General features: G+C 35.4%; 2 protein-coding genes across 3 annotated transcripts; one reads left to right on the top strand and one right to left on the bottom strand.

Moving 5' to 3' along the window:
- Positions 1-1,003: 1,003 nt before the first annotated feature.
- On the top strand, positions 1,004-74,348 carry LOC150091823 (cysteine protease ATG4B-like). Of its 2 annotated transcripts, XM_090385834.1 has the most exons (13): positions 1,004-1,197; positions 16,406-16,504; positions 18,525-18,596; positions 19,294-19,392; positions 21,465-21,563; positions 30,076-30,148; positions 36,395-36,474; positions 40,777-40,973; positions 50,837-50,915; positions 55,043-55,185; positions 61,644-61,700; positions 66,215-66,311; positions 73,923-74,348. In XM_090385834.1, the coding sequence occupies exons 1-13, from the start codon at positions 1,182-1,184 to the stop codon at positions 73,985-73,987; spliced, it is 1,176 nt and encodes a 391-aa protein (XP_090241960.1). In that variant the 5' UTR covers positions 1,004-1,181; the 3' UTR covers positions 73,988-74,348. The 2 variants fall into 2 exon arrangements, with proteins under 2 accessions (XP_090241960.1, XP_090241966.1); XM_090385840.1 differs by lacking the exons at positions 1,004-1,197; positions 16,406-16,504 and having other exon boundaries at positions 18,553-18,596; positions 19,236-19,392.
- Positions 74,349-84,346: 9,998 nt separating this feature from the next.
- Positions 84,347-104,215, bottom strand: LOC150091822 (heparan-sulfate 6-O-sulfotransferase 2-like). The gene is made up of 2 exons (XM_090369878.1): positions 103,689-104,215; positions 84,347-85,037 (listed from the first exon to the last, which is right to left on the bottom strand). Exons 1-2 carry the CDS (start codon positions 104,213-104,215, stop codon positions 84,347-84,349), a joined length of 1,218 nt encoding a protein of 405 aa, XP_090226004.1.
- Between the last annotated feature and the right edge of the window lie 8,253 nt (positions 104,216-112,468).

The raw sequence follows: 112,468 nt of genomic DNA, 5'->3' as shown, positions 1-112,468 counted from the left end.
TTTAGCCAAGATATATATTTATATTAAACCAAGCACTAGGTAGATGACTTTCATCAACCGGTGAAATACCACCACTTTGCTTATTGGCGGCTTGAAGTGGGGAAACCCATGTTTAGTCTCTAGAGCAAAGTTTCCGGCATCCCCCTCCCCCCATACTTCTCCTTCAACCCATGCACGGTACTAAGTACTGTACAATTTACAGGTGGTAGATGACTTTCATCAACCGGTGAAATACCACCACTTTGCTTATTGGAGGCTTGAAGTGGGGAAACCCATGTTTAGTCTCTAGAGCAAAGTTTCCAGCATCCCCCTCCCCCCATACTTCTCCTTCAACCCATGCGCGGTACTAAGTACTATAGGTTTTGATACCTTTCGTGTTTGGGGTTTTCATAAAAAAAAAAAAAAAAAAAAGCACACCATCAGACATCTCTCTTATGGTGGAGTGATACTTCTTAATTGGGTTGTCACTATTGCAACATCAGGGTACCTACTCACCCACCGAAGAATGGCCAAAAAAGCATTGAAACTGTGCCGTATTGGTGGTGGACCTGCCGAGAATAAGTAACAATAGGTGAAGCGTTACTTATTCGAGGTAGCGCAATACCATGGCAACTCGTTGTGAAGGTATTCACAATATGAGATATAATTAAAACGATGCTTTAAAACTACATTGGTCGTAGAAATTATGTGTGTGCATTACCCATGCATAATTAAACTCCTTCATCCGTCATATAGGCATTTAGCCAACAAATATATTTTAGTATAAATGTTATTGATTAAAATTGCAGTATTCCTATGTGCGCGTGCTCAAATGGATATAAATTATATATTTGTAGCAACTATAAAATTAATGAAATAAATTTCCATATATGGGATTGTGGAGACGCATAAGGGTTTTTCATTCTTTTATGAATTCCTTTTCCTCATAATAAGAATTTTCTTGAATTCCTTAGTGGCGCTTTAGTCATTTATTGAGTTTTCTTTTCGATCAGCTGTAATACGAATACAGCGTAGTGATTATTCTTACAAATAACAACTTACAAATAGTTTTGTATTGTAGTTCACTGCACTTCAACTTAATCGTGACTTTGCACTTATATGACACGTGATATTATGAAATAGAGGTGATATACTCGTTTTGACAGTTCAGGGCGTTAATGGATTGCCAGTAATATTTAAAAATGGATACTAATGCAGGTGAGGCATACACAGTTTTAATTTCGATTGATTTGTTTTATTGCTATGATTTACAGCTATTGCATTTTCACAGATAAGGAAATGTAATGGGTTAACTTGAATGTGGTAAGCTGTTGATTTGTGTACCTCGTTAATAATTAACTCATTTAAATTAATTAAATACTCATTTGAAATTTTCTGGAATGCTTGTTCCGAGATGCAGTTAATCATCTGCTTTCTTATAAAATAATAGCACCTTCCTGAAATTGTATTTTGATTATTTTTGAGGTATATCTCACCGTTGTATTATGTGTGCAGTATATAGAGTAAACTTTAGGATGATTTAACATATTCTCAAAGGGATCATGATGCGGAAATTTTCCACTACATCCAAGTTTTTGATCCTTTTTCATTGTGTCCCAGTCATAGGGCATTTCTGAAGAATTTCAACATAATATTGTTGTGCTTTTGCCCACTGCAGGAAAGCACTTCAAAAGATGTGTGGAGCATGCTGTCAGATTCTGACAATTTGTAATGATGTTCATTGATGGTGTGGTCACAGACTGATGCTGTATGTATTTGGATACAACACGTGTTCCAGTGTACTATTATTATTAGCAAAATGACGCAAAGAAGTAAGCTTATACAGCTGAAAAAGAAAAAGTGCTTTCATCCATTTAATTTGCCGATTCCTTTAAATAATTTCTCCAATCTTAATTTAAATAATCTGTTCAGACTACCATTCCACAACATGATGTGGATTGATTATTCCAACAATCAGTTATTCAGTGTGAAGGCAAAATTTCTGCACATTTGCTCTTCAAGCATCCTTTCTAAATTTATGTGCCATTTTGAGGGTTGCCTTAGAAAGATTACTCTTTCTCTAGTGTTAGTAGTGGCCAATTGCAAGGAAGCAAGCTTATACAGTAAGTTAACTACTTGTCTGTACTTGTTGGTAGAACTTTTTTCAGCCTGGTCTATACTTGTTAACAGGAGAGACTGCTTCTACAGGGATGGGATACACTTAAATAGAAAGGGTGCAAGAATATTTGCTGATGCTATCGAGGCAGTGTTAGGTGGGTCGGAAAAATGCTAGCTCGGGGGGGGGGGAATACATGGACTAATAGATTAACAGTAGCCACTGGCAGAGGTGAAAGTGATTCTTGCACTGCTTCTATTGGAATGAGCAGAAGCCTGTAAAACAAGATGCAGGATATTTCAGAGACTGCTGGGAGTTATTGCGGTACAAGTAAACACATGGGTTGCGTTAGGGTAGCTAAGAATAGAAACAGTTAAATGTATACTTACGTGTACACCAATGCTAGGAGTTTGGTAAATAAATTTGATGAATTGTTCAAAGCAACAAAGGCAGATATTGTTGGGATATCAGAGACGTGGTGTCACACATATAAGGAATGCAGAACTGGAATTTGGGGAGTACAACGTCTACAGAAAGGATAGACAGGATAGGAAGGGAGGAGGGTGTTATGCTATTAGTTAAGAAACACATAAAATTGAAGGAAGTGAAGCTAGTCGACATCGCTGGACAGTGCAGTGTCGAGTCAGTTTGGTGTGACATAAGCATTGGGAGATCAAAATTGAGAGTAGGAGTGTGCTATAGGCCTAATGACTGATGAGTATAATAAGAAACTGTACAGGGAAATAGAATGGGCCAGTAAATCAGAGAGTCTTATAATGGGGGATTTTAATTTCCCAGATAATGACTGGAATTTGTGGGTTGGTCGCTCACACACTAGCAAGGGTTTTGTGGATTTATTGGATGATTGTTTTCTACATCAGCATGTTCGGGAGGCAACTAGAGGGAGTAATACTCTACAGATAAAGGAACCACTAGGTGGCAGTGATCAAAGTGTGCTGAAGTGGGATTTACTCAAAGAGGTAACTACCATTAGGGGTAAAGGGAAGGGTTATTGCTTTCGTAAAGGCGACTACGATGGACTGAGACAGTATTTAAATTCTATACAGTGGGACCAACTAATGATGTTACCAACAGCAAATTCAAAATGGGAAGCATTCAAAGAACTTATCTTGGAAGCTACTAGGCTTTACATACCAACTAAGAAATATTGTTCAAGGTTTAGGCCCAAGTGGATGTCAGATGAACTAATGGCAGAGAAGAAAAATGCATGGGATACATACAAATTAACATGTGACACAGAAGCCTATGATAGATACAAGTTGATTTGTAACCAAGTTACAAAGGAAGTTAGGCAGGCGAAGGCAGATTACGAGAAATCTTTGGCAAGGGATGCAAAGAAAAACAGCAAAGAGTTCTTTACTTATGTAAACTCTAGAAGGAAGGGGATGAATCAGATTGGTCCACTTGATATCGATGAGTCAACTGTTGATGATCCTGCTCCGGTAGCTAACAAACTAAATGAATATTTTGCATCGACATTCACACATGAGGAGTTATTTAGCGAGAGGAATGCCAGAGGTGTATTCAACTCTGGCAGTAAGCTAGATAATCTTGTAATAACTGAGAGTAAAGTGGAGGAGAAATTGTTGAAGATAAACACAAGAAAGGCACCTGGGGTGGATGGGATCTATCCAGTAATATTAAAGGAGGCAACAAAGGAAGTAAGCAAACCCTTAGCCATAATTATGAGAACTTCCTTGGACTCAGGGGAGGTACCCGTAGAATGGAGATGTGCAAATGTGACCCCAATTCACAAAGGAGGATCAAAGGCTGACACAAGTAATTATAGACCTGTGAGTTTAACTTCTGTTCCAGGAAAATTAATGGAGGCACTGGTTAAAGAAGCACTGCAGGATCATCTAGCCAGGACTTCAGTTATAGCTCGGACACAGCATGATTTTGTTAAGGGGAAGTCTTGCCTGACCAATTTGATTGGATACTATGATGCAGTCACAAAAGAACTGGATGCAGGGAATAACTTTGATATTATATACTTGGATCTTAGAAAGGCTTTTGATACTGTTGCACATGGAAAACTGCTGCACAAATTGGAGCAGTGTGGCATCGGAGGCAAATTGCTCCTATGGATAAAGGGGTGGTTGAGGGGGAGAAGACAGAGAGTGGTAATCAATGGACACTGCTCATCGTAGACTAGCGTTATTAGTGGAGTCCCTAAGGGTTCAGTATTGGGTCCATTATTGTTTTCTGTATTTATAGATGATATTGATGATGGTATATCAAGCTTAATGTCCAAGTTTGCAGATGATACGAAGGTTGGCAGGGTTGTCAAGGACACTACTGACACTATGCTACGGCAACAGGATCTGGAAAGGTTGAGTAGATGGGCTGAGAGGTGGCAAATGAAGTTTAACATTGACAAATGTAAAGTACTACATATGGGAAACAGCAACCCCAGAGCAACGTATCAACTCTGGGGTACTACACTGACAGTGGTAGAGAATGAAAGGGACCTGGGGGTGGTTGTGCAGGCAGATATGAAGTTCTCTCAGCAGTGCAGACTGGCTGCAAGTGTAGCTCATGGTGTATTGTCAATGATATATAGGAATTTTTCTAGCAGGGATAAGGAGGTGATTATTCCCTTGTATAAGGCAATGGTCAGGCCACACCTAGAGTGCTGTATACAGGTCTGCAGGCCTCATTTCAAGAAGGATGTAGAGATGCTGGAACGAGTACAGAGAAGGGCGACGAGATTAGTGAATTGAGCAAAGGGGTGCTCTTACAAAAAAGGTTTAAGTTTTGCAAATTACAGTGTCTGGAGACTAGGCACCAGCGAGGTGATCTGATAGAGGTGTATAAAGCCTTGAATGGTTTGAGCATGCTCAATGCTGATGGGATTCTTCCTCTTGCTCAGAATAATCACCTGAGAGGGCATAAATTCAAATTGAGGAAAGACAGATGTAGGACAGACGTGCGGAAATTTGCCTTTAGCCAGCGGGTGGTTGGTTGGTGGAACAGACGTCCATCCCTTGTCGTGGAAGTTGATAGCCTAAATAAGTTTAAGGCTCAGCTGGAGAGGTATTTCGAACGAACAGAGGGGTGAAGTGGAAGTGGTTATTTTTTATTTATTTTTTTTTTGGCCGATGCTAAATAAGCTTGCTTTCTTGCATCAAATGCCTCTACTAATGCTAATGCTAATGAATCAGATTGGTCCACTTGATATCAATGGTTCAACTGTTGATGATCCTGCTCAGGTAGCTAACAAACTAAATGAATATTTTGCATCGACATTCACACATGAGGAGTTATTCAGCGAGGGGAATGCGAGAGGTGTATTCAACTCTGGTAGTAAGCTAGATAATCTTGTAATAACTGAGAGTAAAGTGGAGGAGAAATTGTTGAAGATAAACACAAGAAAGGCAACTGGGGTGGATGGGATCTATCCAGTTATATTAAAGGAGGCAGCAAAGGAAGTAAGCAAATCTTTAGCCATAATTATGAGAGCTTCCTTGGACTCAGGGGAGGTACCCATAGACTGGAGAGGTGCAATTTGTCCCCAGTTCACAAAGGGGGGAAGAAAGGGTGACATGGGTAATTACAGAACTGTTAGTCTAACTTCTGTTCCAGGGAAAATAATGGAGTCACTGGTTTAGGAAGCGATGCAGGATCATCTAGACAAGACTGCAGTTATAGTTCAGACACAGCATGGGTTTGTTAAGGGAAAGTCTTGTCTGACAAATTCGATGGGATATTTTGATGGTCACAAACGAACTGGATGCATAGAATAATTTTGATATCATATACTTGGATTTAAGGATAGCTTTTAATACGGTTGCACATAAAAGACTACTGTGCAAATTGAAGTAGTGTGGCATTAAGGGCAAGTTGCTGCTATGGATGGTTGATTGGGAGAAGACAGTGGTAATCAGTGGACATTGCTCTTCGTAGGCTAATTTTATTAAGTGGAGTGTCCCATAGTTTGATTTTCGGTCCATTGTTGTTCTCTATATCTACAGTGATGTTGATGAAGGTATATCAGGCTTAATGTCCAAGTTTTCAGATGATACAAAGGTTGGCTGGGTGGTTAATGACAGGAATAATGGTATGCTACTGTAACAGGATCTAGAAAAGTTAGAAAAGATGGGCTGAGAAATGGAAATTGAAGTTTAACATTGATAAATGCAAAGTACTGCGTATGGGTAGCAGTAATCCCAGTGTAATGTAGCAGCTGGGTGATACTACTCAGGATATTGGAAAATTATTATTATTATTATTGTTATACAACAAAAGCCTCAGGCTTTCTTGCATCATACTGCTAATAATAATAATATTGTTATACAACAAAAGCCTCACGCTTTCTTGCATCATACTGCTAATAATAATAATATTGTTATACAACAAAAGCCTCAGGCTTTCTTGCATCATACTGCTACATTACACTGGGATTACTGCTACCCATATGCAGTATGTTGCATTTATCAATGTTAAACTTCAATTGCCATTTCTCAGCCCATCTTTTCCAACTTTTCTAGATCTTGTTGCAGTAGAATACCATCATTCCTGTCATTAACCACCCAGCCAACCTTTGTATCATCTCAAAACTAAAACTTGGACATTAAGCCTGATATACCTTCATCAACATCATTGTAAATATAGAAAACAACAATGGGTAAAACATCAAACCAATGGGGGACTCCACTTAATAAAATTAGCCCATGAAGAGCAATGAAAAAGACCAGGGGTAATTGTACAGTCAGATATGAAGTTCTCTGAGCAATGCAGAGAGGCTGCCTGGATAGCTCAGGGTTTTTATCTATAATATACAGAAATTTTGTTAGCAAGGATAAGGAGGTGATTATCCCATTGTATAAGGCAATGAGTACTGCATATAGGTCTGAGACCTCATTTTAGGAAGGATGTCAAGCTTCTGGAACGAGTATAAAGAAGGGCAATAAGATTGGTGAGTGGAACAAAGGAGTGCTCTCTTACCAAGAAAGGCTTCATTCTGCAAATTGCAGGATCTGGAATCTAGGCACCTGTAAGGTGATCTGATTGAGGTGTTTAAAGCTTTGAATGGATTGAACAAGCTCATTGGCGATGGGATTCTTCTTCCTCTTGCTCTTCCTCTTACACATGATATAGGACAAATTCAAATTGAGTAATGATGGTTGCAGAATATATGTGCAGAAGTTTTCCTTTAGCCAGCTAGTGGTTGATTACTGGAACAAACTTCCATCTGTTGTGGAAGTTGATAACTTAAATAAATTCAAGGAAGAACTAGCCAAACTATTGGAGGGAATGAATAGGTGAAATGGAAGGTGTAATTTTATTTTTGTCTGATGCTTTATAAGCTTGCTTTCTTGCATCATTCGCCACTGCTATCCACAACAGTAACTGGCTCCCAGTGTCACACCACACATTTTTAAAACAATCATTTGTGCAGGATAGCCTTAAAAGCTTTACTGAAAAATGTATATGATGTCAAAATTATTTTTTTTTGTATCCAGTTCTTTTGACAAACTTTTGGTAGTCAATGATGTTAAGCAGACATCTTCCTTTAATATATTCCATGCCCTGATTTCTATATACATTCCTATCATAACAATCCTGCATTACATCTTTAGCCACTTCCCCTATTTTCCCTGGAATCACACATCAAGATTACAGATCTATAATTACCCATTTTATCCCTTTCTTGTTTATACTCCAGCACGACCACCAGGTCAGTGGAGTTTACAGTAAATCGATCAATACAAATGTTAATCGTATTTAGTATTCACGGACTTGAACCCTGGTCCACTCAAAGAGCATGTGCTACTGCACTTCCACTTCTGACCACTCGGCTACGTCAAGCCTTTATATGAATAGGAGAGACATATGCACATTTCCAATCTGCGGGAACATTTCCTTAATCAAAGAATGCTCTCATAATTGTGGCTAATGGTTTGCTTACCTCTTTTCCTAATGCTTTTAGCATTAGCATTAGTAGAGGCATTTGATGCAAGAAAGCAAGCTTATGCAGCATCAGCCAAAAAAAAAAAAAAAAAAAAAACCACTTCCACTTCACCCCTCTGTTCGTTCAAAATACCTGTCCAGCTGAGCCTTAAACTTATTTAGGCTATCAACTTCCACGACAAGGGATGGAAGTCTGTTCCACCAACCAACCACCCGCTGGCTAAAGGCAAATTTCCGCACGTCGATCCTACATCTGTCTTTCCTCAATTTGAATTTGTGCCCTCTCAGGTGATTATTCTGAGCGAGAGGAAGAATCCCATCCGCATTGAGCATGCTCAAACCATTCAAGGCTTTATTTCAACTTTATACAACAAACCATTCAACTATTTTAACATAATTGTATAGATTCCATATCCTGAAGTACCTTATTCACTTTTAACTTCAGCAATTTCTCTTCCATCTTCCTTTCATTTATCATAAAACCATTAAACTCCCCGATTAGAATTAGATCTACTTCTGGTATTCCCATCCATAAAACTTCATATGTGAATGTAGATGCAAAATATTTATTGAGTTTTCAGCAACCTGTACAGGATCAGTATTTGTTCCATTCATATCCACTGGACCATCTCTTTCTTCTAGTGTTAATATAAGGAAAGGAAAAGGAAATCCTGCTACTTTTCTTTGTATTCTTAGCCAAAGGCTTCTCATAATCTGCCACATCATATCTAACCTGCTTAGTAACTTTTTTTGAAGACTAGTTTATACATACTCTAGATTTCTGTGACCCCCTGATAATTTATAATCATCCCATGCATTTTTATTCTTTACCATTAATCTCATCACTGTCATCCATTTGGGTCTAAACCTAAAAGAATATATTTTATTTGTTTTGAAAAGATTAGCAGTTTCTTCAATTATATCCTTCAGCACTTCTCATTAGCATTTGCATTTGTTAACATCATTTGATACCATTTAAAAAATTTAGACCATTGTAATCACCTTTGTGAAGCAAATTCCTTACCCTTTATAATAGTTATTCCTTTATATAAATCCCATGCCAATCCTGTGCCCATGATTACTGCCACCTAAAGGTTCCTTTACTTGACGATTTTTAATATATGATGAATCACTACCAATAACTAGATCAAGAATACACAGAATAGTCAAAAATTCAGGATTAAACTAATATTTGGGAAATAATAAAGCTTACTGACTATCCAGATGAATCTCCTTCTAAGTAGTCTCCATGACATTGATTCCAGTGCTTCTATAACTTCTGGAATCATTTGTATTATTATTTTGGAATTATAGATTCTGCATCATGATCTGAATAATTTCTTCAGCTCTTGCAAATATGTTATCTTTCAGAGAGGCATTAAGCTTGAAGGAAGGAAATCACAGGATGCTACATCTGTTTCATATGCCTGACAGGGTCCACAGTCGATAGTGCTTTGCAAAAAAATTCTTAAATGGAAAGATCAAGTTTTCAGGGATGTAAAAAAATATGTGGAGGTCCTAAAGTTTCGAAACTTTATTAGACAGTTGGACAGACAACTTGAGCAGTCGAGACCCGCGAATTAGTGGGTCAACTACTCAAGTTGTCTGTCCAACTGTCTAATAAAGTTTAGGGACTTTAGGACCTCCACATATTTTTTTTTAATCTATGTTATATATCCAAATTTAGCTATTTGATGTTTCATAACTGCAAAAATGTATTGGACAAATGTTTCAGTTAATAATCCATTGTTCTATTTCAAAGGCATAAAACCCCCATTACATGAACATTTCAACCTATACGAAGTAACCTCAATAAGATATTTCCAACAGAAAATGCACATAGATTTTTTAAAAAAATGCATTCGTTCACAGATTATCCCAAAATTTTCACAAATAAAAATACAAGCAAATTATAGAAATTTCAGAAGAGAATTCAAAAAGGGCTGGCATATCCATAGTAAAACATTTGCACAATCCCCAGAGAACTGTTTGTATTAGTCTTAGTTCATTGTTTGATTATGTGGAGAGATTGATAATGAACAATACCCTGTAAGTTTGAAAATACAACACATGATTTTTGCATTTGATTGAGGTTTTATTGCCTTTTTTGTGAAGGGTCCCTTGGAGGAGATTGAGCCTTCCATCGAGAGGACTATTAACAATTGTTAATATCGTGGTAAATATTAATAAATTTTAATAAAATAACACATTGTATTTGTATTGTGGTTTAAAATGTTGATAAAAGAACTTTTAGATACATTTTAAATCACATTAGCATTAGTAGAGGCATATGATGCAAGAAAGCAAGCTTATGCAGCATCAGCCAAAAAAAAAAAAAAAAACTTCCACTTCACCCCTCCCTTCGTTCAAAATACCTGTCCAGTTGAGCCTTAAATTTATTTAGGCTATCAACTTCTACAACAAGGGATGGAAGTCTGTTCCACCAACCAACCACCCACTGGCTAAAGGCAAATTTCTGCACATCTATCCTACATCTGTCTTTCCTCAGTTTGAATTTATACCCTCTCAGGTGATTAATCTGAGCATGAAGCAGAATCCCATCAGCATTGAGCATGCTCAAACCATTCGAGGCTTTATACACCTCTATCAGATCACTTCGCCGGTGCCTAGTCTCCAGACACTGTAATTTGCAAAACTTAAGCCTTTCTTCGTAAGAGCAACCCTTTGTTCCATTAACTAATCTTGTTGCCCTTCTCTGTACTCGTTCCAGCAGCTCTACATCCTTCTTGAAATGAGGCCTCCAGACCTGTATACAGTACTCAAGGTGTGGCCTGACCATTGCCTTATACAAGGGAATAATCACCTCCTTATCCCTGCTAGAAAAATTCCTGTATATCATTGACAAGACACCATGAGCTACTCTTGCAGCCCGTCTGCACTGCTCAGAGAACTTCATATCTGCCTGCACAATTACCCCCAGGTCCTTTTCATTCTCTACCACTGTCAGTGTAGTACCACAGAGTTGATACGTTGCTCTGGGGTTGCTGCTTCCCATATGTAGTACTTTACATTTGTCAATGTTAAACTTCATTTTCCACCTCTCAGCCCATCTGCTCAACCTTTCCAGATCCTGTTGCAGTAGCATAGTGTCAGTAGTGTCCTTGACAACCCTGCCAACCTTCGTATCGTCTGCAAACTTGGACATTAAGCCTGATATACCATCATCAATATCATTTATAAATACAGAAAACAATAAAGGCCCCAATACTGAACCCTGAGGGACTCCACTAATAACATTAGTCCACGATGAGCAGTGTCCATTGATTACCACTCTCTGTCTTCTCCCCCTCAACCACCCCTTTATCCATAGCAGCAACTTGCCTCCAATGCCACACTGCTCCAATTTGTGCAGCAGTCTTCCATGTGCAACAGTATCAAAAGCCTTTCTAAGATCCAAGTATATAATATCAAAGTTATTCCCTGCACCCAGTTCTTTTGTGACTGCATCATAGTACCAATCAAATTGGTCAGGCAAGACTTGTCTTTAACAAAACCATGCTGTGTCCGAGCTATAACTGAAGTCTTGTCTAGATGATCCTGCAGTGCTTCTTTAACCAGTGCCTCCATTAATTTTCCTGGAACAGAAGTTAAACTCACAGGTCTATAATTGCATGTGTCAGCCTTTGATCCTCCTTTGTGAATTGGGGTCACATTTGCACATCTCCATTCTATGAATACCGCCCCTGAGTCCAAGGAAGCTCTCATAATTATGATTAAGGGTTTGGTTACTTCCTTTGCTGCCTCCTTTAATATAACTGGATAGATCCCATCCACCCCAGGTGCCTTTCTTGTGTTTATCTTTAACAATTTCTCCTCTACTTAACTCTCAGTTATTACAAGATTATCTAGCTTACTGCCAGAGTTGAATACACCTCTGGCATTCCCCTCGCTGAATAACTCCTCGTGTGTGAATGTTGATGCAAAATATTCATTTAGTTTGTTAGCTACCTGAGCAGGATCATCAACATCAATATCAAGTGGACCAATCTGATTCATCCCCTTCCTTCTAGAGTTTACATAAGTAAAGAACTCTTTGCTGTTTTTCTTTGCATCCCTTGCCAAAGATTTCTCGTAATCTGCCTTCGCCTGCCTAACTTCCTTTGTAACTTGGTTACAGATCAACTTATATCTATCATAGGCTTCTGTGTCACTTGTTAATTTATATGTATCCCATTCATTTTTCTTCTCTGCCATATGTCTCATTAGTTCATCTGACGTCCATTTAGGCCTAAACCTTGAATAAAATTTCTTAGTTGGTATGTAAAGCCTAGTAGCTTCCAAGATAAGTTCTTTGAATGCTTCCCATTTTGAATTTGCTCTTGGTAACATCATCAGTTGGTCCCACTGTATAGAATTTAAATACTGTCTCAGACCATCGTAGTCACCTTTACGAAAGCAGTAACCCTTCTCTTTACCCTTGATGGTAGTTACCTCTTTGAGTAAATCCCACTTCAGCACACTGTGATCACTGCCATCTAGTGATCCTCTAACTGGAGATTCTTAATGCATGAAGAATCACTACAAATCAAGAGTATTACTCCCTCTAGTTGCCTTCCGAACATGCTGATGTAGAAAACAATCATCCAATAAATCCACAAAAGCCTTGCTAGTGTGTGAGTGACCAACCCACAAATTCCAGTCAATATCTGGGAAATTAAAATCCCCCATTATAAGACTCTCTGATTTACTGGCCCATTCTATTTCCCTGTTCAGTTTCTTATTATACTCATCAGAGTCATTAGGCCTATAGCACACTCCTTCTCTCAATTTTGATCTCCCAATGCTTATGTCACACCAAACTGACTCGACACTGCACTGTCCAGTGATGACGACTGGCTTCACTTCCTTGGATTTTATGTGTTTCTTAACTAATAGCATAACCCTTCCTCTCTTCCTATCCTCTCTGTATATGTTGTACTCCCCAAATTCCAATTCTGCATTCCTTATATCTGTGTGACACCACGTCTCTGATATCCCAACAATATCTGCCTTTGATGCTTTGAGCAATACCTCAAATTCATCAAATTTATTTACCAAACTCCTACCATTGGTGTACACGCAAGTATACATGCACCTGTTCTTTTTCTTAGCTACCCTAACACAACCCATATGTTTACTTCTACCGCAATGACTCCCAGCAATCTCTGAAATATCCTGCATCTTGTTTTCCAGGCTTCTGCTCATTTCAATTGAAGCAGTGCAAGAATCACTTTCACCTCTGCCAGTGGCTACTGTTAATCTATTAGTCCTTGTATCCCCCCCCCCCTAAGCTAGCAGTTTTCTGACCCACCTCACACTGCCTCGATAGCATCAGCAAATATTCTTGCACCTTTTCTATTTAAGTGTATCCCATCTCTGTAGAAGCAGTCCCTTCTGTTAACAAGTACAAAATTCTGCTTTCCAGGCTGAAAAAAATTCTATCCCTTGAGCCTTTCCCAATCTTTCAAGGGCCGAATTGATCGACAAGGCTCTCATCATATACTCCCTCCTATCGTGTCTGGGCAGAATTGCAGACACTTTCAAATTCAACCCTAATTCACCGCTTTTTTTCATCAGTGACCTGTACTTGTTAAGTAATTCCGCCGGTCTCCTACTCTTAATATCATTAGTGCCAACGTGTACAACTATATCACCTTTTGTGCCCTTAAAAGATGATATCCACTCTACAACGTCATCAACCTTTGCCTCTGGCAGACATACTCCGGTCCTGTTCCACCTATCCTTTTTACAAAGCATGTTCCCCATTTCCCTGACAATAGTCACCAACAACTACTAGTTCCTGTGGGACAGCGCATTCTGCCATGGGGGTTGCTGCTGTGTTGCGTGATTACCAAGTGCAAGCTCTGGCATTGATGTGGGCAGCTGTGAGCTTGATTGGCCCCTCACTTTAGATCCTTCGAGGGCATCCACCCTGCCCTTCAAGCTCTCATATAGGCCCATAACAACGCTGAGTTTTCGCCTGATTTCATTACACTCCTTGCATCGCGCACTCACAAAGACGTCCCGTACCTTATTGCTCCACAAACATGCAAGCAGTGGATTTTAAAAGGCTGTGATTCAAAGGGCAGCTGCCCCCCTCAATTCTCCTCTGAGCCACAGCACTCTCATTAGCTTGAGCCTTTTGCTTTGCTGCTCTGGTCAGAGTCATGATTTCGATTTAATTTCAATAAAATTTCAATTTCAGTACAAAATTATAACCCTAAACTTGTATCCCAACGCTATATATATATATATATATATATATTTCAGTATCAAATATCCATGAGTTCCGTTTATATAACTTCCGTATCAAGTTACGTATTAATTAATTATGTTATGTTTGTATTCTAAGTCGTTATATGTATTTAGTTAAAAGTACAATTTAATTGACAACGAAGTTTAACAAATTTAATAGATTTTGCTGATTAATTGACAATATTATATTATATACTATACTATACTAACGCTATCTAGTTCGGGATATAACGTTGTATCGTATAACAATGGCGCAAATTACGAACGGTAAATCTACGGACACTTAAGTATTAATTAACTTTCAAATCTCGCTGTCTCAATTCAGAATAAACTAACGATCCTGACTAGGTCTATAAGATAATTAAAGAAAATAATTTAATGTATCAATTGGTCAATAAAGCGGCTAAATGTGGCTAAAAAACTTCTCGTTCAGCGAAGCTGCAACTTGTAACACGTGGATATGATACCCTTACCGATACTTTTATGCAATTACAAGGCCGAGTAAAGAATAAATACGCCAGATTAATCAGAAAATCACAAAATAATGCTATACTACTAAATTTAAATCAAAAGTTTTAGAAAAACAATAATTTCAAATCATTAAATAAGAAAATCCACTTAGCGGCTTGCACAAGTATTGATCCCAATTTATGAGCCTTCCATAGGTGTATGGAGGAGGGTTAAATTTAAACTAAAAATTATTTCTATTGGAATAAAGAGGATATAGTAACAAATATACACTATACAAGTAATGGCAATTTGAGATCCTTCCTGACGTCTGACATGAAGCAACAACATTTTTGGTATATCGACTATTTAGGCCATAGCATGCCAGTTTCAATGGTAATTTCGTTAAGGGCTTTACAATAATTTTTTTGGCCGTAGAATCCTTTAAAAATCTGAATCATCTGTGAAATTATTCTAATACTCTATCTCAAGTATTAGCAAACATTAGTAATAAATTAAAAGCAGTTATACATAAGAAAAGTTAAATAAAAAATATGCTTTAAAAAATTAATGGAACATCTACATAATGCTGGGTTTCCTTTGTGGAACCATATGGTTTTTTTAGAAAACCACGGCCCTATACAGTTCTAAATCTTGGCTATTTCTTAATTCATATTGAAATATTGTTAATGTATCTTAAAACCATTATCAAAGTCTTCTTAAAAACAGTAACAAATATAATATAGATTGTAAATTCATCCCCCCCCCAACTGAAAATGTGATGGAACCCAGTTTGAAAACCTAGGTCGTAGTTTTTCAGTGTATCATGTCTGCATGAGTGTGTGCTCACAAGCCAATTTGCATGTTAGGTAGGCTAAAAATCCTGGAATAACTCTTGGGAACCAACCTTTCTACTCTGCCTAAGGTTGGCAAACTACAGCCATGATTGAAACTCCTTTAAAAATTCCTTTAATTTTCAGTGGAATTTGTATAAAATATGAGTCATAAGTAGACAATGTCTCATATTTGTATAAAATATGAGTCATTGTATAAAAGATGAAACCACTACTTATGACTCATATTTTATAGTGGAAGTGATAATTCTGTTATTGAGGAAGTGATAACTAACAGTTAATAGCAGACAACAAATGACATAATCCAATTTAAGAAAGACTGACCATTTTCAGAGCAGCCACCAATTAAAGAGTAATGTGAACATTCCCATGTTCCTTTGTACTGTTAGGATATTTATCATCTTGTAATGTTGCATGACAGATCTCAAATATGTATTTGCCATTTCCTGTATTTGTTATATTTATTATATTCTCTTCATTTCATTTAACGTATCAATAGCTCTGTTATTTATATTAAACCATTGTATAAATGCAGCAAGTGTTCATTAAAATTGATGTCTGCTTTATATATATAACTTTTTATATTTATAATGCAGGCATATTTCGAATAATAATATGAAAAACTATCTCATGTTCTAATTTTATCTTATGCAGTTTCAAATGAAAGTTTATTTTTGGGGTAGGAACTTAACAAAATGTAAAAAAGTAATTACCATTTCCGTAACTTTATATATAATATTGAAAGCATGGTTATTTAGAATAAGTGATGTAATTGAAATATATTTCTGTACTAATGACATTTAAAATGAATTCTGTTTAGCATGCATTACCTTTGAATCTGGACCATTTGGATATGCCTCTTTACTTCAGTCAGAAGAACCAGTGTGGATTAATGGAAAAAAGTATGATGTCTTAAAAAGTAAGTAAATATTTATTCCCTACATTGACATCCATTTCATTTTTTTTTTTTTTTTTTTGTGCTGTTTCTAGCTCTTAGTGTTTTTCATTTGGGTGCAAAAATCAACGTTAGTTCCAAATATTAAACATTATAGATTATTTTTCTTCTCTCTAGATCATAGAGAGGAGAAAAAATATGCTTTTTCTACTTATGTTTTTAATAAATATAGGAATTCTTGTATTTTTAATTGTTTTCCTGGAAGAACCAAACTCTTATTTGCTCTTTGATCTCAGGAGAACTTTTCAAGAAGTTAGGAATGACTGCATCAGACATTCCCAACCAATTCAACACAATGTAGACAGTCACAATTCCTTGAAACTGTGTGAATATACTGATCTTAAGCCAGTATATTTTTAAGTCATGCAAAAAGAAAAAGCTACAAAAACCTCAGTTGTATTTTACTTTATTTTTCCAGTTTGAAGGCTAGAAAGAGTCTTCAACAATGGAATCCCTGTTTGTTTTTTTATGGTATGTTCTACTTCAATACTGTTGGTGCTAAATTTCCTACCAGCTGAGGATATGACTGGCACCAGCAGATACCAATTTTTGTTTTCAATTTTCATTTCCAGTGTGAAAATCTCAGCTTGGAAAGTTGGATTGACTCTCCAAGCTGAACTTAGTACATTTTGCACTTTGTATATATGAGTTTGTGGGACCGATAAACATAAATTACAGACCTAGTACACCAATGTATTATGACTATGGTGTAGCAGAAAATCATAGGGCCTTGCACAACTGATGGAGGGACTCCCTCATAAGAATAAAAATGAGCACCCTCCTGTTTTTCGTGTGAGGTCCTTTTAAGAATAAAGAATGAATCTTTCTAGATATAGCTTCTGTGCAATGTGTAGAAATAAGGCATTGTTATTCCTTTTCTGCAACATGGATATGCCCCCTGTATAGTGTAGCTCACTAAACACAGTACTGTTGAATTACCACATTCTCCTTGCCTGTCAGGCCTCTGTGATGTTTTTATTTTCCTTAAAATTAAACATTTATGAGGCCACCTTCAGCAAACAAGTGTTTATTGGTGCATCTCAATATGCTCTCCCTGCTATCCTCCCAGAACACTTCCAGAACTGCTTATTATACCAACTGTATAATATAATAGCAATTATACAAACAGTGGCAAAAGTACATTATTGTTCAAAAAGATTACTTTTAGATTGTCTGTGTCTATGTTTAGCTATGTTTAATATGTGAGTTGGTGAACTTTTTTTCATTCTACTACATATTTATTTTTAATTTAGTTTCTTTGAAGCAATAAGGGTTTAAGTATTAATTAGTCACTGTTATGTGTAATTAGAATTTTTCCCCTTTGTATTAATTAAGAGCATTGTCTGTAATAAATTTACTTATGATTGGATGGTATCCATGAAATACTCTTGTTTCAGTCTTTTCCTGTTGAAATTATCAGAATTATTCAAACAGAAGTCTACTGTTAAAGAATTCAGCAGAATTCAGTATTGTTTAGTAGCATATTATTTTAATTGTAGTGGTTACTCCCTACTGTAAAACACTGGAAGTTTATACAACAGATATTTGATGGCCTCACACTGCCTATGGACTGCCAATTTAACATGCCTGACTTAGAACTACTGTTTGTTTAAGTTTGGTTTTGCACACAGTTAATTAAAATGCCTAAAATTTTGTATTAATCTTAAAACTCCAATGAAATTTTTTAATGTGATTGGTGGATGAAATAAATTGTTTTTTAATAGTTTTAGTTTTTGAATATAGTGTTGTTTATATATGTTAAAATTCATAATTTTTTTGGGTTATGTGATTAAAATTGGTAGAATACTTTAAGCTGTTAATGTATAAATTTAAATTTCTAATGGAAGCTTAGCATTAGCCATATTCTCGAAAAACTGCGTCATTGTAGTAGTATCACTCAGTTATATCATATAGTTGGCACTTATGTGCTCAAGCTGGATTTAATAGTATATAGATAAACAAATTAGTCTTTCTTTTTTCCCAGGTGTAGATGATTTGATACTTGATGTCAGAAGCAAGCTATGGTTTACTTATCGAAGAAATTTTTTACCTATAGGTAAGTAAGGTAACTTTTACAGATTGTGCACAGCAATGCTGCTTTTATAATGAAGTATTGAAATGCACTCGCTTATTTATTTTTAAAATGATAAAAATAAATTTGACTTATTATGTAGTCTAAAACAGTGATATTCATCAGGAGAACAGAACTACTTGGAGCAGTATAAAATTTTGAATGGGCTACGCATACCTTGTAAAAATATATTCATGTAGAATCATTGAGCAAAAATTAAGTTACAGTTATTATTTATTAATAAAATATAAAATTTTCTTTTTTTATAAGACCATTCTTAATACAAAGCTACAGTCAATGTGATAATTAGAATCATGCGATAATATACAAATATGACATTTTACCTTTATTTTGATATTGATGAATGAAATGATTCAAACCAGGTTTACAACTTTGATTATCATGCCTGCTGCTGTTACTGTTCTGAGCAGGCTGAGAACTGCATAAAAAGAGCTTGTAGGCTGCATAGTGGATACCACTTGCCTAAAAGAACATTTTAAGTGGATTACCATTTGATACACATTAAAAAAGCTACCATAACTGTCCAAAATTTTATATTCAATTTCCATGATAATTACAGAGTAATTAGTATGATAAACCATACTAATGCAGCATTTCTACTAGATCTATAGGTTTATGTAGAGTCAGGATTGGATCTGCTGAAGTTCATATACCTTTGCAGGTGGAACAGGTCCAAGTTCGGACCAAGGCTGGGGCTGTATGTTGCGATGTGGCCAAATGGTAATGGGACAGGCTCTCATCATGCTGCATCTAGGCCGAGGTTAGTTGATACTAAAAAATTAATGTGATTAAAAATTAAAAGTTTTTAAAATTTTTATTTTATATATTTAAAATTTATTTGAAAGATTTTTAAAAATTTAGTATCAACTTTAATTAAATTTGGTACTAAAAATTAATTTTAAATAACTATTTAAAATGAGTTATTTCAAACCTGTTTCTAAGAAAACTTTGTTGCCTTTTTAAAAAAGTGTGATAGTGTTGCTGCTAACTTAATTTAGCAAGATGCAGTGTCTTGATTTTTCAAAGATTGTATATAGATTAAAGGTGTTTAAGGCAAGCTACAGTTAATAATACAATTTAGCTACAACATTAAATTGGCTGTTCATGTTACTCTTTAAAAAACTTGTAATCTTGAAATTTTATAGTTGGAGACTATAATTTCCCAATGAATTGGTCATTCTCCATAGCTTTAAGCAACTTTTTCTCCCCTGCTATTTTTTATAGTAATGTCCCTGCAACTCATTGTAATTGATATTGAGGCACAGTACTCTACTCGTGACAATAAAATTATTCGTTGTGAGTCTTCTATGAATAATGCGCATTATAGCCTTAGTTGCTAATGCGCCAATAAAATCCAAACCAAAACCAAATCTATGAGTAACCAGAAGTATTATAATCCTGTTATTGTGTTTTCTTGTAAAATGTTTGGATATCATCTTTAGTTTCCATCTTACCTGCTTTGACTGTGCATGTGTAGGCACACTCTCTCTCTCTCTCTCTCCCTCTGGAACCTTGATTTTTAAACCGTCTTATTATGAGCACCTTGCTTTTATAATATTTGCATCTTCTTCCCCTGTCTATTTGACAATTGGTTATATAGATAGTTTGAATGACATTGACCTAAACTTCACAGTAATGAGTATAAAATAAACAGCATGCTCTTCATTTCTGTGCTTTGACAGATATTTGGGGTTGAGGTGCAGTGTTTCTTTCTAGCTTTCCTTGCCAGTGGACAATCCATTAAGTTCTGTCATTTCATACAGCTTGCATACCTCTCTGGTCAAAGGGGTGTGCAAGAGATCTGATTGCAGGCAGATTAGTTACTACCTTGCTGCTTAAGCGGGAGAGTTTCATTAAAATTGAAGAGACCCAGTTTTGACACTCTTTGCAAAGCTTTTTATAGTAAGTGACCCTGAAACTCCTAATTGATATTGAGGCACAACACTCATGACAGTAAAATTATTCATTATGATTCTTCTATGAGCAGCTATAAGTATTATAACTCTATTACAGTGTTCTTGATAGATGTTTGGATATCATCTAGTTCAACAACTAGATGATATCGAAACATCTAACTAATGAAAACAGTAAGTAATGTATATTGTTGAAACACAAAAATAAATTAAGAATGGCAGTTTGATAATCAAACAATATTTAGTAATTACAGTAATATTATAATATCTATGCTGTATTAGTTGAAACTGCTGTTTTTAATTTGTTTAATTGGCCTATTCATCATAAAAGGTGATGTTTGGCTATTAGGATATATGAAAGTTGCAGTTATTGTAGTATTTAGCAGTTTCCATTTTTAGCTATTATTCTATTACTGGTTGTAGAAATATATAAAATTTTTGCAAAGTAATAAATTACTCCAGTTATGGCAAGATTTTTCTTTAATAAGCATTTCAACATTTACATTTAGCATCATTGGTTTATGTTCTGTTGTACATGGATTTCTTTATATAAAATCTAACAGGTTTATGATAGCTCATCTTCTAGATGAAAGCAGTTAAGTATCTGTTAAGTTCATTGTTTCATTGTTTTTTTAGCTAGTTAATGTTCATAAAATTTTAAAGACTTGTGCCCTTTTTTTTCTTCCCCCTTTTTTGGCTGAGGCTGTATAAGCTTGTTTCTTTGCATCATTTTGTCAATACTAATACATTCTAAATTGCTGTTATTGTGATACTGTTTAGCTATGTGCTTCACTTGTTTACAATATCACATATATAAAAATTACTGTATTATTTTAGTTTAACTATTAGTTATTTATATTAGATTCACTCATACTGTTTGTATGCTTATTTAGATACTTTTTTTTTTCCTCTCTTCTAGACTGGCTGTGGACTCCAAAGTGCTCAGACCCAGTATATTTAAAGATTTTAAGGATGTTTGAAGATAAAAAAGACTGTCCGTATTCCATCCATCTGATCGGTAAGTTACAATAAATTATTCATAATCATAAGCATTTAAACTTCTTTCTATAAATAATTTTTTGAAATAATTTAAGGTACAGACAGTTCTTGCTTTACAAGTTCCGGGTTTACGAGTTTTTTTACCCAAGTATCAAGTATCAACAAAATCGAAAATATGAACATTAATTGCAAAAAATGAATGTTAAACATTCATAAATACCGTATTCCAAACCACGTGCATGGCTATACAATACAGTGTACCCTGCTTTACGATATTAATCAGTTCCAGAGATGTGAACCCAATAACACATTGTTTTTTGGTAATTCGTTTCAAGATCTCGGAAGTTGAAATTTTTGCTGTATGACTAAGCTATTTATCTCTCTAAAATGTCATTTTTAAGCTCACGACCTTAAGGCCATTCTTATATGGCCTTAAGGTCGTGAGTGTGACCTTAAGGCCATATTTATAAGGCCATGTTTTCTGTATTTATAAATGATAATGATGGTATATCAAGCTTAATGTCCAAATTTGCAGACGATATGAAGGTTGGCAGAGTTGTTAATGGCACTAATGACAGTACCTCGCTCAACAGGATCTAGAAAAAGTTGAGTAGATGGGCTGAGAGGTGGCAAATGAAGTTTAACATTGACAAATGTAAAGTACTACATATGGGAAGCAGTAATCCCAGAGTAACGTATCAACTCTGTGGTACCACACGGACAGTGGTAGAGAATTAAAAGGACCTATGGGTAATTGTGCAGGCAGATATGAAGTCTTTTGAGCAGTGCAGATGGTCTGCAAGAGTAGCTCATGGTGTCTTGTCAATGATATACAGTAATTTTTCTAGCAGGGATAAGGAGGTGATTATCCCCTAGTATAAGGCAATGGTCAGGCCACACCTTGAGTACTGTATACAGGTGTGGAGGCCTCATTTTAAGAAGGATGTAGAGCTGTTGGAACGAGTACAGAGAAGGGCAACAAGATTAGTGAATGGTGTAAAGGGTTGCTCTTACGAAGAAAGGCTTAATTTTTGCAAATTACAGTGTCTGGAGACTAGGCACCAGCGAGGTGATCTGATTGAGGTGTATAAAGCCTTGAATGGTTTGAGCATGCTCAATGCTGATGGGATTCTTCCTCTTTCTGAGAATAATCACCTGAGAGGGCACGTTCAAATTGAGGAAAGACAGTTGTAGGATAGATGTGTGGAAGTTTGCCTTTAGCCAGCGGGTGGTTGATTGCTAGAACAAACTTCCATCTGTCGTAGAAGTTGATAGCTTAAATAGATTCAAGGCAGAACTTGACAAACATTTGGGGCGAGTGGATGGGTGAAATAAGGGGTTTTTTTTTTTTTTTTTTTGGCTGATGCTATATAAGCTTGCTTTCTTTCATCATGTGCCTTTGCTAATGCTAAGACCAACATCTAAACTGATGCCCAACAGTGACATAGGGACCTGGGATGCCTCAGTATTCTGGCCAGTCAGCACCTGAGTAGATGGAAATAAAGCCCAAAGAACATTCATTAAATATTTATATTATAGGAACACTATCATGTACCTTATTCAAGACTATGTGGAGCCATACAGGGTTTCAAGTTTAGCTCCTATCCTTCAATACTTTCTCAACAAATTAATACATTGAAAGAAAATTGAGCCACGCTGAGAAAATACAGATACTATGTTTATTAACGCTCAAAAATAGTTAAAGTAGTAAAATAAATATATATAAAACATCAATAGCTTTCAGGCATAAGTTGCCCTACCTCAGTTTGAACCGTTAATACAAAATTAAAGAATACATAGCCGGTATGGTGGTCATGTGAGATGAACCGTGCAACACAGGTGCAGACAACAATTAGCAGCTGGAAGTAGAGGTGTATGGTTGGTTATAACTGCAAAGCTCGTGTTTGCTGTGTGCACCAACGTCCATCATTCAGAAGGATGGCTGCCTCAGTGATGGCACGGATGCAACCTCCTCTGTTCCAGTTAAAGGAATCACGACAACATGAGATGTGTAGTGATTCTAACCAAACGCATGGACGGTAGTGATAAGATTGGTCAATAATTGTAATGTTGTGTTGTGGGTTGATATTGTGCTGGGTAGACCTTCTGGGAGTACTTATAGTCTAGCCAGCACGACATTGACCAATCTCGTCACTACCGTCAGTGTGTTTGGTTAGAATCACTACACATCTCATGTTGTCTTGATTCCTTTAACTGGAACAGAGGAGGTTGCATCCATACCATCACTGAGGCAGCCATCCTTCTAAATGGTGGACGTTGGTGCACACAGCAAACCCGAGCTTTGCAGTTATAACCAACCACAGACCTCTACTTACAGCTGCTAACTGTTGTCTGCACTTGTGTTGTGCGGTTCACCTTGCGTGACCACCATACCGGCTATGTATTCTTTAATTTTGTATTAAAGTTTCAAACTGAGGAAGGGAAACTTATGTCTGAAAGCTATTGATGTTTTATATATATTTATTTTACTACTTTAACCATTTATACATGTTTAATGAACTGTGCACAGCCAAGCCTCGCATAACGCCAGTTCGATTAACGTGTTTTTCAGTTACTGCTATTTGAAAAAAATTATACCACTTTTCACTTTACACAATGCAAATTTCCAGTTAACACGATCTTTTTTTATGTAATAATTGAAAATGATTTTAATCGGACGCTAAGCTTACCGCGCGTCGGACAGGCAATAAACAAGCATTTGCCCGCTGCCCGCCTCAGTGTGTTCCAATGGAAGAAGACATGTTATCTTCCGCTAATAAAGTCACTTGCAGACTTGAATTTAAACATTAGAATTTTTAAATGAGCCAGATGAAAATGTTACTGCAAAGGAGATAACAGTAAAAGAACTAGATGAAATATTTCGTATCGCAGAGAATCGCAAACAAAAGGTTTGAGGTTCTCTGTGATATTTATTTCCCCAGGGCCTAGAGAAGATTGTTGTTGGCTATCAGAAATTGATTGATGAAAAAAAGAAAGCCAACACTGTTCAAATATTTCCGTAATAAATAGTTTTTCATTGTGAATTTTATGCAAGAGGTTCCAAAACTTTCTCAGTTCACGCCGCCCTTAGTGTCTCAGTAATTTTTTCACGGCACCCCTAGGTCAAAAGAAATACCTAACAGTTCCGTTTATTAAGTAGTTAGGTCCAAACAACTTAATAAGTAATGTTGAAACTGTGAACTACCTTGAGTTAGTATTTTGCATGGTGTCTGACAAATGTTAAGTATCGCTGTATTTCCCTCAAATTTTAAATATTCCTTGGCGCACGGTTTGGGAATCACTGTTTTATGCAATAAACATTTAATTCTGTAATTATTTTCATTATCTTTTACATGGTATACAGTTAAAAAGTTATTTAAAAGGTATTTTTAAAATTCTTTATGGACATTCCTGAAGGTCGAGGATCAATTATAATTTTTCCTGTTGATTATTATATTCAATTAACGTGTTTCCATTTTGCGTGATGAGCTCACGGGATGAATTAATCATGCTAATCGAGGCCAGTCTGTATCTGTATTTTCTCAGCGTGGCTCAATTTTCTTTCAGTATGAATCCTGAGAGCAGAGGCTTCTTTTATTTTGTAAATTAATACATGTTTCAATAGATTATCCCTACATTGTTCAAATCTTTCATCTTCAGTACTCTGTATACTTGATATCGTTTAGTCTTTGGCCTGACATTTCTTGAACCAGTTACAGTCGAAACAGACTGTTTTCTTGCCCAATGTGGGAGGTGAATTGTGTGACACTTGACTGACTTTAGGCAAAATGCTGCACATATAGTTAATGCTTAAAATGATTATACTTCAGACTTCTATTGTTTCTCATGTTTCACAAAATACTCAAAAGTTTTCTGCATGTCAAAAACTGTCTATTATTGCTATTCTGTTCTGTATTTATATTATGTACAGTGTCTCACATAAATTGCAGCATATGTTATGTTCTGTGTACATAGATTGACCTGTTTCTCAGGATTACTGTTCTATGGGCTAAATATTTCTGTTCGCCGCCATATGTGTAGGGGTAAACTAAAAAGTAAATGCAGTTTGTGTGTAAAACAACCCATGTTAGAACATGCACTCCCAAGGTCATCGCACTACACTGTCAGACAAGTCTATATGTATATCACAGTTGCCTTTGCTTGTTCTGTTGCATACAGATCAAGATGTAATCACATTGGTCAAATTGCACTGTTAGTGAACAAATGCTGTAATTATATTTTTGTGGTCAGAAGGGATCAAATCCATTCAGATTCATAGAAAATTGTTGGCACAATATAGAGAAACATGTATTAGTCAAAGGAAAGTATATGAATGGGTGGAAAGGTTTCATCAGCATTGTTTACTGTTGAAGTTGTCAAATGACCTGAACAGTCTTTGTCTATTACACTCCTTCTGACACTTCTGAACCTTTCCACTCATTTGTATACCTCTCGTTGATTAATGCACTTTTCTCTATATTTTGCTGATATTCTGTGAATATAGGAGGGTTTGACTCCTGACTGCAAAAGTCTGATCACAGTATGTTGTTTACTAATAGTGCACATTAGAAAATGGAGCCAATGTAATTACAGCTTGACTAACACAGGCCGAGTGCAGACAACTAGTGACATACACATGTAGATTTGTCTAAAATCACAGGAGGCATGATGACCTTAAGAGTGTTCTGATATGGGTTAGTTTTGCACATAAATTCTTTACTCTGATTTACTCTCATATGAGAATACTTTATATTATTGTTCTTGTTTCTTTTTTTAAATTCAATCTATATATATATCTGTTAGTAATCCTGGGTATAACTCCATGCACAAGTAAATGGTGGGTGACCACCCAGGTGTGAACCAATGTAAATAGGGGTTGAGGTGTGACACCCACACCACATGGAGGAATGCCACCCCTCTATGTTACCAGGCAGTACTAGGTGGTAGATGACTCTCATCGGCCGGTGCAATACCACCACTTTGCTTATTGGAGGCTTGAAGTGGTGGAACCCATGTTTAGTCTCTAGAGCTAAGTTCCGGTCAACCCTTCCCTACCTCTTCCATCATGCAGTATGATTGATGCCTTTTGAGGTTATGATGAACATCGTGGCGAGATCCAATATTCCTTACATTTCGAGGGTACAGCTCTAAAACGGTGTTCGCAGGCTGGCCGCTAGTTAGTACACCGGACCGAACCTATTGTTAACTCTCTAGGAGGCTTCCGGATCAGCTAGTGTATAATCTTGCTACCTCTACTCTGCCAGATAGTGACTGGAGGCAGTGCGAATAGTGTGTATGTGGGGAGCATTGTCGAGGCCACATTATGTCAGGGATCTGGGTATATTCTTCCATGTGTAAGCCATATCCAAAAATTTCATTACTTCATACAGCATGTCCCACCCACTTTTTTCTTACTATTGAATACACCAGGAATTGTCAAACTAATAGAGCAAGCTTATCTGCGAAAAGATCTAAACCTTCCAAGCACTTCCTAATTCATTTCACAAATATACGTTGTCTCAATTCTAATCTCAATGATGTCCATTTCCACTTGCAGTCTGCCAAACCCCATGTACTTTTTCTGACAGAATCTCAGTTATCGGTTGATTCAACTACTGCTCATCTCAGATGCCCAAATTATTCGCTGTATGATTCCTTTCGCCTCAAAGGTGGTACTTGTGCATATGTCCGTTTTGATATTCCCTGTCAGAGACTTGGCAATTTGGAATCTCCTCTCTTTGATCTTCTCTGGCTTAAAATCTCTCTACCTCATAGTGTCAAATTTATCTGTTGTCTCTACCGTTCTCCCAACTCCACTAATCACTTTGAGCTCTTTGACTTCCTCTCTTTGCAACTTGACTTTCTCCAGTCCAACTTTCCTAACAGTGAGGTAATTTTCCTTGGTGATTTTAATGTTCACAACTCCAGCTGGCTTTCGTTTTCTAGTCACACTGACCCAGCTGGTCGAGATGCTGAGGCTTTTGCAATTACTAATGACCTTGCACAGATTGTTCATTTACCTACAAGAATACTGGACAATCCTAATCAAACAGCCAACATGCTTGATCTTTTTCTTACAAACAACCCTTCTAAGTACACGTTAAAAAGTGAGAGGTCCTTTAGGCACTTCAGATCACAACTTGATGATTGTCTCTTCTCCAATGGAGCCTTTATCTCATGGCTATTCCCAACCTCATGTTGTTTGGCATTTCACGAATGCAAAATGGGATGACCTGTGAGATTTCTTTTCCTTGGTCGGATTACTGTTTCAAAACTTCTGATGTCACCGTTTGCTCAGATTGTGTCAGTGAAATTATTCTTGCAGGAATAGAATCCTTTATCCCATGCTCCACTTTAAAATCTCGTCCTTTATCTAAACCTTGGTTTTCCAATAAATGTGCTAAAGCTGTTCAAGAGAAGAACGTTGCATATCGTAATTGGTTTGTTTCTAATTCTGCAGTTTCATTTTCTGCCTACACCAAAGCTCGCAACAATTGTAAAGCAGTTATTACTCAGTCCAAACTAGATTTTGAACAGACTAAGAGTAGAAAACTTGCTTCTTGCCCTAATGGTAGCTAAGCATTCTGGTCTCTTGCCAAAGCTATTGGCCGTAACTTTTGCACATCTCTGCTCCCACCTCTGTCCAAACCAGATGGTTCTGTTGTCACTTCAGCCAAGGATAAAGCTGACCTGCTAGCATTCCATTTTTCTTCCAACTCGCATATTAATGATCTTGGTAAAACACTTCCCACCATTTCCAAAATGCTCCATTCAATGCCTGCTGTGGTCTTCCATCAAAAGGATGTCAGAAGGATTTTGACGAATCTTGATGCTAAGAAAGCTCCAGGTCCTGATGGTATTTCTCCACTTGTTCTCAAAACCTGTGCTCCTAAACTTACTCCTGTTCTTTGCCGCCTTTTTTCACTTTCTTATTCCAAAGGTGTTTTTCCTTCTGCTTGGAAATTTGCTCAAATCCAGCCAGTTCCTAAAAAGGGTGACAAATCCCTCCCATCTAATTGCAATTACTTCTACTCTTTCTAAAGTAATGGAGAAATCAATTAATCGCCAACTCTTAAACTACCTAGAAACCTTCCGTCTGATCAACGATCGCCAGTATGGATTCCGTCAGTGTCAATCCACTGGTGATATTCTGGCTTATGTTACCCATTTATGGACTAATTCAATGGAAAGGTTAAACACAAGTAGTTGCTCTTGACATCTCAGAGGCTTTCGATCATGTTTGGCATAAAGGTCTTCTAAACAAGCTTCCATCTTATGGTTTGCCAACTGTTTTTTGTAATTGATTATCCAGTTTTCTCTCTGATCGCTCACTGAGGGTGATGGTAGATGGCTCTGTCTTCTAACTTCTCCACTAATGCCGGTGTCCCCCAAGGTTCAGTTCTTTCCCCCACTCTTTTCCTCTTGTATATTAATGACCCTCTTCCATTGACTGGAAATCCTATCCATAGTTTTGCCGATGACAGCACATTGCATTCCACTTTCCATTTTGAGAAACCTTGCCCTGCTCAATCAGCTTCAACTTCTCGAAAATCTGCTACCAATTCCTTAAATTCCGATCTTCGCGTAATTTTCCAGTGGGGCAAAGACAACTTAGTTGATTTCAACCCTTCTAAAACTCAGTCTTGTCTTATATCTCACAAAAGGATTCTTTTGCTCCTATGCTTATCTTTAGTGACACTCCGATTTCTAGGCAAAATGGCATATCTCTTTTGGGGATTACCCTGACTTCTAATCTCTCTTGGCACAAGCACATTACAAATATTGCTTCCTCTGCATCTAAAATACTTGGTTTTCCCTTTCGCTCTCAGCGTTACTTTTCTTCAAAACAGCTGCTCACTCTGTATAAATCGCAAATCCGCCCTGCCATGGAATATTGTTCCCACATCTGGGGTGGTACCCCCAAAATCTCTCTCAGGCTTCTTGATTCCATTCAGAAGAGGGCAGTTAGGTTAATTAACGATTCATCTCTAACAGTCTCTACACTCACTGTCTCATAGACGTACTGCTGCATGCCTCTTCTACAGATACTTCCATGGGCACTGTTCTTCTGAATTGGCTTCTATAATTCCTGCTCTCTCTTTCAAAACAGTCTGAACACGTGCCGCCACCAGCCAATATCCATTTACTGTCCGACTTCAAACTCACAGAACCAACTTTTCATTTCCCTCGTTTATTCATTTAACTGCTGTTTTCTAGAACAACCTTCCTTCATACGTATTTCCTGAAAATTAGTCTACGGAAGTTCAAGTCCAATGTCAACAAATATCTTCTTTAGTCTTCTCAACCTCCAACCCAAGCACGGTACTAAGTACTATAGGTTCCAGTACCTCTCGTGTTTGTGGTTTACATAAAAAAAAAAAAATATATATATATATATATATATATATGTATAGAGAGAGAGAGAGTTGGGGGAATAATTAAATAGCCATCTAGTTGTTATTGATTCATACAAAATGTATAATGATTCCCGTCCAGATTTATGAATTTCTGTTAATTATCTTTAACTTTAGCACAAATGGGAGAATCACACGGAAAGAAAGTAGGAGAATGGTTTGGACCAAATACTGTAGCTCATGTATTAAAGTAAGTTATTTACTTTTTTAATTAAAGTTTTTTTAATTTAATCCTTTTCTGAGTATGCATGTAAATTTACGTTTCTAAGGTTCTGTCAACACAGTAATAAAAAAAAAAAAAATTGCCTGCATGCGTGCAGATCCTCTTAATCCTACAGAGACATAATTTATCAACTGTGTTTTACAACTAATAATAGCCTTTTTTTTTCTTTTTTTTTTTTTTACATGTAGAATAATTTTGAAAATAGCATAGGAGGGTGTGGCTCATTTAAGACATTTCAAAACAATGTGGGCTTACACTAGCTGAAATTAAAGAAATTCTCTAGAATTCAGATCCAAGGTGATGAAGCTGAATCAAATAATATATACATAAATGTATAAGATATTAATTACTAGAAGACGAAAATTAAGTGATGATAAATTTTATTTTTTTATAAAATTACAAATGATAGTCCCATTTCCCTCATTTTTATTTGAGGGAATATTGTAATTTTAATTTATTGTAATAATTTTAATCAATTCAGTTTATTTTATTTTAATTTAGTGATCCCAATATATTGTTGTAGGATTTACTTAAGGATTTAAATATCATCAAGGGTAAGGGTTTTGCTTTTGTAAAAGTGACTACAGTGGTCTCAGATAGTTTTTAAATTCTATATAGTGGGACCAACTGATGATTATTACCTTCAGCCAATTCTAAATGGGAAGCATTCAAGGAATTAATCATGGAAGCTACTAGGCTTTTCATACCAAATAAGAAATACTGTTCAAGGTTTAGCCCTAAACAGATGAACTAATGAGACTCGTGGCAGACAAGAAAAAATGCATGGGATGCATATACATTATCAGGCAACTCAGAAGCCTAGCCTAGTCCAGATATAAATTAGGCTGTAATCAAGTCACAAAGGAGGTTACACAAATGAAGGCAGATTACGAGAAATCTTTGGTGAAGGATGTAAAGAAAAATAGCAAAGACGTGTTTACTTATGTAACCACTAGAAGGAAAGTGATGAATCAGATTAGTCCACTTGACATCGATGGTTCAACTGTTGATGATCCTATTCAGGGTGCTAACAAACTGAATCAGTATTTTGCATCTACATTCACACATGAGGAATTCTTTAGTGAAGTGGAGCCCAGAAGTTTATCAGATTCTTAAGAGGGAGCTAAATGTTTTCTTAATAATTGAGAGGAAAGTGGAAGAAAAATTGTTGAAGTTAAACATAAGAAAGGCACCTGGAGTGGATGGGATCAGTCCAATTATAATAAGGAGGCAGCAAAGGAAGTAAGCAAACCCTTGGCCATAATTATGAGAGCAATCTTGGATTCAGGGTAGGCCTCTGCAGACTGGAGATGCGTGAATGTATCCCCAATTCACAAAGGGGATTAAAGGGTGCAAGTAATTACAGCTATTAGTTTAGTTTCAATTCCGAGGAAAATAATGGAGTCACTTGTTAAAGAAATAATGCAGGATCATCTACACAAGACTTCAGTTATACTTCAGACACAGCATAGGTTTGTTAAGAGGAAATCTTGTCTGACCAATTTTATTTAATACTTCAATGTGGTCACAAAGGAACTGGATGCAAAAAAAAAATTATTTTTATATCATATATACTTGGATTTCAGGAAAGCTTTTGATACTGTTGCACATAAAAGACTGCTGTACAAATTGGAGCAGTGTGGCATTAAGGGCAAGTTGCTGCTATGGACAAAGGGATGGTTGGGTTGTAGAAGAGAGAGTATGGTAATCGATGGACACTCTTTGTGGACCAATGTTATTCCTCCAGGGTTTGGTTTTGGGCTCATTGTTGTTTTCTGTATTTATTAATGATATTGATGAAAGCAGATCAGGCTTAATGTCCATGTTTGTAGATGCTACAAAGGTTGGCAGAGTGGTTAGGCACCTCCATAGCCAGGTGGGCAGCAGCAGCAGTGCGTAGCACATGCTTCTTGATTAGACTGGGATTTGAGCCCATGACCACCAAATACGGAGGATGCGGAAAGGTCAGGGAATGAGCACCGCATATCCTCAGAACAATATGGCCTTAGTTGCTAATGCTCCTAAAAATCAAATAACAAACAAACAAACAAACAACAAGCAGGGTGGTTAATGACAGGAATGATGGTATGCTACTGCAACAGGATCTAGAAAAGTTGGGGTGTTACATCTGGATGGCCACAATGCCTTCAAAATGATCTGCCTCCAAAAATTCCCTCATATCTGTTGTTCTAGTTGTATGAAAAGTAGTGCCATCTTACTGAATCTAGCACTCTTTTCAACAAGGTCCTCTAAGGTGTAAGTTCATAATTATGAACTGGTAGATAGTTAGTGGTTTCTTCAAAAAATAATGCTCCTACAATCAGTGATATGATCTAGTGCACCAAATGCCACTCATCTGTATATGTCCGGGATAGAGCTTTAGATGTTGGCTTAACTGTCTTAATTACAGAAGTGGAGATTGTCTTGTCTTAATGCCATTTAAAGTTACATTTATCAATGCACTTCTATGATTGCCACATTTTTTTAGTAAATTTCATTTGTCAGTACACTTCTGTGATGGTCATTTTTTTTTTTTTTTTTTTTATGTTGCACGACCTCTTGAAATTTTTTAATCATTTCCACAATGATTTTCTTTACAGAGGCATCATCAGAAAATTTTTCTCTATAAGCACAGAGATAGGTAGCATGTGAATTGTAGTGAAGTGGCTACTGATAAATATTCATTTTTGCTGTAAAATACAGCATTGCTAAATCCTGCCATGCATCATGAATTCAAACATGACTGACCTTGTCAGGCAACACAAGGTGAAGTAAATGATGTTGCAGCTAGTGAGAGAACCAATTGTGGCACACAAATTCCACAGTTATCCTGATTTTGGATACTTTGGCCTGTACACAACTAAATGCAGTAAACTATTTAAAATCTGGCACTTTTGAGGATTTAGGAGGTGCTGGATTTTAGAGATATATACTTAGTGGTTGAGCAGTTTTAGAGGAGCACATTTCTATAAATAGTAAGCATAAACAACTGAACATGTTTACATCTGTAAACGTGTTTAATAACTATCCTGTTCTTTCGTCTATTTTTGCAGCCAGCAGGATTTAAACTGTATGAATAATGCAATGGTTGTAATTCTCACAACAGAAAAAAACTTACCTTTGTAATGAGTTGCCTGCTATTGCACTACTTTCAACAGATAACTTTAGTTATATTACAGCTTTGAAAACTGATTTCTTATACCACATGGCAGCCCACATCAAACAGCTTCTTTACAATTGTTTTGCTTTCATGTGATCTGTCTACAAACCACCTACTATCTAATGAGAGACCAGTTAGTCCTGAAACAGGCTGTCATAGCAGTCTCATCATTTTAAACAAATGACCAGTTAATTTTTTGTAGAGGACATCTATTTGAAAGTAGTGCAATATCTGGGCAATTCATTTCAAAGGCAAGTTTGTCCTGCTATGAAAATTAAGACCAGTGCATTATCTATGCAGTTTAAATCCTGCTGACTACAAAAACAGAATAAAAGACAAGATAGTCCTGCAAGCATCTTTATAAAGAAAGAAATTGCATTTTTTTTGCATGGATTTGTGAAGGCAAATTGATCATTGAAACAAGTGTAATTGTTTTCTCAATATTTTCAGAGTAAAATGTTGATTTGTTTTGTAAAATGCGCTGGATTTTATGGAGTTTACTGTATTAAAAAAGTTTTTCATTTGGTTATGGATCACCCTGTATGTAATAAATGCTTGTCAAGTAATTCATTATAATAATAATAATGCATTACTGGAAAAGCATTTATTACATACCTAGTGTTATGGTCTGTCACTGTCATAAAACTTTAAACAATTTGCAGAGTTTTGTCAGGTGTTGCACTTTTTTTTGTTCACTGCTGTATTAATTATTACACATATATCTAAGAATTTGGTAAAACCTTGTTATTTTATAGTACTCACCCAAGGTAAATGTCATAAAATAGCAAGATTTTTCCAAATTTTTAAATACAGTCAATTCCGGTTATTTGGGACACATTGGGACTAGTGCATTTTGGCCCGATTAAGCAGCTGCCCCGATTATCCGAAGTTTCACATAAAAAAAGTTAAACATACAATGGACCCCCACTTTACAACTGGTTCACTGTACAATCAAATCATGTTACAATGGAGTCACCATAGTAAAGTACCATTCACTATACGATGTGTAGTAAGCGCTGGTCATTGTGATCACGTTTGTGAATTGAATTTTAATTCTATTAAACAACGATTCTAATTAGCGAAAAAAGTAGGAATATTATCCATAGGCTATAAAAGTAAAGATATATCAAGCACAAATTTACCTTTTATTACCTTACCAATTAAAAAAATTAAATGATACATGAAAATCGGAAGAATATACATGATAATTGGAATAATTAATACATACTGTAATATGTACATACTAACTAGTTGACATTTCTGTTCACTGACATTTGTGGGTGGGGGTTAAAATTTAAAACAGTAAAAAAGATAAGCAATCAATAACAAAGAACATGGCACACACAAATTGCAAGTAACACGATAGGCGCAAGTGAGAACAGAGTAACAAGTTACGAAGCTTTAAAAATAGGAATGAAGAGAAGATTCTGAAAATTAATTTTTTTATATAATTGAAGATTCCATGGAAGTGTAAACACATTTCACCGTAATAACCCACAGAATTCCAGCTGTCGGTATTATCAAAAATTCAATAAGATCGAGTTTGCTATCCATTTATGATAGATTGCACAAACAGAAAAGCCCAATAAACAGATGACTGCTAATTGTTTTATGGTTGTGACCTCCAGAAATCCGACCGAACCATGTGATACGGTCGGAGACAATCGTAGAGTAATCTCCAGTTCTGTGGTCTCCTGTCCCAATTAAATGGCATGTTGTCCCAATTAAGCGAAGTAAACCCTGGCTATTTCTTGATTGGGTTCTGTTTTTTAAGATTTGCCCCAAATAAACAGAATCCACTGTATTTGATTGCCTGTATTGACACTAGAGATTATAACTATTATTCAGTTTTGAAATTATTATACATATTAATATAATTAATTTTTACTTCATTACCATAATCTATAAATATAAAATATTTTAAAATTGTTTTTAAAAAATTAAATATTTTATTGTATAATAGAGATGTGTGGAGCAATAAGCTATTCATATGACCTATTTTAAATATGTAATATTTAATGTGGTTGATTAGCAAATAATGATCATTTCAAGTAAAATTGTTGGAACTGTTAATAACTGGGTTGGAAAGAGCTGGTAGTACTTTCATCAGGTATTCAAAAGTGTTATCACTTCTCACTAGCAACTGGCTATATGATGCATTTATATTGCTATAAATTGCAGTATTACAAACATGGTGTTTAATATGTGTTCATTGTGTAATATAACCTTAAAACAACTATTTAAAACAATGTGAAATGATTTTTTTTATGCAATTTTGAATGCCATAAAGCGTCAAACTTATCACCTGGAAGCCTGCAAAAAGGTCTCAGAGAGACTGGGCACATGAATATTATAAATTGTGTATTCACTGTTTTATTCTACTGACCAAAGATTGTGTGCCAGAAGTTAGCATGAAATTGGAAATGGGTCCACCCAATTTACTGCAGAATCTTGCACAAAAAACTTGTATGTCTTATCCAATATGTTGGAGGGTTGTGAAAAGGTTTCACATTTTCTTACATGAGTCTTGTAATGCATCAACTTTTGCCACTACATCACTTAAAATGTGCTAATTTCTGCAAATGGTTATTGAAAAACAGAGGATGACTCAGATTTTGGATGATAAAATCTGACCACAACATTTTGCATGTGTTATTTGATTCCTGTACACAATGAATCATCACATCTGATTCCATGATGCTGTGCATTCCCTGTTTCACATCAATTCACATTGTAGAGATTACATAATAACAATCTACATTTGTGTCTTTATATGGATCAAGACAAATGCCCACCATACTTGCCACTTTGGTTGTATATTTTAATGATGCTTTCATTCAACGCCATCTTGTGATCTATGTTGGCACTCCTATCACACCTTAAACTCTTCTGTTTCTGCTCACAACATTATTTCCTTGGTCACTGTCATCATCACACAGATTAAAATAAGATGATCAGTTGATTACTCTATTTTTTATAAGTTGGGAATACTGTTATTACATATCTGCTGAACTGAAAGAATTTGTTGATATATTCTTTTTGCTGTTTTATAGGCGACTTGCTCCTTATGATAGGTGGAGTTCCCTTGTAGTGCATGTGGCAATGGACAGTGCTGTCATCATAAACGAAATAAGTAAATACTTTGTTCTTAAATGTATAAAAATATTTTAGACAGAAACTCTTGTTTTCATTTACAAATTATAAGTATCAGTAATAATAAAAATTATAATTAAATAAAATACATAAATTTTTAAATTAAAATACATAGGCATAATGTATTATGCTTAGATATATTATTTTAGCAATGATTATGTTACTATTCACCAGAAAAAATAAATTAAAAAAATAAAAGAAATCAATAAATTGATGTTGTATTATAAAACAATGTATAGTTGTTTCTTTATGAAAAAAAATACTGAATTAACATTGAAATTTATTTTAATAGTGCTATCAGTATTACTACCAATAAAAAAAAAAAAAAAAAAAAAAACTTAAATCAGAAATTAACTTGTGGCAGTATTATGGGCTTCTAAAAGTTAGGTAGTAAATTGTTTTTGTAAAAGACAACTATTAAAAATATGAAAATGATATTTTATTTTTTAAGTGTGCATAGTAGTGCTGACCATGGAAAAAGTAAATTTGAAATTATTTGACTACACCCTATGCATTTAAAAATTTTGGAATAATTTTTGACTTTATATGACTGGCAACTTTGGTAATTAAAGTAATGTCACTATGGATGAGTCAGTGGTATTTCTTCACTGTTGGTAGTTGATGCTGATGTGTCATTTGATAGAATATCACCTTCCTTGTGGGAGGAGGAATTTTTTCAGATTTGCTTAGAAATCTACAAAAGCATAAAGTACAATAATAATAAAAAAAACTGACTACAAATAAACAATGTATTGCATGACTATGTAAACAAGTGAATATCATTTTCACTTGGCTTGCAGATTATACCAATCTTTCTCAACAGAAATGCGTAATAAATGAAATTAATTCCTGAAGACAGAAGTCCCAACTCTGTGCCTACAAGTGCAGTGGCACCCATGTTTTCTAAGTCACCCACTTGTTTCTGAAAAAATAAAAATAAATCTATCACATGCTGACTGGTTCTTTACATTATTTATTTTCATTTGAATAATAAAAAAGTAAAAAATTATAAAACTGTTAATATAGCAGTATATGCATTATACAATAGATGCATTATGAATGATGTAATTAAAGGAATTATATCATTCTAAATTAAATATTTAAATTAAAAGACTTTTTTCCCCTTTGGCATTTGCTAACTTTTCAGAAAATGTCAGCATAGTCTGCCAGTGTAAAAAAGATTTTTAACTGCTACATGGAAGGTGTCCACAATCAAAGCTGATATAAACAAAAATGTATAATGTGAACATATAATATAGTACTTCCTGAGGTGATTTTAGTAGCAGTGCTATGTAGCTGCTAAGTATGACCTCTCTGATTGAGAGTTAATCCTTTCCATTTAACAGTAAATGCTGTAATTATATTACAGACTAGTTTCAGACTATTACAGACTTGAACTCAACTTAATATTTAAATATCAGAGTTGGTTATGACAGAAAAGAGTTAGGTTACTTAAGGTAAGTACTAAAGTTACTAAGGCCATATATTTATGTTATGTCTGAAAGAACACACGACATGCATTCTTATAAGTTTAACATATGTATATGGAAGGAAGGAAGAAAAACTCCACACCTCTGGTGGGGGAAAGGGGGGAAGGTTCACTTGGGAGCTGTAGCTAGCCAATTTTCAGTGAAAAATCCCTTGATCTATGATAAGAAATAAATTTCAGAACTAAAATGTTATGACATTTTTAATATAACATTTAAAAATTAAAGAATAAAATAAATGCCATAAAAATGAAAACCCACCAAGAAATAAAATTACTTGAATATTCAGAGCTTTTGGAAAAGTTATATCAAATCAGTGAGTGAAATTTCATTGACTGTGGTTTTTTAACAATATTTGTAATTTATATTTGTGTTTGTTTGCAATGGTAATCCTAGAGTAACATACCACTCAGGTACTACCAAACATGAAATTGATTTGGAAGTAACTATGCAATATAATATGAAGTTTTCTGAACAGTGTAATGTAAAAGAAATGCATCCCTAGTTTTAATGCTGTTAAATTTTATGCATTATAAGATATCATTGATTTCTTACGCAAAATTAAAAATAGTGATAAATTGTCCAATATAAATACATTAAGCTTTGCTTAGTAAAATTAAGTTATTCTTAAAACTGTTATTTTAGCATAAGTAACATCGTAAGGAATTAGTGTTGTACTTACGTTTATTAGTGAGATGTGATTATTCTGTTTCTTGTGAAAGTTTTGTGCTGCTATTATAGCGCATGTTTGTATAAAAAATAATAATAATCTCTCAACATTGTAAAATGTTGAGAGATTATTATTGGTGCCAATAATGCCTAAAATGAGGGGAAAAACGTGATTACTACTAGCATAACAGCATGGTTCATGTGATGACATAATAGATCATTATAATATGAAAGGGAGGAGAACATTGACTATGAAAAAGAACACCTGTGACCTTTGTAAAACATTATCATAGTAAAACAAATTTGGTTATTATGTGCAAAATTAACATTGGGGTTAGTATTTTTGGGTCTTGTTTTTGCTGCTGTTTTGATGAGGATTCATAAAGTAACCTCTCTTGGTGAGGAATGCAGGCATATGAAGTGATTGGGTTATTTGGCTGAAATATTCTCAGCATTCACTGAAATTAAATACAACTCAAAGTATTTACACCACTATACACTTACTTTGTTTATATTATAGAATTTAAAAATATTATAAAAAAGAAGAGAAAAGGTACATAAACATTTATTTCTTTAATGGTTTACTGTTCAACAGAGTTCTTATTGTGAGAAAATTTAGCAAAGTTGTCACTTATATAAAGTAGAAAAAAAGAGTTAAACTTGTGTGAGTGAGGTCATTCTGCAGAAGAATCCTGACTTCTTTCCAATAGCTGTTGACAAAAGCTCTTACACGTTTTGCCATTTTTCCTGCCTAAAGAAACAAAGCTTGTATTCTTTATTGAAGCTGAGTACAGTGCATATTGTTGGATTCTTATATAAGATTTCCAGAGTTCCAAAAGGTTCTTCCTGTGATACTTTTGATAAGATAAAACCTAAATAAAAGATTAAAACCATCTGCAAAAAAGTTTCTTGGAACCTGAATAATGGAGAATAAAACAAAGGGTTTCATAAGATGTGCATATTCTTTGTTCACAATTGGAAGTTAAGGGAAGCATTAAGTAAATCATGTATACATTTGGCTTAATACAAAGGGTAGTATAGTAGACAGGTTGCTAGAACAGCTCATGGGGTTTGTCAATGATATATAGGAATTTGGTGAATAGAGATAAAGCTGTGATTATTCAGTTATATAAAGCAGTAGTTGATTATTACATACAGGCTTTTGAGACCTCATTTAGGAAAGGTGTAGACCTATTAGAAAGAGTACAAAGAAATATCCTTGATTACGGGCATAGAGGTGCCTCCGTAGCTAGGTGGAAAGGAGCAGCAGTGCATAGCACATGCTTCTTGATTAGATCGGGGTTCGAGCCTGTCACCACCAAATGCGAAGGATGCAGAAAGGTCAGGGAATGACCACCGCATATCCCGGAGCCATATGGCCTTAGTTGCTAATGCTCCTAAAAACCAAATAACATTACGGGCATAGCAGAGTATTCTTATTAAGAGACTTTTTTTTTTTTTTTTTTTTTTTTTTCAAATTGCAGTGTTTGAAAACCAGGAATCTGCAGAGTAGCTGATTGAGATGTTTAAGGTATTTAACAGTAAACTAAATATCAAGAGTATTTTTATGTTTAGTCACATGACACACTCAAGAAGACATTCAAATTGAGAGGGAATAATTGTAGACTGGGTATCTGAAAATTTTCCTTTTGACATAAGGATTTACTGTTGGAGTAAACTCCCACCTACTGTTGTGGAGGTTGAAAGTTTATCTAAATTTAAGGAGGGACTGGATAAATACTTGAAAGAAATAGGTAAAAAGTCCTTGATCTTTAATAAACAAATCTCATAACTTTAAAGCAACTGGTAAGAGTGATACATTCACTTCAGTGCCAGAAAGGGGGATTGGTGATATTGGTTACTTTGTTATTTATTTTTTTTTGGCTGATGCTATATAAATTTACTTCCTTACATCATTTTGTTGATACTAACACTTGTGTTACATAAATATCAGTGCTCGCCACAGCTTCTTATAAGTATAACTCTCCTCTCCTTTGATAGATTTACTCTGGTCCTATTTGAGGTGTAAAACTAATTTTATATACTTATATTATTAATTTCTGTGTTACTAATTGATAACTATTTTTCTTCTTAGCTAAAGCTTATTTATTATTTTTTTTTTCTAGAAGACCTATGCAACACTTCAGAAAGCAAAGATCAGATATCTCTAATCAACATCAATTCTTCCTTGGAAAATGATGAAATCCAAGCTGATGGAAAAACTTTTACCTCCAGGTCTTCAGTGTGGAAACCTCTGGTGCTCTTTGTACCACTCAGATTAGGACTGTGCTATATTAATCCTATTTACTTTAAACCACTCAAGGTATGGATATCCAAAACAGTCTTTTAATTAACTGGAAACTAAATGTGTCGGTTTTGGTGCATCATAAAAAGCATTAAAAAAACACAATAAAACTGATACTTTCCTTATCTTTTTTATTGCAAAATATGAATGTAACTTTTGTTTTCGTTTGGTGAGCATAGAAGCACTGCTTTAAGGTTAAGTAGTTTCTGGTGGCTGATGTGTTTTACCTGAAATATATTTATGAATGGAATTTACCAAGTGTCCATGATGTGCTTCTGATTATATCAGAAACATCATGAAAGCTTAAAAAAAATTTATGCAAAATGTGTTACATTGGAATATTCTAGGTCAGAATACAATATGCTTTATACCTTCTTATATAAATAAGGTGTTAACTTTGTTACTTCCTCTAATTAGATTTTTTATGTGTAAATATTATTCAGAATATAGAAGTCTGATGTAAGTTGATATCAGATTTTCATATTCTGTCATAATTGTGTGCTTTATTTGAATGGCTTTGGTGTGTATCAAGACAGGTTTCTTGTTCCTTTTACTGGATACAATAATTATGTATTCACACCAATTGCCTTTGATGTGTTACCATATGGTCTTGAAGGAAGTCTTGTTCTTGGGATAAAGTTTCTCTTTAATGAGACTTCAACTTCCTCTTCTGAAGTGTAAGACATTTGGACAAGCAGATACATATATCTGCCTCAGTGTTTGGCAGTGCATCACTATCCCAAACTACATCTGTCTCCTACAAAACTTTGCAGAGGTGCTTCTTGCACACTAGATGAAAGCTTAAAATAACTAAGCACTGGTATGATAAGGTACCTTTATATGCACATCTATGTTTTTTTGAAGGGTAATATACAGAAAACTTCTGCATATTAGCAAAGAAACTGTAAACTCTGCAGCAAAACTGTAAGCAAAGCCAAATTTATGTCCTGTACCCTTTATAATATTCACATCATAGAAGTGCAAGGGTGCTAGGATTTTACTCATTTCTGTTAGTCCATTGAGCATGTCAGAAATCAGTAGGGTATCATCTGAACCTCCAGTGAGTATTCTTGAGTACTTGCTGAATCTCCAGTGAGTACTCAAGAGTCCTCCAGATTTTGAATAAGCTCCATTGCAAATTTCTGTTGTCACTATATGACATGGCAAAATTTGACACTCTTCTACTCCGCAACTGGTGAGTAAAATAAAATAATAAAAAAAAACATTAAATTTTATGGTACCATATTTTACTCACCAGTTGCGGAGTAGAAGAGTGTCAAATATGGTACCATAACATTTAATTATTATTATTTTTTTTCCCATGACATTCTAGAAACTTTGGTGACTATTTGTTTTGAATTGAGTGGATAATCAGATTTAGCTACACACAATATATATATATTACATACAAGTTCCTTAGCTGATAAAACATTACTGTATATTTTAAAAACTAATATTAAAAGAAATCTGAATTGTCAGGTTATTACCATTTTACCTTTTCCCATAATCTTCATATCTTATAAATATTTTTGGATCATCCACAAGAATATTATATCTTTATATCAATATGCAGTAAATCCACAACATGTCTTTATAGCAGATCCTTACTCTGGTGGGGAGGCAGTAGCAATGCAGCTACTCACTCATTACTTCAACCCATGTGTCAGTTTTACAAAATGAAGCAGCACAGCAGAGGATAATACAGAATGAAGAATTGCACTAACAGTATACATAGCTGATGGATGCACCCGAATGGTGTGTACAAGGAATAGTTGCATGTAAACTGCATTATATATATTGTGGAAGAAAGCTTTCAGTATTGCTATATACCAGTGCATGTGCCTTATTGTACATAGGCGTAACTAATGACATTATAATACAGCTATGATGAGTGCATGTATGCATGCATAATTCAGCCTTCCTGTTTTAAAATAACAGCCTAATTAACCAAGTTAATTTCACTTAACAACAAGATGACTGGAATATATTTGTTAAATCCTGGGATATTTCACAATGAGATGACTGGGATAAATTTGTTAAATCCTTAGAACGTGATATTGTGGGCCCACAGAGAAGATGTTTTAAAATTTTTAAGAAATTACAACTAAACACAAATGATCAAATAAAAACTAACTCCATCTCTCAAGCAGAATGGAAGCAACACTATTCCAAACTATGGTATAACCCTGGCACTAGGGAATTGGAAGATGAATCTGTGGTAACCAAAGATGAAGAAAATATAACAATGGAAGAACTAGAGTTAATATTACAAAATCAAAAAACTTAAAAAGCCCAGGCATAGACATTTGAATGTAGAACTATTTAAATATGGTGGTACCTTATTAAAAAATGCACTACTAAAATTATTTAACATCATATGGCATAAGCAACAGATACCCAAAGATTGGGAAACAGGAATAGTAATCAATTAACACAAAAAAGGCTCCAGAAATAACCCTAACAACTACAGAGGGATAACACTGCTATCTACTGCTTCAAATCTATACTCTAATATACTAAAGAATAAACTTAATAAATACAGTGAACAATTCTTAGAAGAAGAACAATGTGGGTTCAGAAAAGGGAGAAGCATAATAGATGCTATTTTCTCATTACAACAAATTTTGGAGAAAAGAAAAGAATTCAACCTACCAACATTCCTGCTGTTTATTGATTATGAAAAAACATATGACAATGTAAACCGGGAAAAACTTTGGCAGATTCTACGTGAAGAAAATATCCCAACCTAACTTCAGAAAGCAATGCAAAGCCTATATAAAAAACTCAGTAGTCTGTATAAAATATTCTAATGGCCAACTATCAGATCCAATTAACACCAATAAAGGAGTCAAACAAGGATGTTGACTATCACCAAATTTATTTAATATCTACATCAATAAAATTATTAAAGAATGGAAACAAACAATTAACAACGGAATACAGTTGAACAACAGGAATAAAATCCAAACTATATTATATGCTGATGATCAAGTTATATTTGCAAAATTCAAAGATGAACTACAGATAGCAGCAAATGAACTGAATAAAATAGGTAAAAAGTACGAGATGAAAATCTCCACCTCAAACAAAATCAATGGGATTATGTGGAAAAAACAGAGTTAAAATTGTTATTGATGACAAAATAATAGAACAAATATCTGATTTCAATTATTTGGGAAATTTAATATCAAATAAAGGGAAAGACATCCACACTAAAATATAATAAAATGAACAGGACAATTAAACGGGACGATTAAACGCCACTTCGGAAAACAAATGACAACTGAAACAAAATTACGACTGCATAATATCACTTCAAAATCAGCCCTCTTCTACAGCTGTGAGACTTGGGTCATAAATAAGAAAGATGCACACAAACTAGAAGCAGCATAAATGAGATTTTTAAGACCATTATTAGGCTTTACAAGACTAGACCACCAAAGAAATTTAGATATCCATGAGAAATTAAAAGTAGATAACATAGTAAATGACATAAAACAGTATCAGAAAAAATGGATCAGCCACCTAGAAAGAATGCACCCAGACCGGATCCCAAAATTAGCTTTTAACTACAAACCTACAGGCAAGAGAGATGTGGGTCGACCAAGACAACGTTGGGGAGATCAAGACCACCTCCAACAGCTACAATGGAAAAGACCTAACCTGGATCAAGTTCATAATGATGATGATGAATTTCACTTAACTTGGATGAAGAATTAATAAACTCTTGTAGATGTTATCCATGAGAAACTTGCTGGTTTCATTTAACTTGCAAACTTGAGTGCCATTGGTGTATTAGCAAAGTAGACCACCATTGCTTTAATTGTAGTGTTACTCTTCAATCAATAGGCCCATGGCTAGAGGAACATAGTGACTACAATTGTGGAGGGAAAGAGATGTCACTAGAATAGCAGCTATTTTGATATATGTTAGTGAAGTGGCAAAGTTTAAGTTACACTGCAGGTGATCTTTTGTTGTGTGTTTTGCTATTGATGTTGGATTTTTGGATATTAGTGTGTATTGTTGTCCTGTTTCATGTTTAAACTAAGTTGATGTTAATTGAGTTTATTGTTTCACTGGTGTAGGGTGATTTCTTGTGGAAGATTTATCATCACAACTTTACAAGCTATTAGTGCAGAAGAGAGCTTGAATACCATCAAACTTCCTGTCAAAAGAATACACTTAAGTAAAGTCACAACCTTTACGCACGTGCAAGAAAAATACTGTTATTTTAAGCAGTTACCCTTTTGGTAAATGCAATTAAGGCCACTTATGTCTGAGTTCAAGAAAATTCGGAAGAAGAAACTGAGTCACGGGAATAAAAATAACTTCTATCATATCGTTTACCACTATTAGTATTAATAGTGGTAAATGATATGACTAAAGGCAAACTTCTGCACATCTGTTCTGCAACCATCCTTCCTCAGTTTGAATTTGTCCCCTCGCGTGTAGTGAGCAAGAAGAATCCATAAACACTGAGCTTGCTCAATACATTTAAAGCCTTAAACACCTTGCCTAGTCTTGGGACTGAAATTTGCGGAACCGAAACCTTTCTTGGTAAGAGTACCCCTTTGTTCCCCCTCACCAATCTTGTTGTCCTTTCTGCTCCATTCCAGCAGCTCTACATCCTTCCTAAAATGATGCCTCCAGACCTATATGCAATACTCAAGATGTGGCCTGACCATTACCGTATAAACCTTCACAATTTCACTGATTATTTTGGAACTTGGACAGGTTTGTCTGAATCTTCAACCATAGTCAACTTGTACCAGCTTTTATCTGTGAATCAAATCAGCTTATGTGCCTTACCAGTTTTTGAGAATGTTCTCATAAACAAGTAATACTGTACTTGTTTATGAGAACTTTGTTGTTGTGTATTTGGGATGAAACAACGTTTTCTAGTATTGACATGTTTATTTTGTAGATTATTTAATATGCAAAATACAATATTGTTCATCTGGCATTGTGCATAGAGCCATGAGCTGTTATAATTTACAGACCAGTTCTGTCCCTGTACTGTGTCAATTTTATAGAGAAGAGCCTACTGTATTTGTAAAATAATTCCCTGTGTGTCATTAAGATTTTACTCTCCACAGGATTCTTGTGGGCATTAGTCCATGATAAGTGCATCATATATTAATATTGCTTTTCCTAGACTATAGTTTCTGTTTTTCTATGCATGAATACATGTTGGAGAATAGTACAGTCAGTCCTCGAATAGCACGATAGTTGTGTTCCTAGAAATCCTCGTGCAATGCAAAATATTGCAATATAAACAACAGGCCCAGTGGGAAAAATAGGGTTAGGTGCCGACCACCCAAGATTGAACACACATTTGTAACCAAAACATTACCAAACACAATAAATAATCGTAATAAAATACTTACGTATTTTATTAAGACTATTACGTAATAAAATATTGCTAATGCTTTTGCTTCTATCATAAGCAAACTTGTTTTTTGTTTGATTTTCTATCCGAACAGATGACAGCCGTTCCATCTCTTCAAATTCTTTGTGTCTTGATCTAATGGATTTTAATTATACTTTGAGCTGTTCCTGCTATGAAAGTTGTTTTTATTTTCCCTGCATTCTTTGTAATTCTCGGCATTGCCTCATTTAGGTCTGTAGCACGTGCAATATCACATGGTCTTTCATTTCGCTCAAAGCGTTTCACAATTTCATATTTTTTCTCTATCGACAAAGGCGGACTGGCCATAAGCCTTACCGGGGAAACCCTGGTGGCCGGTGTAATTTTGGCCATAAACCATAGTATGAGGCCATTATAAATTTTCCCAGGTAAGAATTTTTGACCCAGTCCGCCTCTGTTTATCGATATTGCTTTTCTTTTTCTCTCTAAATCTGCAGTGTCTTCACCAGGACGCTTCCTTTTCACACCTTTTAATTAAGTATTTTACTCATTTTTAGGAAATAAAGCACAATTACAAAACGAGGAGGCACGCTTGATACACATAAACAAAGCTGCACACGCGTGTATCAACCGAATAAACAACACCGTAAAGGCTGAGATACACTATTAACATCTCACATTTTACTAAAGCACATTTCTAGGGGTTACTACCATAAAACAATAAAAACAATTTCCAGTTTGCGTTTCTGCTAGTGGAATCGGTTATAAACTGGTAGTAAACTCGATCTAATTGCATTTGCGATTATACCGATAGCTGAAATTGTGTTGGTTTTTACGTTATTATGGTGAAACGTGTTTCCCCTTCACATATAAAAAACAAATACATTTTCAGAATCTTCTGTTCATTCCTATCGTGTTGCGTTCGGTTGGGGTGATTCTGCGTTCGACTGCCATTTCTTGTAAACACAAAGGCGAATTGTGCATAAGCGAATCGGTTTGTGTTATATAAGATATTGTTCCCCTATTTATAAATCGTGTATGATCGAATTCATGTAGTGTAAACACGTGTTATACGAGAACTGACTGTATCTCTCTCTCACACACACACACACATGCACCCCTACCTACCTGCTTTCTCTGGCTCACTCATCCCCATAAATGCAAACAGAAATTCTGCAAAGACTTTGCTGATCATAGTGATAAGGAAAATAATATCCAGGACAGTTCCTGATTCCAACAATCTCATCACAAGTAGTGTGATAGCATGTGTAAACTACTGCAGAATGAAATTTATATGGCCTAATATAAAAAACAAAAACTTTTTTTTTGATGAATTTGAGGTATTGCTCAAAACATCGAAGGCAGATATTGTTGGGATATCAGAGACGTGGTGTCACACAGATATAAGGGATGCGGAACTGCAATTTGGGGAGTACAACGTCTACAGAAAGGATAGACAGGATAGGAAGGGGGGAGGTGTTATGCTATTAGTTAAGAAACACATAAAAACCAAGGAAGTGAAGCCAGTCGACATCGCTGGACAGTGCAGTGTGGAGTCAGTTTGGTGTGACATAAACATTGGGAGATCAAAATTGAGAGTAGGAGTGTGCTATAGGCCTAATGACTCTGATGAGTATAATAAGGAACTGTACAGGGAAATAGAGTGGGCCAGTAAATCAGAGTGTCTTATAATGGGAGATTTTAATTTCCCAGATATTGACTGGATTTTGGGGGCTGGTTACTCACACACTAGCAGGGCTTTTGTGGATTTATTGGATGATTGTTTTCTACATCAGCATGTTCGGGAGGCAACTAGAGGGAGTAATACTCTTGATTTGATTATCAGCAGTGATTCTTCATGCATTAAGAATCTGCAGATAAATGAACCACTAGGTGGCAGTGATCACAGTGTGCTGAAGTGGGATTTACTCAAAGAGGTAACTACCATTAGGGGTAAAGGGAAGGGTTATTGCTTCCGTAAAGGCGACTACGATGGACTGAGACAGTATTTAAATTCTATACAGTGGGACCAACTGATGATGTTACCAACAGCAAATTCAAAATGCGAAGCATTCAAAGAACTTATCTTGGAAGCTACTAGGCTTTACATACCAACTAAGAAATATTGTTCAAGGTTTAGGCCAAAATGGATGTCAGATGAACTAATGAGGCATATGGCAGAGAAGAAAAATGCATGGGATACATACAAATTAACACATGACACAGAAGCCTATGATAGATACAAGTTGTGATATGCAACCAAGTTACAAAGGAGGTTAGGCAGGCGAAGGCAGATTACGAGAAATCCTTGGCAAGGGATGCAAAGAAAAACAGCAAAGAGTTCTTTACTTATGTAAACTCTAGAAGGAAGGGGATGAATCAGATTGGTCCACTTGATATTGATGGGTCAAGTGTTGATGATCCTGCTCAGGTAGCTAACAAACTAAATGAATATTTTGCATCGACATTCACACATGAGGAGGTATTCAGCGAGGGGAATGCCAGAGGTGTATTCAACTCTAGCAGTAAGCTACAGAATCTTGAAATAACTGGGAGTAAAGTGGAGGAGAAACTGTTGAAGATAAACACAAGAAAGGCACCCGGGGTGGATGGGATCTATCCAGTTATATTAAAGTAGGCAGCAAAGGAAGTAAGCAAACCCTTAGCCATAATTATGAGAGCTTCCTTGGACTCAGGGGAGGTACCCATGGACTGGAGTTGTGCAAATGTGACCCCAATTCACAAAGGAGGATCAAAGGCTGACACAAGTAATTATAGACCTGTGAGCTTAACTTCTGTTCCAGGAAAATTAATGGAGGCACTGGTTAAAGAAGCACTGCAGGATCATTTAGACAAGACTTCAGTTATAGCTCAGACACAGCATGGTTTTGTTAAGGGGAAGTCTTGCCTGACCAACTTGATTGGATACTATGATGCAGTCACAAAAGAACTGGATGCAGGGAATAACTTTGATATTATATACTTGGATCTTAGAAAGGCTTTTGATACTGTTGCACATGGAAGACTGCTACACAAATTGGAGCAGTGTGACATTGGAGGCAAATTGCTGCTATGGATAAAGGGGTGGTTGAGGGGGAGAAGACAGAGAGTGGTAATCAATGGACACTGCTCATCGTGGACTGATGTTATTAGTGGAGTCCCTCAGGGCTCAGTGTTGGGTCCATTATTGTTTTCTGTATTTATAAGTGATATTGATGATGGTATATCGGGCTTAATGTCCAAGTTGGCAGACGATACAAAGGTTGGCAGGGTTGTCAAGGACACTACTGACACTATGCTGCTGCAACAGGATCTGGAAAGGTTGAGCAGATGGGCTGAGAGGTGGCAAATGAAGTTTAACATTGACAAATGTAAAGTACTACACATGGGAAACAGCAACCCCAGAGCAACGTATCAACTCTGTGGTACAACACTGACAGTGGTAGAGAATGAAAGGGACTTGGGGGTGGTTGTGCAAGCAGATATGAAGTTCTCTGAGCAGTGCAGACAGGCTGCAAGAGTAGCTCATGGAGTATTGTGAATGATATACAGGAATTTTTCCAGCAGGGATAAGGAGGTGATTATTCCATTATATAAGGCGATGGTCAGGCCACACCTAGAGTACTGTATACAGGTCTGGAGGCCTCATTTCAAGAAGGATGTAGAGCTGCTGGAACGAGTACAGAGAAGGGCAACAAGATTAGTGAATGGAACAAAGGGGTGCTCTTACGAAGAAAGGCTTAAGTTTTGCAAATTACAGTGTCTGGAGACTAGGCACCAGCGAGGTGATTTGATAGAGGTGTATAAAGCCTTGAATGGTTTAAGCATGCTCAATGCTGATGGGATTCTTCCTCTAGCTCAGAAAAATCACCTGAGAGGGCATAAATTCAAATTGAGGAAAGACAGATGTAGGATAGACGTGCGGAAATTTGCCTTTAGCCAGCGGGTGGTTGGTTGGTGGAACAGACTTCCATCCCTTGTGGTGGAGGTTGATAGCCTAAATAAGTTTAAGGCTCAGCTGGACAGGTATTTTGAACGAACAGAGGGGTGAAGTGGAAGTGGGTTTTTTTTTTTTTTTTTTTTTTTGGCTGATGCTACATAAGCTTGCTTTCTTGCATCAAATGCCTCTACTTATGCTAATGCTAATGCTAAACACTCTCACAATACATGCTCTCATTATGATGACAGTTTTCTCTCAGAGAATACTTTCACTTAATGTGGAGCAAAGTTCCTGTTACTACATATTTTTGTATAGTTGCCTACAAACTAATTTCCTGAGAGTAGTTCAGTGATACTGGGTATATATGTTATATATAAAATATTAGTTTTATGGCAATTTGGAGCCTCAAGATATTACATTGAATATGCACATAATACATCCAGTCATCTACATTCACCTACCTTTATTGTATTTATTTTGTTTATTATTAATTATATATGTTCAAGATTATATATTATGTGTTTTATCTGTTTGTATGTATAATGCTAACTTTGGCTCATACTTTTATTAAAGGCTACATTTAGAATGAAACAATCTGTTGGAGTTATAGGTGGAAGGCCAGACCATGCCTTATATTTCATTGGTTATGTGGGTTTGTATCTTTCACTACATTTTGTTGTATTTTCTGATTTAGGGACTTCCATTTAAAAGGAAGGAAAAACATTTTCATAAAAAATTTTAAATCTTTTCATTTAATAAAAAAAATTATTTCAAACATTTATAAATATTGTGATGTCACTCTCACATTCATGATGAATGGGGGGGAGTTGAGATAGAGGGGGGTGTACGTGAGAGTGAGTGAGTTACATACAAAAAAATTTAGCTTATTATACTTGTCTTACTATTGCGATATTATATATCCTGAGAATAAGTATAATATAAGCATAGCAAACTGTGCAGGGTCATGTGTGAGTGTATTTTTTGTACTCAATTTTATTGATATATTTCAAACACTGAAAAAATAATTTTATTTTTTATTTCTTTTTATTGTTATGGTAATCCCAAATTGTGATATTTTCTAATTAGTCAGAAGCTTATCACAAGTAATTAAAGTGTACTGCAATATATTTTATGCAGAAGAGAATCCAGGACGTTCTTATATATGTTGTCTATGTTTAAATTAAGTTAAATACAAAATACATTTTTTAAACAAGTTTTTCCTTGCATTTTTGGCATAAAATTTTAGAGGTACTTTGAATATTTCCACATGTTTATTTAGTAAGAATAAGATCATAACCATACATTAATTATTTATGACATTCTTGTTTTGAAATTCAACATTACATTTTCTTCCCTTCTACTTATATAGTTTTTAAGAGTACCATAGTATCATTCCATTGTTGTTGGTGTCCTGAGTGAAAAGATGGTATAGAATTAATGGCAGCAATAACCTGTTCCCTGGAGATCGAAATTGCAGTTAGTGCTGAGATGCCAGTATATGCAGAGAGATTGTGTTCCTAAATAAGCATTCGCCTAATAGATTCAGGATGTGTTCTAGGTCCCAATCAGGAATGTGATGGGGAAGGCAAATGTTAGTAGTTCAATGCCATCCTGAGGTATTGCAGGCGGAGCTGGCTATGGTAATTTTGTATTGTGTATATCTCTAGAAGGGACATTGATATCTCTAGATGGGCATACTGGTTTATGAGGTGGGTGGAGTATGATGGGCATTAGTTGAAGTACTGTTTAGTTCTTGGGCTTGTGGGGAATCTTTGTAATTTTTCAGTGGGGGCTGTGGTTGGAATGCCTCTTCAAGAGGGTGTATCCATGGTTGGTCACCAGCCTTGAGGGGCTGAGGATGCCTTTCTGCTGAGTACTTAACCGGGCCCTACTAACATGAACAGGCAGTGTGTCTGCAGATCTCTGCTAGTTAATTTGAGTGTGGGAGCCAGGCTTCATAGGGTTGGGAGGTTTGATAAGATGAGTGGTTTTGTCCATAGGTATTATTGCTGGCTGAGTCGGCTTGTGATTTTGGCTGACCAAAGAACAGAGGTCAGAGAGCATATGGGTAATATGCTTATTTTTGTTCCTCAGTGAGTAGACCTCATTTTTTAGATCCTCAATTAGAAATCTCATCTGGTAAATTAGGAGTTTCAAGAAGTCTGCACTATCAGACTGTGGAGGAAGGGTTAACATTGTAGTTTCATCATTAATTCTTGGAGAATCACCCACATCTTGGAAAGTACCTGTTGTGACTAGTGACTGGTTTGAGGTGGAGAATACATTAATGTTTGAGCCACAATCTTGAATATTAATTTTCAGTGAAAAATTGGGCTGATTAATTCTTCATATAACATGGTTAATAGTGTCAACAGATGATATTCCACTGCCCTGTATTTTTTCACAACCAATGGATATGAGTGAAGATTCAGTTAGACCAGTATTTAACTGGGAAAATTGACTAGGATCATTGATCAGTGGATGTCTGGTCATTAGGGCTGGACTCAATTTGGGAGAGAGGGAGATCAGATATTTCAGAGTCATTTCGAAGACATTTATCATTTGAAAACCACCTCCAATGTTGCCTGGATAGATGTGTGATGTCTGATTTAACCAAATGGGTGACCAAAAAAAAAAAAAAAAATGATACCAGCTTTTGTATTTCTATAGATGGCTGATAGGAATACACATACAACAGCAGAAATAATTCAGACTGTGTGTACTTAATACACAAGAAAGAAAAAAGGGAGGATATCCTAGGGAATTTTTGGTAGTACGATGTTTTGTGACTTGGTCAAGGTTGATGTATTGTCACCTTCAAGATTGATGTAGTGATTAAGCCTTCGGGGTAAAGAGGTGTTTTCTTGATATATGAAAGTTAAGCTTTTGCATTTATTGTAATAGGGGGGGTATTCAAGCATGAGCAGAAATATTAAAAATTAGAAATACCTTAACATTATTACATATATTAGAAATACCATACCACATCAGGCTTGAGCAGAGGAAGAGGAATCCACTGGTGGGCAAATGATACTATAAAGTTAAGTATAACTGTCTAAAACTTAATTGATATCAGGAGCATAAACAGATATGGTATGTCACAACTTGCACATGCACACTAATATAATTGATGTTACAGGGAGGCTTATTAGTAACCAAAGCACTTACGTAATCAGTCACCATAGTTTCCTTCTAAGACCTTCAAATATGACTAAATCTTTTCTCACATAGAGGAAAGTCATTTAAGATGATTTTGGCCACCTTATGGGAATGAAAGATGAGAAAGAAAACTGAAAAGGTATATGAAACATGAATGGGAGTGGACAAGTAAGAGTATCATATTCCCACCTTCCCTTGAGGAAGTGGGAAAATGATAAGGAAATAAGTCCAGTGGAAAGAGAAATTTATGAGGTGTAGCTAGAAAGTTCCTTCCTGGAACTTTGTCTCATATGGAATGGAAAGTTCTGGGAATTGAATATCAACTATTTTTTTTTTTTTTTTTTTTTTTTTTTCCCTCTTCAGAGTAGTTCACTGGGACAGCTGTATATGAAGCTGTTCTCTTCTGCTGCAATTAGAAACATTTCTAGAACTTGTTTAGTGATAATAATTTTATGATCTCAACGTTTCAGCAAAATTTTAATGATTTAGGAAGAGAAAGAAATCATATGGAACCAATTGTAGTATGGAGGGATAAAGATATCCTGTTGAAGGAATCACTTTTCCTCATAAATTACCATCTGATAATGCAGTGTGACATATTGGCACATTGCTATGATGGTCTCACCCACTTAGCCAGCCACAATTTATGCATTTTTTACAACTCCTTTTCCCCTTAAACATTTAAGAACATGAAAGTAAAGTGTCTGATTGACAGTTTGTTCTTGGGGAACCAAGTTTGACTGGTTGTTATTTTTTTTTATTCTTATTATTATTTTCTTTTATCAAAGAAAACTGAGTGCAGTCTTCAATTTGAATTTTTTTCAGTCTTGCTTTTTAGGCTTTTTTTTTTTTTTTTTTTTCCAGTCATAGTCTTAGAGAGCACTTGTCTTTTAGTGTGTCATCCCTGCTATGGTATCCACAAAGTTTTATTCTGGTTGAATTTAATACAAAAGGTTGATGCAAACCTGTGAGAACAGGTTTGCATCTACAGTTGTACAGAGATGGTTTTGACACCATATGTGTACAGACCTTCACTTTAAGCTGTTATCCATCTCTAATTTTATCATTATCTTAATAATTCTCTGATCAGTATGAACAAATTCCCACACTTTTCCAACATTTTTATTACTTTTTGCTCTCATTGGCTGACTAGATCAAGAATTGCCATGAATGTTTTCTCTTCCTTCATAAAATCATTTATGCTACTCAAAAATCATTCCTTCTGCATTGCAGACTCCTCATAAACTTCTTATAACAATTTGCAATTTTTTTCAGACATTTGTTTTTGATACAAAAACCACTTCAGTGTAATATTATAAAACAAACAATAAAGGCACAGCACTTTATGACAGCTGTAACAATATAAGAAACATGATGCAACATGAACTGACTGCTTTGTCTTATGGCGACCATTCCTGCAACTTTTAGCCATGTCTGGTAGACTGGGAAAAATAGAGATTTATTCTACACTTTCTCAACACCAAATAGTAGAAGAACAAATATAGTAGCAAAGTATTGATTGTTATGTATGTTTGTTATTAAGTTATTGTTATGTAGAAATGAAATAATATTTCATTTCTACATAAATAATATTTCTCATTTGTCATTTCTCTTTTTCAGGAGATGAAATAATATTTTTGGATCCTCATACAGTCCAGCCTTCTACCAGTGTTGAAGACAATTCTGACTTCTCTGACAGTAGCTATCATTGTTCATGTCCAGGAAGGATGGCCATAAACCACATCGATCCATCAATAGCTTTGGTAAATATTGTTTATCTTTTTATAGTTAAGAAACAATTGCTTTTCTGAACATGAATTGTACATAAATTTTCACACATAAATTTTCAAATTTTTAAACTATTGAGCTTAGCATGAACAAAACAATAATTCTCGTGATTACTGTTGCAAGAGGAAACTTTCTGTAAGTAACTTGATATATGAATACTATGCATTCCTGAAAAGTGGTTCATAAAATAAATGTTTGTAAATAAGAAGTGATTTTCCCATAGATATAAATGGTATAACAAGAGGATGTTCCAAAAAATAGAATGTTCACTCCCAAATATGCATGCCAACCGAGGTTACCATAAGTTTTATCTTTGAAATATATCCTAACAACAAAATTTATGTTTTTTTAACATGATTTTAAAATATATTTATTGCAATTTACCAAAGCATATGAATAAAACTCATGAGTTAATGTAGTATATTAGTACACAAGAATCTTTTTGCTTAGAAAAATTCACTATAGCACTGCTGTTTGGCACAATGGCTTTAGAGTTGCATACATTATATGTCTGCAAGTCCAGATGCAACAATTACAGAAGTAACACTTTTCTAGTTCAAGTTTAGAATTAGTTTAATCCTGTAACCACAGTCCCTTCTCTGAGTGAAATTGCAGTGTGGCTAACCTAATGGAAACTCTTCAGGAAATATGAAATTAGTTTGAAAAGAACAGGAAACAGTTTCCCTGGAGAACAAAATAAACTGTTCTAAACATAAATCACTTTACACTTCCATCACATGTGCTGCTTGATAGTTCATTGTGTATATTCTGTATTTTTATAAGATGTTTAGAAATTAATAGCATATATCATCATAAATGCTTAAACTTAATAAAATTATTATTAATGGACATTGTTAGAATGTCATATGAAAAGAAATTGAATCTAAATATATTTCAACCTGTCTTTTATAGCCTGGTGTTATATATCTGTTGATAGAGTTTGTTCTGTTTTTATTTGTGATGTCATTTAAATGTAAAAAAAAAAAAAAAAAAAAATGAAAAAAGAAGAATAAAAAAAAGAAAAGTATGTATGCAATCATGCTTCACAATAAAAGAAAACCAAAATAGCTGCCTGAGTTATAAGGCCTATTACGCACACACAATTTATGTTAATTGCATCACTGTTTTATCGTACATCTAGAGTGCAATCACTGGGTAATAAATATAATTTTTGTTGATAGTATAACATAGTTACAAGAGAAAGCTTTAACAGCTGTTAAACTTGAAGTTTATTATGAAAACAATGGAAGAATCATTTTGTTTGTGTAATACTGGAAGATATAAATTAATATGTTGATTTATTACTGCTTGTTTTACTTTTTTCTATAAGAAAAGTTAGTTATTGCACCCTCAAGCAATTTAATTCTTTGCATGCGAAAAAAATCAACCATTCCATTAAAAAAGAAGAAAGACATTGCAGTTATGCTGATTCTAATTCTTGTGCAAAATGTTTCATTCAGTAAAAAACAGCATAGTTATCACTGTCCTTCTGCTTTGTGAGGAAAAGCCACAGGTTCTAATCCTGTCAAGTCAAGAGGAGGAATTTCATGGGCTTTTTTCATATCTTGAAAACATTAGTCAGTATCAGGTTGTGTTTTCAGTTATTCCCCCCCCTTCCTCCATCAGAAACTTGTTTTGTACATTTGCAAATTATAGCACTCATTATAGTGAAAGGTTTCAACTTATACACCAATGAGCCAAAACATTATGACCAGTGAGTCGTTATGCAAATTGAAGCAACTGCAGGTGAACTATGGCGCATGTGCAAGTTGGGACACAGTATAAAAATCACATAATACTGAGCTCTGTTAATCAGTGTTACTCTTGTTCTTCAGATGGGAAAGGCAGTGGACTTAAGTGAGTTTGACAAAGGCCAAATTGTAATGGCCAGACAACTGGGTCAGAGCATATCCAAAACGGCACAGCTGGTGGGGTGCTCATGGTCAGCCGTGGTTAGTACTTACTGAAAGTGGTCTGAGGAGGAAAAACCCGTGAACCGCTGGCGAGGTGTTGGACGACCATGGCTTATCGATGCTTGAGGTGAGCAAAGACTCTCCTCATGGTGGTATGTGGTAACAGAAGGGCAACTGTGGTGCAACTCGCCGGTAATTGGAATGCTGGTGATGGAAGTAATGTGTCACAACACACGGTACATCGAACCCTACTGAAAATGAGACTGCATAGCCACAGGCTGCTCCGAGCGCCCATGCCAACCACGGTTCACCGGCAACAGCACCTACAATGGTCATGCAAGCATCGAAACTGGACCTTGAGTGATTGGAAGAAAGTCGTCTGGTCCGATGAATCATGTTAGCCATTTCATCATGTGGACGGCTAGGTATGCGTGCATCGTTTACCTGGGGAAGTGATAGTGCCTGGATGCATTGTGGAATGAAAACAAGCTGGTGGTGGCGGTGTTATGCTTCAGGCAATGTTCTGCTGGGATACCCTGGGTCCAGTCATCCATGTGCCGGGCACTCTGACATCTACCACCTACTTAAACATTGCTGACCAGGTATACCATTTCATGGCAACGGTCTTCCCCTCTGGCAGTGCAGTCTTTCAGCAGGATAATGCACCATGCTACACTGCCCACGTTGTTCTTTTTTTTTTTTTTTTTTTATGAAAACCCCAAACACAAAAGGTATCAAAACCTATAGTACTTAGTACCGTGCATGGGTTGAAGGAGAAGTATGGGGAGAGGGGGATGCCGGAAACTGCTCTAGAGACTAAACATGGGTTTCACCACTTCAAATCCAATAAGCAAAGTGGTGGTATTTCACCAGTTGATGAAAGTCATCTACCACCTGATATTCGAGATTGGTTTGCGGAACATGAGGAAGACTTCCAGGTATTGCCCTGGCCTCCAAATTCCCCAGATATCAATCCCATCGAGCATCTGTGGTTTGTGTTGGAACAGCAACACCGATCTGCAGCGTCTCAACCTTACAGGAGTTAAAGGATCTGCTGGTTACGTGTTGGTACCAGATACCACAAGACACATTTAGAAATCTTGTAGCGTTCATGCCTCACTGGCTACGAGCTGTTTTCACTGCACGTGGAGGACCAACATTATTAGGTAGGTGGTCATAATGTTTTGGCTCATCGGTGTATAATTCACTTGTTATAACCTAGAGCAATATGGCCTTAGTTGCTAATGCTCCTAAAAAACCAAATAACAACAACATAACTTGTTATAACCATAGAATTTCCCTGTATTTAATATTATTCATTATATTATTGAACTAGAATAGATTAATAATGCATGCTTTATCAGTTTCCTGTTGAAACTGTACTCACAATAATGGACTTTCTTTGTATATAAATAAATATGCTCTTCACTGGTGATGGAACAGAATTGTTAAAATCTTGTTACAAGCAATATTTTTTTAATGAAAATTTTATTATAATAAAAATAATTTTAGGTCCCAGCCAACTTCCTTATTATTAATGCTTTCTGAATATTGTTTGAACAAAATAGTTTTGATGAAAAATTCAGTACAATTATTTTTCAAGTCCACCTATGCCCAAAATGTACTAGTAACGTTCATAATTTTCCTATATTGGAAAATTATGAATGGTTAATGTATAGCCCACATTGTGAACATGGCTACTTTCTTCTAGCAAATGTTTCCACATTTTTTACACCCTTTATTACATTTCTCACCTTTTTCTATCGGGTGCATGATTTTTCCTATACTTTTACAGTACCTGCATATTTTCGATTAAGTTAAACTTGAATTTTCTATTTTAATGTGGGAGAAAAGGCTGAACATTAAAAACAAAAAGTGAATAGTAACAATAAGCTGTATCTGTATCTGCTATAATCTATTTCTGAACATCTTTCTTTCTTTCTTTTTTTTTTTCTTTTTTTTTGTATAAATAAAACATGCTCTCAAACAACTCTCTGAACAAAAATATTTTTTTCTTTTGTAATATATGTATTTTGTCACTTTTTGAAGTTTATTATTGACTTTTAAAGGGAATATTTAATTAAAATAAAGCAGAAATTACTACTTGCATATAGAAAAATGCAGCAGAATTTATTTATACAAATAATGATTTTTTTTTTTTTTTTGAAATAATTTTTTCAGCAATATTTTTTACAAAGAATATTCAATTGTTAAAGAAGCCATAATTTGTGTACCCCACAAGAAGTTCATTGTAATGGCATTTTAGTGTTTTCCATCCCAAGACAGCTGTAGTCTTGGAATAGAGTTGCCATGCTCTGTCTTTTAGCAGTTAGGGCTAGATATTTGTCATGAGCTGGTGTTATGATCCTTGGTTGAACTTTTACAGCTCTTTGGACTACTACTGTCTTCCTAGAATTCTCTCCATATTTAATTAGGCATTCAGGACCCTGCTACCTCTGCCTATCATCAGCCTAATTTCATTCTATTGACAAGCTATCCACTGTCTGTTATACTATCATAGTGACCTGTACAAGTCACTATAATAATAAATTGTACATCCACTGGATATAACAGATTTGAATCAGCATAATGATGTTTTGCACATTGTTTTCTTGGCATTACAAATTATTCAGTTGTATTTTGGCTTTGTTTCATCACCAGTTCATTTAATCATGTCAGTTCTGGATGCTTCTCCAGATGTCTGGTGCAGGTTTGATGTTTTTAAATTAATTTTTTTAAATTTAATTCCATGAGAAAGAATATTATTTGTATGCCAGTTTTCCTTTGCATTTAGTTTATTTTCCAACTATCTAAAAAAAGCATGTTTTGTAATAACAATTAAAAAAAGTATATCCTTATGTTTTGCAGAGTTTCTGTATGATGTTATTGATGAAGGTATTCGTTTTTTTTTTTTTTTAATGTCAAGAGTGAGTGTGTGATTACTTCAAATATCTCTGTAGAGCTTTGGAACATTAAAAACTGCAAATGTGTTAATGCATAAATTGTTATATCCTTGGTTGTATGGGAGAGGTCAAGATCTCCAAGCAATTTCTGCAACACTGCTTAAATGGTCTTTTATAATATGTAGAATTTTAATCAGTACACATTCCCTGAAAGATAATTGAGAGTTATGGATGAGCAGACAGTATGGCTAGAAAGCATAAATTTGTCATGTAGAGTCTACCTTCACATTCATGAATGTGGATTTTTTTTTTCCCCTTACCTTTTCCCATTATATATATGGGGTCAGCGTTTTTATTGTTTTGGCATGCAATTTTTACGGGCTGGGGATATGTGGTGGTCATTCCCTGACCTTCTGCATCCTCCGTATTTAGTGGTCACAGGCTCGAACCCCGGTCTAATCAAGAAGTGTGTGCTACACACTACTGCTCCTGCCCACCTGGCTACGGAGGCGCCATTCATGCATGTGGATTAATTAATTGAATTAAAGCACACTATCCCATATGTTTAGCTTTACCAAGTTTTCTTCCTCCATAAATATCATGTTATTATTTATGGAAGTATGGTATTTTAATTTTACTGGTGATGATAGTAGATATAATATATCCAATCGCCATTTTCTTTCAAATTATGGTTATCTGTTAAATTACTGAGATGCAGTAGATTATAAAGTGACCATGTGTCAGGAGAGCATGAGGAAAATTGTGACCTTTAAAAGAAAATACTCAATATTATTATTATTATTATTAGCCATATGGTGCAAGTAAGCCTGAGGCTTATGCTGCATCAGCCAAAAAAAAAAAATTGAGTTACCCTGAGAGAGAGAGAGAGAGAGAGAGAGAGAGAGAGAGAGAGAGAGAGAGAGAGAGAATTAGAAGGGAATCGCTTAAGAAAGAGAAGAATGATAATATGATGATATCCGGCCTCAGGATCTTGGGTGTGCCAAGCCCATATTGAGTTAACAAGAGCTCATTTAAAATAACAAACTGTGCTGTTGATAGCTTTCTTCATGTGCTGTAGCCATTTCAGAAAATAGTAATAACTTCTTTATCTTACATTGCTTTTCTTCTTGGACTACTTTAAGTTTCCATGATGTGACAAGGAATTCTAATTTTATAAGCCCATGTATTTCATTTATAGTAATTCTCTCTCTCCCCTTTTTTTTTTTTTTTCTGTTGCTAACTTGGTTTACTGCATTATTTGTATAACCATAATATTAAATTGAAATAATCAGGCCACATCTTCAGTACTTGCATACAGGTTTGGAAACCTCATTTTAAGAAGGGTATGAAGTTGCTTGAAAGGATAGAGAAGAGCAACAAAATTAGCTATGAGCATAAACAGTTTTATCAGAAAAAATTGTTTCAGTTCTGTAAATTACAATGTTTGGAAAATGGACATCAACATATATCTGTATAATAACTAAAGTTTTTCAGGATTGAGTAAATAAATGCCGGGACCCCTTCCTTCTTTTTCAGGTCACATATACAAGGAGCATCAGTTAAATAATTTTTATTTATAAAAAACTAAAGAAAATTTTTCTTTTATTATTATTATAGTGTTTCTGTTTTGGTTCTGAAGAAGAGTTTGATGATTGGTGTTTGTCAGCCCGAGATGTAAGTTTTTATATATTTTTTTTAAACTTGAAAACTTTTTGATATTTCTTTTGAATATATATTTAAAATAACAGTACAACTGGAGATATAGTAGTAGTAATAGTAGTGGCATGTGATGCAAGAAAGCAAGTGTATGAGCTTATGCAGCATCAGCCAAAAAAAAAAATCACACCATTCCCTCAAAATGCCTGTCCAGTTCCTCCTTAAATTTATTTAACCTATCAACTTCCACAACAACAGACGGAAGTTTGTTCCAGCAATTAACCACCCACTGGCTAAAGGCAAATTTCCGCACATCTATTCTACATCTGTCTTTTTTTAGTTTGAATTTATGCCCCCTTAGGTTCGTAATCTGAACAAGTGGAAGAATCCCATCAGAATTCAGCGTGCTCAACCCATTCAAGGCCTTATACACCTCAATCAGATCACCACGCAGGTGCCTAGTCTCCACCCACTGCAATTTGCAGAACTTAATAACTTGGTAAGAGGATCCCTTCATTCCCCTCACCAATCTTGTTGCCCTTCTCTGTACATGCTCAATCAAATCTACATCCTTCCTAAAATGAGGCCTCCAGACCTGTACGCAGTACTCAAGGCGTGGCCTGACCATTGCCTTATACAGAGGGACAATCACCTCCTTTTCCCTGCTAGCAAAATTCATATATATCATTGACATAACCCCATGACCTGCCCTGACGGCCTGTCTGCATTGCTCAGAAAACTTCATATCTGACTGCACAATTACTCCCAGGTCTTTTTCATTTTCTACCACCTTAAGTGTAGTACCACACAGTTGGTACGTTTCTCTGGGGTTACTTCTACCCATATGTAGTACTTTGCATTTGTCAAGGTTAAACTTCAGTTGCCACTTCTTAACCCATCTGCCCAAATTTTCTAGATCCTGTTGCAGTAGCACACTGCCATTACTGTCATTACCAACCCTGCCAACCTTTGTTATCATCTGCAATCTTCGACACTAAGTCTGATATACCTTCATCAATATCATTGATAAATATACAAAACAACAGTGGACCCAACACCAAACGCTGTAGGATGCCACTAATAACATTAGTCCACAAAGAGCAGCACCCATTGATTACCACCCTCTGTCTTCTCCCACTCAACCATCCTTTTATCCATTGTAACAACTTACCCTTAATACCATTCTGCTCCAATTTGTACAATAGTCTTCCATGTGCAATAGTGTCAAAAGCTTTCCCGAAATACAAATATATGATATCAAAATTATTTTTTGCATCCAGTTCCTTTGTAACCACATCATAATATCCTATCAAATTTGTCAGACAAGACTTTCCCTTAACAAACCCATGCTGTGTCTGAATTATTGCTGCAGTCTTGGCTAGATGATCCTGCAATGCATCTTTAACCAGTGACTCCATTATTTTACCTGGAACAGAAGTTAAACTAACTGGTCTGTAATTACTTGTGTCACCCTTCGATCCCCCTTTGTGAATTGGGGATACATTTGCACATCTCCAGTCCGTGGGGACCTCCCCTGAGTCCAAGGATGTGCTCATAATTATGGCTAAGGGTTTGCTTAGTTGCTTTGCTGCTTCCTTTAATATAACCGGATAGATCCCATCCACCCCAGGTGCTTTTCTTATGTTTAACTTCAACAATTTCTCCTCCACTTTGCTCTCAGTTATTACAAAATCATTAAGCACCCTGCTACAATTTGATAACCTTCTGCCATTTTCAAACCTTAATAACTTTTCGTGTGTGAATGTAGATGCAAAATACTCATTCAGTTTGATTGCTATCTGAGCAGGATCATCAACAGTCAAACCATCGATATCAAGTGGACCAATCAGATTCATCTCCTTCCTTTTAGAGTTTATATAAGTAAAGAAATCCTTGCTGTTTTTCTTAGCATCCTTTGCCAAAGATTTCTCGTAATCCGCCTTCGCCTGCTTAACCTCCTTTGTGACCTGATTACAGACTAGCTTATATCTGCCATAGGCTTCTGAGTCGCTTGATAATTTATATGTATCCCATGCGTTTTTCTTCTCTGTCACGAGTCTCATTAGTTCATTTGATAACCATTTAGGCCTAAACCTTGAACAATATTTCTTAATAGGTATGAAACTTTTAGTAGCTTCCACTATTAATTCCTTGAATGCTTCCCACTTAGAATTTACTGTTGGTAACATCGTCAGTTGATCCCACTGTACAGAATTTAAAAACTGTCTGAAACCACTGTACTCACCTTTATGGAAGAAAAACCCTTTCCTTTACCCCTGATGGTAATTATATCTTTAAGTAAATCCCACATCAGTATACTGTGATCACTACCACCTAGTGGTTCCTTTATCTGCAAATTCTTAATGCACGAATGATCACTGCTGATAACCAGATCAAGAGTATTACCCTCTCTTGTTGCCTCTTGAACATGCTGCAGCAGAAAACAATCATCCAATAAATCCACAAAAGTCTTACTAGTGTGAGTGACCAACCCACAAGTTCCAGTCAATATCTGGGAAGTTAAAATCCCCCATTATAAGACAGTGTGATTTACTAGCCCACTCTATTTCTCTGTACAATTGTTCACTATACTCATTCAAGTCATTAGGCCTATAACACACTGCTAATGCGCCATAAAACTCTAAAACAAACAAACAGCCTATAACACACTCCTACTCTTATTTTTGCTTTCGCAGTGCTTATGTCACACCAAACTGACTCAACTGTGCACTGTTCATCTATATCAACTGGATGCACTTCTTTTGATTTTGTTTTTCTTAATTAACAACGACACCTCCTCCCTTCCTATCCTGAATGTAGATGCAAATGTAGATGTAGATGTCTATCCTGAATGTAGATTTGGGGAGTACAATGTGTACAATGTACACATTGTACTCCCCAAATTCTAATTCTGCATTCCTAATATTAGTGTGATACCACGTCTCTGATATCCCAACAATATCCGCCTTTGAAGTCTTGACCAAATTCATCAAATATATTTACTATACTTCTAGCATTGGTATACATGCACCTATTCCTATTCCCCCTGACGCATCCCATATACCCACCTGTTTCACGATGATTTCCATCAGTCCCTGAAACCCGCAGCACCCATCGCTCCAGGTCGCTACTTATTCTAATAGAAGTTGTGCAAGAATCATCTTCACCTCTACCTGTGGCTACTTTTAACCTTTTAGTCTGTGAATCTCCCCAAGCTAGCAGTTTTCCGACCCACCTAACACTGCCTCGATAGCATCAGCAAATATTCTTGCACCCTTTCTATTTAAGTGTATCCCATCCCTGTAGAAGCAGTCTCTCCTATTAACAAGTATCTTATTTTATTATATGAAAGTATCTTATTTTATTATTCTCTTTGTGGGAAATAAACTTTACATTATGAATGCTCAGGGCCCCCGCCTGCATTACCACTTTTAAATTTAATTCGATTTCAGGTTAAAGCCCCATGACATGAGTTCTATAAAACATTATTGTATGAGTTAGAGGTAGCCTTAGTTTTCTTTTTGGCAGTTATGACCAAACTAAATTTGCAACGATATGCATCATTTCATAATTGTGAGGCACTTCACAAGTTTGCTTTGGTTTTTCACTATGCACTTTAAATAAAAAGCAATAACAATATACTTCTCCAACGGGAGAAGTATATTGTTATTTGTTTAAAATGTATGCCATTACTAATAGCACAATTTTGGTGGTAGTCAGCATGTCATCCATAGGTAAGTGTGTACTATGAATGGCAGTCCAATGATTATCTGCCAGTGAGGCATAATAATCATCGAAACTATGGCATGTAATGGCCATTTGTTATGTACAATTTAAATAAATTTTAACATACTGAGGAAACTTCTGATGAAGTACCTCCACAATATTACATTGATACAGTTCATAGCAAACTCTGTTTGCTCATAGTACAAAAGTACAGTAATACAGTAAAGGCCCCCAGGCATTATACATATCCATATGTTTGTTTTGTGTATGTTAACAGGTAAATTTACATGTGGTGTGGGCTTAAAACCCAGAATAACTCATGGGAAGAACTCTGCCTGAGATTTGTTAATTACAGCCTCAAGTGAAGAAGAGGACTTTAGAAATTCCTCCACTCAGCAATGGGACTCAAACCCAAACCACTCTAAATGAGTGGCAAGTAGCAAAACCACTATATTGTCATAAAGACTGTACTGTATTACATTACAAAACTGAGGCTATTGCCTTACATTGTACGGTACTCCTCTATTAGCTAGATTAATATTTTCATAGAGTGATATTAATTAAACTCACTGAAACTTTTTATTACAAATTTAATACTTGTTAAGATTCTCTTAAAAATTATATTAATGAACCTAAAATGAATCAATGTTGGATCATTTAAGACATGGATGATTTTTATATTTTACAGTTTTGAAAATTTTTCATGTATACTCTCCTACAAATAATATGCTAAAATTTGAAATTTGTTTGTGTTGTATTATGTGTACCTACATATTGTATATTATTATTATTTTGCTTCCTTTTAGGTACTTGTAGATGGAGAGAAGCAACCATTCATTGAAATTGTACAAGAGAGGCCTTCACATCTTATGCCTTTCAATTCTGATGTCTTAGACAGTTCAGGTTAGTGATGAGACATTTTTATTGTTTTACTATGCTTGAAACACTAATCTGTGGTAGAATGTATCATGGTGTAAATCAGCCATTTAAATGTGCCTTATTTCAAAAGATATTTTAATTAAATCAGCAGAACCTGACTTGGAAGTTGTTGTGGGTTTCCTAGACAGTCACTCTACTGTATGGAGATTATTCCAGCTGAGAAAAGATTTATGCACCCTGTAAACCATGGACAGACATCATTTGGAAAGCTAAGGATTGATTTAGGCTATAGTTTAACCAAATACTTCATCCATTTAAAATTTATGAACTGAGTTCTCTACCAAAGATGTGTTCTAGCATTTTATCCTTAAACAAGATGGTGTATGTATGCACGTATACACACACACACACACACACACACACACACACACACACACACACACACATACAAAAAGAAGTTCCTTGGAACATTTCTGTGACTGGATGTGGTTATTCCTTCCCCTCTTCTTTCATATTTCCATGCAATCTCCAACTACATCTTTTTTTTTTTTTCCTTACCAGGAGCTATAAAAATGGTAATCAGCAGTACAGAACTTGGAGAAACGGAGACCACAGTTATTAAGATCAGTGGTGGCCTACCTGATATGTGCTTGTGAGGATTGTTTTTCTCTCATTATGATTGATGAACCAGTGCATAAAAATAAAATATTTAAATATATTTTATTTTTATGCACATACTCTAGAAATTCACAAAGATTAATTTGTGCTATGATGTGTACTACAACCCTTGAACATCATACCAAATAGCAGAATTATAGGCAACAACCTACCAGTATTAAAATCCTTACAGAATAACATTTCCAGTATACAAACTTTTAACTTACATAGTTTGTTTACCAGTATTAACCAAACCAAGCTAAAAACAGTGCTTAAAGATATACAGGCAGAATATAACTTGCAATACCACCTACCGACCAACTTAATGAACCTATGTATCTCCAATAACTTTGTATATGATGGAAAGACTGTATATCAACAAATTAATGGAACACCTATGGGAAGTCATGCTTCATGCATAATAGTAAACCTATATCTATATTAGTCTGAAACCTCATTTCCACAGGAACTTAACATCTACAGATATATAGATGACTTCACAGTAATTAACTGCCCAAACTTCATCATGAATATGGACACTTATGCCCCAATGAGCTCAAACTAGAAAAAACAAACAACAAAGCTACCATCAACCTGTACAACAAACGTGATGCATTTAATTTTAAAACAGTGGCATTCCAATATATCTAAAGAAGTGCATGCCAATGTTATACTAGTGCAAAGCATCAGGTTAGCAACCATCTGCTACCACTTCTTTTTAATTCTGTAAAGCCCTTAACATTGTCAAACATAAAAATCTATGTGCCATCAATACAGACAACATAATCAGCAATAATTGATGACAAAAGCCCATATCCACCAAGTTTGTAAATAGTGTATAAATAATGCACTTGGCCTCTGTGGTGTCTTACAACTTAGAAAACTTGTACCCACCAATTGGCCAATTACAGTGTATTAACCATATATATATTTATACTTGTTTTAACTTTAATTTTCATTATCTATCTGTCATGTTAATATCCTTTTTCTATCTTACTCACACAACTGACCTTAAATACATGATGTACACACTCCCAGACATTCATCCAGGGTCCTATCTATAGGGACGGGATTTGCAACCCCAAACTACCCGAGCCCATCTATATACCTCTACTTCATTCACCTTTCTGCTTTCCTTGTTCCTACTTCTTGTCCTGTGAGCCATTAGTCTTATGAATGCAATAGCTGGATACTTACCATCTTCCTTTACCCAATCTATTTTTCACCTTAACAAAGTTTAGCAGCTTTTCACCGCTATTTTGTAAGCTATTATATCTCTCAACTATCCTGGGCAGTTTGTGAACCATGTATTCAACAGCATTCATCATCACATATATCGTTTCAATTTATACATCCAGCTAGCTTACAGACACTACCAATTATTTACTATTTTTTCACCCCCGATTTCTAACGCTTGGAACTGCTAGTGAACGTATACATAAATATACTGGCACGCTGCCATCGGTCATTTTCAGCCTTACAAGGTAATGGTAAGTTCCTTTCTTCTTGCCTATTCCTACATTTGGATATCATTACTTTAGTTTTTCAATCCTTTTGCTTGCTTCTGTAAGGTCATCCATGATCCATATGCCCTACTAATAATAATTATAATTACATTTATTGGCACAATTTATTAGACCTTATTCTAGCCGCAAAATTTCAAATTTCATGCTTAACACGTGTCTACAGCACACGTGCACCGTAGCATACAGAACATGTCAGAAACAGAAGCAAGTACAGTAAACCCCCGCTATTCGCGGGGGTTATGTTCCTGAGAAATGCCGCAAATACTGAGTTATGGCTCCCATAGTAATAAAGGGGTTCCGTTCCAAAGTATGAAATATATAAGAAAAACTAGTGTAAAATTTTGTCTATGTATGTATTATATGTACTCTCATAATATGACTATGTACATAGACAGTACATAGTGAAATTGAAAGCAATATGGCATCGAAATGAAAATAAGGAAGAATTTAATATTAAATGTAATATTTATTAGAAATTTCAAACAAATCTTTCAAACCAGCGCCTTTGCTAGCTAAAAAACTTATCCCGCCAGTGCTATCACCAGTTTTGCTAAAGTGTTGATAAAGGAGTTTTGCCTTTTCACGAATGATGAGTGAACTTAACAGAATTTTATTTTGAGTTCTGTCTTCTATCCACAGATTTCAAGCCTTTTCCATTTTTTTCTAATTTAACATCACGAGTTACAGAGCAAATTTTTGAAGTAATTAGCGCGTTTTCATGGACACTACGTCGGATTTTTTCTTCCTATTTCTTGATTGATCGTATCGTTGACTCATTGATTTTATAATGTTTTGCCACTGAGGAGACACTTTCACCATTAGAAATTTTATCTAATAACTCAAGTTTATTCGCTAATGTCATCACCTTCTTTGATCTTTTCACATTTCCCTTGTTATTCGTAGCCATATTTTTGTGTGGGTTAGAAAGAACTTGTCCACAATAAAGTCACTTTCTGCCATTAACACACTCAAAAAAGTCTGTTTTACATTGCAAAACGGTAGATTTATCACTTTTGTAGCATATAAATTGATAAATTTATTCAATTTGATAAATTGATAAATTTATTCAATTTATAAGCATATAAATTAAAAGCAAATGACGAAACCTTCCATGACAAGAGCATAACACATATTGAACAAGGATTAGCGAGAAACATCCACGCTCGCAATTTTGTGACCCCTCCCCCCCCACCCACCGAGGAGCTGTTTTGACCGGTGAAGATAATTTTAGCCACGCCCATGTTTTTTTATGGCGGTAAATGTTCACGGCGCTTTAAAATTCACATTTTTTTTAGGTTTCATTTTATATTAAATCAGCGACCGCGAATAGCGGGGGTTTACTGTACATTGCCATCTTTCTCATAATTTCGGTGGATGACCTCTGACAAAGACACTGAAATTGTGAAAAACACTGCAAGTAGTCTTATTTTGGTTGCTTTTTCATATCTTATTTTAATTTTTTGCCAACTATCTGTCTCTTTTTCAAATCTTACTTGTTCACTTCATCTTACAATATATTGCTACATTTCTTATCTATTTCATTGAATTCACACTTCTCGTGTATACTGTATATTCAGTAGGATTAAACGAAATATCTTCTTCACACCTTATTCATACCATAAAATATATATACATTATGGCTGTAGGGTACGTCTGCTTATGAATCAGTGTCCCTGATCCATAATTAATGTTATCTTCCTTTTCACTACAATTATGCTCCACCCCCTACTCTTACATATTTTCTTAATGCTATTATATATATATATATATATATATGCAGTGCAACATAGCACCTGTGGCAAGTGCTTCACTTGCTTATGGGATTTAGGTTCTTTCTTTCCTACTTCATCAGCAACCAAGCTTCATTATGTCTAAACTTAACATTTCACATATTAGGTCATATTCACATGCAGTAACACAGGGTCACCACTTTCAAGCCTTTATTCTAGAAGTTTCTTATACTGGTTCTACTATTTTATTTTATTTATCCATAGCAAGGTTCACATGTGGTTTTTAGCTTGGGTATGGTAAGTCAACTCATAACTTTTGATTTTATCTCATTAGTTTTCTGTGGGGTCAACAATAATCAACGTACACTATGCATATATTTTATAACATATATTTTTTTTATATAAAATTAAAGTATATTAGCATTAGTTGACGCATATGATGCAAGAAAGCAAGCTTATACAACATCAGCCAAAATAAAAAAAATTCCCATTTCACCCATCCAGTCACTCCAAATGTTTGTCTAGTTCAGCCTTAAATTTATTTAAGCTATCAGCTTCCACAACAACAGATGGAAGTTTGTTCCAGCAATCAACTACCCACTGGCCAAAGGCAAATTTCTGCACATCTATTCTACAACTGTCTTTCCTCAATTTGAATCTATGCCCCCTCAGGTCCTTAGTCTGAGCAAGCAGAAGTATCCCATCAGCATGCTCAAACCATTCAAGGCCTTATATGCTGCAATCAGATCATTTTGCAGGCGCCTAGTCTCTAGATGCTGCAACTTGCAGAACTTAAAAGCTTCTCTTGCTAAGAGCACCCCTTTGTTCATCTCACCAATCTTGTTGTCCTTCTTTGTATTCGTTCTAGCAACTCTACATCCTTCCTAAAATGAGGCCTCCAGACCTGTACACAGTACTCAAGGTGTGGCCTGACCATTGCCTTGTATAACGGGATAATCACCTCCCTGTCCATGCTAGAAAAATTCCTGTATATCGTTGACAAGACTTTATCACCTGCTCTGGCAGCCCGTCTGCACTGCTCAGAGAACTTCATATCTGACTGCACAATTACCCCCAGGTTCTTTTCTCATTCTCCACTACCCAGAGTGTAATACCACCCAGTTGGTACGTTACTCTGGGGTTACTGCTACCCATATGCAGTACTTTACATTTGTCAATGTTAAACTTCAGTTGCCACCTCTCAGCCCATCTGCTCAACTTTTCTAGATTCTGTTGCAGTAGTGTACTAACATTACTGTCATTAACAACCCTGCCAACATTCATATTGTCTGCAAACTTAGACATTAACCCTGATACACCTTCATCAATATCATTGATAAATACCGAAAAAAACAATGGGCCCAGCACAGAACCCTGGGGGGGACTCCAATAATAACATTAGTCCACGTAGAGCAGTGTCCATTTATTACCACTCTCTGCCGTCTCCCATTCAACCATCCCTTTATTTATTGCAGAAACTTGCACTTAATGCCATATGCTCCAATCTGTACAGTGTCTTCCATGTGCAACAGTATCAAAAGCTTTCCTGCAGTCCAAGTATATAATTTCAAAATTATTTTTTGCATCCAGTTCCTTTTTGACCACATCATGGTATCCAATCAGATTGGTCAGACAAGACTTCCCCTTAACAAACCCATGCTGTGTCTGAACTGTTACTGCAGTCTTGTCTAGGTGGTCCTACATCACTTCTTTAACCAGTTAATCCATTATTTTCCCCAGAACAGAAGTTAAACTAACAGGTCTATAATTATTTGTGCCACCCTTTGAACCCCTTTGTGAATTGGGGATACATTTGCACATCTCCAGTCCATGAGGACCTCCCTTGAATCTAAGGCTAAGGGTTTGCTTACTTCCCTCGCTGCCTCCTTCAACGTAACTGAAGATTCCATTCGTCCTAGGTGCATTTTTTATGTTTCAACTTCAACAATTTCTCTTCCACTTGGCTCTCTGTTATTACAAAATCATTTAGCTCCCTATTAGAGTTTGGTAAACTTCCATCCTCCTCCTCTTTACAGAATTCCTCATGTGTGAATGTAGATGCAAAATACTCATTCAGTTTTTCAGCTATCTGATTCAGGATCATCAACAGTCAAACCACCACCATCAAGTGGACCAATCTGATTCATTCCCTTCCTTCTACAGTTTACATAAGTAAATATGTATTAGTACATAACCTTTAGGCTCAATTAAGATATTGGTAATGCCATACTGCATATTGCTTATCACAGAAACAGAGACCCTGATCATTATTTTTCCTTTCAGTCTGGGTGGATGGTACTTGATCCATCCAGATTGTAGATGTTCAAAAACAAATATTTTATATTATCCTGTATATATTTTTAACAATCTCTAACATGAATTTTAAAATATGTATTCTATAGATTTAACTAAATGTGTCTCAGTTATTCACTACTCTTTGCCAATACGTATAATCTGAAATATCTGTGTGTATATAAACTGCCCTGCCATTAATATCTGGACACCTCTCCATGAATGGGGAAACGGGTCCCCGCGTCACAGGACCTGCTATAAATATGCACACTGAGCTTTGAACAGACAATTGCAAAAGTGGGCATGCAAGATGACACGTTCAACAGAATTGATCACCTCAACAAATGCTAGACACCAATTAACATGGTGTAAGGAGTGCAATCTGGACTGTTAGAGCAGTGAAAAACAGTTCTATGGACAGATGAGTCGAGGTTTGCACTTTACCAGTGTGATGGCCATTCCTGGGTGTGGTGAATGCCAGAGGAACAGTTCCTTCCTGATTGTATCCTCCCAACAATGAAGTTTGGTGGAGGTAGTGTCATGGTATGGAGCTCCTTTCATGGTTTGGCTTTGACCCATTAGTCGTTATCGACAAAACCACGAATGCTGTTGCAATACCAGGACAGCCTGGACAATTATGCACTTCCAATGTTATGGCAATACTTTGGGAAAGCCCATAGGTTTGAGACATGCATCCAGTCTATGGAAAAGTTGGATTTGCCAGCCTAGAGTTCTGATCTGAACCCTATCAAGCATCTTTGGGGTGTACTGGATCATTGGATACTTGCATGTCGCAATCGCCCAAAGAACAAGGCCAAACTGGTGGCTGGGTTAAAGGCCAAGTGGAGGAACATATCACTTGACATTTATAAAAAGTTGGTTGAGAGTATGCCATGAAGATTGAAGGCCATCATAAAAGCAAAAGGTTCCAGCACAAAATATTAAACGATACAGTAAAACTTTTTTTTTTTTTTTTTTTGTCTAAAGGCAGGGTAGTGTATATGAGATTACATTCCAGCTTAACCTATTTTTTATGAAAAACCTATTTTTTTGCAATGCAGTGTAAGTGTACATTTTTTGTCTTTCGTGCTGTGATATTGCCAAAGTTGCCATAATGCTGCCCGAGAACAATAGCCTGACATAGCCGAGTGGTTAAAATGCAAGTGCAGTTAAATGTATAATTTGCTATGGCACTAGATTACGTTGATCTAGTCAGTTTTTGAATTTCAGTTATATGATTATTATACGATTATAATACCAAAGTCAGTTATTATAAGATTGTATTGTAATTAAGATTTTTTTTAATAAGTTTAATTTTCCCCACTTTAACCTAAAAAAATAGAGAAAATAATTAATATTAATTATACATTGTAATTAAATATGAATAAAAATCTCGACTACTCAAACACTTTTGTTTCTTATTAATATAGATTTTGTTGAACACAGAGAAGACAGAAATTGTGATACTTCAGATGAAGAATTTGAAATACTTTGATTCTGGTGTTGAAAATTTGTGTTGATTAATTTTCAAAATATGTTAATATGGTGTCACAAGTCAAAACTATACAGACTGCATGTGTGGATAATGCACGAGCTACTGGTGACAGAGCTTTTGTAACTCAGTGTGAGCCTTTACAACTTCATTGTGATATTGCACAATGAAATGTGAATCCAGTGAGGGACGAGAACACTGAGCAAGTTAATATTTTATGAAATGCCATGGATCAGCCTTTTACTATAAAAACCTCTTCTGTCTTTAAAGCCTGTTTTATCTATTCATGGGGAAATTAGAGATGATGAAACTAATTGTGTAATCAGCTAATAAGTGATATGCTGTTGGATCTTGGAGCAAGTATTAGCAGGATATTTTAAATTATTATTTTTAGATTTTTAAATATTTTATATTTGTACAGATAAACCTTGAATTTTAATTATGTTTCCCTGAATTTGGAATTTAAAAAAAAATGCTATTTTTATGTTTGATAGCCTAAACATGTAATAAGCTTTTCTCAAGATGAGCTACATTTACTGTAAAAAAAAAAGAAAAAGGAAAAAAAGTTAATAAAACTAATAACTAGTTGCTATTGTTCTGAGTTATCAAATAAGTTGTTTTGTTTAATAGGCCTGCATTTAGTCCTCTTCATACTGTAATCATTTTAGACACTCGATTTAAAAAAACTCCTAGTTGTCTGTGTATATACATCTCAGTTATTCAATCAATTTAAAAACTTCAGTACATTTAGAACAGAGGCCTGAATCTCTGGGTTGCTCCGCATTAGCAATACCTACCTAATATCTCTTGGCAACAACACCAGACATGGTCAGGCGGATGGCCATAGCATTGAATCTCCTTTTCCAGTAGATTCCAAATGTGTTCAATTGGGTTGAGATCGGTTAAAGTTGGGTGGCCATGGCAGGATGAAGAATTTGCCATTATCCTGAAACCAGTTAGCATGGTGCATTGTCTTGTTGATAGCTGCCCGAGTTGTCTAGATACGCTGTCATCATGAAGGGATGTACTTGGCCAGTGACAATAGGAAGGTAGGCACTCCATTAATGGTGATTGGGGGAACCCAGAGCATGCCACAAACAGTCCCCAAACCATAACACCACTGGCTCCAGCCTGCTGAATACCAACAGTGTGCATTGAGGGGTGCCATGGCCTGGAAAAATCTCTCAAAATCTGAACGGTAATATTTAGCCAAACTTTAACACCAAATTCAAAAATTTCATCCCAAATATGACAAAGTCCAGAAAACAAAGACTAAGCCTAAAATATTTTGAGGTGGGCCCTGGTGCCTTTTAAATGAAACAGTCCATGTATAAAATGTCCTAATAAGTCTGTTGCATTATTATTATTAGTGGTCATGGTGGCATAATGCCAGCAAACAAGCTTATAAAGCATCAGCCAGAAAAAAAAAACCACATCACCTGTCCATCCCCTCCAATTATTTTACTTCTTTCTTGAATTTATTCCAACTACCCACAACAGATTGAAGTTTGTTCCAACAATCAACCACCCACTGGCTAATGGTAAACCTCCACATGTCTATCCCCTAAACCATCTTTCCTCAATTTGAATTTATGCTCTCATGCGTGTAGTCTGAGCAAGAGGAAGGATGCTGTAAACACCTCATTCAAGTCACCTTGCAGTGTCTAGTCTTTAGACGGTGAAACTTACAGCTGAAGCCTTTCTTGCATAATATTGGTGGAGAACCAATAGCCGAAAAATTGTTTTAATGAACAATTCTTCATTGGTAAAACTTTTTTTTTTTTTTTTTCCGCCTAGTGACAAAAAATAATTTAATATTTTTAGTGATATATATAATGTACGTAAAATAATGATTTTATTTTTGCAAGTTTGTGTGCATCAGCTTGTAATTTGTTGTTGTTGGGCTTTAGGAGCATTGCTCCATATATATGGAGTAATATGGCCTTAAATTGCATGCGTTCTGTGGTCGATTTTCTGAATGAAAAACATGAATTTCCAATAAAAAAACCATGCTATCCTTGCCCGAGACTAACTCATCCATGATAGAAAAAGGCCCGTAAAAATTCCTCTCATTTTTTTTTTGTGATTTCTGCCATCGGTGCCCTTCTGCCAATCTCCTGAGGCACATTGCGCATCTTTGTACCTTAAGGTGCAGTCTCAGTAAAGTATTAATGAAAAATAAAAACAAATGAAATTTAACTATACAGATTTTATTATCATTGCTATTCACAAACTTTATATACACATAAATAACAATGGCAGTGATACTGAATTGGTTTTACTTATGTACAATTATGAATCCACTTAACAATGAAAATATGTTCACATGAAATTTGGCAACATCTATGAATAAAACTCGTGTACTTTCAATTTTCACATACCAAAGGTTGATACAAAAATAGTTAACATTGTTTGCATGATTACAAATTTCATTAAAACCTGTTTAGTTACATGAATTTTCAAATTTTATGAAGGTACAAAAAACATCTGTATACACAAGGAATTCATCCCATCCAAAAAAAAAAGTTCAAAGGTTCTCAAGAACATTTTTTCTATTGCTTTATAATTCAATATACATATATATGATACTTCCATATGTATGCAAAGTGCTTATTTCAATTTAAAAAAATTAAAAACAACATCTCAAATTCTCAGTGGACAACTGCTTAAAAAATCAACATTTTTAAAAAGAATTTCTTTCTGATACTCCCACAGACATTCAGGATCATTAAAATATATAAAGATTTATTTTAAAAAATTTTGCAATACAAAATGAAGCCTTCGTGATCAAATATCAGTTTGTGATTTATATCAAACTGCTGATGCAGCTATTCGGTAGTGGTGGGTTTTAGGAAACACCAAAAAAAAAATAAATAAATTTTTACCACTGATCATTAAGTTATAATTGTTTATATTTTGGTATCCCGCTCAAAAGCGTTACATAAATTTCTAACTGTAAAGGAAAGATCATGATCAGATGCATTTCTGCTTGCTAATTGGCTCAATTCCACAGTGTATGTACAACACAAACAGTGGAGAACAACTGTTTATGCACTTTCCTTTAAATCAAGCATTTGATGCTCTTTAAATGTTTTTTTTTTTTTTTTAAAACCCTTTCAGAGTGCGTTTGAAGAATAAAGTAAGCCCTGCATACAGGTTCCCATAATAATTAAAATATTTAATTTATGATTTTGTCTTTACTGTCCAGGACTAAATTAAAATTGTCAAAAATCAAATCAGAATTAAGGGAGGGGGGGGATTCTTAAATAAAAAAAACCATTGTTACTTTTATAATTTTTTATGTAATGATATTCTGTATCATCACATAGCACTTTTGACTCTTCAATTCTGGCTTTTGTAAGCCAAAACCGGGCAATTTTTAAAGCTTTCTGTCATATGCTGCCATCTATTATAAACTGTCTACATTAGAAATGCAGATGAGAGATGGCAGCACATACACAAAAATTTAAGACAATTCGTACATTAATAGATGTCCCACATAAAATGTAGAGGTATGATGGAGTAAGTCAAATCTAAATGTAATGTAGTCTAATCTACATTAAATGTAGATCAATGTACTTGCACCACATACAAAAAGTAAACCAGCAAACATACTCCTGAAGGGATTAAATAAACATTCAAAAAAAAAAAAAAACATTCTGTCAGCTGAGAATTTGGCACAAATCACATGCATTTTTTCTGGTTATTAAATGCTTCCAGAACAACTACAAGAAAGAGTAATACTCAATAGTAAATATATTTTTAAAATATACAAATTCAAGATGGATATGTGCATAGGTTTCACCATCGGTTTAGTGTTGACCAACTGTGATCAAGAGACATCAGATGGAAAAGGATCACCACTTAAAACAATTTTTGGATTTGTTCAGTTTACATAATTAATTGAATTCATCAATGTGAAAGAAAAATATTTCACTCATAAATGACAAAATTCTATGCATACACATATATACACACATACATATATCAGAAAAGTGCAATGAACAGTGATCAGAAGTTATGCTGATACAGTAAGAAACATATGCCCATAGGGCACAGAGAGAATAATTTGTCAGATACAAATATTTTAGGAATATATACATAGATCAAAGATATAGCCTCACTATTACCATATCCAAATCCGCATTAATTAGCAATGCAGAAAACTTTGGCATTAAACAGATGAAAAAAATTTACATAATGCACTGAGTAAATGCACAATTCATCTGACATTAATAGATAAAAGTGCTGGTGAAAAAGTTTGAATAAATAGTGGCTACCATTTCATTTTGCAGTTTTTAAATATAGTAAATGTATTTAACGAGTGTAAAACAAAAAATATTTAAATTATTTGCACAGAGCATTATAACATGATTTTGGGCAAACAAAGGCCATATTAAAACTGTTTTCTTGATTATACACAAATTGAGCTACAGTTTATAGAATGTATTAAGATTCGGCACTCTGTCAGTATTTATTCGATAAATCTGGATACCCAGATTTATCGAATGCACTTTCTCCGGATAAATATAAATCAGAACAGTCACCATATACATAAATATAAAACCAAGCATCGGGTCTATGAAAAAAAAAAAAAAAAAAAAAAAAAGCAATTCTAAGCTCATTATTAGGGGGGGGGGGAAGACAACTGGATACGAACGCTCATTCTGTGAAGTAATATGAATTTCCACTGAATATCCTGAGAAAGCAACAGCACCACTGGCATGTATAATAAAAGAACTCATCGCACGAATACTATTGAACGTTGTATAGGATTTAAATAAACTATATTTACATAAAAAGTTGGTCTTTGCATTGTTATTCACTGTGGAATACATTAATGTCGAACTTACTTTGCAAAAGAAAATAGTTTCCCAAGATTCACTTACAATTTACTTTAACAATATTGTGATAAGAAAAATGTGGGGGGGGGACTTAATTAATCATGCATTGTGAGCTCCAATTAATTGAGGCTGACACTGCATGACCTTCAAGAACAAAAAATGTAAAAGAAAAATAGCTTAGAATAAATTGTTTGGAATGATTTAAAATCTGTAATGAGCAGAAATGACCATAGATGCAATATGAACTGGGTAATAATGATTATGGTATATTGTCTATGATTAAGATTTAAATTTCTTTTTATGAAATCAGAGTTAGAGAATCAAGGACTAGAAAGACAGTAGCTGAGAAAAAAAAAAAATCAAAAAGAAGATTCAGAAACAGCATTGTTATTTTCTTAATCCTTTCATGAGTGGGTTGGCCAAACGTGTGGGTGGGCTCATAGTAGTAAATTTCATGAAATTTTCAAAAATTGTAAAAATTAAATCTTTGTACATAAATGATTTTCTTCTTTATTCACAAAATTTTACAAGGATATGATTCCCATTACAAGCATCCTTAAACATAATTTGTTCTTGTTTTGACTTGATGGCCCCAACATCAGAGTGAAATTACTGCCAAAAAAACAGAAGTTTAAAAAAAAAAAAAATTTGATGCACTAATATTCTTATCTTCTATATATAATTGCAGTTTTTGAAAAGATGGAGATTGGGTAATTGCAAACAAGAGGAAATCATATTTTATAGAAAAAGAAGTCTGCAGTGCACTATAAATTAAATTTCACTGAAACATATTATACATTTTATATTAGAATACAGCTGTAGGATTGTTTAGCAGCATACTATGCTTTTAAACATTTTCTTTCTGTACATTTCTGTTGGAATTGTATGTTAGACATCAATGGCCTGACATAGCCGAGTGGTCATGAGAAAGAGTGCAGTAGCCCACACTCTTTGAGTGGACTGGGATTCAAGTCTGTGACTGCTAAAATACAATTAACATTTGTATTGATGATTTATTGTAAACTCTACTGATCTGGTGGTGGTCATGCCGGAGTATAAACAAGAATATTTTTTTGAAAAATATATACATTATTAAATGCCACATCTGAAACGATTGCTTCAAGAAAGATACTGTTGCAGACTTTACCCTCTTTGAAGAAGTATTGAGTCAAAGTTCTGTTCATAATGATGGTCCTGCTGTCTAGACTTAGTCATTAAAAGCATTTCCAAAGCTTCACCAGAAAGAGAAGATCTGAACTCATTTTTGTTTTTCTCACCTAGCTGAATATTCTCTCACACTCAGTACTGCTATGAGAAATTGTTAAAATGCCAAATGTGATTTTAGATAATCTGTTATATTTCAAGCTTGCACTTATCAGTTCACCAACCAAGACCACTGTATATCAATTCTTTCCTCTTTCATAAGAGATCTGGTAGGTTCTCACATAGAAACTTGAGAACTGATGCTGCAAAACATCTACTGCCTCATCTATTGCTTTATCTTAATGATAAGTACTGGAAAATTGTCTGCAAAAACATTCAAATTTGAAAAATTATGCACTGCCATTGGCAAAATTTGTGCTACCTCAGCATTTATCAGATAATCATTCTTCAATGGGAAATTGTGCACCATGTAGTTACATGCGACCATAAAGTACTTCCTCACTGAACAGAATTTTCTCATTTTCTTTTAGTTACCACAAATCAAAGTTAGCCAGGTTTAGTCTACTATGGTAATTAACTTCCAAAAAGAAAGTGGAAGATTTAAAAACTTAGTATAACAAATTTACAAACTTAGTATAACATAACATTTGTCAATATACCTAGGAGATGACCGCAGTACATGAATGTGAAGTATGTTGGATTGAAGTTCAGATTTTCAAAAAGCTTGGGGTTGAGTCTCATCTACACTGGGGGAGTAGAGATATATTTCTATGGGCTTTCTTATCACTGTGGCTGGGTTGATCTCTGACAAGGGTTGCTGAATACATAAAGATCCATTTTTTTTTCATCTGGAAAACTAGAAGAAAATGATTCTTAAAGTAAAGTGGTTTTTCATCCAGCTGGATAAAAATCCATCTAAAAAAGTGTGTAATATGCATGAAGCAGCAGCGAACATACATTCTTTCACCTCAAAAGACAATTGTGATGGATGAAACAGCTTGGGTTGCTGAGAAATAGGAAAAAAGATTTTTGCAATTAAAGTGAATTTTTCATTAATGGAAATCAAAATAGAGCTAATATAAGATGTGAAAATCAGATAAGGAACAATATATACATCATTAAATGCCACACCTGAATATGTTTGGCCATGATCTTACCCTCAAATCTGCACCTACAAAAACATGACTCTCTAGAGACTGTTCTTCACTTGTGTACTTAAAATAATTATGATATCCAGTTGTTATTTGGTTTTTAGGAGCATTAGCAACTAAGGCTATATTGCTCCGGGGATATATGTGGTCATTCCCTGACCTTTCTCCATCCTCCGTATTTGGTGGTCACAGACTCGAACTCCTGTCTAATCAAGAAGCTGTGCTACGCTCTGCCCACGGAGGCACCATGATATCCAGAGTTGGAGATGACTGTTCCCTGGGGGGGGGTACAATTCTGTTTTAAGTTTAATGTAATTTTTCTTAGCATAATTTCATTTTAAGTTTAAATAATTGTCAGAGATTTTAGACAATAAACAAACTGGAATATAAGATTGTGATATTTTAGGGGATTCCCCTGAAAGGTCATGAAATGTCATTTAAGTACAGAGCCAACAAAAAGGAAGAGGGTAAGATAATTCAAAATTACAGAGCTTAATGTATTTCCAACCCACAAATAGTGGTTTTTCAAAATTCTGGGGAGGGAGGGAGGAAGGCGATTTATCTGTCTGTTCTGCCTTACGAGAAATGAGGGAACAAAATAACTTTCTTAATGATTCAAAGCCAAATTAATGTAATTTTTCACGAGTTCCTCTCTGCATTCCCAGTTAACACCATGTTTTCAACTAAAAGGAAATCTAATCTTGGAGAAACCATTCTTAGCACAAATAGGACAAACTGCAATAATAATAATAATACTTTCTGCAATAAAAAAATTCAGTATTGCCAAATTCTGAGTTGGGCAGTAGTGAATCCAGACAATTTGTATAAACTATGAAGAACTTGTTCTAATTCAAGTACATTACAATTAAGATTGGCCTATATCTTTCTCCCATAATGAATATTAAACTTCTAAATATATTCAAACAAGGTTCTGCTTTGTGATTATGATAGTATGAAACAGACTTCAGGGGAAGGAATTCCATTAAATAATAATTTAATCTTCTAATGAAATTATATAAATCTTAAATGCAAAACTTTCTAATCCGTGCATGGTACTAAGTACTGTGGGTTTTAATATATTTTGTGCTTAGGGTTTTCATTAAAAACAAATGCACACACAACATGTTCGTACAAAGGATTAACAATAAAGACTTCAATGTTCTCAAATGATAAGATCTATCACACATTTTGATTCATAAAAAAAATTTTTGATAATCATGTCTTGTCTATTATACATGATATGAGGAAAAATAATTTCTATGAAAGAATAAAAAAATAATCAAAAAGGAAACTGAATATATAGCTCACATTTGACTACTAATATAGCCTTTGTAGTTTATAAGTGAAGTAATAACTATTCTAGTATAAAGAAAATATAACAATGAAGCTTGGGCGCAATGACAACAGTGAAACTCGTTATGCAACTGGACCAATCAAGTCTGCAATCACATAAACTGACTGTTTAAATGGGCAACACAAGATGCCAAATAAGTACTACGTAAGTGCTGCTATTCATTATATGAAAAGAGAAACAACATATTCTCCATCTCTTACAAAAATAAAATATGGAAAGAACAGAACACAAACTGTACAGAATAAACAAGTACATTCATCTGCCAGGCAAACACCGCATACGCTGAGTAATTTATGTACAAGCATTTATTATGCTTTCAAATACACATAATATACATATCTTTATACACACATGCATGTATAATTGTTATCGTTTGCCATTTTATTATTTTGCATGTAATAAAAAAAAACAAAAAACACACATTTGGGACATAAAGCTATAAATATATGATGAAGTACTCTATATTTATTCTTGACAACTCAGAGACAATATATAACTGTCCTAATTTTAAAAGCAGGGGGACAATATTCCTCGTGGATGTTGACAGGTGCATTACACACCTTTTTCAGTTGAGCATGGCAGATTACTGCCCTTTCACACCATATCATACTGTCATGGGATGGAAAAAAAAGCTTCGATTTTTTAATTTTAACAGAGGCATTATTAAAAGCAATTTATTTGTACATCCAATTTTTTCTTTTTTTGTTCTAAAGTGCTGTTTATAACTAAATGTTAGATGCAGCTATTGGACTGTAATATATGTATAATAAATTTAGAAAAATAATACATTTACTTAAAAGTAACTTACTGCTGGTCTTCTAAATCCTCTAGCTCACATACCAAATTCAAATCAACCTGCACGTGCTGCTTAATTTTATACACCAATCAGTTTTTTTTCTGAGAGGGAATAAGATACAGTTTAAAATGTAAAACTTGAAAATTTTTTTCTTAATCCTGACATTATATTGGATAATAGGAACAAAAAACATCATTAGAAACAACAGTCTTGTTATAAAACAAAAAAATTTCCTAAATACCTTTCGTCCAAAATCTTGGGGTGGAAGAGCAGACAGGGGAGAGGGAATTCATGGGAAATTAACATAAAAATGGTGTTTTTTGAAAAACATGGCATCGTAAATAACTTTTTTACAGCTACTCTTCCAATTAAAAAATAATGATGCAGATTGGGAGTGAATACCATACTGCAGGAATACTAAAATTCACACTGATATAATTCTAAGAGATATTTAGATAGTTAAGTAGTCTATTTTGGACATATTAAATACACCAGCCAATGGGTTAAGGAGGCCAACAATGAAATAAATTTCAATAGCTTTACCATACTAAGCTTATATCAAATAACCAGAAAGTTTTTGCTGATATGACTACAAATGTATAGTTTTAATCAAAAATCACTGCAAGATGTATGGACTGGTTGGGTGGGGGGGGGGCTTTTAGTGAAATTAATATACCTTACAAATGTGCCTCTATCATGGTTTACGGTCCTACAGCATATCAATTTGACATAAGAAAAATAAGTTTATTCTTAACTTTTATTAGCTTTTGTTTTTATTTTAAAATGTTTATAATTCTTTTTAACTGTCTATAAAGTATACTTTTGTAATTCATAAATGCGAATTCATTAATATTTTTCTTTTTTTAAGATATCACTTTTACAGGCTGTTTTATCGAAAGTGGGGTGTGCTAAATCACAATTTAAAAAACCACAGGAGCAGATGTTTGAGCATGGAAAAGTGTATTTTTCATGGGCAATTAAAATCTTGCACATCATTTTCGGTGGACATTATACTAATATATACAGTATATATTCAATAAAATATAACAACCTTTACTTTAGAGGAGTATCTATGGAATCTTCCCTCTCTGCCCAATTCTCGGTCGTAAGCTTACTCTTACTTGCAATTTCAAAATTATCTTCAAACTCTGGATCCAGATGCTTTAATTTCTCAAAACGATAGAAAAGCAGCTCTTTTGCGTAATGGTATAACTCCATATCTAGCTGATTAAGTTCCTTAATTTTCTCAATTTCCTTGGTACCGAGTTCCTCAAATAATTCTTTACGTGCTGATCTTCCTGGTGATGAACCACGTTGTGACTGTCCTTGTTTTTCCATAAAATTCATATCAAAGGTTGCTTCAAACATGTACTGCGACACCTTAGAGAATTCTGCAAGACCAAAAAAAGCCATCTTATGAAGATTATTTTTAGCACTAGTTAACATAACAAGGTTTCTTTCCTCTTTTGCCATTGCAGAAGAATTATAGCATCCCACCAAAGCAAGATCTGACAACATTCTAGTCTGTCTGTTAATGGCAAGATTATGAGGACAAGACATAAATTCTTCAAGTGTTAAATCTTCCAGATCATTATCATCAAAACAAGAAGGTAATTCTTCTGGTGTTGCCTCTGTGCCACTGCACCAGTGTCGAGAGGAGCGCCAACTCTGGCCTTGCCTCACATGCCAAAATTCACTAAGAAATCGCTTCACTGGATCTCTCAGTAAGGTGATAAAAAAATATCTACACAAATAGAAAAAAACATTAAATGTAAAATTAAATAAAAAATAATAACAAAATATATGTATCAATATAATGAATAAAGTCCATACACATCCAAACAGTTTACTAATACGAAACTTTATAAAAATTTTAAAATAACTAGTAAATTTCCTTTCGATTTTTAAATGTAAGAGAGAGAGATTTGAAGGGGGAGGGTTAGAAAACCTTCCTGTGTAGGTATTACATTAAAAGTAACATGGTTATGAACCATGTTACTGAACGATTCAGACAATTAAGATCTGCATAGAAAAAAAGTAGTTCAAAGAGTGTCTTAAACTGAGACACTGATCTCTCAAGGTGTGATGCATCTATCCTACATATATAAAATGGGCCACCAAAGGCACTTCCAAAATATCAGCATTTATTTGTAACAGCCATTAAGCACGATAAAATTTGTTTTAACTGATAATGCCATGTCTTCAAAGAGTGGCCAATGACTGCATTGCAGTGCTTAATAAACTGGCAGGTCGGCAGAAACTTCTCAAATTTTTATTAGAAAAAATGAGAAAACCTTTTCCTTAAAGACACTGTAAGTTACTGTTATGTACAGGATGGTTTTAGAGAGAAAAAACAGTTTATGAGAGAAAAAAAGAGAAGAAAAAAAAAGGTCAAAATGACATATACACACTTGTCAATGGATTAACAATCCACAGAAACTCAAATCACAAGATTTAAATTATTTTTAAAACAAACTTTTGTCATTTGACTACATCACATAACAAAAGTTTATGCTTTGAAAAATAAGCTATTTATAGCTCCACTAGCAGTGGCTATAAATATCAAGCAATTAAAAGTGGCTATAAATATCAGTATCAAGCAATTAAAATCTTAGGCAAATTTTAATTGCTTGATACTGGAAGTATTTTTCTAGTTCAACCAGTGATAGACAGAACCAAGGCATTTCCCACATAAAGTTAATCACATTCTTAATTAGCTATTAATAATTGAAATCTGCTGTACACCAATGGAAACAGTGAAAGGAGTGAAGGTGGAGTTGGGTTTCTGGTCCATAAAGATTTTAAAAACAACATTTTGGAATTCAAAAGTACATCACCAAGGGTGTCAAGACTAATACTCAAGATTTCTAAGAGGTACAAGCTAAAGATTATAATGATTTATGCACCAACATCGAGCCATGATGATGATGAAGAGGTTGAAGAAATGTACACTGAAATTGAGAGTCTTCTAGATGAGCAGAAAACCCACTACACTATTATTATGGGGGACTTCAACGCTAAGGTTGGAAAAAGGCAAAACAGCGCAGAAAGAGGAACTATAGGAAATTTTGGAATTGGTGAAAGAAATAAAAGAGGTGAAAGACTTGTGGAATTTGCAGAATCTCAAGGAATGTCAGTAATGAACACTTTTTTCAAGAAAAGGGTGAACAGAAAGTGGACATGGAAGAGTCCAAATGGATTAACAACTAATGAAATCGACTTCATCCTCACTAACAGAAGATATATTGTGAATGATGTTACTGTACTGAACAAGGTAAACGTTGGAAGTGATCACAGAATGGTAAGATGTACACTTGATATAGATGTAGGAAAGGAAAAAACTGACTCGAGTAAATAATACAAAGGTCTTTGAAATAACAGAGGAGGAGAAAAAGCAGTATGTACTGGAACTTAAGAACAAGTTTGAGCTTTTGCAGACTGCTCAGGACCAAGATATCGACGAGGAATATTACAACTTTCTGAAAGTGATAAAGCCCAAGAAACCTATAGGGAAACAGAAATCCAAAGAAGAAAAAATTAGTCAAGAAACACTTGTCATGATGAACCAAAGACGACAAATGAAGAGCAAGAAAAACACTGACAGGGAGAAAATTGAGTATACTGAGTTATGCAAAGCCATTAGAAAGAGACTCAGAGAGGACATAAGAAGATTTAACACAAGAAAAGTAGAACAAGCATTAAGGGAAAACAAAGGATTTAAATCAGCAGCCATGAGCAGTAATACAGGAAGACAAATGATACTGAAACTGAAGAATAGCGATGGTGTACTTATAAACAGCAGAGAAGGCATAATTCAAATAGCAGAAGACTACTATAGAGAATTATACAAGGAGCGAGGGAATGATACCAGCAGTGGGGAAGATGGATTGCAAAGTAGCAACACATACGACATACCCGATATTCTTCCCGATGAGGTAGAACATGCATTGAAGAAAATGAAGAATCGGAAAGCCCCGGGGGAAGATGAAGTTACTGTAGAGTTGTTAAAATTGGGAGGAAGAGACATAACACAAAAACTGGCAAGGCTCTTCACAAAGTGCATTAGAAAAGGTGTGATGCCTAAGCAGTGGAATAATGCAATCATAGTTTTGCTGCATAAGAAAGGAGATAAATCAGAAATTGGAAATTATAGACCAATTAGCTTGTTATCCCATATCTACAAGTTGTTCACAAGGGTCATTACTAACAGATTAGAAAGAATACTTGATGAGAATCAACCGAAAGAGCAAGCTGGCTTTAGGACAGGATTCTCAACTATGGATCACCTTCACGTAATATCACAGCTAATGGAGAAAGCAAATGAATATAAAACACCATTATGCCTGGCATTTGTGGATTATGAAAAGGCATTTGACTCCATACAGCATAAGGCAATGTTTCGGGCACTGGAAAGACAAGGCATAGATACTCCATATATTATGATTTTGAAGAAAATATATGAGAGTGCTACATCCTTTATTAGACTAGACAAAGACAGTAGCAAATTTAAAATCGAGAAAGGAGTTCGACAAGGAGACACAATATCCCCGAAGCTGTTTACTGCTGCCCTTGAGGAAGCTTTCAGAAGATTAGACTGGTCGCAGAAAGGAGTCAATGTGAACGGAGAGTACAAAGGGTACTAGGAAAGTTTTGCAATATGACGCAACAATGAATCACAGGAAGCTGCTTGTTGCTGCATGTTGAGACATGTTCATACGTGCATAATAGCCGCCGCGCCAAGTCGATGGGCTCAGTTATTCATTAGTAGTGAGAGTGTAAAGTGCTTGCGATGGCATCGTGGTCACGAAATGAGATAAGGACAGTTTTGCGGTATAATTTCGTGCGTGGTTTAACCATAGACCAGTGCTTAGAAGAAATGACTCTTGCACTAGATGATGATTGTCCACATCGTACAACGATATTCAGGTGGTATAGAGAATTCCAAAGGGGAAATTTCACTCTGGGGGATTCTGAGAGGCCGGGAAGACCACGAACGTCAGTTACGGAGGAAAATGTTGCTGCTGTGAGGAAAATGCTTGACGAAAACAGACGAGTGACCGACCAACAGATAGAGGATACTTTGGGCCTAAATGCACCAGCAATTCGTTCGATTCTGCAAGATCATTTGCACGTGAAGAAACTTTGTTCTCTCTGGGTGCCGCATCAACTGACCGAAGAGCAGATGACACGACGTGTGACTTGGTGACGGGAGATGTTAAAAAGTTTGATAAGGGACAATCTCGGTATGTGAACAACATCGTGACAGGTGACGAGACTTGGCTGTACTATTACGATCTGCCGACCAAGGCTCAAAACAAAGTTTGGGTCTTTGATGATGACGACACACCCGTAATTGTCAGAAAATCCCGATCTGTAAAGAAGAAAATGATAGCTGTATTTTTCAAATCGAGTGGAATTGTGGAACGTGTCGTTTTGGACACGCAGAAGACAGTCACAGCTAAGTGGTATACTGAACAATGCCTGCCTAAGGTCATTGGATCTATGAAGAACCTGCGGCCAAAGTCAAGAATGGATACCCGGTACCTCCATCACGAAAATGCTCCAGCTCACCGTGCCAAAGCCTGCACCGAATATTTGACCACGACAGGACTGAAACTTCTCGAGCACCCTCCTACAGTCCAGACCTTGCTCCCTGCGACTTTACACTGTTCCCGCATGTGAAAATGAAGCTAAAAGGGAGGCGGTTTTCCAGTGATGAGGACCTTCTACGGGCTTGGGACAACGAGTGTGCTTTACTCCCTAGTGAAACTTGGCAGAACTGGTTTAAAGATTGGTTTCGGAGATGGAGAGGTGTATTGAATGTAGAGGAAATTACTTTGAAAAAATTAAATAAACAAAGCTGTATTGCAAACTTTCCTAGTACCCTTTGTACCTAAACCATTTACGATTTGCAGATGACATTGTGGTCATAAGCCATGATCCAAAGAATTAGAGGAAAATCTTAATCAGTTATGCACAGTTAGTAAGGATTTTGGACTAAAGATGAATATGGCTAAAACAAAAGTAATGATGAACAAGTATGGCATGGAAAGGGAAATAATGATTGAAGGAGCAGTAATTGAAAACGTGGAGTCATATACTTATCTGGGACAAGTTATTAGCTGTAATAATGATAAATGGCTGGAAGTCAAGAGAAGAATAAATTTTGGATGGATAGCATTCAGGAAATATAGTCACATACTGAAGAGCAATATCCCAGTTTGTCTGAAACGTAAAATAATGAATCAATGTATACTCCCCACCATGACTTATGGAAGTGAAACTTGGGCACTACCAAAAGAATGGAAGAGAAGCTAAGAACTACACAGCAAAGAATGGAACGAATTATATTGGGAATCAGACTGTTAGATAAGAAGAGAAACACATGGATTAGGCAGCAAACTCAAGTAAAGGACATTCTTATCAAAACTAAAGAACTAAAATGGTCTTGGGCAGGACACATAGCTCGAAGACATGATGACAGATGGACTAAGAAAATAACAGAATGGTACCCAAGAGGAGCTAGAAGAAAACCTGGAAGACAAAGGCGGAGATGGATAGATGAAATTCATGAGTTTTTGAGTAGTAAATGGATGGCCAGTGCTCAAAACAGAAGGAACTGGAAAGTTGCTGGAGAGGCCTTCATCCTGCAGTGGATTGAAAATGGCTGATGATGATGAATTGAAATCTGATGTATTGTTTTGCACTGTACACCAAATCAAATTCATGTTTGGGACAAGTTACATATATAAAGAAAGTATGAGGATGGAGCAGAATAACAGTGCAAACTAAACCAGGAGTTCCTCCTATCTAGAATTAAAAGTAATTGTACTAATTTATAAAAATAGTCCCATTTTATTTCTGTGTTTAGCCAACTATCTTCTCTGACTAAAATTTCTGCTTTGTTATTACATACCTGGCAGCTACGGCTGTAAATGTAAAAGATAGTAGTAGACTATATGCTTCTACACTGCATTTTGGGTTTTTTTTTTTTTTTTTATATTATAGGCCAGATCAAATTATAATTTGAAAACAAAATAAATGAACACTAAAAACATATGCAATGTGGAAGAACATACAGTGTCCACATACATTTTTTTACTGTCTGGGGACACCACTGTTCCTCCAGTGACAGAGCTTGGGCTTATGCTCACTTTTGATTTTTTAATGAATAATGGATTCACCTTCTTGGGGATGTTATTTGATAATGTAGCTGTTTCTAAAGTGAGTATAAATGCAAGCTCATTGCTGGAGGGCCAACAGTGTCACAAGATGATAAAGGAAGAAAAACATAATATAGATGAACATTCTTTTCTCAAAGTAGAAATTGTAATTTTCAGGAATTACATGGATGGATTTCTAAAAAACAGAAATAGAAGAGATAAATTGAGAATACTTGTAATAAAAATCGTGTTTTGCAGATGTTTTCTCTTTGGCTTTTTCAAGTACATTATTTGTAATCCTGTTAAAAACACACCAAAAGACAATTGACAAAAAAAAAAAAAAAAAAAAAAAAAAAGGCAGCCTTTTCAAGAATTTCAGTAAAGATGACCTCTGCAACTACAGGGAGAAGAAGAAAAGACAGATTAAGGAGTTCGGAAAGATTGGAATTACAGATGTGCTAAAATGCACATATGGTTCATATGTGTATTTTAAAACTCTTTTTAATAAAATAATATTTAATTTATTTGTAATCTGCTGTTTTTTTTGTTTTTTTTTTTCAATGGAAACCTCAAACATGAAAAGTGTTTGAGATTTTCATAAAAAAAACATATACTACTTAGTGCCATGCATGGGTTGAAGGTTGACATTAAACTTGAATTTCTGCAGATTATAATTTTAGGGAAATATATGTGAAGGGAGGTTGTTCCAGAAAACTAAATTTGGAGATAAAGGAGGAAGAAAAAAAGGTTCTGTAAGTTCAAAGTTGGAGCAAAAATGGATGTAGACTGGTTTGGAAGAGAGAAGGGGAATTATAGCAGCTACTTCTGAACAGTGACCATGGAAATAACTATACAAAAGGATGCAGAAAGAAAGAGAACACCTATGAGACAGAGAATGGAGAGATTTTGTAAAAGATGGTTCATTAATTAACCTAACTCCCTCTTTTGAATGCAGTTAAGAAGCCTGAGAGAGGTTATGGGGTAATTCCCCAGATATGGAAGATTTGAGATTTGCACAGAGTGAGCAGCTGTTTAGAAGAAAAGTAAAGCTGAGAGGAAAAAAAGAGAAAACCCAGTTTTTTAGATGCACAGGAAGCAAATATTTGTGATGTGCTTATGCCAAGAGGGATTATAAGCCAGGGTAACCCCTAACAAAGAAATGTGATCTTGTCTAGCAATCTGAGTGTCGTTGCAGATAAGTATAGGAGCAGAAAAATCTTTTTTGTGAGATACAAGACAGAACTAATGTTTAGAAGGATAAATTCAACTAAGTTCTTTTTTTGCCCAACTAGAAAATTACCTGGAGAGCTGCATTTAAGGAATTGGTAGTGGATATTTAAGAAGTTGAAGCTGTTTATGCAGGACAAGGTTTCTCAAACTGAAAGGTGGAATGCAATGTGCCAGCATCAGCAAAACAAACCATAGGATTTCTAGTCGTTAATATACAAGAGGAAAAGAATGGAAAACCTGGAAAACAAGATACAGGGTCCTTCAGAGACTGCTGGGAGTCATTGCGGTAAAAGTAAACACATGGGTTGTGTTAGGGTAGCTAAGAATAGGAACAGGTGCATGTATACTTGCGTATACACCAATGCTAGGAGTTTGGTAAATAAATTTGATGAATTTGAGGTATTGCTCAAAACATTAAAGGCAGATATTGTTGGGATATCTGAAATGTGGTGTCACACAGATATAAGGAATACAGAACTGGAATTTGGGGAGTACAATGTGTACAGAAAGGATAGACAGAATAGGAAGGGAGGAGGGGTTATGCAATTAGTTAAGAAACACATAAAATCCAAGGAAGTGAAGCCAGTCGTCATCACTGGACAGTGCAGTGTCAAGTCAGTTTGGTGTGACATAAGCATTGGGAGATCAAAATTGAGAGGAGTGTGCTGTAGGCCTAATGACTCTGATGAGTATAATAAGAAACTGTACAGGGAAATAGAGTGGGCCAGTAAATCAGAGAGTCTTATAATGGGGGATTTTAATTTCCCAGATATTGACTGGAATTTGTGGGTTGGTCACTCACACACTAGCAAGGCTTTTGTGGATTTATTGGATGATTGTTTTCTACATCAGCATGTTCGGGAGGCAACTAGAGGGAGTAATACTCTTGATTTGATTATCAGTAGTGATTCTTCATGCATTAAGAATCTGCAGATAAAGGAACCACTAGGTGGCAGTGATCACAGTGTGCTGAAGTGGGATTTACTCAAGGAAGTAACTACCATCAGGGGTAAAGGGAAGGGTTTTTATTTTGTAAAGGTGACTACGATGGTCTGAGACAGTATTTAAATTCTATACAGTGGGACCAACTGATGATGTTACCAACAGCAAATTCAAAATCGGAAGCATTCAAAGAACTTATCTTGGAAGCTACTAGGCTTTATATACCAACTAAGAAATATTGTTCAAGGTTTAGGCCTAAATGGATGTCAGATGAACTAATGAGACATATGGCAGAGAAGAAAAATGCATGGGATACATATAAATTAATGGGTGACATGGAAGCCTATGATACATATAAGCTGGTCTGTAAACAAGTCAAAGGAGATTAGGCAGGCAAAGGCAGATTATGAGAAATCCTTGGCAAAGGATGCAAAGAAAAACAGAAATGAGTTCTTTACCTATGTAAACTCTAGAAGGAAAGGGATGAATCAGATTGGTCCACCGGATATTGATGGTTCAACAGTTGAGGATCCTGCTCAGGTGGCTAACAAACTAAACGAGTATTTTGCATCTACATTCACACATGAGGAGTTATTCAGAAAGGGGAATGCCAGAGGTGAAGTAAACTCTGGCAGTGAGCTAGATGATTTTGTAATAACTGAGAGGAAAGTGGAGGAGAAATTGTTGAGGATAAACATAAAAAAGGCACCTGGGGTGGATAGGATTTATCCAGTTATATTAAAGGAGGCAGCAAAGTAAGCAAGAAAACCCTTAGCCATAATTATGAGAGCTTCTTTGGACTCAGGGGAGGTACCCGTAGAATGGAGATGTGCAAATGTGACCCCAATTCACAAAGGAGGATCAAAGGCTGACACAAGTAATTATAGACCTGTGAGTTTAACTTCTGTTCCAGGAAAATTAATGGAGGTACTGGTTAAAGAAGAACTGCAGGATCATCTAGTCAAGGCTTCGGTTATAGCTCGGACACAGCATGGTTTTGTTAAGGGAAAGTCTTGCCTGACCAATTTGATCGGATACTATGATGCAGTCACAAAAGAACTGGATGCAGGGAATAACTTTGATATTATATATTTGGATCTTAGAAAGGCTTTTGACACTGTTGCACATGGAAGACTGCTGCACAAATTGGAGCAGTGTGGAGGCAAATTGCTGTTATGGATAAAGGGGAGAAGACAGAGTGGTAATCAATGGACACTGCTCATGACAGCCTAAATAAATTTAAAGCCCAGCTGGATAGGTATTTCGAATGAACGGAGGGGTGAAATGGGAGTGTGTTTTTTTTTTTTTTTTTTTGGCTGATGCTGCATAAGCTTGCTTTCTTGCATCATATGCCTCTACTAATGCTAATGCTAATTTGTTCATAGATGGGTAACACAAGCCAGTATGTTACCAGTGATTTGACACTGACGGAATCCATATTGGCAATCATTGATCAGATGGAAGGTTCCAAGATAGTTTAGGAGTTGGCGGATAATGGATTTCTCCTTTACTTGAGAAAGTGTAAAAGTAAGTGCAATGGGACAATAATTTCATGGGAAGGATTTGTCACCATTGTTAATAACCAGCTCGATATGAGAAAATTTCTAATCAGAAAAAAACACCAGTGGAAGTGGAATAAGAAAGTGCAAAAAGGTGACGGAGAACAAGAGTAAGCTCAGGTTTTGAGAACAAGTGGGAAAAAAGCATCAGCACCCAGAGCTTTATTTTCACCAAGATTGTTCAAAATTCTTCTGACTTCCTTTTCATTGAAGATCACGGGAGACAATGAGTGGAGTGTACTGGGAACGGTAGGAGGTGGTTTACAAAATTTGTCAATACAAGAGTTAGGAGAAAAGTAGGATGATAGTAAGTTGGCTTTATCTTTAGCCGAGATGACAATAGAACCACCAGGTTTTAATACAAGTAGGAGTACAGATGAGCAAAAGTTGAGGCCAATAGCTTTGGCAAGAGGCCATAATGCTCGACTACCATTTGGACAAGACGCAAGTTTTCTACTCTACACCTATTCAAAATCCACATTTGGACTGATTAATAACTGCTTTACAATTATTGTGAGTTTTGGTGTAGGCAGAAAATGAACTTGGAGATTTGGAAGCAAGCCAACTGTAATATGCAAAATCTGGACATTGCTAAGGCTGTTCCAAGTGTTGAACAGCCTTAGCACATTTGTTGGAAAACCAAGGTTTAGATAAAGGACAAGATTTTAAGGTGGAGTATTTAATAAATGATTTCATACCTACAAGAATAATTTCACTCACACGATCTAGGCAAACACTGACAGTAATCTACCCAAGGAAAAGAAGAGGAATCTCAGAGATAATCCCATTTTGCATTCTTATAATGCCAAACAACATGATTTTTTTTTTTTTTTTTTTTTATGAAAACCCCAAACACGAAAGGTATCAAAACCTATAGTACTTAGTACCGTGCATGGGTTGAAGGAGAAGTATGGGAGGAGGGGGATGCCGGAAACTTTGCTCTAGAGACTAAACATGGGTTTCACCACTTCAAGCCTCCAATAAGCAAAGTGGTGGTATTTCATCGGTTGATGAAAGTCATCTACCACCTACTAATGCTGAGAATGGCCACAAGAAAAAGGCACCACTGAAGAACAGACCATTACTAAGTTATAATCTAAGGTGCCTAGAGGATCATTCACCTTGACTGAGTATGTGGAAAGGTTCATGAGAAAAAGATCAAGAGTTGGCTGAGTGTTTAGGACTGTCTGGTATTCTGATAAGTAAATGAATAAGCTGTGCAAGATCATTAGTAATTGCAAAAGCCTCTGAAATCACCAAGGAAAATTAACTCACTCTTAGGAAAGTTGGATTGGAGAAAGTAGTTTCAAAGAAACTGCTCAAACCTCTGGTCAAAGGTTCCAAGTGATTAGTGGAAATGAGTGATCGATACAGGCAACAGATGAATTTTGCAGAATGGGGAAGAGAGATTTTAGGCCAGAGAGGATTGAAAAAAGGAGATCCCAAATTAAAGTCTCAGACTGACAGGGAATATATGAGCAGACATATGCACAGGTACCATCTTTCAAACAAAAAGAATTGTACAGCAAATAATCAGGGCAACTGAGATGAGCAGTAATTTAATAAACTCAAAATTGGGTTTCTGTCAAAAAAACTAAGTGTGACTTAGTAGACTGTAAGTAGAAATGGACATCAGTGGGTTTGGATCTGAGATCATGCATAAAAGAAGAACTGTTTGGGAGGTTTAATCTTTTCACCGATAACTTTGTTCTATTAGTTTGGCTATTCGTGATGTATCACTGGTAAAGGGGGGGGGGAACTGCACAAAGTGGTGAAATTTTTGGATATGGTGTATACATAGCAAGAATATACCCAACTCCTAGACATAGCGTGGCCTCAACGATGCCCACACAGACACACTACTCAGACTCCCTCCAGTGACTACTGGCAGAGCAGAGGCAGTGAGATTATACATTAGCTGATCTGGATGCCTCCTAGAAAATTACCAACAGGTTCAGTCCGGTGGACAATCTAGCTGCCAGCCTACAAACACCATTTTAGAGCTATACTCTTGAAACAAGGAAGACTGGATCTCACCATAACCTCAAAAGACCTCATACTGTATAATAAAAGAAATGAGGAACTGCAAGAACTTTGCTCTGGAAACTAAACATGGGTTTCACCGCTTTAAGCCTCTAATATGCAAAGTGATGGTATTGCACCCACTATTCAGAATCATCTACCACCTAGCACTGCCTGGTAGCATGGTGGGGTTGCATTCTTCTTCTTTGTGATGTGGATGCCACACCTCAACCGCTGCTTACGTTTAACGTTGGTTCACATCTGGGTGGCCACATCCAGTATACCAGATGCAGTATTTCAGGACTTGCATATGGATTTATACCCAGGGTTACTAACAGTCCCAAATGTGTGACTATGAAGGTGCAAGCAGAGGATTTGGCTGTCGCAGAATGACTGGACTTTACTGAAATTCTGTCCACCTGATATTGTCATCTGAATATCAGTTCTATCAGTATTTTAGACTCCCAGGTAGGCTCAGCTGCTCATTTTTGCAGATATCTGTAAAAATTACCTTTAATTTAATACTATGTACATTCATAGAGGGCAAGTCTTTCTCTTCAGCCACAAGTTTCAAAATGTTTGCCATCAAGAGACTAGACATTTTTATGCCTGCAACCAAATTTCAAATCTCTTATCCTTAAGAATAAAAAGGGGAAAAAAAAAAAAAACCCTAGAGGAAGATAATGCTGTATCCCATAGATTGTGTGTCAACTGCTGGAGCCCCTCCTACTATACCCAAGTCCTGATTTTGCCAACATTAATAAGTAAACCAATTAGGCAATTTAGTTGAATACCAGTTGAAAATTTTAGCCTGGCTGTTTTTATTTGGCAGCATTTTAAAACTAATCAAACATTACAAGAAACCCATTACAGAATTATTTTGTCATTAATAGCCATATTTAACACAACACAGCCCTGACCCAAGAACTTTCTTGTGAAGAAGAGATATAGCAATATCTAAATGAAAGTTTAGACGATAAGTGAGAAAGTCAATTACCTATAAAATTGGAAACTTACAATTTCAACCTCAAAGTAGCAAGGTCTCTGGGTGCAAAGTTAAAAGTATAATTTATTCTACCACCTCTTTCTTTATTTATGTAAACTTGTAACCAAATATGAACAAGGCCCTGGCTTAAAGTCCAATATATATTACAGCAGTAATCCCATCAGCATTTCAACCATAACAGCTGAACTGCAATTTTAAATTATACTGAATGAAATGATATCAATTTCATCAAGTGCAGTTTGTGATGACCAAAACACATGCAGTTGGAACACAAATGTAATTAAACAACACACGACTGAACAGTGCCAGATCATTAGCATTTCAACTGTCATATCACATCCTTGATCTCAAACATCCGTGCTGCTGAAGGAAATCTAACTGCATGGTTGAACTGCTAATGGAATTACATGCCATAAGCTCTGAACCACTGCAATTCAACCAGTGCACTTTAAATGGGATTGTGGCCTAATAAACAGCAGTTTAACTTAATGCAGTGAAAGGTGCATTCATTTCTAAGTGACAAAATGAATATTTAATATTTTCTATTGATTTCTTATCTGTTTAACATTGTTATCTAACTAACAACAGATAGATAACATGAGTTTATATGAAAAAGTTCTACTTATCCTAGTTTATTAATTCGCCTCTGTTTTATTTGTGACTCTACCTCATTAATCTCACAATTAATACATTACTTTTTTTTAATTTGTTGAGTTTTTCTTCCTTTTCTACTTCATATTTTTTTTTACTGAATTGAAAAGCAGTGATCTATTAATAATGATTTGCTAAACTCAATTAAAAAATACCAAACAAAAATAAATGAGAGAAACCAATAATAACGATATTTTTTTTAGAAGTTAAGGCCACTCATCCTTCAGACTAAAACACACATGCTTGCATAGCATCTGGCAGATGCAACATGAATATGAATCTGTATTTTTGTCAGCTGTTTATATTTAGCCAGCAAATCCAAAGCTCTATGACATGATTAGACACCTGTTACTGGTGTCTTGTAAATGCCACACGGGAATGGGAATTGCCTATAAGAAAGACACTACTTTAGCATCTGTTAAACACTAAACAAAAAAAATTCATGTCTTAATTCATAGTACAGTAAACTGTCAATTTAAGGGAACCCCGACATAATGGATTTCGGATTTAACGGACCAGACAAATATTACAGCAATGTATATATTAATCTCAACCATATTATTTTTTTAGGTTATACAAAACTTCAGTGTTATTATTAATTAAAAATTAATAATAATTACCTATTTCCATTATTGTTTTGATAATTACCTACTTTTATTTTTATAATCAAAATCAGGAAATTGTTTTTTATTCTTTCTGAAAACGTGTTCAAATAGCTGTTTTGCCAGATTACAGAAGGCAATGACTTGCGAGCTGAATGTGGCTGAGAAACTAAACTGCAGATCTACCGACTCGCTTTGTTTTGGTCTCAGTCTGCCTCAAGCTATCATGCGGTCAGGTTGTACACAGAGTGTTTCTGTGATTTCTGAATTCTGACTATTTATTAAATAATTTTGCAATCCTTACAATTTAAAATGGCATCAAGTGATAGAGGAGTTAAAAGAAAATGTGTGAACTTAAATGTGGCACAGAAATTAGAGCTAATCTCAGTAGCATGTGTTTGTGAAATTTATGGCGTAAAAAAACAAACTCTTTCTGATATCCATAAATCGAAGGCCAAATTGCAACATTTTTCTTTGAAATACAGCTTGTTGATAGTTCTAAATATGGTTCTACAGAGGGGAGTAGAAAACACGTGAAAATTGCGCAAGATAAAAACTACATTAAGAACAATAAAAAATGCCCCCAGGTTACATTCGATTTAACGGACTTTTAGCGGACACCCCTTTTCCCCTATTAGTCCGTTAAATCAAGGGTTTACTGTATATCGAAATGAAACCAGAAAATAGAGTATAACCAGTTAGAGGATAGAAAATTTTTTAAAAAAGTGGCATCTGTCAGATGCCATACTAGCAGCAGAAGGTTAATGATGCAAATGGGAAGGAACTTTTACTACACTTGAGGAATACTAAAATTTTCTTTTTCTTTTTTTTTTTTGAAAATTCACAGCTTTTCTGTGCTGGCTGTTACTGTATCCAATGCACCTGCTCGAAGGTTAGAATCCCCATTTGGTATTCTAAGCTTTACTATTTTTTTAATCCTGATGACAGGGTACATGACTAAATGACTGTTCTAGAAATTCTCATTATTGTAAGCAAATTTTTTTTCATTAATAAATGAGAGTTGACTATAATTTAATGTAATGCTCAGTGGTTGCTGAAATACGATTGCTACCTAAATAATAATAATGATAATAATAAAAAAAGGGCAATATGTGCTGTTTTTTTGTTTTTAGGAGCATTAGCAACTAAGGCCATATTGCTCCGGGATATACGGTGGTCATTCCCTGACCTTTCCGCATCCTCTGTATTTGGTGGTGACGGGCTCGAGCCCCGGTCTAATCAAGAAGCGTGTGCTACGCACTGCTGCTCCTTCCCATCTGGCTACAGGCAATATGTGCATCATTTGAGAACTGGTAATGAGCTTTCAAACAATGATTTGTCAGAATGTAAAGGTAAAAGATTATTGGTGTTAGAGGAGAAGTCAGTTAGCTGCCTGGTCTCTCCAGTCCCTCCCAAACAGCAAATCTAGTAAGCTGTTGTTGTAAAGATATGCATTAACATTACATTAACTGGCAACTAAGAGCAAACTAGCCAGCCATGACAAGTGAAGTGGTCAAAAATGGAAAGCAGGTGGATGGCTTGTGCAGATACTGCTTCATTTGGTCAACAGACAACCCTTATGACCACAATGACTCTGCTCTGCAGGCACTGAAGGCCAATGGTGTGGTGTGGTTTTACTGCATCATTCATCACTGGGCCATTTCTTTTAAGGAACATTTTGCCACTGATTTGGAAAGCTACACATTCATGGATTGGTGATATATTGACTTATGTTCCACTGTCATACTTAGCCCACCCTCTGCAGCAGCTTAGATGGCATGGTACATCATAATCTGCCTGGGTTAAATTCTGGTGGGGGGAATTTCTAAAGTCCTCTTCAAGGCTGTTAGCCAATTTCAGATGGAGGGAGTAAGATTTTCCCCCAAGTTATTCCAGCCTATACAACATGAAAACTGGCTGTGAACACACCCTTCTGCAGATAAATATGTAGATAAGCAACAAGCTCTGGTGCCATTAAATATAATAACAATTTGTCATTCTTAGCCTTCAGAAAAGGGATGCAGCTGACACACAACATCCATGCATATTGGTGAACCTAATATTACACCTAAAACAATTACTTATGTCAACTTTTGACACAGAAACTGTCCATCAGAATTCCTCCCATAGATCCCCAGACTTGACACCAGCCAATTTTTAGTTATGGGGCTACTTCAAGATTCATCATATACAGATGGAATCCAACATCTTCCAATACATACATACATCTATGACATTATTAAAAGAAGCCACATACCTAGAAGATGAAACAATTCCAATTTTATATGTTACTTTCTGCTGCGATGGGGTAATACCACACCTACACTTGCCACTGCAATATGGTGCTGTTATAGTCAGCATTTACTGCTATGAATTTGTTATGAACCATATGGCTAATTGATCTCATTTTATGCATCAGCATCCCCCTTCCCATGATATCTGGAACTAAAATTTTGATTCCAGAGCATTATATTATGTAAAGTACATATTCCTCTGTGATCAATAGATTTTTTGCCAAACTTTTTGGAACACACTGTATACGAAATACAAAAGAACACATCAATATTAAATGTACAATGAAGATAATAAAAAATAATTTTATATTTCTGAAATGACAAAAATATTTTAAAAAAATGAAGCTAACAATAACAGCGTGTAGCTACTCTGTACACAAGGCTGTGGCAATATGCAACACAATGATTTTGGCATGCAATGCAAAACCTTGGTGCTCCTATTATATCTGGACCTAAAAGCTGCACATAAGGCAAATGTTTCACTGCTTTATATACCACCACAGTCCTCAAAATTGAGGCATAAGTTTCAATTTTGACTACAACTGCTCAGTTATTTATGATTTACCTTCCATCACTCGTGCCCTAAATTTAACAAAGATGCTCACACAGCATCTTGAGATACCCCTCATTTTTTATTATAAAAAAAAGTTTAATTACGAATTGCTACTCAATTAAAAAATATCAAATGCAAATACACAAGAGAAAGAAACCAATAATAATAAAGATTTTATCACATTTTTTTAGAATTTTCAAGTTGCCCATCACCTGAATTGAAACACATACTCGAGTGGCATCTGGCAGGTGCATTGTCAACATCCGTATTTTTGTCAGCTGTTCACATTTAGCTGGTGAAACCTACTGTAGAAACCTACCTTTCGATACAGTTTTTGCCAGTGAAATTTTTATAGAAAAATAGATCTCACAGATGCCACGTGGTAATGGGAATTGTCTAGAAGAAAGATACTTTTACTCACCTGATATCAGTTAAATGTCAAACAACAAAATTAATATCTTATAATTCATAATATATTTCAAAATGAAAGGAGAAAATACTGTACAAACAGAAAATATTGGCAGGCAGAGGTACACAGGAATATTTGATTTCATTTAAAAATTAAAATAAAATAAAAAAAAATTTTTAAAAAGTGGCATCTGTCAGATGCCATACGTGCAAGAGGGATAATAAACAGGTTAGTCATTAGTTCGATGGCTGATAATGTTTGTGCACTAACTCCTAATTTTGGTATTCTTTTGGCAAAGTGACCAGATCCTTAGTATTCCGATGCGGAATACTAGGTTTTACAACCCCTCCCCCAAAAAACAATATACACATATATTTTTTTAAATTTTTTATTTAAAAAAATATTCACATACAAAATATAAATTAAATACATATACTTCTTTGAATTAAACTTATAAAATATCACACTTCTTTAAAAAAAAACAAATATAGCCTATATTTTTTTTTCACAGAAATACTTGTATTATATATGTATATTTCTGTGAAATAATAATAATACATACTTCTTTTAACAATAAAAATAACATAAATTAAATATACTTTTCCGCAGAGTGAATTTTTCATTATTTGCTATTTCTTCACAAGAATTAGCAAAATTGCACTTAACCTGTAGTATTGCTTTCAGTGTTTCTACAATTGTGTTTTTTCTGACGTCCACAACTTATTTACTACCGAAAAAACTCTCCGTTGCTCAACTGGTTCCCAGGAAACATAATGCAAATTCAATTACTCTTTTCAAATGCCTGCATGATATGTCCCTTGTGTCAAAATGCTTAAATATTTCAACCCAACTCACATCTGTTGGCATGCTTTTGTCATTCCATTCTTTTATTTTTGAATAATCAGCATATTTTTTTTTAAATATGATATCTCATCAAAAAGCCCACTTTCTTATGGAAGCTACATGTCCAATCTGGGACATTTTACAATGCAGGGGCAAACAACTTAAATCCGGGACTGTCCTGCATAATCTGGGATGTCTGGTCACTATCTTTTAGAAAGCGAGACTGAACCTGATTTCTGTGGCTAACCCTGACCTATGATCACTCTAGTCAACTCACTGTTATGAAAACCTACATCTAAAGTAAATTTTTTGATTGTGTGTGTATAAGCAAATTTTATACAAAAGGGAATACTCCTTCCCCCACATCTCACGGTACAACAACTAAAGTTGTATATGCATTTAAAGTATCATGGTTTCCACAAGGACATAGGGGGGGGGGGGGAATATCCCTCCCATTACACACACATTAAAATTGGACAAGTGAAAAAATTATTAGATTAAAAAAATCATTTTTCTAATTCTTAATTCACTAACAGTGAGATGTGTGGGAAAGAGTATTTGCCCCTATATTACCTATACAAACTGGAGACTATGATTCCCTCAGGTTGTCATAGCATTGAAATGAGCTAACCTATCCTTTTCTGATTTTTACAGTGAGATGTGGGAGAAGGGATATTCACCCTGTATGCCACTGTATAAAAACTGAAAACTAACTTATATAACAGTATAATATGGATGAGATTATAGTTTGGTTTCTTTATCATTTATATTCGTATTATAAATTACATCCTTATATATATATATATAAACTTTTTCATAAATTTCTTCTGTTTTAAACAGTTAAGTACTTTCTTTATCATTTGTAAACTGATATAGATTTTCGTAACAGCAAGTCACTCAAAGCAATCACAGGTTCCATGACAATAATGCAAAAGATTATCCTAATTTTGGTTAGAAATAAGTCTTTATGGTACCAGTATACACTAATTTGCCAATCCACATTTATATGGAAAATTATTAGAAATATGCATTATTCACAGTTCACTTTATTTGTAATAACCAAAATGATTGTAAGCTATAATAACAATGAATGAAGCACAAGACTACTACAATAAAAATACCTTCTTTTTACGGGTCTCCCTTCCTCCTCATCCATAACTCTATCAACACAACTTGTCAATTCGGTCCAATCTGGGTGGACTCCACACTTCCAACCCATTGTATATCTACTAAATAACCAGGTACTACCATACCTGTTTGGCCTATAACATCGGCACAGTCTTCGATTGCGTTTACATGTACAGGGTCTTTCGAGGGCTAAATCTTCAATCATATGCCTTGTAAAAACACTACCACCAGTGTTTTGGATGTGGAGAAATACAATGACATCGTACCCCTTAATATTGAAGTCGAACTGTCCGGACAGTAACTTATTATAATTAAAATTATCACTCGAGATATCTCTATTTTCTAAATTAAAGTCCTCCTTACTAAATTTTTCATAATTGTGAAAACTTTTATCACTTTTCGCTTTCAAACTGTTCAACCTAGCCAATGAAGTTCGTAACTTAGATGGGGACCAGCGTAACCCACCAACAGCACACACATCTCCAGTACAGAAATACCAAATGAGGGATGCTGCAAACATACTAAGTAATGTCAAGCTCAGTACGACGTACCTGAGAATTCTCCCCGTGCAAAAGTGCATCGGCGAGAATGGTTTCGTAACGGTATGCTCATCTTTGTTAAAATTATTAAGCGCTTCCATAATGTGTACAATAAAACCACAAATCTACGCACCCACACAAACCGTATGTACACTCTTGGGAATCTTCCATTTCATGTGTCCCCCTACATCCTTCTCTTAAACTGAAAGAATCCCTACATGTTTTTTTTTTTTTTTTTCTACTTTTGTGAGAAATAGAGCAAATAAGAATGATGCTTTAAGACAAATTAAGGTAAATTTAGTTAAAAAAAAAAAAAGTAAGTACTGTAGTTAAGCTAACTCCCTCAGGAAAAAAATAATGTATCGTATTTAACTGTCCTCTTTGTGATTATTATTACTGAAATTAAACTAATTATGCATCACTCTGTTTTATGGCTGGATGCCTTCCACTCTAAGTTAAATAATAAATCTTATCATTATTTATTATAATATTTCCATAAACATACCACTCCCTTTGTTATAGGCATATTTAGAACTAAGGAGAAAGGCTCCTTAATTGATTGCGCCTTTCGTGAATGAGTTTTGAGTCTGCAAATTTCGTGTTTTACAGATCATCGTCAACGGTGAATGCTGTGGTGTCAACAATACGTGGACTGGAGGACTGTAAACGAGCGTGCTGGTCGGTTGAGTCAAAATTCCTGCTGCCTTCATGTGTGTGTGTCGCGCAACACAAACCATGCACCTATCATGCATGGTGCCCATTATCCAGGCAGTTCGCGGGGGTTGCTTAATATGGGACATGTTTTGCTGGCAAGAATTAGGACCACTGGTGAGTATGGACCATTGTTTCACTGGTGAGATCTACCGGCAACCCTTAGGTGACCGTGTTCACTCTGCCATGTTGTTGCATATTTCCCCGATTGCTGTAATGGGTTTTTTTTAGGAGCATCAGCAGCTAAGGCCATATTGCTCCGTATATACTGTCTGTAAATTGCGTGTTCTGTGGTCAATTTTCTGTTTTCTGGATGAAAAAAACTGGAGTTTCCGGGAGAAAAACCATGCTATTCTCACTGATAACGACTAACTCAGCCATATTGTGAAAAAGACTCATAAAAATTGATTACGAGACTCGAAATCTAGTCCTTTCCACCCGATGTGGGGAGGACGGCGATTCTACAAACTGTGCGCGAGGGCATTTTTTCCCGAACAGAAAGGAATCTTCCGAGACGACAATGCGCAGTGTCATCAGTCTCACACTGTGCATGAGGGGTTGTTATTATTATTATTATTAGCCATATGGTACAAGGAAGCCTGAGGCTTATGCTGCACCAGCCAAAAAAAAAAAAAAAATTCCCAATCTACCCAGAGAGAGAAGTAGAAAGGATTCACCATGAAAGAAAAGAATGATGATATCCAGCTCAGGATCTGGGTTTGCCAAGCCCATACTCGCCAGATGTGAGCCCCTGGGGTTCATGGAACACGATGAAGATATCATCCATCTTGGTTTACTTCTAAATTCGCCTGACCTCAATCCAATTTGAGCTCCTGTAGGATGTTTTGGAACGGTAAGCGAGGCATATGGACACGTAATGTTCATCTATTCCGACACCGTGAAAGTCTTGCAGGTAGTATGGCTGCGGATCACTACGGACGTCTTCAGACATCTAGTGGAATTAATGACTAAGCGAATAGCGGCTGTTATCGATGCGAAAGCTAGTTGAATACGCCGTTAGGTATATGGTTATAATTCAGTGAATGAAAAATCCGAGGTTCTGGCAGATGAACAGCTTCTATCTTTTTATTCTTCAGTACAACCAATTGCGTACAGCCTGTTCGCACGCGTACGATCGAGTCAGTTGTTAAAAATGTAATAAACTTATTTTTTTGCAGCTGCAGTTAGAATTCGAACCACGTTTGTTAACGACATACTGTACATGTAAGCTTGTTTATTCTGTTTGGAAATGTTTCTGTTTTCTGGAACAATATCTGAACAATAAATCCTATTTAGTTGGTAACTAAGTGAAATTTACGATTCGCAATAACCATTTTTATCAAGTTTAAATATATCACGTTATTTTACAAAATTTCGTGAAAAATCAACAAATGTAATTTCTGTTGGGATTGCCATACTCCCATTAGGGCTGTGTTAACGTGGAAGTGGCTCACATCAGGGCATTAGCTTTCAGGATCTACAAAACGAACCTGAACCTTTTCCCATTTGAAAAGGTGAGGTGGCAAAATGAACACCGAGACCTTTTCATATTTGACAGGCTGGCATTTTCTTGCTTTACTTCCTTTCACCTTGCATTAGTACTGAGTGGGAGGCGAAATGAGTGGCCTTGAACCACCAATTTCCTCTCTACTATAACAAAGAACAGACTATATTTCTTCACAATCGAAGTTTTTCTATCCCTAACAATTTCTTGTAACTGGTTTTTTTTTTTTTTTTTGTATCATTGTATCTAATGACCATAATTTTGTAACCACCACAATAAATTATGTTAGTATGCTGATAAGATTCTTCCTCTTGCTCAGATTAAGAACCTGAGGAGGCACAGTTTCAAATTGAGGAAAGGCAGTTGTAGAATAGATATGCGGAAATTTGCCTTCAGCCAGCGGGGAGTTGATTGGTGGAACAGATTTCCATCTTTTGTTGTGGAAGTTGTTAGCCTAAATAAATTTAAGGCTGAGCTGGACAGGTATTTGGAACGAATGGAGGGGTGAAATAGGAGGGGTTTTTTTTGGCTGATGCTGCATAAGCTTGCTTTCTTGCATCATATGCCTCTACTAATGCGGCTTATTACATTGGCAGTAACAATGATTATACTTTTCTAATATTTTAAAATTAATTAATTTTAAGAAAGGGCAATTTTATTTTAAAAAAAACAGCTTTTAAAACTAGTACATAGCTTTTAGCTAAGGCACTTCTGTGTAAAAGGTAAAGTGCAGCCATTATCAACCCACTGCAGGATGGAAGCCTCCTCAACAATTCATGTTGAGGGAAATGGACCATAATCTGCCATGCTGGTCCAATGTGGGTTGGCAGATCGACCGTATTCAGCAGTCAGGGGCTTGAACCCCGGTCAACTCAAAGAGTGTGTGCTACTGCACTATCGCTCCTGACCACTCGGATAATGACCATTACTTAATAGTCATTACAGTAATGAACTGGGAATATGGTTTTAGCCCAGTTTTTTCATATTTTCTCTATTCTCCCTCTTATTTTCTTTTTGATTATCAGAACTAGTATTCCATACTAGTTCTGATATGGTATGGAATACTTCCCGTTTCCAACCTTGAATGTAGCAGCTTAAGGCAACTAGCATAACAGTGGTACTGGTACCACTGTTAACAATAAACTATACATTTGTGTTGTACAAATTCAAGCTTGCAACATTCCCAGCAGTAATTACATTTGCATATAACCTTGGCTGAAGATCAACTTGTTCACAATGCAAAAATAGCCTAAAAGACAGTTACTTCTCCTGATGGAAAGCAACTTTCAACTTCAACCAGCAATAACTGAATCTGGGCCGGTGTGAAATGGTGAGGGTTTGTGTTAAGTATGAGAGCAACTAAGGCCACAAGGCATTGGTATATTAGATCCGTAATAGCATGTATTCTTTTGTGGGTTTTGCTGGATGAGAAACCAAAACTTAGAAAATAAAACCATGCATTCCTCACCCAAGACAAATAATTTGGGCACATTATTCCTCAGGTCAAAATGGGATTGAAACTCACATAGTTTTTTTGTTTGGTTTTTAGGAGCATTAGGAACAAAGGCCATATTGCTCAGAGGATATGCGGTGGTCATTTCCTGACCTTTCCGCATCCTCCGTATTTGGTGGTCACGGGCTTGAACCCCAGTCTAATCAAGAAGCATGTGCTACGCACTGCCACTCCTGCCCACGGAGAGGCCGAAACTCACATCTTCCACAATGTGAAATGATAGCAATCGTAACCATTAGCCACGAGGCTGCCACTGTGGAAAGTCAGCGACTTTCCACTCTGCTCCATAAAAGATTTAGTTTACATTTTTCTAAATATTTTGAGTTTTCAAATCTTAAGGGATCCAGCCCATACTGGGCCTTTCAATTTTCCTAAACAGCTCTGATAACAGAGCACTCTTTTTTTGCACCACAGCTTAATGAATCTTTGCTATGCTTCTATGTCCAGTTCTACACAAAATGTTCGGAATGATTTTCTAAAATATTTTTATTTGAATTCTGGTAAAAAAAAAAATCATATTTTGAAACGCAAGTGTTTATCAACCAAAATGTCAGAGCAGAACAATGACCAGAGATCCTGTTCTTCAGCAAGGTCTCCAGTTATCTTGACAAAGACATGGAGATACCAAAATCCCATTTTTCTCAACAGTGCATTTTATTTAGAAGTTGTATGATCACACATGCATCTTGTAAGTGGTCCTTGTTTCAAGTTTATTAGATGTTCGTATTAATGATCAATGATCCAAGAAAGAAAGTGGCAATTAGTTTATAGTCAGAAAAAAAAAAAAAATGCTACCCACCTAATATTTCCATCCCCTCTAATAACTTTTTTTTTTTTTTTTTTTTTAATTTGATAGTTGTTGGTGCATAGGCTTCTGTGGCCATAATGCACCTCCAAAGGTTTTTGCAGTACTTTGATCCAAGCCCAAGGCGGGATTCGAACCCGCGACCTTTGGGTTGTAAGGCAGGCACTTTAGCCACCCGGCTAATCAGGGAAGTGGAAAGTGAAAAAGACCTGGGGGTAATTGTGCAGTCAAATATGAAGTTTGCTGAGAGTGCAGATGGGCTGCCAGGACAGGTCATGGAGTCTTAGTTCACTGGTTTGCAAGTTGATTGTATTATACTACAACATACATTTTTTTGAGTGGTCAGATAAAAATACTGAGATATGCGCATGTTTGAATCTCTGTATGATGCAAAATAGTGACATTTTTAGTGTCTTGCAGTTCTTTGCTCCATGTGGTCATTCAGGAGAATAAACAAATTTTATTATTGCTTTGGCAGATTGCTACATTCAATTATATTTTGCAGCATCACATCAACAAACCTTTATGATAATGAATGCCAGTGAAAATTCTCTAATGGTATATTGTTATGCAGCAAGTAAAACTGCAAATTCCACTCACTTGTTAAAAACCATATGGTTAGTTGTTGTTTTGGTGTTTATTGGCACATTGACAACAGAGATCATAGTAATTGCAGTGCACCAGTTCATTTGTTACATTATGTTCTTTGTATGCATATTTATTCTCTAATGCATGGGAGTTAAAATATTTTTTGTGATTATATATACACTATTTATAGTAGATGTTGATTGTTTGAATCTGAAAATGTCTGATGCATGTTCTTTGTCGCCTAGGATATCTTTGAGGGTGATGCTTTGATTTCCTTTATATAATGATGAGGAAACCTTTTGTCAATCATTTTCATAGGTCGAGCATTCTATCAGTACATGTTTGATTGTTTGGGTAGTATTGCATGTTTTGCATTTTGGAGGTTCTTCGGCACGCAGTAAATAGCCACGTGTGATGTGCGTATGTTCAATTCATAGTATGGTCAGAACGACTTCCTCTCTCCTTGATTTCCTTGTGCAAACTATATGCTAATAGCTGCTAGGCCCCTCATGGTGATGGACCTGCCAGATGGTAGTTTCATCATGGTTGTAATGAATCCACAAAAACTTTACAAGGTACAAAGACTGTTTGGTTAGAATGGAGGTAAAAAAGACTTATTTCCATGTTTCAAAATAATTTTATTGAAGCACTCTTGATTTATAAGGTGATGAAATGACTACATTATTAGGTGATTCAAAATAAACTAATCTTAATTCTACAGCATCTGTCATCATGCTGGATTTAACAAGGGGGGGGGGGGAGATAGAAAAACCAAACAGGAAACGTTTATGAAACATACATTATGTATATACACATTTATAGAAAGCAGTGTAAGATTATCTAATAAAAATTGAAAGTTATTTTTAACCAAATGGAATTCAAATACTTTGAAACAGCCAGAAAATCAATCTTATATCCTTACTGTAGGCAAATACAGGTTTTGTATTACATTTTACAATTTTCAGAATAAATACTTTAATATATTTACCAGAATTAAAGTGCTATTTATATCCATTTCAACAATAACGAAATCACTGAACATGTGGCCCATCAAATGACTTGTGTATGGGTTTGGATCTTTGAGTAAAAAAAAATTTCATTCGTTTCAAAAAAAAAAAAAACCCACACATTTGATAATTTCAAAGCAGTTCTGTGGTTGAATATTAGATTAACCAGCATTTAAATCAAAAAGTATAAATAAAGTAAATTGCATACTCTTAAAATTAAACAAATACAGACACCAAAACAATTAGTTTGATACTCTGCTCACCTTAAAACATAGATTTATGGAAGATTTTAAAATAGTAAACTTATACAATTAACTTTTGGTGCAGCTGAATTCTCATCTAAGTTTATACTGCATTACCAAAGCAGTTTCACTCATAATAAAAATTAAATTTTAAAGATGCAGAAAAAAAGGACAAGCTTATTTCTACAATAACTTTATTTTATCTGAACATAATAAAGAAGCCAAGTTACAGGCTAAAAATTTTCTCATAAAAACCAAAAATTAAAAAATAATAATAATAATGTTTTTATTAGATTAAACATTATTAGAAAAATCTGACTTAATAAATGGGGGGAAAAATTAAATAAGAAAAAAAGTAGCAAACTGATCTAATTAATGACTAAAGGTATTCAAATCCATATATTTCTTAAAGAAATATCAAAACAGAATCATGCATGGAATGTAAGCAAATATGTCTTTTAGAAAACCCAAATATATACATGTCCATTTGCAATGCATATATATGTCTTTTTTTTTCTCTAACTAGAAAACAGAACTACTATAATAATTACACATAATGAAACCTGTATCAGTTCTCCAAATCAAAATATTAAACAATATGTGCATATGCAAACAAGCATCTTAATTTGACCAGCAAAGGTCTCGATATCACCCAACACGGAAAGAAATTATATTAAAGAAAATTTAAATATTTTTACATAGACAAAAGTAAATTACTCAATCAACATTAACAATATTACAGTAACTTACTACAAAATCAGTGCTTTCCTTCAATATGGCATGTAAATCAACTTCTCATATTAGGGAATTAACTATAAATATAGTATAGTTCCAATAACTAAAAATTTTGAATATATAATGTATAATTAATACATTGTTTAATTTTCATTAATGATGTAAAGTTTTAATAAATGTCTTCTGCAATGTATGTAACAGGTGTTGTTTAAAAAGAGGAGAGGATGTAAACAGCTTATAGAAAAATTAAATTCAAATAATTATTTTATCTGTGGGGCAAAACATTCAAGTTTTTTAAATATCAATAACTTGCTTAATCCCTTCTAAGTTTTGAAATTAGCACATTTCATACTGAAACAGTCACAGAAAGTAATTCAGAACAATATGCAAAACAATTATGATAAAATACAGAAGATACGGTGCTTGATACCTTTCATTACATATTGCAAAATATTGTTTTGTATTAACGTACAAAATTTAAGTATTTTTTGGCCAGCTTGTAAAATATATTTCATGTTGTCTCAGTTTCCTAGACTAACCCGTTTTTCTGTAAATTTTAATAACTTTAGGGAAAAAATATATTAACTAGCAATTATCACCAAGCAACTGTTTTATATATAATGCTACTATAATGAGAAGTGACACAATTCTAAGCAAAGGGTAAGCAGATGTGGATGTTTTTCATTTGGAAGGGTTCAGTCCTCATCTATAGACTGACTCAATACACGAAATTCATAGCATTTAAGGAACATTTTATTTGTGACTTTCACCATGACTGTCAAATTTAAATTCATATGTATTTTTATTATTATTTATTTTTTGAATCAATGAGAGAGAGAGAGAGAGAAAAGGAAACTTCAAGTATTTAACAAAGAAGAACCTATACAGTACTTAAAAGTCTGCTGGCTAAATATATAGAAGTACAAGACTCAATTTAAAAGAGGAAACCAAAGAAATACTCAAATGGCAAACCGGAAATACATTACTGCTCAATAGGAAGTTGGATTAGGTTTTTTTTTTTTTTTTTTTTAGTGCCAAGGCAAACCAGAGCATCAGCATATTCATGTTTGTAAATACAGGGTAGTCCAAAAGTAACGCTTTCCCCCCCTCTAATTTTCTGTTTCAGATT

Source organism: Mastigoproctus giganteus, chromosome 1 (genome assembly GCF_048544385.1).
Source record: "Mastigoproctus giganteus isolate SK-2022 chromosome 1, ASM4854438v1, whole genome shotgun sequence".
In the NCBI taxonomy this organism is placed as follows: domain Eukaryota; kingdom Metazoa; phylum Arthropoda; class Arachnida; order Uropygi; family Thelyphonidae; genus Mastigoproctus; species Mastigoproctus giganteus.
Note: the sequence above shows the minus strand (reverse complement) of the source record. Positions and strands in the feature narration are given on the sequence as shown.

Bases quoted from the DNA above. Each gene is read 5' to 3' on its own strand.
- LOC150091822 (XM_090369878.1), bottom strand. From the start codon at position 104,215: ATGTTTGCAGCATCCCTCATTTGGTATTTCTGTACTGGAGATGTGTGT. The intron at 85,038-103,688 runs GTATTTTTATTG...CTATTTGTGTAG, and splicing joins GGGAGACCCGTAAAAAGAAG to ATATTTTTTTATCACCTTAC.
- LOC150091823 (XM_090385834.1), top strand. The intron at 16,505-18,524 runs GTAAGTAAATAT...CTTTTTTCCCAG, and splicing joins AAAGTATGATGTCTTAAAAA to GTGTAGATGATTTGATACTT. The intron at 50,916-55,042 runs GTTTGTATCTTT...TCTCTTTTTCAG, and splicing joins ATATTTCATTGGTTATGTGG to GAGATGAAATAATATTTTTG.